Raw genomic sequence first — 142,406 nt, 5'->3', positions numbered from 1 at the left:
TAAGATCCCAAGCTATAAAATCAACTTCTGTATGACGGTATGACCTTCTCTTCTAGAAGAAAATACAACTGGCACAGTCTGGTTAAGAAATTATATTTGAGAAGGTTTAAACCTTCAAATTAAAATATGCACCATCCAGGCAAGAGAAGTAAGCCTCCCCAGATTCAATAACCAAGATATTAAAAAAGCATATTAGGCTTAGAGACAGAGAAGCAACTATAAAACAAAATTTTGTTGCTGCTCCTCTAAGTCACCTTAGAAATACTGAATTTAATTTTACTTCAGACAAAATCAGTATGTTCAGCAGACTATATCTGATTAGTCACCAAAGATGCTTCAGGGTTTTTCCTCAACTACTTTTGTACAGCTCAATGAAAATCCAAATTCTGTAAAAAAATATGAAACTAATTTGGAAAAAAGGTAATGAGTTAGCTTTTCTTAGATCATCTACTGCTTCCCTCAAAAGAAAGTTTAACAAAGAATGACATTAAAACTGTCACTTCACAAAGGTAAACAAGCACTCAACCGAGTTAAAAATAAATGGTCACAAGACTCCTTGCAATGTAAACGATCTACAAAAGACATAGGATGATTTCCTCATGGAGAATTCCATATAGCAACTATTTGTGAGTGTATTACTAGGCAGAATTGATTCCTGTATTGTACCTACAGCTTTAAATACAGAATATTGCTGTATCATTGTTTTACTGACAGTATCACTAAAACCAGTAAGCAAGACCATCTTTCTTGTCCTACTGACTACCTATACCTCATTTAAATAACCTTTAGACAACAGTGAAAACAAGCTGTATACGTGATAAAAATCATTAGACTGAGCAGAAGCCAAAATGAAGAAGCACAGAACGGACCTTTCCATCCATGGTAACTACTTTTTGATATTTCTTTCAGGATCAAGGTGATGAAGTCACAAATCATTTGTTTACACAGAACAGCTTGAGTCAGTATAATTAAACCCATTTCAGTATACAAGCATAACTGCAAAACAACCCATTTTTCTTCTAGAACAGCATTCTTGCTTTTGGAGGGCTTGGGTTTGTTTGGTTGTTTTTAATGTACTCTCAAATTACTTCTTATGAAGCTATTGGAAAAAGGCTTTTTATATGTAATAAGAGAACTCACTAGGCTGAGTTATACCAGCATAATCATAATGATTTAAATCCCCCATCTTCCCCCGCACTGATATTACACTTAAGCCCTTAAGACACCTGATAGCTACCTAAATGACCACATCCCACAAAACAAGTATCTAGCCAAAATTACCTCACCTCCGAAAAAATGTGCAACCATATGGGGAAGAAATATGATCAATAAGCCATTCAGCTATTGCTCAAATAGACAGTGGCCAACAAGAAGCTACCGTAGTTTATTAGAAGCTCCTTTTACAATGTGGTTGTTATGCTTTATTATCACCAATTTTCAGAAGGTGATGAGAGACTGAAATTGAAAATAAAATCAATATCCAAAAAATTGCCTTTTTTCTTCTAACATTATGCTACACAGGTGTTTTTTTAGCTCTGTTATGTGTAGCCTCTATTACACACCTTAGGTTGCAGACTTTGAGCTATTTCATCATCAAGGTTGTCTACTCAGTACAAAATGACCAATATAGTCATGATTTATGAAACTGTGCTTACCCACTTTTTTCAAAGATAATACTGTACTCTGATCCAAGACTACATGAATCTTGAGAGTATTTTCAAGAGTGGCTGTCATAAATAATTAAAACTAACCTCATCAAGTGAACAGTGTTATGTTTCACACACTCGTTTCGAGATGCTGACATTCACTGTAAGTGCACTCACCTAGAGTGGGAAATCAGCTGGTTCAATCTCTCTGGCTCTTTAGAAACAAGTTTTTTCAGACGGGTGAGAATCATACAGGTTTTCTTTTGCTTCTTTGATATACATACAGAAGGAAGAAAACCAGTTTTTCCCTTTCTGTATCATAGAGGACCTTAACTATTAATCAGAAATATTCTACATTAATCAGGAAGATCCTCCTAAGGGCAGCTCTCTCAGATTAAAATCAATTGCAGCTGCAGTATAAACACAACTCCAGAAGTCATTACTATTTTAAATAACTGGTTAATTAAACCTACTTTCATTACGATACAGTCTCATTATACTAATGCTCCACCTCATTTCAAAACCAATGTAAATTTTCAAAGACAAAATGTTTTGTGAACAAAGGCTTACGATGAAGAGGGGGGAAATAATAATAATAAAAGAGAAGAAAAATCAATGAAATGACATAAGAAAAGAATTACCAAGGAAACTTACTTTGCTTTATTTCCCCCTCCCAAATGTCTGCTGAAACCAAAGTCATAACATCTTACAGACAGGTCTTAAAAGAAAGGTCAAGAATGACATTATTTTGGACAAGAGCTAAATACAGAAACTCATACGTTCAAAAGATTTATCAGCAACACTCTGACAACCCACAGGAGATTTTCCCATTGTTCTTATATTAAAAGAAAACCAACACAAACTTAAATCTGCTACAGCAAAAGGAGACCACACTTGCTCATCACTTAACACACAGCAATAGGCTGGGACAGCAGAAAGTTCATAATCCAAGTAAACATCACTACTCTTAGGCCAAACTCCCATCCAAATTGTCACACACAGAGGAACACTTCCTCTGGTCCAGGTTCATCAGGCAAGCCCACCTCAGCGGCTATCTCCACTGCAACAACAGCAAGTAACATGACATACGATTGCTTCTCTCAGCTATCTTCCCTGAGCATGAGAGCTACGTGATCGCTCTTTCCTTCCTTTTTTTTTTTTTTGTTTAGCTTTAAAGCCTCCTTGGAATAAAGAGCTCTGCTGTCCTCAAGGATCACAGGCAAATGACACCTGAACCTAGGAGAAACAAAGGCAGAGGAGTGAATGCTCAGCGCCTAACCCTTGTTCCTCTCACCACAAGCAGTTTACTACAGAGATCCAAACATCACATGGTAAGGGAATTATAATACCGCTTCAACATGAAGCATGCTATACAACTTTAGAACTATAAGCATTTGCTCAGAACATAGAAGCAAACTGATTTATTTGGGCAAAAAAGGGCAGAATTAAATCAGAAAGAATAGCTGTATGTACAGATACCTGTCACATGTAACTCCATACATAAATGAAAGCCGAGACTAAAGAAGACCTTGCAAATAAGGCACACACCAGTGTTTTCATGAGAAACCCAGATGCAAGGCTTCGTTTTGTCCTTTCATCAGGAGTCTGTTTTCAAAACTACAGCAACTATTTTGTTTCCAAGTGCTGTCACTTGACTACTTATTTTTAAAAAGGTGTCTTTCTCTACAGTCCTTTGGGTGGTTTTGGGGTTTTTTGTTTGGTCATCCCCCCCCACCCCATAAATTGAATCTGAAGACTGTAGAAGTTAATTTTTAAGTTCTTCCAAAGGCATTTCTCCAGGAATATTTGTGTATCAATTTAAAGACTGAAAGTACCTATTTTATATATATACGTAAACTTTCAGAACATGAAGTTGTGCTTTGGGTAAAAAGTTACACACTTCTATTACATTATGCATTTCCCTTAGGGGTTTTAAAGCTTGTATGAGTTTGTGAGGCAAGTTTAATTTCTCATAAACATATCTGTGCTCAGTTTTAATAGTTCTCCCAGAAGTAATACAAACAGCACTTGGGTTTAAGTGGTACATCTTACCAAATACGTATCATTAAAGATTTCCAAGTACTAAAACATACCTAGCACCAAGGTCACCTACAAGCCTCTACTCCACGGTTCTGCTAGGATGCCTGAATTCTGACCGGTTACTTCAATTTTATCTGCAAGCTGGAGCTTCTGCCTCCCAATCAGAGAATGCCAGTCATGCTGAGTTGTGCAATGATTGATTCACTAGGGAAAAGGGCTAGGTCCAAAACAAGCACGCTAACACCTTCTGAAAATGACCTTCTCCATGTATTTATTTAATGGAAACATATTATATCAAAGAGAACCCACAAACCAACCGCTTCTGCTGCATTATAGGTGGAGTGTTTTCAGGCAGAGTTCCAGTCCCAGACAATAATTCAAAACTCTCATGTAAATAAAGCTTAGAGCAATATGGAATAAAAAGGCAAGACAACACTTGTAATAACGTAGATACTATGCCAAGAGACACTGTCACTACATACAGCATCCATGAATGAACATAAAAAAAAAAAGTTAAGTCTGGGAAAAAAAAAAAAAAAACAAACAAAACTAAAAGCAAGATAGAGGATATCTGCTTCAGTCACCAGGGTCTGCAACAACTGTGAAAAGCAACAGCAACTTTCATGTTGACAACATTCTTCCAACTACCAGTAATCCAATTTCCCAAGACTAAAAGCCATCACAAAACTCATCTCCTTCCTACAGGAGACAATAATTAATTACTGACCCTTCAGAAAGCCTAGGAAAAGTTAGCTTGATACCTATTTTTACCAGCAACAAGTACCATCTTTTCCTAATGCAAGGCAATTGGCTCCGCTGTCTAGGTAAGCAAGACACATTTGAGCATGAGTGGAACTGGCACCTTGTTAAGTTGAAGGTAAAAGCTTTAAATGTAATAACAACAACGCACCCATGTCATTTATTTTCCAGTTTTGTCTGTCAGCGATTTTTCTAATTACTGAAGCACACCTTAAAACATGATGTGAGCTCCACAGACTGGGAAGACGTAAACAAAGCTTGTCTTTCATATACTGGCTGAAAGAACATGCACTTGTTTACTTTACCTGTCTGGTTACCAGTTACTTGTAATATAAGCTGAAAATAAGTAAGCTTTCTGAGGCCCAGCATGGGAAAGTGTAATTCATTCCTAATAAGTTCTTTTCAGCTCTTCTCACCTGGTAAGCGGTGATGATCTAGATACCTAGAATAGTATACTAATAAACCCAGAGAGCTGACTTCTTGTTTCTCTATTTGAACAAGAAACTAAGAAAGATCACAGGTGGGAAAGGGGGGGAGGGGGGAGATCAAATAAACTTCAGTATAAGGAACTTACACAACCACTAAGTTCTACTCAGTTTAAGAACTAGAATACAACTTGGTTATTTGGGTCACCTACCCCATCAGACAAGTGTTTTAGTAAGAAGCTGATTGCGAAGACATCTGCAAGACTTACTGTTTTATACTTACTTTTCTTGGAGAGATTTCTTTTGAGACATTATTAGAAAGAAGGGATACTTATTCCACACGATCCAACCATCTCATTTGTCTCAAGTAAGTGGCCTTTTGTATTATTCTCACAATTTTGAGACAAAAAAATACCAATAGGAGCCTTTTTCTATTTATGTCATTTCTATAATGGGCATCTGAAAATGCAAAAACATGCCAAGATAGACTTCATTTCCCAAGACTTTGAATTACAAAGATATATGGGCCGAGTCTGGATCACATAAAAAGAAAAATTGAATCATCACCAAGATTCTCTTGTAACCTAATCTAAAGTCCATATAAAAAAATGTTTTTTTTTTTAATCTACCTGCACAATGGGCATTAGAATGCTGAAGACCAAAAGCATCAGCTATAGCACAGAAATTGAAGAACGCTTTTGGACAGTTATGAAAATGAAACTGGAAAAGTAGCGAAGTAGCATACGCAGTTGAGGATTAGCAAGAAAGAAATCACTAGCCACTTGTCCCTTTTTTCCCCCCATAAACTCAAAGTTAAAAAGGAATCACACTTCACTCTTCCTTGAAGAAGGATGTCAAGGTGTACAAGCCAAAGACCACCTAGATAAGCTTATATTACATTAGCTTTCTTTTTACTTCCGTCTTAGGTTTGTTCTCAAGTCAAGCCTGCAGCTCTCTTATTCAGAATAAATTATTCTTGTCACAGCTCTGTGATCTTTTAAATATATACAGCTCTCCGCAAAGATAACGTGCAACTGAAAACAGGCAGTTGCTTTAAGGAAGGAGAAATAGTAAAGCTTTTAGATCACCACGTTGGACAGCACAGTTTAACTTAAAAAGCTATAGAATGACCTTTATAAACTGCAAAAGAAAGAGGTGACAGGTTTCCTAGTTATTATGACTTGTTTTATCTACTAATAGGTAAAAAATGGATGGTATCTGAGCAAAACATTAGCACATTTTATATGCACAATGACAGAGCAAGCTCTATAAGGTACTTGATGAAAAAAAGTGAAAAGTAATTGCAAAAGTCTTTGGCTTGAATCAACATACGGATAATGATTTACTTACAAATACATAGAAGACTACTGCTCCCTCCCCCATCATTTAGAGAGTTATTTACTGTTAAAGTCTCTTGTCTCAAGTCTATCCAGCTCCACTTGTTCATTTCTTCACCCCCCAAAAAACCTACAAAAGCAAACAGAGTATTTCCTTCTGCAATGTGACCTTTCTCCTCAATCTTGGCAGCCACCATAAATAATCTTCTTGCCTTGACAATTCCCATGTGCTACAGTACATGCTGAAGACGGTTAAAGATCTCTCTTGTGAGGATGGACAAATAAGTTGTTAAAAGAAAAAACCACCACCACACACGTGGATTATGCTCTGTGATGCCAACCTGAGATCATTTCCTCTTACTCACTTCCTAAAACAAAACTCCTCCTTTCTCGAGTTCTTTTGGTTAGTGGCTCCCAGTTTCATCTCTCAGGTATTTCAGACAGTTGAATCCATCTTTAAAGGATCTTTCGTGCTCCAATTCCAACTATTAAGGATTTCTTAAATTTAAAAATATTGCTTTTTAATACCGTATATAAAAACTACTCTGCATTAATTAACCTAAATATATTGCAAGATTAAATAATTTGCAAGATGTGCAGCATCAACTATCTGACCCTTCTAGAATTGAAACACGAATAAGTGCAATTTCAAGGACTACATGAGAAAGGCCTCTTTTTCCAAATCAAAAGAAGCATAGGCTCATAAAAACACCTTTAAGCCTAAGGCATACCACTTCAACACAGACAGCAGGTGAAAATAAAAAGGCTGTATGAAAAGATAGCTATAACGAGCTTTTGGATGAAGTCTTTGCACCACCTGGAAGACTTGGGTCTTCACATAATGTGTCTCTCCTAAAGGCTGGACATCATCAAGAAGCAGAACCAGTCCTCTCTCCCTTTCCCAAAGCAACAGCAAGCAATGCCTCCCAAGTGCAAGAAGGAAAAGCTCCCCAGGGCAACAACTTGGGGGAGCAAGAAAGCAATCGCTGCAACCATAGCTCACGCAGCCCATCAGCCCTCTGCTGCCTGTCCCTGCGAGCGGCCTCCCACCCTGCAGCTCCGCACACAAGCCGGAGGGGAGAGGGGGCTCGTTCCCACCCCTCCTCGCTGCAGGGATGAGGGGGACCCCGGCCCGCTCCGTGGCAGCGAGGGCAGAGGCCGCCGCGGGGCTCCCTGCCGCGGGAAGGGGCGGCACCAGGGCGGAGGGGGGGACCCCGCCGCGTCCCCCGCAACGGCCAGGCCTCCTCAGCGTCCCCCGGCAGCTGCCCCCCGGCCGCAGCGCCCGGGCCCCCGGTCAGGCCGGGCTCCCCCTCAGGCCGGGCGCCGCCCCCTTACGTGTTGTCCTGGTTGAAGTTGGCGAAGAGCAGATGGCCGCTGCCGGCGTCGCCGCTCTGACTGGCCAAGTTCATGGCGGGACGGGCCTCGCCACCCCCGTCCGGCGGGGGAGGGGGAGGGGAACGCCTCCAGCGGGCAGCGCACCTCAGCGCCGGCGGCCCCGGCCCCCGCCGCGCACCCGCGGCCTCCTCATCCCCGCCGGCCCCTTGTTTACGCTGCGGGCGGCGGAGCGGCGCCGCGCCTGCGCCGGCCCGGCCCGCCCCCGCCCCGCCGCCCCCCCTCCCGGCCACCGTACTGCCGCCGCGCGTGCGCCCGCCTGCGGGGCGGGAGGAGCCGCGCGTGCGCTCGGCTGGTGGCGCCGAACTTGGTTGGAAAAAGGCGGGGGCGGGCGGGGACAGCGGCGTTCTAAAGCTAAGCAGGGCCCGCAGGGGTCGGCCGCTGGATGGGAGACTCACAGCGGCCCCCGACTCCGACGCGTCTCCGCTGTCCGCAGCCTTGGCCGCGACGGCCCCGTTCTGTCGCGGTCCCTACAGACCCTACAGGCCACGGTCCCCGCCCGCCGGCTCCTCTGCAGTTCTGCTTCGTGCCACCGGGGGTCCCCAAGGCTCAGCAGATGGGACAGCGGGGGACACCAGGCCCTGCTCCTGGGCACAGGCTGTCCTAGGGAGCCCACACCTAAAAATGGCCTTGTCGTGGCCAGGGATGCATCGGCCTTTGCGGGTCCCCAGCCCGCAGGACACCCAGGCGTGGACAGGAGACAATTTCAGAGCAAGGGGAGACACGGGCTGCCAGATTCAGGGAGCAGCTTGTCAGGAGATAATATAAATTGCAGGCAAAAAAAGGCAACTGAACTAGGAATGTCTGGAAACTGGATCAAAACCAAGGGCTTGGTCCTGAAAAGGGTTAATCTCAGGGAAATGAGCTGCGCTGGGGAGCGCAGGGGGTTGGGGTTTGTGCCTCGGGCCTGCTCGTCCGGGAGGGTTCCTGAGTGCTGCATGTGCAGCGGCGGGGAGTGATGGAGCCATCTCCTTCACCAGCCCGGCGGCCCCTCGATGTATAAGGGACCCTCTGGGCTCTCCCACGTTCAATCACCCTCCAGCTGCTGGCTAGGAGCCTTCTCCAAATGGCTTCAACCCAAGCAGCCCTGCCCCAGCACCCTGCTGCCCTGCATCCACCCTGCCACGGCCCACGGCCACCCCCACATCGGTCCTGCCCCCCATGCTGCCCCCCACGCTCGCCTCTGCCTCCCTACAGCTGCTGCCAGCACATCCATGTGCCCCGTAACTCCTTCTACCCATCCAAAGTTTCTTCTCTTGCGGGGAGGTTTCTCCTGCTAAGAGATGGCAGATTTTAATCTCAAATTGTCTTTTTTCTTACCTGTTGGCTTCAGCAGCTTAATGTGCAGGGAAACCTCCCTCCCTGGGGAAAGGCGATTACAGCGTGTGCTGCCAGGAGAGCCCAACAGCACCATCATAGCACCCAAAGGCAGGGATGCTCACACCATTCACAGCCAGGATCCTGCTGGGACCCGTCATCACAAGCAGGGGACAATGCACAGAGGCGTCTCCAGCTATGGGACTCTTGCAGGCTTTGGGACTTTGCATATTTTGGGGAGGAAGCAGCCTTCATGACCCATTCCTCCTCTAAAGGGAATCTTTGCAAGACCCCCCCCGTTTTGGTGACATTACAAAAATGTCACTGCATTCAGGGTACCCCTGAATCTTGGAAACTCTCCTTAACATCATTACAATTACTCAGATCTTTGCAAGAAGGTGGGTAGAGCACCAGGGATGGAGGAGAAAAGAAAAGCAAGGACGCGAGGGGAGCTGCCATGTGGGGAGGGGACGCGTCCTGGCAGGGTACACGTGGTGTGAGCATGGACATCTCTGCACCCCACCACTGAGCAGCTCCCGGCTGCCTGTGATTCTCCAGCCGCGGGGTTTGGAGGCAGCACTGGGGCTGGAGCCATTCCCCAGCATGATGCGCGAGGCTTTGGTTGCCATAACAACTGGATTCAGGCTTCAAAAATAGTAACTTATTTTTCATTCAATTTGCCTTTTGCCCTCTGAGACAGATCTATTTCGGGACTGATGGTTCACTTCAGGTGTCCCTTGCCAGCACCCCCAGCTGCAGCTGGGGGCTTCGGGGATGGGGGTTATTTTGTTAGATGTGGTTTATTGCCGTTTTCTCTCCCTCCCCTATTCAGGCCCAGAGAAAGGTAAAGCAGGGCTCAGGCACCATGAAATAGCCTTTGCCAAAGCCTCGGCATCTAGAAGGCTGGGGAAGGAACTTGAAAAAATCTTCCCGGCTAAGTGGCAGAGCGTGGGAGAGGTTTTCGGAGATGATCTCACTCTGCATCTCAGCTTGAACCTGCCACTCTCTCTGCCAGGGCTTGGCTGTCCCAGATATGTTGGGAAGGTCCTACCAAAGATGGGGCTTATTTTGGTCCCTCTGCACCTCCTGAATCCCACTGTCACCAGCCTGGTCCCTGACAGCATCTTCCATCCATGATGGGAAACGTGAAGGGAGGCTGACCCTGCTGCCAGCGCCTGGCATCAGAGAACCGGGGTGCTTCTTGTGTGTGTTGAGGACACCCCGCAATGCAACACGCACCTGGACCATCACCCCTTTTGCATCCCCTGGGGGGATGAACTGCTTTTGGAAGGGACTGCAGAGGGTGCCAGGATTAATTCATGCCTTGAATTAAGGGACCCCGTAATTTTTGTCCATTTTGGCTTTTGGAAGATATGTGTGTGTGTGATTTCCCACGGAAACAGCCATATGAGCACAAGCCTTCGTGTCGAGATGTCCTCAGCTGTTCTGCCTTCCTCCCATCAATGTTATTACAGCATCAGCAAGGAGAGGTTGCACTGGGGAGACCAGGGCTCTCCTCCTCCAGTTGCTGCTGGCCTTACATCACCTTTCTTGTCCCTTAGCTGGTGGCCTGAAGATGCCTGCAGTCTGGCACAGGGTGGGCAGGCATGATGGCCATCTGCCTGCAGACAAGCCCCCATCGCCCTTTACAGCCCCTTTCTGAGCTGCCCAACCTCAGATGTACGTTGGGATCTCACCTCCTGCGAGAGCCTCCCCGGGTGATGTAGAGGATGGAGGGGTGAAGGCTTAGGATGGAGGTGGCGTGAGGATCCTGGGGTCTCCAGTCCTTGCCTTGCTGTCGTGTTGCTTCCTTCCCCTTCTCCTGAGCAGGGAGGGATGGTGGGATGCTGGTGGGAGTGGAGTCTTGTCCCCACCCACGGGCATCCCGCAGCGACGGGGCTGGGGCAGAGCTGCCCATCCCTGCCAGGGCCCCTGAAAAATAATGGAAAAAATCATTAAAATCAAATAATTAAAAGCAAAGCCAAACAAAGCAACCCCCTGGGGAGGCCGGGGCGGGCTGGCCCTGCCCTGGGGCAGGCAGCGTGCAGGCAGGGACGTCCCGGTGCCCCTCCTGGAGGACCCGGCCGTGGGCAGCGTGGCTGGGGGAGCGGGCAGGCTGCCTGCGCTCGCCGCTCCCCCCCCGCCCCGCGATGCTTTAATCACATTTTCAATTCAAATCTGCTGCTATTTGATCCTCCTGGGGTGGCGGCGGGGGGGAATATTTTTAGCTGTGTTTAAAGCTGCCGGGGCGGCTAAGGGAGATCGTGCAGGTTGCTGTGGCCGGGCGGAGTTGGACGGGATCCCCCCTCCCCTCCCTTTTTTTCTTCCTCCTCCTCTTTGCACATCTGAGGGCGGCAGCGGGGCTGGCTCCCCCCTCCCGGAGGTCGCCTTTGTTTTCCCCGTGTCTCTCTCCCGAGCAGCCCGGAGGGGCGGGAGGGGGCCGGGGCCGGGCTGGGCTGGGCTGGACCGGACCGGCCGCCCCTTCTCCGCCTCGCCCCGCCGGAGCCCGCGGAGTTGGTGCGGTTCCCCCGGCGGCACTTTCTCCCCGGCCCCGGGGCTGAGCCGCCACCGCCCCCCGGGACCCCCATGGCACCGCCGCGATGTTCGTGTCCCGGGTCCTGGACTTCCAGAAGACGCGCTACGCCAGGTAAAGCCATCGGCGCGGCGGTCCCCGACCCCCGGGTGCTTGCGGAGCCCCAGGACAGCCCCAGCCCCTGCCCGGGCTTAGCTCCGGCGGGGATGGACCCCGAAGGGACCTTCAAAAGCTGCTGAGTGCCCCAAAGCCCAGGGCAGGTACGGGCTGGTCTTTTGGGAGAAGGCTGCCCGCTTTTCTGCATCCCTAAGGGATTCTGAGCATCCTTGGGAGCCCTCGCTGCCTTTCGCTGGGTCTAACTTCGCCGTTGTCCTCCCGCTGCCGGGGGACCAACCCCACCGCTGGCTGCAAACCCTCTGTGGAGGGGCCAATGTTGCCCAGGGTCCCGCTGCGCCCAGGTGAAGCCCCGTCAGGGTGGCTCCCCCAGCCTGGACCTGGGGGCTCTGCAGGGCTCACAGGGGATGCAATGGTGGTGGATCCTTTCCCCCACTCTGTGAAATACCCCGGGAGGTTTTCCAGCAGCAGCAGGGACTTGTTTTAGCAGCTCAGGTGTGTTAGGAAACCTCACGGCATTACCTGCATAGGGGGAAACCTGAGGACTGCTGGACACAGGTCAGAGGGCACTCGGCCACGCGTGCTGCTGTGGGATCAGATGTGGTCTTTAGCAGGGAGCTGATGGCTGACACAGGGACAGAGGCCACCTGCAGCCCTCTGGCAGGCTGGGTGGCCAAGGATGAGTCAGATCGCACAGTGCTGGGTGATGCATGGCCAGATGGGGCTCAGGGGGGTGCTGGGGGTGCTCAGTTTTGCACTGAGGACAGGCTTTGTCGCCAGCTCTCTCTGACTGTGGTGGGGATGTTTTAATGGCTGTGGAGGGTCCCACAGGCTGGCGCGGTTCCTGGGGGTATTCAGCACTGCTGCTGCCACTGTCAGACTCCCAGTGGTCTTGTTAGAGTCAGATACCAGAGAAAAACTTGTCTGGAAAGGAGTAATGATGGTGTTTCTTGCCTGCTCCAGGCAGAAGCATCCCTGAGGGATGTTTGCCTGGGCTGGGTAAGGGCAGGAGACCTCCCTCCTGCCACCCCAAGATACCAGCTCCTCTCCTTCCAGGTGTCCCATGGGGAAAATCCATTCTTGCATCTCCAAAAGCTGCCCAAAACGTGGGCACCTGCTCAAAGACCATTTTGATGCTGTAGCTGCCTCCTGATAGCCTTTACCTGGGGGAGATGCAGGAGGTACCCAGCAGGTCTGCACAATGCATCTAGTCCAAAACTCTTTGTGAAAACAGAGAATTCAGAACTGTTTTTCCCAGCTGGCATACAGAGGACAGGGCCAGGGGGATATGGAGACAAGCAAAGCTCTGTCACCCCAGAGGAGGAGGAAAACTGTACCTTTGCCCCACAGTGGTGGTACAGAGGCTCTTTGGGAGCTTGGCAGCAGAGCAGGAGGTGGCCCCACCTCAGTCCCCCAGCCTGTTGCTTGATTTATCCAAAATTAGCATGCTCAAAATTTGTCATGGTCCTTTCTGGAGACAACTTGTTAAACGTGGATGTATTACAGAGTGCCTTGCAGGGATAGAGCCCATGTGTGGGCAGGGGCTGCAGGGGACGGCAAGGGTCGGCTCCGCAGGGCATCCTCCACCTCTCACTGGGTCCCAGGGCTGGATGGGGAGCAGGAGATGGGTGCTCCCTTGGCTTTCACCCCAAGACACACCAAGGCAATCGCCAGCACGAGATGCTAACCCAGAGCTTCCTACATCACCGCAGAGATCCTCTTAGCCTAGTGCTTAAAAATAACCACTGGCTAATCCCCGTCCCCCCCGCGCTCCACACACACCAGCTCTGCTCTCCACAGAAATGCTATGCCATGGCAGATCCTAAAAGCCGCTCCTTCTTTTGTGCCAGGGATGCTCTGTCGGCCTCCCTGAGCTCCAAGTAACAGGGACTGGCCTCTGCAATGGCAACTAGTGCGAGCAGGAGCCATGGGGCTCAGAGTGGCACAGGCCCTCCAAGGCATCAGAAGCATTTTGCAACATCTTTTCAGAGGATAAGGAACTCTTGCTTGTGGCCTTCCTTGGGGGAGGAAAAAAAAAAAAAAATCAGAAAGTTTTTCTTGTGGTGGAAAAGCCCAGAACAGCTTCATTTTTAATGTTGTTTTATCTAATTTTGAGTGAGGACCAAGAAAGGAGAAACTTGGCCATCAATACACCCACCAAAAGGAATAAATAAAAAAAGAACATGGTGATGAAAGACCTGTTGTGTGAAAGCCACAGCAAAGGCACCGGGCTTTGAACAAAGAGATGAAAGGCAGCAATCAATGCGGGAGCATTTCACAAACTGCCAGGAGAAAACTTGGGGCTGGAGGGGCACTGGGTTGTCCCTGAATCCCTCCTGGCTGGGCTTTGGAGCCAGAGCATTGCAGCTGGGGTGGAGGGGAAGACAGTAAATGGAGGGGTCTGTTGCCATCGTGGGAATAGGGATGCATGGCAATGCTGTTTGAGCAGGTTGTGGTTATAAAGGAGGCTGTTGGTGGTTTCTGCTCTACTGCAGGGTCCAGGAGGCTATTCCATCATCTGCCACCATGGGAAAGGGAGTTAAAGCATGCCATTGCTGCAGGGCTTTCCCAGTTGCTCACAGCCCGCACTGGAGCAAGTGGTAGCCACCTCCTGCCTGACAGGCCAAATTCAGCCACGATGCTGGCAGCAGCATGCAGTTACGGGGTGCAAGCAGATATGATTCCTCCTGCTTTATCCAACCACCAGATAGTTATTCCCCCATTCTCCCTCCACCCTTTCATCTCCTCCTCCCTTCCTCCCAGCTCGCCAAAGCAGTGCTGGTTTCCCACCAGAGCAACAGATCACTGCAAGTTGCATCTTCACTGAGTCTCATCAGCCAGGTTACACCAAGACAGTAACCGATCCCTCCCCTCCACCTCACCACCGGCTTTGATCCAGCTTTGGCCCACTTTTTACTCAGATATGGTCTGGTGCCTCCTGCCCACGTAACTACCGTGGGGCTGCGGCTCAGCCCCAATCTCCCTGCAGGGACACAAAATGTTTCCCGGACTTTGGCCATCCAGAGCCATAATTGAAAAGAAACATGATTAAGCGGGGAGCTGCTGTATCTGGGTGGCTTCAGCAGCTCCGGAACAGCCGGTGGAGAGGGGTTTGCTGGGAGCGGTAGGCTGCACAGGGCACTGAATCATCCTAATTAACTGATAGCAGCTCACAATTTGATTTGTTCATGTAAAAAGCTCTAAATCTTATTGCATTTGCTTGTCTTGCCCTGTGCAGAGTAACAGAGAGGAGCAGCCAGGAAAATCCACAATAATATCTCAGCCCAGAAGCAGCAGGATATTAGGGAGAGCAGGGGCCTCTGTAGGTTCATGGTCCAGGCTTGTCCTCACCTGCCTGGTGTCTGCAATGTAGACACTGCCACCTCCTCACCAGCATGAGGGGATGGAGATCTGAACTCTACACTTGCTCAGAAGCAAATCCTCTGAGTTTGGGGAAAGGCACCTGGAAAGACTTTCCTTGTTGCTCCCTGCACCTGTAGTTACTGAGCAAGGAGACATTCACCAACCCCTCCTCCAGCATCTCCAGGCAAGAGAAGGAGAGGAGAGCCAGCAGGAATAGAAGTGAGAGAAAACATTGGGGTGCTCAGACCCCAAACACAAGAAAAGCAATGCCAGGCTGACAGCCTGAGCAGAGCTACCGCATTGGGAAGATCTGGTCCCTGTTTGCTTTGCGATGAAAGCACGAGCAGCTCTCGCCTGCTCCCACACATGCCGAGATGCTTTCCAAGAGTTCTGCTTCCCCCACAGCCCATGTGGGATGAAGCAGTGAGAAGGGAAATGCTTTCAGCATTGATATCACAGCTCAGAGATGCTTGAGAAGCAGGGGCTCCTCACCATGGAAGCACCAGCCCCATCCCACCATCCCCAGCAAGACCTGCCAGACTGCCCTGAGCTGAGCAGATCCCTTGCTGCAAAAGGCACTGCTCCAAGAGATGGGGAGGCCCCCAAAATACCTAGGGAAAACCAGGATCACCTGATGTCACTGACCAATTCCATATTGGTTGCTCTGTGGGGCCTGGTTGACTCAGATACCCTCTTAAGATAACACTGGTAGGATTCATCTCATGTAGGTTTAGGTGCCCAAGGTGCAGTTATGATTGGAGTCCGGTATTTGGAAGGCAACAAGTACTCAGAGCATCATTTGCAATGGGATATTCCCTCAAACTGCCACTTTCCCTCCTTTGGGAGGGGCAGGGGACCCAGCAGGATGGGCTCAGGTGGGGATCACCGCATTGGAGATGTGCAGCAGTGGGCAAGTCAAGCCCTGTGCCTTGTGCTTTTGGGGGAAGGACAGTCTCTTGGCTGCCTGGGAAATGGATGCACGATGGTCTTTTCCTTCCTTCAGCCGGTGTTGGATATCGGCCTGATGTGATTCTTTGGCACAGCTCACTATGGCCAGCTTCACGAGGTAGCGGCCAACACGATGCATGGGAAATTCAAGTCACTGCCCAGCATAGCAGGTCAGTGAATGTGAGAAATGGGGCTCTGCCAGGACCGCTCCCAGGCTTGCCTTCCCCTCCTCCTCCCTTCCCACACCCCCAGCTCCACAGCAAGACAAAGCAATGCAAACCAACTACAACTCCTACAGAAAGGAAGGGAAAAGAGCACAACTGTTAGTTCAGTTCATTGCGCTTTGGGGGGTGCTTGGCTGCATCTGCAAAAGGAGATTCTTTGAGTACCCAGAGAGATGCTGCAAGCAGATGGATGCTCAGAGCAGAGGCCGAGCAAGGCAGAGGAGACACAACCAAACACACAGTGCTCAGGTCTCCCTTTGGGGTTCTCCAGGTGTAACTGAACCTCAACATTTTCATGCAGTGAAAAATCCAGAGTCCGATGGGCTCAATGTGATACCCTGCAACTTCTCATGATAACATGATACCACAAGCATCATATTCCTGATGTTTGCTTCAGATACCAATTAGTCAAGCTGAGCAGTGCTGACCTTCAAGACAGTTTGGATCCAACTCTGTGCTCCTGTTCAAGTTTATAGTCCAGACTTGCTGCTGCTAAGGAAAGGATTTTATGCAGTGAGAGATCAGCAGTTCAGGGGCAAGGAGTTACCTCCTCTGCTGTGCTCAGCAGCACTGGCTGGTACAATAGCATTAGACACAGCCCCGCTGTCTGTTGCAAATGATACTAATGGAAATCCTAGTATCTGCTTGCCTGGCTGGTGAAATGCATGATTTTCCTTCTGTGCCTTTGTTGTCCAGAGGCATTTGCTGAATAATTTACAGATATCATTTGTACTTGAGTAGCATCCAGGAATCTCAAATGAGAGCCTGGCCCTGTTTCTTGAGGGATGCTATGGGAAGACCTTATGGACCTGAGAAACCATGACCTGCCCATGTAATTTCACAGTCACAGTGGCAGCCAGGGTTAGAGGCTGGGAAGGCTCCAGCCCCCAAAACATCCGAATCCTCTCCCAGTGGGCAGAGGGGTTGGCGGTCACACTCACTGCTGCCCACCTTGGGCTCTTGCAGAGTTTAAGCAGGCAAAGCCAGCTCAGGATTTGTCCCACTAACTTCTGTGCTCAGGGCAATGCAGGCAAGGCAGCAAGAAACATGCACAATGACTTTCCAAACAATCAAATAGTGAATAATAGAGATTTTTCAGTTCTGGAAACAGTCCTTCTAACATTCACAAAACACCTGGGACATCAGAGTCATTTTGTGACTAGTCAGCTGCTGTCGGAGGTCTCACAAGCACCAAATGAAACAAGAAGTCCCAGCTCAGAAAGTAATTTAAGAAACACTCACCAATCCCATCTGTTGTGAATAAACAAACAGCTCTGCTGTAGTTGCAGGGTCATGAATCGCCTTGGAAGAGTTAGAGATACCATCTACATAAAGAGCAGAAAGCCTGCCGGAGAGAAAAATAAATATCCCTGCACAGAGGATGGGAATATGGAGAGTTACGGCCCTCCTGGGAATTACCTGCTGGGTTTCCACCCACCAACCAAGCCCTGCTAGATACATATGGGCTCTCATGGGTGCAGAAATGGTCTATGCCTGCATCCAGCCTAGCTTGGAGCCTCCTGTGCTTGTCTCTGCTAGGGTGAGGAGCAAGGAACAGGAATTGGGTATACCCTTGGTGCGGTCCCTGGTACGTTCAGGGAAATAGCATATTCCCTCCTGCCAGCCTCAGCCCCTTGTGTACCCACTGCTGCGGCAGCAGGATGCGCTGGGGGTGTGTGTCTTCCCTGTCCCTTCATGGGGGACATATGTGCCTGTGGTTCAGAGCCAGGTACAGCATGGACATGGCTGAGCACATGGTCCCTGTCTGGGAGCATCTCTGAGTCGGCAAGCAGACTTGTTCAGCATTTCTCACGGCACACAGGCTATATAGGGCCAGGGGATGGTCTACAGCCAGCCCAGGGTGTTACCACACATCAGGGTGCTGGGAATGAGCAAAATTGGGATGAGAGTAATCGGAGATGATGAATGACAGTTCAGTCTGCAGCCCGTTTTGACTTGCTTTGTGGAAGCAAGGCTTGCACCAGGGGCATCTGGGCAGGTTACTCCAAAAATCTGATAATCTGTTAATTTGCCCAAAAGAAAGGTTGAGAAATGCTGGTTTAGATGAAAAGCCTTTCATTTTCTGCTCCCTGCCCCAGCTGCCAGCTCTTTGCCTGATGCCAGGAAGCAGTACAAAAGAAAACGCTGCACTCTCTTGCTCCATCAGCCCTCCTGCCCCTTCTCACATGGGATAGGCTGGAGTCAAAGGAGCAGCCCACAGAGCTGGCTTGTCCTGGCTGCCCCTTCTCCCCTAGCCCAGGGAGCTGACCTGCAAGCTTACAACACGCCCAGCTCAGCTTTCCAAACCATGAGCGCCATATGTTTGCGTAGGAGCATGCAAGCACTGAGGAGCGGGTGTGGAAATAGAGGTTTCAGCTCTTAACGGGGTGCCATGCAGCAGTGCACATGCCTGTGTGGGTGGCTCTGCAGATGGCAATGCTGGGCAGCATCAGCCTGAGCCTTTGCATTTCTGCTTCCCAGTGGCAAACACTGCTGTGTCAATGGGTAGGAAGGAAAAGCAGGATTTCTTGAGTGCTCCTGGGCTGGATAAAGCAGCTTTGTAGTACTGCAGAGTCTGGGGGCTCTGCACCAGGAGCTGCAATCATGGGGAAAGAAAGGAGGGATGCTGAGCCTTTGCCATGTCACTGAGATGCAGAATTGATGTCCTGGACTTGAGAGGGGGTCCTGAGCACATCCCTGTGGTCCTGCTCTGTCTCCTGCATCCTGGGATCATGCCCCATAAGTGAGCAGCACTCAGGGCCCTGCATCACACACAGCTCCCCGGAACCGAGCTAATTATGAGCCACAGAGGAGCTCAAGGGGATGAAGCCTCTTAGCAGGGACTGCAGCTGGAGCATTACCAGATTACAGATCAGAAGCAGAGCACACACCAAGCCCCAGCTTACAGGGATGCCACTGCAGCAGCTCACATGTAAGCGCAAGCCTGAGGTCCAAGCCCTGGCATCTGCACTGGGTGTGCAGCCTCTGGGCTCATTAGGGCAAATCCAGACCATGCACTGAAGAGGGGTCTGGGGCCAGTTTGCCCTGCAGGCACACATCTGCTCCATCACTGTCACTTCAGGCATCACAACACTCGCTCTACCAAGGGACAACCCAAAGGGCCCCAGCAGGACTTACCACCACTGCTGGTCAGCACCCAGCAAAGGCTTTCTCCATCCTTCCTCTCTGACAAGATGCCACCATCAGGATACAATTCCTCAACAACTTCTCTGTTACTTAAAAACCAGTTGTGACACCCAGTCACAAGGAAAAGGAGAAATCCTCTCAATTTGCAGTCAAATCTCTGGGAGCTGCTCAGCAGGGAACGTAGCCTGGAAATGCCCCAGCTCCCTGGGCAGAGAATGAATATAGAGCAAACCAGCATCCCACCTCCAAAGACGTCAGGCCAGAGCCTAAGCAAGCCCAGCCCCTTTATAAGCCATTCTCAGGTGAAACCTGTAGAGATTAACTGGTCTGGGGAGATTCACGTCACCTGGGAGCAACCTTGGACATGCCAGCTGCTCCTTTGTCCCCCCAGCCCACAGCGCAACACACGGCTCCGGCATTTAGTGCTTCATGGGTTGTGAAGGGGATGTGGTGGCTCTTCAAGTGCCATGGCCATGGCCTCAGCAATGTGCTGGGGGGAGCCCAGCTCCTCAATGCATAGATACACAGCCATGTGTCATGTATATAGCCTGATTTATAGCAGGGTTGGGGGTGTCAGGTGTTGGAGTGGCTTCTTGCAAGAGCAGGGATGAGCTGCTCAATGGGATCTCACACCTCCCCATCCATATCTTAGTGGTGATTTTGCACTCTCCTCACATTATCCTTCTACGAGCTCACCTAAAGGATGTCAAAATTATTATCCTCACTTGGAGAGGGGGAAAGGGGGGTGAGAGGGAGATGAAGTGATGTGGCAGAGGCTGGCCAGTGAGTCAGTGTTAAAGGCAGGGCTAAACACCATCTCTCCCAAATTGCAGCCTGGCTGGGTCTCCCTTAGGGCTGTTCCCCACCGTGTGCGTAGGGGACAGCTTTCCTGCAAAGTGTCCCATGGCTCTGCCTGTGTGAGTGTGTGGTGCCCATGGCTTGCCTGATGCAGGTTGTCTTGGTGCCCCCAGAAGAGGTCAGATGCTCAAATACTTACACATGAGCCATCCCGAGGAATAATTTAATTTAATCCCCTTTTTACCTTCTTCTCCTCTACCCTGGTGAAGCAAGAGCCAGGCAGATCTGCCTGATTTTTGAGGTCAGAACTTTGTTCCTGGATAAAAGTCTTTAAAAAACTCAAAAAAACCCAGTCCAAAGCCACAAAAAAACAGAGTGGGAGAAAGAGAAGGAGAAAGGAACAAGCCTGGGAAGCCAGCTCTGCACTTTGCCCCGGCTGCCTAGGACAAGGGCCCCTTTGTTTCCCCGGCCGGAGCCTGCTGCACTGGCCCTTTTCAGTCTCCCTCCCTGGGAAAGGGGCCAGGGGGAAGCAGGCACAAGCAGGACAGGCAAAAACCCTGGGGCTGCAGTGAATAACCCCTGCTTGGGCCCTCACCAGGCCCCCCATCTTCATATAGCCGGTCTGTATAGCGTCTGCCAGAAATGGTACCAGGAGAAAAAGGTGCTCGGGAGCCCCTTGGGTCTCTGCTTCCCATGCACCATCCCTGAAAATGAACATGCTCGTGTTCCTGCCGTGCAGGAGGTTTTAAACTTTTCTGTGTCTCTTGGACTTTGCAGTCCTAAAGCACCTGCTAAAATGCATTGAAGGACCCAGCTGGTGTGTAAGCACCTGCCCGTGGCTTCCCGGGCTGGCTGTGTTGAGTGAGCCACATCACTGTGGCTTTGCTGGGTCCCCGGGCGGGTGGCAGTGTAGGCTGGAGGCTGTTGGGGACAAGCCGCTGTTGTCTCCTCCCACCCCAGGGACACTGCCAGTGTGTCTCCAAGTGTACAGGTGCAATGACACGGAGCTGGCGATGATCGTGGATTCAGCCACCTGGGCAGGAGACTTGCTGCAGGGACCAGATCTAAGTTTGGGGCGGTATTCCCCTTCTACTTATTTTCTTGCACTGAAAAACCCCGGAGCTCTGCCTGGCTGCCAGCAATTCCCCTTCTCCTGACCTCAGTCACACAGAGCCGGGGCTGGGAAACACGCAGCAGCCGCCCCTGGGGCTCTTGGCTTTCATCAGCTCTAATGAGAGTCACAGGTGCCCTCCCTGAGTGTGTCTGTCTGTCTGTCCAGGCTGGAGCTCAGGTTTGAGGCTGGTTTTGTACACCAGTACAGCAGCTTTCTGCAGGCTGGGAGTGATGGAGGGCTCCCTGTGCCCTGCCCCGCACCCATGCCAGCATGCACAGGGATGGCATGAGCTGGATGGACTCTTGGCATCCTGGGATAGTCTGGGAGGTAGATAAAGTCCCAGGAGAGAAGAGAAGGCAAGGAAATGGCTTCCACACCCCTGGGGAGCAAGGTGCTGAAGGGCAGCCAGGGACTCATCCTGCCCTGCCATGAGATGTGCAAACATCGGCTGCTCCCGTGCTTGTTTGCACAGCTCTGCTCCTGAGCACAGAGGGCAATAAAGATGTGCCCAACTAGCCCCCAAATGCAATGCTGGCAGCTCCAGGAGGGCCCGGCTGTACCCAGGCTGGCCCAGCACTTTGCAGCCAGGTCCCACATGCGCAATGCTCTGTTTCCCATCCTTCACAGGATGATGCTTATTACAAAGTGGGACAGGAAAACAAGAATGTTCTCTTCCCAGGTCAAAAAAAAGATCCTCCTCAAGGCTATTTCTCCCTCTGGGAAAAGCAGGCATTTGCAGTGTGCTGCACCAGCACAGCTTTGGGCTTCAGGGATGCACAGACTGTTTGGCCTCATCCCATGGGGATGGCAGGGGTGGCCCTTCCTGGCCTCTCCATTGCTGCACCAGAGCTAGGGAGGATATTTGCACCCCAGGGATCCCGTCCCAAACAGTCCAGGTGCCCCTCAGCCCCGGGTGGGGGCTGTGGAAACCGACCCCACTACTGCTCCCCATTACTGCTCCGAACAGCAACTGCCAGAACAGAGGGGAGACGGCACAGGGCTTTGTTAAAACAAATAAATTCAAGGAAAAGGCCTTGTACATGTTTCCTCAGCAACTGCGACGTCACGCGGTATGTTTGGGCTTCCCCCTCCTCTTCTTATTATTTAAAGGGAAAAGAAAGGGAAGCAAAAAGCGAAGGGGAGCTGGGGACAGTCTCCTGGCAACGCTGGGGACAGTAATGTCCTCCTGCCAGGGGGACATGGCTCCAGCACAGAGAGCCCAGCCAGCCCCTGTGGCCCGAGTGGCGGGACAGAGAGGGCATCCCTGGTGTCCCCTGGGATGGAGGCGATTGCACACCTGGCATGGCCATGTCCCTAGGGATGCCTGCCTGCTTCCCGGCCACGGCAGCCTTGCTAAGCCCCGATTTACCCAGTGCAGTCCTCGATTTGCAGAGCGGTGGGAGCTTAATCCCCTCTGTTTCCCCCTCTCAATTCAAGACACTTTTTGGTGACGATGACCACGCTTCTTCCTGCAGTGCCGGGGTCCGGCTGCAGGCAGGGCAGGGGCTGGGGACAGGATCCCTGCGCAGGCTGTCACTGCCGCCTGCCGGGGAGCGCCTCGCACACCCCAGCCTGCTGTGGCCACACTCCCCCCACACTCAAGCCCTTGTTGTTGGAGCTATTTAATCCATCCTGGCTCACTTTTAATAGACAGCAGTGAGTGACTCAGGTGGTGGGTCTGAGCAGGCAGGAGATGGCAGAGGAGTCCACACGAGCATGGGTGGCTCGGGGACGGGGAGAGGGGACTTTTACTGCCTTTCCCAGTGCCCCAGACCGAGGGGTCACCCTGTGCCCAGCGGCAAGGTCCTGCCAGCCCCTGAGCCCCCTCGCTGGGCGCAGCTCAGCTGTGAAATGCACCACAGATGGTGCCAGAGCTGAGAGCAAACGGGGTCAGAAAACAATTAGCCCAGGTCCTGCAGGGCAGCCCCTCCGGCGCCTGCTCAGCTCAGCCGTCCTGACCTGAGCCACAGCAGAAAAGGTCTTTAAACCCCTGATTACCAGGAGCAGCCAGGGAAGGATCACTCTCTATTTGCCTGTTTCTTATTCCCTTTCTCTAAGCCTCCACTGCTGGCCCCTGCCAGAAGAGGATGCTGAGCAAGGCAGTGCTTTGCTCTGACCTGTTATCACAGATGCACATTTAATTTGCCTCTTAATACAGCGTTATGTACCTAGCAATGGACTAGCCAAGCCCAACACTATTTTTTCTCTCTGTGTGTTGATCCAACAGGAGAAATCGATATGTTCCTCCAAATGCCAAGAGCAAGCTGATACCTCAGACTAAAAGAAACAGAAATAAAGATACAGCTTTCCAAGGGAGCATGGCGGGGTTTCCCCCTCCAGCAATCTGTGCTGGGACATGCGGCCCCCATGGGTAGGGGTTAGATGCAGGTGGTACCCAGAAACCAAAGTCATCATGGGTATACCCTCACTGGAGCCTGGCACGCTGCTGTGACATGAGGGTGTCACTGCCAGAAGGGCCATGGACCCGCAGCCACGGGCCCTCTTCTTCGCTGCCAGGGCTGTGCTGGTCCATTTTCTCTGGGGCAGATGGGCTGTAACCAGATCGTGTCGTTACATGGTGTCTCAGTTTTTCTGCCTCTGAAATGAAGATGGTGAGAGGTGCCAGTGTCACAGGAGCTGGCAGCTGGACACACCACTGACGGTCACCTGTGCCCCATCTCAGGACAGGTCTGGAGTTGCTCCAGAACTTATTGATCCATCCTTGCAGCAGCTTCCCCTACATCCTTCCCACTGCTGCCCTGTCTGCCCTCTCCTGCCCGCAGCAGCAGGCAGAGCTGGCTCCTGCCCTCTGCTCTTCAAGTGACGGCAGCTGCTGGGAAATGCTTCAGCCTGAGCCATGGCTGAGCAAGACCTGGGGTCCTGGCATTTGGGGCCAGCCAGATGGACAAACTGTGCCCAGTGCTGGGGTCACTTCTGCAGGGCAGCTGGAGCAAAGCTGAGCCGTGGTGGGGCTCCAGGCTAGGGGGCTGATGGGTGTCCTTGTGCCCACCCCTCCGAAAAGGCTTTTCCTCAAACCCTGTCCCCTGAGCATGTTTCTCTCCCTCCTTCTTGCTGCAGGTTCATGAATCATCGTGTCCCGTCCAACTGCAGGTACCAGCCGACGGAGTATGAGCACGCAGCAAACTGTGCCACCCACGCAGTAAGTCCTTGTCCCCATCCCAGAGCGAGGGAAAATGGTGCTCAGCTCTCCCGGGATCCCCTGAGGAACCTCAAGGAACACCTGAACATATCTGTGTTCAGCCCTGGAGCAGCTCCTGAGGGTCTCAGGGCTGTGATGAGGCAGATGTCTCCCAGGTACTCCCGGGAAGTGGGGATGCTCTCCCTCCTTCTGCCCTGGGAACCTGGTGTGCATCTCCCTCGCCTTCACCCACCATGACCTCATGTCCCTGGGGAAGCTGGCTGTGGGCTTAGTGGAGCAGGAGTATTTTGCAAAGCTCCCTGAAAATGGGGTGTTTTTCACAGCAGGAATGGTGACAGGCGCCTCATGGGGCTGCCTACACGGCAGTGGGAGCGAGCGCACCCCACATCAGTATTTCCCTCGGGAGCTGGCATCTCCCACTCCAAGCCCTGGGAGATGACTCAGAGGTAATCATCCTCCTTGTGCCTTCCTCCTCCTCTCTACCCCCACCTGGAGAAGCTATTTTGGAGCTGCACCACACAGGGAGACACCATGCCTGGCCGGTGTGCGTGGCCAGCCTGCCCCTTATGGGTGGTAGCTTTGACCAGAAGCGAAAGAAATATCTAAAAAGAAAAGCAGAGACTGTATTGTAGCTGCTCAACAGAAATGCAGAGTCAACAACAGGTTTGCTTCTCCCTTCCAGTTCTGGATCCTGCCCAGCATCCTCGGCAGCTCCATCCTGTACATCCTCTCTGATGACCAGTGGGAAACCATCTCAGCCTGGATCTATGGCTTTGGCTTGTCCAGCCTCTTCATTGTTTCCACCATCTTCCACACCATCTCCTGGAAGAAGAGGCACCTCAGGTCTGATCGCTTGAGGCTCGGGAAGTAGGAGAGGGTCCGGAGGCCCCTGGTGCCACAGGCTCTGACCTGTCTGTCTGTCCTGCAGGACTGTGGAGCACTGCTTGCATATGTTTGACAGGATGGTGATCTACTTCTTCATTGCAGCATCGTACGCTCCCTGGTGAGTTGCCGGTGCATGGGGGCCATCGCTTGGCCCCACTGAAGGGGAGAAAATCAGCCCAGCTCCAACAAACAGGGTTTCCCTCTCCGGCTTTTGCTCTGCTTGAGGCTGTACCCTACCCCTTTTCACAAATCTTTCCTACTCTATAGATTTCAACCCCTTTAAGTTGAAGTTACAGGTTGGGAGGACCCTTTGGTGGGATAGCCATGGGGATGAGAGCAGCATTTCCCCTGGTACCTCGCTGCCTGCAGCCCAGACCGGGATGCTGCCCTGGACTCCCCTCACCACAGACCTGGCTCTTGCAGGCTGAACTTGCGGGAGTTGGGTCCCTGGGCCTCCCACATGCGGTGGATCATCTGGATCATGGCGTCTATTGGGACCGTCTACGTTTTCTTCTTCCATGAGCGGTGAGTCCCTTTACCTGGTCCTGCATTGGTGGGTATCACAGCTCAGCTCTTCCAGCCCTTCTTAATGTCCCAATGGCAGCTGAGCTGCAGGGGAGAGGAAGAAGGATGGAGATAGAGAGACAGAGAGATAAGTACAGGGTCCCTGGGCAGCCGCCTGGCCAAGTGGCAGTTGAGGGCTTCCTTGGACCATGTCCTTCCCCATCTGCACCTTGTTTTTAGGAGCTTCGGTGGCAGGGATGTGGGAGCAGGGACATGGGAGCAGGGACATAGGAGCAGGGATGTGCTGCTGTGAGTTGCTTCTTCCACGTGGTGGCACCAAATAGAAAGCAAAAGGCCCCAGATGTCTCCCTGAAGCCCCAGGTGCCTGGACCTGAGCTGGTGGCTCCCAAGCCAAGGTGGGGGTCCATCACTCCTGGTGAGGATGCCAGCCCTGCTGTGGTGGTGTGGCTCATGCATGAGGACGTGGGACCTGCTGTGGTGGCACCGCCACCCCTTTTCCTATAGCACAGCCGTGGACATTGCAAGTGTAAAACTTGATGCTTCCTCCACACCTGCTTCCAAGCAGCTTCTCTGTCGGTTGCAGGTACAAGCTGGTGGAGCTGGTGTGCTACATCATCATGGGCTTCTTCCCTGCCTTGGTCATTCTCTCCATGGTAAGCCACCACTGGGAAGCACGTGGGCTCAGCGCGAGGGACAAGTCCAGTGGGTTGGTGAGGTCTAGGCTGTGTGATGGATAAAGTCTTCCCCAAATATGATGTGGCCCAGCTTGATTTTGCAAATGATTCGGGTGCCCAGCAGATACCACATGCATCTCCAGCAGACCTCCTGCCCGAGCTCCGTTGTGTTGAAATCCTTCCAGCAAAGCTGGGCTGCTGGGTCCCCGCTGCCTTGCTGGAGGGGCTGGTGTAGCAGAAGGCAGAGCGAGGGTCCTGCCTGCACCCTACAGCTGGGGCCATGCTTCTGGTCTTGATGGAGCGGTGGGGAAAGGGCAGGCGTGCTGCGGCTGCCACTGAGCCCTGCCTCCCTGCTTGCTCCCAGCCCAACAGGGACGGCCTCCTGGAGCTGGTGGCTGGTGGACTCTCCTACTGCCTGGGCATGGTCTTCTTCAAAAGTGACGGCCGCATCCCCTTCGCCCATGCCATCTGGCACCTCTTTGTGGCCATTGGAGCTGGCATCCACTACTACGCCATTTGGAGGTATCTCTACCGGCCTGGCACGCTGGAGGCTAAAACATCCCGGTAGACGCCTTAAAGACATCATTTGCACCAACTGGCACATGGGGGCATGGAGGGAAGCAGGGAGGCAGCCTGTGCCATGGGCTCGCCCCGAACCACCTGCTTGCCCCGCGCGCAGCAGCTGGCGGTGCCCTTTCCGCAGGGACAGGAGAGCCTGGAGGTTGATTTTAAACAGATTTTTCTTTTTTAATCTTGGGAACTGTTTGTTTTTTTAGGCAAAGGTTTTGTAACACAGTGGCTGACCGACAGGCTGTGGGAGATAGGGGAGTGACCGCTCGCCGAGGGCTCAGGGGGGCCTTGCTCACCTGCCTGGCCCTGAGCATCCCACGGGAGCGGGAACCTTGGCCCTGCACGCTCCTGGCTAGTGACACCCTGGATTTGGCTACTGGAGCCCTTAGTGTGGGCCACCCAGAGGGCTGCAGGAGTCAGGATGGGGGAGATAGGCCCCTTTCCCCAAGGACACCTGGGTGTGTGGCTGCCCCAGCCCGGGAGGGGGGCATGTCGGCACCCTTGCACCACCTGGGCTCAGCTCCTAAATGGTCCTAAGTCATGTCAGCATTAACTGCTCCCTCCCAACTTCTTGATGGGAAGGTCAACAAAGTCAACAAAGCCTTACATGGGATTGAAACTTGAATCTCTTCCAGGGCTCCCTGGAGTCTGGAAAACCCTTCCTCTAAGCCAGTATTAAGTGCACAACTCACTCCCCCCAGGCGGGCTCTCGGAGCCCCCCAGACATTTTCTCCCTGGGGTGCTTTGTTTTCCTCTCCTGCCCTGGTGCCAGTGGCAGCTGCAAACCGTGGCCCGGCTCCCAGGCTCTGCCGTGCACTTGCCTTCAGCGGGGAGCAGAAGGGGGATCCGGCTCCCTGCATCTACCTGGTTGGGGTCAGCCCATCCGCATCAGGGAATTTGCTTCCTCCTTGAGGGAGGGAAGCAAACCTCCTTGAATTGCGATCACGGGGCTGCCTGCCTGCCTTCTCTGCTCCCATTTTTATGATGACCTTCTTGCTCAGTATCAGATTTAAACCAACTTTTGGGAGGAATTCCAGCATTCCTGGGAATGCCACAGGGAAGGGACGCATCTGCATGATGCTCGGAGGTGAGCTGTGATGGGGAGGTCCTAGTGATGCTCAGTTTTTAAACTCCTAACCACGGTACACCGTGGCAAGGATAGGATAACAGGACATGGAGGACCCATCCAGCTGTCAGGAGCAGCCCCGATGCTGATGGAATGAGAAAACCACACCTGGTCCTGCTTCCCAAACATGCCGGCAGAGCTGCTGGAGCTGGGAGGGTCTGGTGCGTGCTGGGATCTGGTGTGCTGGGATCTGGTGCATGCCAGGCTCTGGTGCGTGCCGGGCTTTGTGCCAGGAGCCAGCCGGCAGAGCATCACTGCCTGCACCTTCCCTGGGAGCCCCTGAAGGCATCGATTTCCCATCATCTCTCTTTGGCCTCTTGATTAATTGCAACTGCAGCAGTCTCAGCGCGACGTGGCAAGCGAAGGAGATTTATGGCCACCATCCCACATCTCCTGTTTCTCCAGCAGTGTGCGGAGGAGCCAAGCTCCTGGGTCTGTCCCACCTCTCACAGAGCTTAGGGTCCCCCCAGCCTGTGGTGCCCTGGGACTGGCTCTCCAGGGCTGTGCCATTGCAGCAAATTACCAAAGAGAAAGGGTCCAGATACTCTTCCCCTCCTGACATGGTGGCTGTGGTCACCAGGTCAGAAAAAAAATCCAGTAGGTTTTCACTTCCATAGGTAGAAGGTTCCTATAAGGAGCCCTGGGTGCTGTGCCCAGCACCCCAGCCTGGCATAGGGCTGCTGGGGGGGGGGGGTTTCTGTCCGGGGCACCCCAAAGCAGCCTTTGGTCTGGGACACCTCTTGGGGTGACAAGTGGTCTTAGGGACAGGGGGTGAATGACCTGGTATGAGCCCAGTCTCTGCTGCTGCCTGTCCCAGGCCCCCAGGACGCAGCCCTTGCTCCATGACCTACTGCAGATGGAGGGGTGGAGAAGGACGAGCTGTGAGAAACCAGCAGTTGGCAGAGCATGTCTGGGGTTGGAATAGTGGGATATGGGGACCCAGAGTGGGAGCTGCCATTTTTTCTGTCTGGCAAGTCATTACCCTTCTCTGTGCCTCAGTTTCCCCATCTGTAAAATGGGGGTGAAGACACCAACCTACCTCACAGGGCTCATGTGAGGACCCATGAAGCGAAGCACTTGGAGGATGACCAGTGCTTTACAAACACACGCTTCAGTTTTCATTGAGTCTGGGGGACCAGATTCCCAGAGCCACTGCAGGGCATGGTGACAACTGCAGCTCGGTGTGCCCGGATCTCCTCCCCCTCCGTCACTAAATCCACGGGGGAACCACCCTGGGGACAGACCATGCACATAGTAGTCCCTGCTCCCAGGCAGACGTCCCCTGGCAGGGGCTGAGGATGCCCAGGGACCCCCATTGCGTTTTGTCCGTAGGCTTCGTCCCAAGGGATTTATCTTGGAAGCCATTTCACCACTGGGGGCTTTTGGCCCTAAATCCATCCCCGGGGCTCCCAAGGCACAGGGAGGTGCCAGGAGAACCTTTCTGAGGCCACTTCATCTCAGCCTCCTGCAGAAAACCCAGGGCAGGGCAGACGCCCAAGCAGGAATGGGTGGCTGGGCTCTGTCGGGGACATGCCACCCTGCCTTGAGCCCACACTTGCTGAGTGGGCTTCTCCATAATTGAGAAGTCCCCCTTCTTCTCTTGCTTCCTAAGTCCTTCCCTTGCAAAGCAGGGTGGGAGGTACAGAGCAGGTTATCCAATTGTCCTCCTATTTTATACTAATTTTAAACAACTTGTAACATTCAGGATGTCTGTGGAGGAGGGTTCGAAGGATCTTTTTAGCTTCTCATGTTTTTCACTGTCTGTTCTTGTTCAATCAGTATTTTATATTTAACATAGTATTGGGTCAAATTAAAAACAAATGTAAGGAAGATAACGCTAGTGAATATTGTTTCCTGTGGAGTAGGATCAAAATAAAAACTCAAGATACCTCACTAATGCCTGCTTATTAAATCAAAATGAGTTTCCCTGCAATATCTGGAAATAAACCCATTTTCTATCTGACTTGCCCCACGTGGCATCGCTCTCTGCTGAGGAGAGGAGCCACTCAACCAGCTGCAGCAAGCTCATGGCGACGGAGTGCTGAGCACCAACTCACCTCAGTGCATGGACGGCATCGCCATCTGCTGGCTCAGCTTGCCGGGGCAGGGGCCAGCGGCACTTCGCCCTTTGCAGCAGCTGCATGGAGAAATCCAGGAGGCTGGGGATGGTTTGAGCTCCAAGTTGCAGAATTTCCTTAAAAAAAAAATATAAAATTGGTGGGTTTGCCTATGGTGGCCCTGCACTCCGCAGTGCCGGCTGAAGGGCTTGCCAGCATCTCACCAAGGTGGTTTCAGCATAACCACTCTGCACGCCTGCTCTGGCCCTGTCATTTCCCCTCCTGTGGTGGCCGAGTCTGTGGTTGACACTTGCTGCGCTCCGGGCTGCCACCGCAGGGGAGGAAGGATGCCAGATCTGGGGAGGAGGAAAGTCTGCGGCAGACCAGGCAGAGGGTAAGCACTGCTCGCTGTGCACCCCAGGGGGGAAACCCCACTACCATCACCCACCAGCTCCCACCAGCCTCTCCCATGGGCACTGGCTCCTCTTGGAGAGGAAGAGTTTGCCCCCATCCAGGGAGCCTGCTGGCCGGTGCTGCCTGCCCCAGGCTCTGCACAGCCACTGGCTGCCCTCCCGCTCGCACCTCTCCATCGTGATTATGCCAGGCTGGATCCCCCACAGGCTGCGACACTCGGCAGCTTTCCCGGAGAGCCAGGGAGGGTTCCCTGCTTCCAGGGGCAGCTGAACTCACCCTGAAACCTGACCCACAACTTCTACCTCGCCCATAATTTCTTTGCTGCTGGTGATCGGGCTGGACTGGGAGGCCTCCTGGCCTCGCTTTGCTTTTATGCTGTCATTCCCAGAGGGCGTCTGGTGGCAGACCCACCTTCCCCCCCAAAGTGTAACCCCTGCACCATTGGGCAGAAAACCACACATTTAACCAAAAGGAGAATTTGTAACCAAGGGAGGCAGAGCATCAGTGACCACCTCGTCTCGAACAACCCGGTGCAGTCATGATCCATCCCTTCCCGATTTCAGCCACCAGCCTGTGTGGAGCCACAGCAGTCTCCAGGTCGACTTTGAAGCTTGTTTGATAAAACCTGTTTAGCCAAAGGCAGCAGCTGCCCGCGCAGGCAAGGCCCGCGCAGCCCTGCCTGTCTCGCTCCCTGGCATTTTAACCGGGCACCGTGCCCAGGCACCGGCGGGGAGCGCCGGGCATCGCCACGCCGCGGCGTGGCCGCTCACACGGCGCGGCCGGACAAGGCGCAGCCCTTCCACCCGCGCCCGCTCCACCCGCGGCACGTCCCGGGGTGCTCGGCGCTGCGCGGCGCGGCGGGCAGTGGCGGCGGGCGGCCGCGGGGGGGCGCCGCAGTGCCGCTCCGCTCCGCCGCGCTCCGCCCCGGCGGCGGGACGCGCCGCGCAGCCCCGGCGGCTCCGGGCGCTGCAGCCGCCGGGGGCCGCGCCGAGGCTGCCCCGCCGAGCCCCGCACGGTGAGTATGGGGCGCGGGGGCGCGCACCGCGGGGGTTGGCGAAGACAGACCCTACCCGAGGTACCCCCCTTTTTTGGGGGGGGGGGGGGGCGGTGGTGGGGGCAGATCCCCTCTGTAGCATCCCCGGGACACCCCAGCCATTCCCTTCGCGCTGACCCCCCGCACCCGGGAGCCCCGGGATGGGGCCAGCGGGTCCCCCCCACCCCGTCTGCTCGGACGGGAACGGTTGTTTCTCGTCCCCTTGGAAAGTGGAGGCAGGAGGAAGGCGGCGGCGAGGGTTGAGGATTGTCCGGTTGCCGTTGGAGACCCAGCCTGCCCTGCTGCCTGCCGAAGAGCAGCGGGCAGGCAGGGAGGGCTGTGCTGGGGAGATGCGGCACCTTGGGATCTGTGTCCCATTGCCAGACACCTGGGGATCCTTGTCCCCTTGCATGCCCCTTGGGGTCCTTGACCCATTGCACGCCCCTTGGAGTCCCTCTCCTGATTGCATACCCTTTGGGATCCTTCTCCCCATTGCTCACCCCTTGGGATCCTTATCCCATTGCACACTCCTTGGGATCCCACTGCTATTCCACACATGCTATTTCACCTGAATTCAGCTGCTTGTGACTGTCGTGGCGTCCCAGGCCTTGGTGGGGAGGTGCTGGGATGCTCCGTGTCCCTGTGAGGCTGGAGCAGTTTCATGCTGAGTTGTAACTTTAGCAGAGAAAACTCAGGGGAGTTTGCTACTTGCTTGGGAAGTGCTTATTTTCAGCACTCTCCAGGATCAGTTAATTATTGCTGGAAAAAAATTATTGCTAAGATCTTATAATTAGGCAGCCTACTGAGACTTTGCTGCTTGGAAGGCAGCAGAAAGCAAATGCTCTTTGTGAAGCGTTTCTTGCGTGTGTGTGTGAATAGAGCTGCCCGGGCAGAGGGCTGGCATTTGTACTTGCGCATTACCGGAGAGCTGATGCACGTTGGCGGCTCAAAAAACCCTGCAAAATAATGGGGGGAAAAAAAAAAGCAAGAAAAGAAAACCTGCTGAAAGGACTGCTGTTGTCCTTGCAGAATCGGGTCCCAAATCGTTACAATCTGTTTGTGGAGCTATAGTTGCCTTTAGGACAAACTGTTAGTTCGTCTTTGCAGGACGAGGACTGCCTTTGAACAGTCCCTGGGCCATGGGGCCGGGGGCGCTACCTCAGAATGCCTGCTGCTAATAATAACGCGGTAAGGAGTTTACCCACTCTGATCCGGCTAAAGACGGCACCGAGGCTGGCATCGACATTATCAGCCTCCGATCTGTCCCTAGTTTAGATGGATAAAACTCCCACAAGAAAAGGCCGGGCTCTGAAGCGGAGACTTGATCCAGGATGGAGGGGAGCGGGGGCTCTGAGCCAGAACGGAGGGGTTTGTGCTCTGCCCCGGCAGAACCCGGCAGCCTCGGCTGTAGGGACGGGATCTGCAGAGGGGCAGGATTTGGAGCCGAGGAGCGCACGTCAAAGCCACCGCGTCCAGGGTGTTCTCATTTCCTTTGCTCTTCGAGTTATAATTTGTTCCACATTGCAGTGCTGGGGCGGCCTCTTCCTCCGCTCACAGCATCCAGGCTGTGGTTGTTGCCATTAGACCGAGGCTGCAACTCGAGTGGTTTCCATCCAAAAAAAAAAAAAAAAAGGAAAAAAAGAGGAAATTTTTCAAATAGAGATCTGAGGAAACAGCTTTTCTGGTTGCCATTCTGGGATGGTTATAGCTGAAATCTCACCGCCCATCTGCACAGAGCTGCATCTGCGCTGGGACGAGCCCCAGGGAAATTCCAGAAGATTAAAAAGTGTTTTAATAGTGTTGCTGCTCTTCCCAAAAGGGAGTAAGATGACCTGGTAGCTACAGGTTGATTGGCTTGATAGCATCCCCCTCGGGAGGAGAAGGAGAAACCTGGCTCAGGCTTTAATTGATTAAAGACTTCAACACCAGGAATAAATTCCTGCCATCCAACATGGCTATATGGAAAATAACTCCTGGCAAGTAGAAACTATTTCAGTCTCTGATGTGATGGGCGACTCTCTGGCTGTAATACACTTTCGTGAAGCATTTGAATTATGTGAGGTGATATTCTTGTAAAAATCTGCACTCTCCAGTATTAAAAAGTCAGTCCAGTCCAGTATTTAGAGCTGACATTATACAGTGTCAAGAAAGCTGGTATTAAATAAACCTGATCCATTTCAAAGGCAGTTATCTGAGGAGATTATCACTGCTGGGCACTGCTGGCCGGCAGCATGCCCTCCGTGTTCCAATGCTTTTATCACTAATCTGGAAGGAGATAGAAATGATTTCTGGAAAAACCTGGGGCTGACCCAGAGCAGCATAGTGTTAATAGTTTGTACAAATCCGGGCGGTAAACTGGGCAAGCGAAAGGCATCCTAGCTGAAGCAGAATGGAAAATGGAAATCTTCTTGCACCCAAAAATAATAACCGGATTTGTACATGTTTTCCTGTCCCTAATCTGGATGATAAATTGACCACGCACCGCTTTCGGCAGGAGATGCTAGGAGAGGCAGCGTGGGTGCTCACCGGCTCCCTCCTCCAGTGGGAGCTGCCTGGGGGGTGGCTGTTTGTCTGTCCTGATTTCTATGCTGGAGACTTGAAAATTTTCAGGGTAATGGGAAATTTTGCTCTGGAAAAAATAGCAGTTATTTGCATTTTTGGTCAGGGTGCTATTAGAAACAAATTTGGGCTTATGACAGCCAAACCCAGTCTCTCCATCTTGGTGGAGGAGATGTGGGAACCGAGGGGAAGGGACCAAGGGGCTGCAGAAAATGCCTTACAGCGAGAGACGAGACCACCATCGGGTTAGTCTACTCGTAAATCAATGGGGAATAGCGGGGATGCTTGATTAAAGCATCTAAATACTCTCACAGAGGAGAAAATACATGGTAGCCAAAAGCTCGTTAATTGAGCAGAGAAAAGCAAGACAAGAATCAATGTCTGGCAGCTGAAGCCAGACACACTGGAAATAAGGCATAAATATTTAACCAGTGGGAGCGATTAATCATCGGAAGAAACGGCGAGCAGCAGAGGTGGGTTCAGCGTCTCTTTGCCTTTCGCGTCATGCAGAAAGTTTCTCCCATCACCCTCCCCCCGTCACCCCAGAGCTGGACCAGCAAGAGGGGCTGGATTGGACCCGCACCAAGGCCCCGATTAGGTGATTTAATTAGATGGTGCTTTTGTCTTTAATCATGGCGGAGCCACGGAAAAGAGTATTTCTTGGGCCCTGCTGGCTCTTTCTGAGAAACCTCTGTGAAATCACCGCAGGCACTTTGCAGGTGCTTCTTTTTTCTTTCTTTTTTGAACACTGATCGTGTTCCTGCAGATCTGTGCCAGGTGGGCACGGGGAGAGTGCTTGGTGGCTGTCCTCGATGTCCAGCAAAATAGACTAAAATTCAGGAGAAACAAATCTCAGTGAACATCCCAACGTGCTGTGGCTGCTGAGGGAAGGAGCTGGTCCAGGACTCATTATCCACCCATGGGTGAGAAGGTCCCCAGCCTGGTGTCCCCAGGGACATGTGTGCTTGGGAGAAGGAGATAAAGGTCACAAGGTTGTTGCTGGTCCCTTCTCCTCCTCTTTGCTTTTCCTTTCTGACAGTGTTTCTTTTCCTATAGCTGTTCTCTCCCTGTATCTTTGCGATGGGGTAGATGCTGTTGGTGGGCATCACCATGGCTGGGTTTGCGCCGTCTCCCCCCCAAGGCTGCCATGTTCCTGCTGCAATGGACCCTGAGCTTGGGGCTGGGCTGGTCTTCCCCATCTACAGGCTGTGGCTGGATGAACATGTACAAACAAGCCCGTCACTGGCCACACATCTGCTGTGGGTCCCCAGGGTTCAGCAGTGAGTGATTGGGCTGTTTGGTTTGTGGCAGTGGGGAATATAGTGAGATGCTGAGCTGTAGGGCTTATATGCAACTCAGTGGTCTGCATGCAAATGCAATGCATGTTGACAGTGGAGTCGCAGCATCTCTGAGCCCTCCAAAGCCACCTCACTCTGAGCAGCTGATGTCTGCGAGCAGCCCAGGACCGCTCCTCCTCTTCTTCTTGCAGAGGCGCGACGGACGCCTGCATGCGGATGATGTGTGACAGGGGGGAAGGCCCGTTTTGAGGAAGAGGATGAATGGAAGGAGAAAAGGCACGTGAGAAGGATGGCAAGGTAAGGGGAGGCTTTGCCTGGGTGCTGGGTGGGGGCAGCAGGGAGGAGCAGCTCACCCATGGCGGGAGCAGGAACCTCAGAGCCCACAGGAAAGTCCCCAGCAGTTGCAGAGTTGGTTGTGGAAGGACATGTGGTGGCCATGTGAATACCAAAAGCATTTGTCATAGCTCTGCAGAATAAATACAAACAGTGCTGGCTGGGAAAAATAGCAGGTTTTGGTGTGGCCAGGCACAGCATGCGAGGAGGTGGAGGATACCTGGTAGAGATCCTGCCAGGAGGCAATCACAGGCTTTTGGCTAATTCCTATATAGTCATTAGCAGAGATGTCACTAAATGCTGAAGAAAGGGACTCTTTGGAAAGTCTGGGTCATGCCTCCATAGCTGCAGGCCTGTGTCCTCCAGTTCCCTTTGGGGAACCGGGCTGCCTGCAGCGAGGTGGGGGCTCACCTGGGCTGGGGAGGTCCAGGAGCACGTGTCCTACCCATCTGCAGGAAGATGTGCCCAAACAGATAATTCCCTTGCCAGCTTGTCCCCAGGTAGCTGGGTCCAGCTGGAGCATCGCCGCTCTCGCAGCAGGACCTGATGGCATTGCATGTACCGTGGTTTTCTCTTTAGCGTCCTTGGAGATGCCCGTGACTGGCGTGCCTGAGCATACGGATGTGGGAAGAGCCCATCTCGTTATCATTTTATCGTGTCCATTTGAGTCCTCGAGGGGATTAAGACTGTGCATTACGCTGTGTTCGGGATAAGGTTGCGATTTCTCAGGTGGCCTGGGCTGGTGCCTGGTGAAATCACACCAGTGTTGCTCCAGATGTTGAATAACAGGGTGACCAGGCTAGAAGCTTTTCTCAATCCAGGCTTTGTATTTTTTTTCCCATGAAATGCCTTTGCCCCTGCACTCTGTAGAAGTTGCATTTGATGGAAAGAGCAGGAAAATAGCTGATCTATAAATAACACATTCAAAACCAGGCAGGCACCTGCGAGAAGCGAGGATGGTGTCTCTGTCTGTGATGTGGGCTTGGAGGAATGATTTTACCAGCAGCAGATGTTAAAAGGTTTCCCTTTGTGCTGGAGGTAGTTCAGGGTGGAGGAAATTAAATCCGGGAACTGAAAACAGTGATTTGATGACAAAGTTTTGTCTTATGCATTCCTGATGGCAAGGTCTCATAGGGACACTGGGGTAGTTTTTCTTCTGCCCGATGTTAATGAGGGCTGGCGGGGCCGTGCTAACAGCCTGGGGAAGCTGTTCTTGAACCCGACTGTCTGCCAGTGCCCTGACCTGCTCCCCAGGTCGGGTCCGCCCCAGCACTCCCGGGAGATGTCACACAAGACACGAAGGGATGTCCCCAGCCGAGCAGTAGGTCCAGACTCAGTTTGAGGAGGAGCAGCGGCATGGGGGGAGCTGTAGCTTTAACCCCATCCCTGCCTCAGTTTCCCCAGTTGCAAGGTGGGAGCAGGAACAGCCTTCCCCAAACTCTGCGAGTTATGGTGAAGCTGTTGGGGCCAGTGCTTGGCTGGCGAGGTACAAAACACAAGATGCTAAGCTCTGCTTTCCACGCTGATCGCTAAGCCCAGTTTCAGTGAGCCAGGCAGCAGCGATGTGCCAGGGCCCGGGTGGCTGCCGGGTCCCCTCCCTGCCCTGCAGCACCCAGACAGCCGCTGTGAACTCGCTGTCCGAGCCAGTGGGTTGGGAAGAAGGACAAACCCCAACATTTTCACAGTCCTCTTGGGACTGGGGGGAAAAGGGGTGACTTGGGGTGCAGCAGAATCGCATAGCTCCTTGACACATCCTGCAGCATTAGCGCTTGCTGGTGCCTCAGTTTTCCCGTCTGCAGCGTTCAATTGGCCTCTAGTCCTGGGATGGGGAGATGTACACCCTGCAGAAATCCTCTGTGCACAGCAGGGAAGTTGTTTCTGGGTTAGAAGGTGACCTCTTCCATTAGCAGCAGGGACGCTTTTTCTTCCTGAATTAGATGGTGGTTTGGAGGCTTTCCAGGGCCGACATCATTCTGCCTGATAGCGCTGGGTTTGCTCTGGCGGCAAGATGCTGCCTGAGCAAGATGGGGCTGCAGATGTGGAAAGCTGCTGGCACCCTTCATCTCCCTGGCCATGCACAGCTGGATCATGCTGACCGCTGCATCAAAGTGCTCCGATAGCTGTGGATGGGACATTTTGGGGGTCCCTTGTGTACGCACTGAGTCCCTGCCTATGCCTGTTCCCTGCACGCAGGCTGCACATTATAAATCTGGAGGTGAGGGAAATCCCTGTCCTGTCTGAATCAGAAACGCTCAAATTCTCTTTCCAGACCTTCCCCGCCAGTAGTTCATGGCGCAGCCGGTAGCGTTATCAGTGCTGTGCGAGCGCCTGGTGTTTGTGCATCCAGTATGCGATTTGAAAGCCGGTCCAGATGTTGGCAGTGACATTGGGCAGGATCTCTGTCTGCCAAAGCCAGAAGAGCATCATGGTTTCCAGTCTGTTCCTGGGGACCAAGGTGCACCAGGAGCTGTCGCATGGCCGTGGCCACCTCTCCTCTGGTCGCTGACCGTCCACAGCTGCCCCGAGCAGCCCTGCCCTGGATAATGTGACAAGGGCAGTGTTGTCAGCGATGCCACCACGTGCTTTAACGTCCTCCACAAACTAGCAACAGCCAAGAGATTTGCCAGAGTCAGGACATTTTTAGAAAGGCTAATTAAAGCCCATTTTCACCCTGTGCCTCTCAGTGAGCGAAAGCATTTAGCGGTGACCTCAGAGTGATTGAATTTGCACTTGAGCTTTCTATTTCACCTCTAAAAAATGGGATTGCTCCATAAACTCATTAGTGAAAGTATCTCCTGATGCCTTGGCTCCTGACCGGGATGGGCCCCGCCAAGTCCTGCTGGGCTCTGCTCTCCTCTTGCTGCATTTTGCTTGGGCAAGAGGGACCTCTTAATACACATAATGGAGAAATTTGGGATCACTCCAGGCTATGTTTTCAGGGACAAATCCATCCTGGGGTAACTGTGCTGATGCCAAGGAGCCTGGCTGAGCTTGGCCACTGGTGTTTTGGGTTGCACAAGGGAAATGGCCCTCCCTTGTGGCTGTCCCTTTCCACCTTGGAGGTGACAGTGGCCACCAGCTGGTTCCTGCTTGCTCTTCCCTGCTGCACATATGGCCTCCAAACTGCTGATCTTTCCCTTTTTCCTCTTCTTTGCCCAGCTGTGCCCCATGAAAACCTCACACGCAATGTTTTATGGATCCTCCTCCACCATGGCTCCACCATCCAAGAACCGGCTGAAGCGCCAGAGCCGGATTTTCTCCCAAGTCTTGTACCGGACGCTGAGCTACAAGGACCGGAGCTCAGCCTCTGCTTCCCCAGCAGCCGGTGAAGATGACCCAGCCGAGCTCTCCACCCAGCTCTCGGCCCCCGGCATCCTGAAGATCTTTGGGGGCAACATCTGCGCGGGCACCAACTACAAGAGCGTGCTGGCGACGGGCAGCTCGGGTGCGCGGGAGCTGGTGAAGGAAGCCCTGGAGCGCTACGGGCTGAGCCAGCTCAGCGCCGGGCAGTACGCCCTGTGCGATGTCATTGGGAGGTTCGAGGGCCCCGAGAAACAGTGGCAGACGGAGGGGCTGAGGGTCCTGGGTGACCACGAGAAGCCGCTGCTCATCCAGGACCTCTGGAAGCCGAGGGAGGGCTTCTCGCGGCGGCTGGAGCTGCGCAAGAGGGCGGAGGTGGAGGAGCTGGCGGCCAGGGACGTGGACACCACCACCGCAGGTCAGAGTGGGGCACGGGGCTGGGAGAGGGTCTGGGGAGCTGCTGCCCCCCCAAGCTGCCTGCAGGAGATGCACCCCACACTAGTAGCTTTTGCCCATGTTTTGGGCACACGGGGCTGGCGCAAGTGGTGGCTGGGAGGAGAGCTGTGTCTTAGCTGCAAAGCTCTTGGGTAGAGTTGGTACTTGGCACTCTCCTGCAACCTCAAATATTTACCCCAGCCAGTCTAGGGGTCCCTACCAAAGCCCCATGTGCAGCTGGACAGCAGCAGGCAAGACCATCAGTGTTGCCTGCTCTTCCCATCGCCATGAACCAGGATCATGGTGTCTCACACCTCGGTGCAGTTTTGTGCCTGGCGGAGCACTGTCCCACTCCCTCACACCCCCTGTCCCATCTCCCCATGGTCATCCCCCAGGCCAGACACCCTGGGCAAATTTGCAGGAGCAATTAAGCAAAATGAAAAGCTAATGAAGAGAGAGCAATGTAGGGCAGGAGAGCCCCGCTGGAAGTGCCTGATCGAGTCCAGGGATGGCAGGAGGAGGTAAGTGCATCATTAGGAACTGGCAGGTTGATAAGTGACACCAGTGCAGAGTAATGAAGTTTCCCTCCTTCCACGCCCTCAGCTAAAAGCCCTGCGAGGATGAGGGCAGAAAGGTTTAGAATCAGGTTTTTAATTGCATGATGCCCTTGATGGGTCTGACCTGCTGATGGAGAGGTCTGGATCAGGCTCGGGAGGTGTCGGCCAGGGGATTTTGCTGGGATGGGCACCGAGTGGTTCCTCACGCCTGTAGGAAAGAGTTGTGATTGTCAAAAATAACCTAACGATGGTGCAGGATTACCCCAGGCGCTTGGCAAACGAGAGCCAAGGTTCCACCACCAGCAGTGGAACAAATGGCCCGACCTGTCCCACACCAGTGGGGACAGAGCTCCTTTCCCATCTGCTTTAATGAGGGCTGGAAGGAGCCCAGGCACACCGCACGAAGGAAACCAGCCGTGGGCATTTCAGGGGAGAGCAGATGCTGCTGGGGTCCCACCAGCTGCAATTTGCAATTGCAGTTTTGCCCGGGTGCCCCAAAATCTGAGCATGGAGTTTGCAGCTTTGGGGGTTGCGCGTGTTGTGGGCAGGTCCCCATCAGTGCAGGGAGCTGAGGATGGGCTCACATCCTGCCTTGAAATGGGAAGGCTGGAGGAGCAGCGAAAAACAGCCTGCAGCCCTCATATTAACGCTGTGCAGGGTGGTCCATTGGCACCCGATGGTGTGACAGGGCTCCCTCCATCCCTTGCTACGTCCAGTCCTTGTGTCTGCTCAGGGAGGGGACGCTACAGGATCGGTCCCAGCTCACTGCACGTGTGATGCAAATGGAGAGAAAGGGGCTCGTGCCAGGGAGGGATTTGCAAAGGTGGATGATCTGCTCTTCTCTTCGTCTCTTTCTCCAGCTGGGATCAGAGAGCCGTTAAGCACTTTGGGAGAGCGGTGACTAAAAACAGCTTCTTTTGAACAGAGGAAAGGGCAAGAGCCAAGTGCAACGGTTACAGCACACGGCGGGGAGGGCCACGTGGCAGCTCCCTGCCTGAGCCCAAGGTCACATCCACTCTCGGCCTCAAATTTTCCCCCTCGGATGCAGGAAGCAGCATTCCCACCCGTGACCTGAATCCTGGGTGGGCTGGCAGCTGTGGGGAGGGTAAGGCTCCCACGCAGGCCAGGGCAGCGGCGGGCTCCAGCCTGGCCTGGGCTTGGCACCCTTTGGTGATTTCCAGTGGAGGAGCAGTTCCTGACTGGATTGCATGCCCTGGATCTGGAAATAAGCCCGCTATGCTTTCAATGTAGATATCACTTCATTTGTTTCAGCACTCCTGGGTGGGGTGGTGGAAATTCTCCGTTTTTTAACCTTTGGGCATTTTCCATAGCTGACCAAGCTCTTCCGAGACAGAAAACCTACACCCACATTTGTTTAGGCTGTCTGCTCTGCAGAGTACAGAGCCCTTATTTGTCTTACCCATTAAAATCTCACACCTGCAGCCCTTTCTTTTAGTGACCCCAGGGGCTCTGTCGCCAGTCTCACCCCGTGCTGGTGGCACTGCCCAAAAGGATGCTGCGGGGCTGGGACCACACTTTCCCACCCCATCCGCAAGCTGCCAGGAATGGATAGGAGTGATGCAGCATGTCTGGGGGAGGCATCTGCTTCCCCCTCATCCAGCACCCCAAAAAGACACGAAACTCGTGGTGTGATGGGCACTGACTATGAGTGCCCTCCTCTGGGGTCACCCTTGTCACCAGCCTCAAGCTGGCAGAGGTCCCCTTGCCAAGCATCAGCTGCCTGCCCAGGGTGGTGGGGTCACTGGTGTGGAAAATGCAGCATCTGTGCAAAAATAAAGGGACTTTGGGCTTGTGGCTCACTGGGGCGGGGGGGGGGAGGGGGAAGCACAGGGATACTGCAAAGCATGATCCCCACGGAAATACCTGTAGGGCCCTTCCCCACACAGGGCATCGCTGGAGCTGCAGGGCTGGGACTACTGGTATCACACAAGCCACTCCATTGCTGCCCACGCTGCTGCTGAGCTGGTAGCTGGGGGAAAGGCTCCACACCCATCCATGACCTGTTAGCAAATAGCTAGAGTTTTATCTGCTCAGTTACCCATTATCCTAATTAGTTTATTAGCTGTTTCCCACTGGAGAGGAAGGCGCTCGCACCTCATGCCACTAATTAGCAGCACAGGTAGAGCATCCCTGCAGTAAACGAGGCTGATGCCTTCTGTCACTGCTACTCCCAGCCCTGCTCCTTTTGGGGAGCGATGAGGCAGCAGTTAGGGAGCATCCGGGGAAAACACCCACAAACTAGAGGGTGCTGGGAGGGAGACACAGCACTTACTATCTTTATGGCATTCATCTTCCAAACCAGCCCCATTTTGCACTGTGTCCAAAGTTTGCCGGGGCTTTCCCGTGAGGCTGGAGGCTGAATCGCATGCACACTTCGAGAAACTTAGGAGTTAAGGCTGTTATATTAAAGGATGCTCTGCCAGGTACCTCTGAGGGTCTGGCTTTGATATACCTTAGCATGACTGCATCGAGGGAGGACTCCCTGCAAGGTCTGTGTAGCAATTACATTAGGAAAGACTAGCCCGGCGTTAGCTCCTCCTGGGTAAATTCAAAGTGTTTCTTCTTTCCTGGGGCCCGTGGAGTTATTTATTGCTTGATTTATTTCTCAGCCAGGAAAAGGGAACTTCTTTCCTAGGCTGAAAAAGAGGCAGATCCCAGCCAAGATCCCAGGCACTACAACGGGCAGGTGTACCCCTGGGAGGCAGAATGGGTTTAGAGGCAGCAGCTTGGCGGGGGCTGGCCAGGGGTGCACAGTGCCCCTGCCCAGGGTGCCCAGCTCTCCCTAAGGGACGGGGTGAGATCCTGCCCTGTTCCCATCCACATCGCCATGTGGCTTTGGCAGCTGCCAGCTCTGCCTTGGCCGCACTGTTTTGGGGATGCTCATGCAGCGTTTTGGGTGGAATAACCTGCACACACTCGGGAGGAGAAAACAGTACCAGAGAACTGAAAAAAAACCACCCTGCTTTATGGAGGGACTTTGTTATGCTCAGGAAAAGAGCTGTGTTTATCTTTCCAGCACAGCTCCAGGGTTAGCAGGGAGCCTGTGACAGGGGCTCTATCGGCAGAAAAAACCAGCTTTTTCCTATACAAAATAAATACAGAAGCTTCCTTTCCCCTAGATAAGGGACTGGTGATGGCGTGTCTCCCTGGGCAGTGGGACCCCAGTCCCGTCAGCCCTCGCTGCCTGCCGGTGCAATGAGCTGCAGCAGTAGCTGCTTCCCAGGATCCGGCCCCTCGCCTCCTCCGCCCCCACGTGCCAGGCTGGGACTGCATCACCCCAGCCATCCTTCAGCCCCTTGGCCCATTTCCATGCTGTGGGTGGGGACGGGGGTCCTGGGGGGAGCCAAGGCCTCCTGCAGACCCCCACATTTGGAGTGGTCTTTGGCATCCCCAGTGGCATGGCTTGGGCTGTGTTCCTGCCTGGGCAGGCTTGTTGCATGCCCTGGATTTCACATCTGTGGGGCACAGGCGTCCTGTGCTGTGCCGCTGGCTGTGATGAGAACATGAGCAGGGCCGATTGCCTTTTTAAGAAGGACGTGGGGCACTGGACCGCTCAGGGTGGCTTGGCCATGCCTTGCACTGATCCCAAGGCATGTAAACAGCAGGGGCTATTTTCTCCCTCTCCCACCCCCCCTCCCCATCTCCATCTCTTTCTTTTTCCCAGCAAAAGAGCACTCCATTTAAAACAAACAAACATTCCTCACCAAATAAGGCAGATGTCATTTTTTTTTTTTTGGGTCTAAGCTTGTGAGTGTCCCTTTAAGCAGCCCTTGGCGCCAGGCTCTCCACTCCGCTGTCCCCAAATCCCGCTGGCTGTCCCCAAATCCCGCCGGCCGAAGCCTGCTCACTGGTCGCCTGAGCCGTGAGCGGGACTCTGGCTCCGTCCTGCACTGACGCCGCTGCAGTGCTGCTCCCGCAAGCAAATCCTTGAGGTTTTTCTTCCCCTCTCTTCGTCCTCCCCGAGTGCCAGCGACCTGCTCCCAGGAGGCTGCCCACCCGAGGTACGAGCATCGCCCATCAGACCCGCAACTTCTTATTTCTCCTGCAGAGCTTGAGCCACGCTTGCAGCACAGAGGGACCTGCAGGGACCCCTCGGAGGCTGGGAATGCCACCGAGGGGCTGCTTTTGCAGCTGGGCCAGGCCTATTCATTTGCTCCAGCTCCCATTTGTCTTGCGGACAGCTCTGCCCAAATTGATGCTTGGGAGAAGTTAATTACAGCTTGCTCCTGCTGCAGGCAGGCGGGCAGGCAGGCTCCACTGCAGCTCGCAGCTCCCATGCCTGGCTGATGCTAGGGGGAGACCTGGGGGCTCCCCGCAGCTCCTGCTTGCTGCTGGCCACTGAGTGCTGAAGGCCCGAAAGCAGCATCCAGGCTCTTTTTTTTTTTTTGCAAAGATTGAGCTAGATTTCTTTTTAGCACAGATTTCCTCTCCCCCCCCCCAGCCCTGGCAGTGTGGCCGGGGTGTGTGGGGGATGCTGCGGACACTGAGCCTGGCCCGGCTGCCCCCCCGGTCAGTGGGGTTTGGGGGCTGGGGAGGACTGGGGCACCCTCTTTTCGGCGCTGGCATTGGGGCACAAAACTCCCCGCGTTGGTGTCCTGGCGTCACCCTTCGGGGGGGGCAGGGGACCAGGAGACATCAGCCCGGGGAGGGTGCGTGGTCCTGGGTGGGGTGGGGGCTTTCAGCTGCTCCATCCCCGCTCCCGCGCTGCAGCATCCCTCCAGACCGGGGCTGCTGCGGCTGCGGGGGTCCCGGGGAGGCGGCGGGGGGGCTGAACGCTGCTCTCCCCCCTCCCCGTCCCCGCAGGCATCAACGCCCAAGCGCGGAAGCTGCAGCGGCACCGGGCGCGGGGGGCCCGGCGGCCGCCGGCGGGGGCTGAGCGGCGCGGCCCCCCCCCGGCCCTGCGGCGCAGCCTCAGCGAGACCAGCCTGGGCAACCCGGCTCGGCGGGCCGGGGCCGGGAACGGGAACGGGGCCGGGGAGCGGCTCCAGCGGCACTGCTCCACCCTGCCCGGGAGCCCGGCGGCGGCGCGGAGCGGCGGCAGCATGCGGTACTCCCTCTACCAGTCCCCGCACCTCCTGCTCCTGCAGGGCTACAGCCAGCAGCATGTAAGCACCGCGCCGCCTTCCCGCTCACCCCCCGGCACCCCCCGGCACCCCCCCGCTTTCCTCCTACCCCCCAGCCCCGGGGAAGGGGGGGCTGCTTGCATGGCCGGAGCTGCTGGGGTGGGGGGGTGGGGGTGGCGCGGAAGAGCATCCTTTAGAATACGAGCGGTGCCAGCTTGGGACTTTGCAGCCTTGTCCCCAAGTCTTGTCCCCAAGCCTGTCCCCAAGCACGGGGGGTGCGGAGCTGGGACCCGTGACCCCCAGTTAAAACCCCAGAGGGGCACGGGGAAAGCCCCCGGAGCAGCATCCCTGCCCTGGCCCAAGGGAGGCCCGGTTTTGCGGGTGATGGCTGAGCTGCCCCGTCCCCTGTCTGGCTGCTTCGTTAGCTGCAAATGTCATGAGAGGCAGCAAGGAGACAGCGTGTCTGGGAGCCCCTGCTCCCCAGCGCTGGAGGCACTTGGAGAACTGGAAAGGACTAGGATGGCTCTTGTAGTTAATGGCTACTTTGTCCCCATTGAGGATCCGGCTGTTCCAAGCTTTCCGGAGGGTGACACTGGCACAGCAGCCCTCACTGCAGCCATCCCGTTAGTACAGCTGGGGAAACTGAGGCACGGGGTGGCTACGTGAGCTGCTTCAGGGCACGCGGGCAGGCTGGAGGAGAAGGCAGGGCAGGGAGCGGCTGCTCTGACCCGGGTCCCACCATCCTCCCCCGGGCAGGGAGATGGAGGCATTGCTGCAGTCTGGGGGGAGAAGGTGGGAAGAAAAAGCAGCTGTGGGAAAGGGAGGAGGCGAGAGGTGGAGGGAGGGCTCCTTCTGCCCAAAGCAGCCCCATTTGCATGCTCGAACTGCATACCCAAAGTTATTGTGCCCATTTATTATAGTGCCCAAAGCAGGGATCACTGCTGTCCTGCTCGACAGTGAGGAAAATAGAGAGAAACGTGGCTCTGCCGTGCAAAGGTGCAGCAGGCGGGTGGGCGGCCGGTGGACAGCGGGAGGCTGCAGCACCCACTGCGCTGCAGGGAGGAGGGTCCCTTCTCCCCCTCCTCCCCAGTTCATGCTGCATCTCCCCGCTTGGCAGGACAGCTTGGTTTACCTGCTGAACCGTGAGCAGCACACGGTAGGCCAGAGGACGCAGGCGAGCAAGCCCAGCATCAGCCTGTCAGCCCCCGACATCTTACCCCTGCACTGCACCATCAGGAAGCTCCGACCTTCCCGGCATCACTGGGAGGAGAAGCTGGTGCTGGAGCCCATCGCTGGTGCCGGCATCTCCGTCAACTTCGCTGAGGTGGCCCGGACGGTCGTGCTGCGGCACGGGGACCTCCTCTCCCTCGGTCTTTACTACCTGCTCCTCTACAAGGACCCCATGAAGGCGCAGCCGCTGCCGGCACAGACCCTGCTGAGGCTGCGAGCCCTGCACCCCGCCGTCCCCGAGGGTCCCTCCATCTGTGGGGCGTGCGGCAGCCTGCTGAAGGAGAGGGACCCTGCCAGCAAAAAGCGGGGCCCATCGCCTGTCAGCGGCCCCAGGGTGCCCCGCAGAAAGCTGTTGCTGGAGTTCGAGCCAGCGGCTGAGGACATGCTCCTGCGGCGCATCATGACCCTGATCGAACCGGGAGGGGACGACCACAAGCTGACACCTGCCTTCCTGCTCTGCCTCTGCATCCAGCACTCGGCCACCAGTTTCGAGCCGGGTGACTTCGGGCAGCTGCTGCTCAAAGTGGCCAAAATGATCCAGAGGACAGTGTGGGTCAGTTGGCGGTGGGACGGGGGTGTTGCTGGGGTGGGAGTGTTGCTGGACCCCCGCTGGGGGCTTCCCCCAGCCCATTGCCTGGCAGCAGCGAGTGCTTGTCTGGGGTGATGCTCGTGCCACCCTGTCCTGCTGTTTTTCATTTTGCTTTCCCCTTCTCTCCCTGCCCAGGAGCGGACGCGGGAGCTGGCTGAGAAGCAGTCCCAGCAGTAAGTGCAACCCACCACCCCTCCTCATTTTGCCCTCAAACGAGGAGAATTCAAACCAGTTCTTCTTCCACAAGCAAAGGGAGCCCATGGCTGGTTATAACCAGCCTCCCAGCCCCGATGCACGCTGCGTTTTCCTGCTCAATCCCACGCATTCGCCTCTCTGGTCCTTTCACCACGGTGCCTGCAAGGACCCTGCTTGGGAATGTGTGGGGCTGGAAAAGCAGGCGAGCTCATGGGGGAATAGGACCTGCAGCAGCTCTGGGGTCTTCTCCAATCCAAGACCAGGCCAAGGCTTTGCACATGTGGCTTCAGCATCCCCGAGGGACATAGCAGGGATGGCCCTGGCATGGGGTCTCACGGCGTTCATGCTGAAGAACTGAAGAACCCCCTGTGGAGCAAGGACGGGGCTGGCATTGCATGTGTGCATCCAGGGATGGTGGGACATGGTGTCCCGGGGTGAAGAGCACCACTTCGGGGCTGTCACAGTGGTGCGGGGGGTTGGCTCCTGGTGGGGTGTGAGGCCAGCTTCCCAGCCATTTCCAAAATCCAGGCTCCAAAGCAGCATCTGGAGAAACTGTTGATGCTTGCTTTGAGCTCCCCTTTAGGACAAGCTCTGAGGATGCTTCCCAGGCTTTTCCTATAGCAGGAAAAAGTGGTTCAGCAGTTGAGAAACTTCCCAGATGCTTTTTATTTATTTTGTTTTATTTTTGAACAGCCCAGTGCAGGCAGGCTGGGTTTAACCATCCAGAGCTGGCAGGAACAGCACATACTTCTTGGGGAGAGCTGCTGTTCAGCCACAAGTATGTACTGCAGCTCAGCTGTACTAGGGGGAGTCCCCCCTGCAAAAGTGGTACCCCACAAAGGCCAGGTGGCCTTTGGCCAGCCTTATCCCTGCAGGGTCCCCTTCGCTGTCCTGCAGAGCAAGAACCACCAGATTTTTGCTTGCAAAGGGTCTTCTTAAGGGGGTGCTGGGCTTGGGGGGGGACGACACACAAATGCTCTCCTGGCATTGCCCCAGGCTGGCTGTTTTCTCCCCAAAAGCTTGAGTGGCGATGCTGAGGAGCAGGAGCTGTAACACCTGCTGTGTCTCCCCAGCCAGGACCCTGCCACCCTGTCCCGCTTCACCATCACGGACCTTCTTCCAGATCTGCAGCACATCCTCTTCTGGATGGCCAACGCCATCGAAGTCCTCTACTTCATCCAGCAGAAATCACCCACCTACATCCAGAGCATGGAGGAGGAGCTGGACGTCAGAGGTAGGGCTGGATGCAGTGCCCTGCTTGCTTCTCCAGCTGCAGTGACTGCTCTGCTAATCCCCAGTCGCAAGCGGTGGTCAGTGCCCCTGAGATGCTCCTTTAACCCCCCATAATCCTTATCAGCAGGGACATCTCCGCGGTGCAGGCTGGGGTAATCTGTGCGGGAGGAGCAGCCTCGTGTCATGCCGTGGTGCTACTCGGCTTCGGGGCCAGGTTGTGTTGTGTTGCGTTCGCAGCCAAGCCTCCCCTTTCCACCACAGCAGCATGCAGTTAATGCTTCGGGGGTGGCTTTCTGCCCCCCGGCTGCTGCAAGGGTACCTGGATTTGCAGGCAGCCCTGCAGAATTGCTCACTGGTGAGCCCATGTTAATGCCAGCAAAAAAAAGAGAGAAAAAAAAGGAAAAAGGGATTAAATCAACCTCAGAAACCTTCTGGTCTGTGCAGCAAGTTAAAACACTCATAGGCCAGACAGGCTGTTGGAAAGGGGGTGCAGCCCTGGGCTGCCTGCAGGGCAGAGGCCGCCGTGCTGCAGCGCCGGGCTGTGCTGCCAGCGGTGGTGTGAGCCGTGGGAGATGGCAGGCGGGCGCTCTCTGCGGCAAGAGGAGCCTCTTTGCCCCTGTTGAGGGATGCCATGGTGGTGATGCCAGCCCAGGAGCACTAATAACCCCCACCCCAGGAATCTGGGGAGCGGTGAATTCGGCCTGCCTTGCTGCTGCAGGTTTGCTCCCCCTCCTCTCCACCTTCTAGGCTCCAAGGAGTCTCTGTTCTCCTCGACCATCACAGCCAGTGAGGAGGCGATGACGGTGCTAGAGGAGGTGATCATGTACACCTTCCAGCAGTGCGTCTACTACATCTCCAAGGTACGTCCTCCGTGGGGAGGGCAGCAGTGTCCCACAGGGCCAGCACAAGCATCCCCAGCAGCTCTCGGGCTGTGCAGGAGGTTTTTTTAAGCTTTTACTCTTTGGCAGTTGCATCATGCTGAGGTGTTTTCCTGTGGGCTGAAGTGCCCCGATTTTTGGTCGCAGCCCAGGAAAAGTATTGAATTACTGTAGCGTGTTTCCCTGCCTGCAGTGCAGCGGCTTGGGGGAGGCGTTTGGGGAGAGCTGCTTGGCTCCGGCCAGCGCGACATAATGGTGTGATTCAGGGTGTGATGGAAAGGGGCCTCTGGACCGTCGCCGTTGGACCGCGAGAGCTGGGCGGCATCGGGAGCGGGGAACAGAGCGGGCAGTGTGAGGCAGGAGAAAGGCTGCTGTGTGCGGGACGGCCCTGCCTGTCGGCTGGTGTCGGCACGCGGGGACGCAGGGGTTGCTCCTGCACCGCTCTGCCGGAGCGGTACCCTCCTCCCCAGCACCCTCGCCTCCCCCTTAGCCTCGGCAGAGGTGGGTGCTAGGTGCTGCTCTCCCATTTAAGCAACAGGGAAAGGTCATCCCCATCGCTCCTGGTTTTTCTTTCACCCTCGTGCCCAGCTGATTGGCCATGGCCCTGGTTCAGATCAGTTTTCAGATCCCTTTAACTGAGCTGCCCCATGTTGTCACCTCCAACTGCTAAAAGCATGAGACACATTCAATTTTTACTTTTTTAAACACTTGTGCAACACCAGAGCGCATCGAGGCCAGGGGGGTAAGCGAGATCAGCCCCTTGCCAGAGCAGTGCCAGCGGGGTTTGCTCAGCTTGTGGAGGTGAGGGGGTTGGAGCGGTTTGACTCATGCAAAAAAAAAAGAAACCAAATCAGTCCTGCTGTGAACTTGCTGCTCTCCCTGCAGTGTCTGTACGTGTCGCTCCCTGCCCTGCTCGAGTGCAACCCCTTCCAAAACGAGTGCCGGGAGAGCTGGCAGGCATCCCTGCCGCTGCCCAAGGAGCTCCACAGGGTCGTGCTCATCTACCAGGCAGTGCTGGACCTGCTCCGCCAGTATGAAGTGCACCCAGAGATCACCTCCCAGATGTTCGCTTACCTCTTCTTCTTCTCCAACACGCTGCTCTTCAACCAGCTCCTGGATAAGGGTCAGTCCTCCTCGAACACCCAGCCTGGACTGGGTAACCTGTAGGGAACCGGCCCGTTGGGAGACCCTCCAGTCCTTCCCAGTGCCACCTCAGGGGTACAGAAGGGAGGGGGCTTCAGGCAGCTTGAGGGGTCTGGAGATGGGCAGGGCTCGGCACTGGTATGGGGAGGCCAAGCACAGACCCAGCTGCTGTTTCCAGAGTCCCCATTCCCAGGAGGGCTTTAACCCCACGAGTGCCCCATCCTCACCCCCTGCGAGAGCACTGCCCTTTTGAGCCTGAGCAGAGGAGGCTGAGAGCAGTTTGGAGGGGCAGCTCATTAATAAACTACTGCAGCCTGCTTTGTAACTGAGGTGCTTGTTAGCCCTCATTGACACCGCAGCCCCATTGCCTGCTGTTAGTGCCAGGTGAGGTTCAGCCACCACCAGGAGTTACAGCTACAGGATGCTGGGTACGTTAACCTGGATTTATTTTGCTGCCCTGGGGCAGCTTTACTCCTGGGGCAGGGGCTGGGCTCTGGACGAAGGATGGGGGGCTGTTCCCCAACATGTGCTGACGGATGCTCTGCCTCCGCAGGCTCCTCTCTTGGCTGCTTCCACTGGTCGCAGGGGGTGAAGCTGCGGGCCAGCGTGCGGCTGCTCCTGGAGTGGCTGCGCGGCGCTGGCTTCGAGCAGCTTGCCCAGCAGTTCTTTGCCAAACTTGCCAGCGTGGCCAACCTGCTGGCCATGCCTGGCTCTCAGCTGGTCCAGGTGAGGGGTACCCGGCTGGGGGTTTGTGGCGTTGGGATGGGCAGGGGCAGGAGAGACCCTGCTCAGTGTTTGGGGGTCCCTGCAGTGATATGTCCCTTCTTCTACAACCTGTCACCAGCTGCCCCTTCCTGGGGTGGTGGGTCTGTGGGTGGGCAGTACCGAGGAGGGGATGCTCAGGCTCACTCCATCTTGCCCAGCCTCTCCCTCCCACCCCACCTTGTGAGCCCCTGCTCCTCGGAGAAAGCAGGTCCTCACCTCTGCTGTTCGCCCCACGCTCTGTCTCCTTGCTCAGATGACCTGGCCGTCCCTGCGAGCTGAGTTCCCGGCGCTGAGCCCTGCGCAGCTCTACCGGGTGCTGAGCCAGTGCCAGGCGGTGATGGATGTGGGCTGCATCGCAGTGTGGCAGCTCAGCGAGGAGGAGAGCCCGGCCACCTTCCAGCCTGGTGAGCCCCTGGCTTCGCACTCAGTGCTGCTCTGGTCACCGTGCTCCGGTCACCCGCAGGCTCCCTCCAAGATTTTTACGTACAAACCAAACAGGCGATTCCCTTCCCCTTGCTGGGGGTCCTGTAGTAACTGCAGTGATCAGGAATAACCACAGCCCTGCAGTTCAGACATTGCAAAGGATGCAAAGCGCACTCAGAAGGACTTGGGGCTCTTTCTGCATTCCTAAGTGAGCGATGCTGCTGCCTCGCAGCTCACCGTGTCCCCAGTCCCAGCTGGGAGACCGCATGTGGACGAGAGCCGGGAGGCAGGAGCAGGGTGCAGCCCAGGCCAGTGCTAGCCTTCCTCCATCCACCTTTCAGATGAGGTGCTAGAGTCCTTTGACAACCACCCACCCATCATCCTGCCCAGTGGGGGCTTCAAAGTGGACCTGGAAGTGGAGACGTTGGACGACAACATCTACCGGCACCTCCTTTACATCCGCCACTTCCTCTGGAGCCTACAGAGCAAGAGCCCCCACACCAGCGAGGGGCCGGGCTCAGCACCCCCAAAGGTAGCCTGTACCCCACAGAGGGGCTGTTCCTCTCCTGGGAGGGCAGGAGGATCTTGGGTCCCTCTGGAGACCCCGCTGAGCCCAGTGCCAAGGGCTTGCTGCCTTCACCTGCAGCCTGGAGCTGTGGCAATGCCCTCATGTAGAGTTGCTGGAAGGATTAGTGCTGCTAATCCCCCAGCCTGGGGGGTGCGGGAAGGTGAGCTGGAAGGACAGGCTCGTCCCAGCAATCTCGTTAGTGGGGAGGAGGGAGGAAGGGGGGATGTCTGTAGGCAGCGCTCCCCTTCTCCCTGCATGTTCCTCCGTCCTCCCTGCCCTGTACCCTGCCTGTCCCCACATAGCCAGGCAGGCTTGCACAGAAGCACTAATTAGCTAATGCCTATAAAGCACAGGGACGGCGAGACGTGCTACAGGTGCTAAGCTCAACTGCCATTCATCTCCAGCTCCCTGGGGAGGATGTCCCTCCAGCAGGTCCCCTTCTCCTCTCCCTCCCTGGGCCCCTTGACTGCAGCAACCACAGGCACCGCTACCTCTTCCCATCACCCTGGGGCCACATCACCCAGCTCTGGGGCCACAGGAGGAGCTGTGCTCCCCCTGTGTCCCCCTCCAATGAGATCCCCCAGCAGGGACATAACCAGGAGTTCCCTCCTGGCTGGCTGTGAGCATCCCCAGCATGGCCCTGGCCACAAAACTGGGGTGTGGGAGCTGTGCTGGGAAGCCAGGACAAGCCCTGGTGGTGTTCGAATTGCCAAGGCTTTGGCTGGAGTCGGCAGCTGTTCTGCCTGCAAAGCAGGCAGGGTGGTGGGGTGCAGGTAGGGTGTGAAAAGCACATGCAGGGGGTCCTACAGAGCATTTTTCTTGTTCTTAAGAAAGAAGCATGCACAAAGCCAGATGTCCTGGAGGTGAGTGAGAGCCCGGCTGCTGCGCCAGGGAGCACCATCACCCAGGAGAACTACTGCTCCCTGGGGAGCTGCGCTGAGCCGGAGGGGAGCCCCCCGCTCTGCCTGGCCACCAACGGCTGCCCCTGCGAGCACCCCGCCGGCGAGCCGCAGCTCCAGGAGAAGCTCAAGCAGCTGCAGCTGGGCAGGGGTCCGGCCCCCAAAGCTGGCACGGCACCCACAGACCCCTCCTGCCTGCTGACGCCACCCACCACCCCTCTGAACTTCGACTGCGGGAGCCCAGAGTCCCCGCAGAGCACTGGCAAGGGGCTGCAGGACCCCCGGAGGAACGGGATGAACGGCACCAAAGGCAGCACCCCTGAAGGTACCGAAAGTTGGCGCTGCCCTGCTTTGGGGGTGGAGGATTGGGGCACGAGGGGGTTTGCTGCCGTTCTCCCCCGCAGCCCTCCCCGTACACACGGTTCCTGTGTGGACTTGTCAGTGCTTGGACAAGGCAGGTGAGAGCAAATGAAGCATCTCATGCAGCTCCTGCCCTAGCAGAAAACCAGCCCTGGGGCTACCCGAGGTTGGCTTTGATGGGGCTTTGGGGGGCAGCTTTCTGTGGGAGGTTGGGAGGTTGGGTTTGGGCGATGCCAGAGTGATAAGTTGGTCTTTCCACTGCCAGGATGCTCGCCAACCCCCTATGACTACCCCACGCCAGAGTCTTCCAGCCGCAGTTCTGCCACTGATGACTTCTGCTATGTCTTTGTGGTGGAGCTGGAGAGAGGACCCATCGGGCTGGGGATGGGGCTGATCGATGGCTTGGTGAGTTCTCACCGATTGCAGGACAGGGCTGATGCCCCTCCAAATAGCTGGAGTGGGACATGTGAGACATGTTTTATACCCCAGGAAAAGCCAGCAAAGATGCTAATGGCTTCGCACGGGAGCTAGGCTGCTTCTCCTGGGGAAAATGAGGCACAGAGTGATCTCTCGGGAGGTCTCTGTGCCATGCGTACAAAGTCCATCACAACTGGTCTGCAGCTGGAGAGAGCAAAAGGCTCAGCGCTCTTGTGGAAGGAAAATGACTCAGCTGAGGGCTTTCCTCCACCCTTCAGCGGGTGGCAAGGGAAGCAGAGGGGGAGCAGGGAGGCTCACGGGGTGTCAGAACACGGCACTCGTTGCATAAGGCAGCGTTGCAATCTGGCGTAGTGCAGTGGATCATCTTACTAAGTGGCCTTTCAGGGCCGTGCATTAGTCAGTAGGAAACAGGGCATCACCAAGCCCCTGGGACAGCTGTGAGCAAAGAGCTCCCATCCCAAGATGGCTGCAGGTTAACAATGCTTTACTCTTAATTAAACTGAATAAGAAGATTGCCCCCACCTCTCCTTTCTGTGTATAAATTGATATAAAACTGAAGGTTCATGTTTCCTTCCTGTTATGGCTAATGACACCGTCCCCAGCACCCGTCCATCGTGTTCCCCAGCACCTCCAGGGTCTGGCCTGGCACCAGGCACTCGCTTGGCTGTGAGCTGTCACCCTGCCTGGGGAGCTCAGCCCTTTGGGACCACAAGCCTTTTGTGTCCCCTCTGCCCTGGCTGGTCACTCACCGCCTTTCCCTGCCAACAGCACACTCCTCTCTGCTCCCCGGGGATCTACATCCGCACCCTGATCGAGGACAGCCCTGCGGCCGCCGACGGCAGGCTCTCCATCGGGGACCGCATCCTGGCTGTCAATGGCACCAGTCTCATCGGGGCAGACTACCAAAGGTGAGTCGCACCTCGCCGGAGGGCCCGGTCTGGTATTGGCACCATGGGAGTTAATGCTCAAGTTCAGGTTTTCAGCTGGTTTGCAGCAAAGAGCTGCACAGGATCTCCGACTGCCTGGTGCTACAGTCCCAGCTAACAACGCAGAGGATGCTGTGGTACGGGCAAGCCACAGAGAGAGGAGTGACTTGTGCAGGACACTGGAGAGGGGGGAGGGCAGCTGGGTGGAGGGGTTTGGAAGAGGGATTGGGGAGCAAAAGCTGGAGAGCACATTTGGGAAATAAATGAGAGCCCCAGAGGTGAGTCTCAGGAATGCAGAGCTGCTCCAGCCCATCCCACCCCAGGCTTCCTCTCAAAGTGGGATGGAGCAGCTCGCACCCTGCCTGGCTGTCCGAGGCACAGCCCCGGTGCCCACGGGGCAGAGCAGCTCAGGGCTCATTTGCCTTTGTCCTGGCAGCACTTGCATGGAGGCCAGGCTCCCCCTAAAGCTACAGGCAAAAGAGAAAGAGACCCTGCTTGTAACACTGAGCAGGATCAAAACGGAGCGTGGGGGGTGTTCTGCAAATGGGGGGGGTGTTTTGCAAATGTCCATGACCTGGCAGGCTCCTGGGGAGGCTGCCAGCCTGTGGGGAGCCAGAATTCACCTCTCTCCCTGTTGCCACTCTCTGCAGTGCGGTGGACCTCATCCGCTCCGGAGGGAAGAAGCTGCGGTTTCTGGTTGCCAAGTCGGACACGGAAATAGCCAAAAAAATCAGTTCCAGCTCCTCTTCCTCCTAGTTCTTGTGGTACAAGGGTCCTTCTGCAGCAGCCTGCAAGTGCAGCTCTGGTTAAGGCTGCCCTCAGGGAGCCTGGAGTGCAAGAGGGAGGACCAGGACTCCACAGCTTCCCTTGATTTACTTTTCAACACCTTGCCCCTGCGCTGCAGCAGATGAAAGGACATGCAAGGGTGGTGCATGCTTCTCCCACTGCACAGGCTGGGAGCATCATTCCTGATCAATTGCCTGGCCTCACCTTATACCCTGTGTCATCCTTCTCAGGAGCTTTCCTGTTCCTTCATCCCCTCTGGCAGGGGACAGGAAGGGGATGCTCCCCCCATGGGGGCCGTAGGCTGGCAGCTCTGCGTGATCTCTCACACTGGCAGGCAGAAGGCTTGAAACACCTTTGGGATTTCAAGATTAGTATGTAGGGCAGGCCTGGGTGTCGCTATAGCAGTGGCCACCTGAGGTGCTGGCACATCAGGCTGGAAAAGGGGTGGTAAAGGCAGCGCAAGCACTCAGGAGCGGGATTCCAAGCAGGATGCATTGCTAGGAGTTAAGTTGCCCGGTGCCATACCCTAAGTCAGGTGTCTTTCTGCTGCTGGGCTATAATCACGCCACCCCCAGCCCTGCTTTGGGATGGGAAGCCGCTACAGCAAAGGGCTGACAGTACCAGCAGTTCCCTGTGAGTCCTGGGGGGAGCCCCATGAAGAAAAGGACTCTCTCGCCCTTGCTCATGCAGATTTATTGCCCAGCTCTGGCACCATGATCCTGGCAGAAGCCCCCCAGGACTGACCCAGCAGCGCGGGGCATTCACAGCAGAGAATTCCCCCACGCAGGAGTTGTTGCCTTCTCCAAGGGGCTACGGCCAGCTTAGTGCTTCTGTGCCTGTGAGCTGGGAACGGTGGGTTTGTGCCACCAGGAACCTGAGCGAGCCCGGCAGCATGAGGTGCCAGACCCCAGGTGTGGCTGACACTAGCCCAGGCAGACAAACAACATCGTGGCACCATGTCCTAGTCCTCTCCCTCCAGCCTTGCCAGGCCATTATAAGGCCACCCTATTTCCTGCCCAGCTCAGAGCATCTCAGAAGCGCACGCTGCTGACATGCCGACGGGTGATGACGGGCAGCAAAGGCTCGCTTTGGAAGGTCAGTCTTGAATGACCCAGAAACAGCTCTGCTATCTGCTGCCAACCAGAACGGTGTCAGCAGAGCTGAGGTAGCAGCTCCACCGTGCGGCTGGCCGGTCCCCGGCACACCCGGCCTCCTGCCTGCTAAGTCCTCTCTCTGCTTTTAGCAACATTAACGGGATAAATGCAACCCGATTTCCACATGTAGACAGATACTGAGACCTAGTTTAGACAAACCCTATTAAAACAGCCTGCCGCGAAGCCCTACATCACGCCCTGCACTTAAACCACCATGGTCTAGGCTCTGGCAGCAAATCAGATTCACATGGCATCTCACAAGAGTTCTCCAAGAACTGTGATGCTAAAAAAGGGATGCTTAACAGGGTTGGCCTTAATTAAACCTCAGATACTTCACTGCTGTAGTTTTGGTTTCTGTGCTTCATCTTGCACTTCGCAGAAGGAGAGAGATGTCAGAACAATCTGCGCAGGGGAAACACTCCACTACTGGATTTCAACGCAGCCTGGCCTGCCTTTTCTAGGGCAAGACAGACCTTCACTGAGACACTAGTGCCTTGTTTCTCTGCTAGACCATGCTCACGCCAACTGGCCTGGGGTGCTGCCCCAGCAGGGACTGGGAGTAATGCATCCCTCCTGCCACTAACTCAGCTGTACCGGGCAGGCGAGCAAAGGCTCAAGGCCCTGCAGGGCTCCTGGTGATTCACTCGACTTTGAATCAAGTAGGTACCTTGGCCTGTCATCCTCCCCGGAGCTCAGCAGGTTTGTAGGGCAGGAAATGGGCTGCCTAGAGCCCCTGGGCAAACTGCATGCACTCCTTACTCTGCTCTGCCTGGGAGCCAGGGCTCAGGGAAGCCTTGGTTTGCACTAGACAGTACTGGGGCTGCACCCTGGCAAGCTCCAGCGGTACCAACACAACCCTCTGCTCCCCACTGAGCCTGACTCTCCAGGCACCCCTGGAGGTGGGAAACAGCCCCAGAGATATATGTTGCTCACAGTGCAGTCAGGTATTGAAATAGACTGTAAATAAATCCGGCTATTTACTAGTGTGCATGAGGGCTTGCTTCTCCTGGGAGGAGCAGTGAGATGTATTTACTTCCCCCATTTGTTAATATTGTACAGCTTGAATGTGTATAAAATTCTCATGCAGATACAGAACACAGCATGGCGCCTGTTTGACAGGGGGCTGATGTATGTTAAGAAATGCTCTTGGTGTCAACAATAAACTGGATCAATAAATCTCTCTAAGCTCCTGTCTGGTAGCTGTCTTGTGGATCTCGACATGTTCACTCTGATAGTAAGACAGAAGGGCAGCGAGGGCTCGCAGCAGACTTAATGGAGTCACTTCTGCTTTCTCCACCTCGCGCAGGCCTTTGCTTGGCTGATCTCCTGCAAGCAGAGAGGCAATAAAAGAAGAACATGCATAGCCAGGGCAGAGCGAGGGCGAAGGGGAGGGAGAAACAAGTCAGAGGAGGGGAGGGAAGAAGAGGTACGTCTCCAAAGGGGCATCGTGTGCTGGCAGGGTATTAATGCATGCACTCACCCTCAGGCCACATTCACACAAATCCACTGGGATTTTCAATCCATACTGGCCAGGGACAGATAAGACAAGCTTAGGAGACAGAAAAGCAACAGGCGCCAGGAGACAGAAACACAAACAGCCTCAGACCAGAAGAGCTGCCTCAGCTCTACTTATTCCTGTTTTCTGTTTCATTCACCATCATTTGTTCCTCATTTCCAGTTCAGAGCAGGGCATCAGCAGAGTCCAATGAATTGCAAAAAAGGCTGGAGCCTCTCAGAAACCTCATGTCCTCATGCTGGCATGAAGCCAGGAGCCGGCTCTAGGAGACGGGTGACTATCCTCAGGGCAGAAGGGAGAGAGTCATTCACCTCTCTCTGAAACCGTGTACAGGCCACATCTACAGGTGGCGTGAACACAAACTGAGCCACGCTTGGCATTTTCAGTAGGTTCATGAGCTCAGTTGCCCGGATAAGGATCTCCTCAAGGTCGTCCTCGCAGTAAACAGAGGTGACAGCAGGGCTCTGCACAAATGTCCTCATCTTGGACAGGAACATGGACACCCTGCAGGAGAGAAGGACATGGATATCAGCTGGCAGGACCTCTGCACCCACCAAGGTCACTATTTAAGCCTGTGTACTCCAAAAGACTGTTGTAGCGGAACACCAGATGCTACCCACCCCCTCCTCCTGATGCAGAGAGTGCTCGTCAGCAGATGAATCCCACTTCCCCAAACTGTGCTCCTCCACAGCGTGCTTCCTCTGTCCTGTTTCAGTTTCAGGTTCCATCAGTTGCCAAGCTTGATTATTTAACACTAGCCAACATCTGTTTGGACCCATCAGATCTGCATGTTTCAGCCTTTCGCCCTTCCCTGCCATCCCTCCTCACCTGGGGATCAAGTCCTGGCTGCGAGCTGCCAGCTTGGTCAAGGTGGCCATAAGGACACTGATGGCGCGGGGTGCGTAGCTGGGGGTGCTAGCCAGTGGTCGGAGCTGGGTGATTTCGAATAGCATGGCCTCTAGAGTCTCAAAGAACCGGTTGATCTGCTCCACAGTGCAGCGCTTGTCATAGGACACAGACATGTACTCTCCAATAGCCCAGACCTGAAGCGAAGGCAGATGTGCTCAGGGCAAGCAGAAGGAAAGGGGATCAAATAATTTTTAGGGAATGGCAAATCAGGTTAGCTAATGCTAGGACAGAGGAGAGGAGGAAAGGGAAGGTGACCAACAGATTGCACTGCAGTTGGAGCAACCAGAAGCAAGCAGGCCCTGCTTACCACGTGGGTGAAGATGGCCTCCTTGTTCTGGATGTTGCTGACTGTTCCTGAGAACTCCAGAATCTCCTTGGACAGTTCCACGATGAGTGCAGGGTGCAGCTTGCAGAGCATCACCAGCTGAGAGCTCAGCACCCTGGAGGAGAGAGATGGGCAGAGCTCAGACCTCAGGCAAGGCGGTCATCACCAAACCGAGGAGGTGCTGGCAGCACCCAGACAGTGGCACAGTGGCTGTACACTCAGGATGCTTCCAGCAGGGCTGAAGGTGCAGTTCCCATTTTGCATCCTCCAAAGATGTGCTGCAGCAGGGACTGGGCCACAACTGAAAAGGCTCCTGGGCTGCCCTGGGCTGCCCTGGGCTGCCAGGCTGCAGCCAGTGGAAGGGCTGGGAGCTGGGCTGGGCCTCCTGTCCCATCTCACCTGTACACGTCATCTTTAAATGCTGGGATCTCATAGAGCTGGTCACTCCTCTGCAGCAGCAGCACCACCAGCTGGTTTATCAGCTGCCCATCTGCAAACTGAAAAACAGCCCTTGTTTCAGCAATACCAGTGACTTCCAACAGCCAAAAACCAAACTAACCAGCCAGATAAGACAGCTGGCACAGAACCAGCCTGGTCTAGCAGGAGGGGAGCAGTGCACAAAGCAGGTATCAGGCACTCATTCTGCTCTCACCCACCTCCTTTACAGCTGGCTGAGAGAACAGCGTGAAGCCTGACACTGCACCATGGAGCTTTTCTGCTTCTCCAGATGAAGTAGCCAGCTCAGCGCTGGTTCATGCCAGTATTAGACCATCCCATCCTCCCTTCATGCACCCCTCTGTTGAAGCTGCAGTGTCGTAACAATTTTGCTTCTACAGCTGCTCTTCACATAACAAGAGATCCCCGTGGCACGACTGGGAGCCAAACTCCCCCAAAAGGGCCTACCTCTGCCACCACCCTGAAAAAGAGCTCCAGTAAGACAGGGACAGTCTCTGCACATTGCATGACCCTTGGGCTGCTGGCAAGGGATCCCAGCAGCTGCCGAAGTGGAATCAGCCTGCAGGCAATGGAAGAGTTACTGTTGAAGGCTTGCTCCCAGCTACTCTCAGGGCTGCCCTTCCCTGTCCCCCCACAAGGCCTCTGAACGCTTGGCAAAGCTAACACAGGGAAGATCAAATCCACCTCACCCCAGCTGAGAGCAGCTATGCCTTTCCCAGCAATCCCAGCGCTGCCTCCCAGAGCTGGATGGCTGAACCAAACCCTTGTGGCAGTCTCCTACAGCAGCCTCCTACCTCTCTGGGGCGTCCTCGGGAACAGACTTGGTGCGGAGAAGATACTGGAACACGCTCTTGTAGAGGGGATGGCGAAAGGCTTCCAGACAGGTGGCCGGCTGCACACCTGGGTCGCTGGCAGCCCTCTCAGAGGTGGGAAGAGCAGCTGACCTAGCAGGAGGCACACACAGAATGTGCTGCATTATGAGAATGGGCCAGGGCATAGCTGGGATACTGAACGATGGAGTAACTCCCTTTCCACTGAAACAGGGACAGCAAATTGGTCTAATCCAGGCCCTCTGGAAGCCACAGAACCAGGATGACAGAAAATTATGAGCTCAGACCCGCTGGGCTCGGGCAATAGTTCCAGAATTGCTTCTGTATCACTCCTGGGAAAGGGGAAAATGGCACTCTGTATCCCTCACTCATCGAAGCCCACCAACATCTTGCCTCTAGGATGACTCCCTTTTCTGAGCACTCCAGAAACAGATGCTAATGTCAGGGAAGACAAGGAAGAGCAGAGATATAGCAGTGAAAGCCAGTCCCAGTCCTACCCCATCTTCCTGGCAACTCACAGTTCCTAATGACCTCAGGAAGAAACCTCTGTATGCCTCTAGGAGAACAAAGCCAGAAAAGAGGGGTAAGAGCAGAGAGGGAAGGCCAGGTAGCCCACATCTCCGTGTTGAGGTGGTGGCTCACAGCAGACACTCCAGCATGTGGCAACTGTTTGGAGCTGGATATGGAGAGGTGAATAACAACAGCTCCCTGAGCCCCAAAGACAGTCCAGTACCCAAGTGTAAGAGCTGGTCACCTTCTCTTCCCATGCACAGCACATTACTAGGAAAACCAGGCTGACATCTGTGCAGCTTTGTGTTAACCTGACTGTAGCAGATGCCTCTCGTTCTGTGACAGCAGCAGCCAGAGGGCAGCTGAGGCTCAGAAAAGCGTGTACTAGGCTACGGTCAATGTCAAGACCCTGATTAGCAAGCGAGAGGAAGGGAAGGTAGCATTACCTCAGTTGGATGTCCAGAGCTGCTGTCAAACAGGGCAGATCAAGCAGCAAATGGAAGATCTCAATGGCCGTGCCTGCATCCAGCAGAAATGGGAGAAGGTCCACAAACTCAGAGATAAGGGGTGGGCTGTTCCATGCCAGAAACTGCAAGGAACAAGCACAAACTGCTGCACTATCCCTGCTACTCCACCACACACCCAGACGGTTCTCACACTGTGACCAAAAGGGATGGGGAAGGGAAAGTCACTTCTGAAAAGCAAAACTAGAGAAGTCTGAGGGTTTGGTCAAAACCTGGGAGGCTGCTGGAAGCTCAACACAGGCATCTGGCAGCTGGTTCAGTGGCTGGCAAGCTGCAACTTATTAAAGTTTTCCAGAAACAAAGTGCTGTGTCCTGTGTTCACTGCATTTCCCAACCCACTGGCAGTAATACTAATGCAGACTCTCCTCTACTGGCAGTGCTAATCACACCCAGAACCCTCTTCTCTCTTCAAACTCACACTTGCTTTTATAACAGTCTCTCTTGCCTGTGCTCTCCCTAGCACTGCCATGGAGGCACATGGAGGGCTCTGGGGTGCAAACAGAAAGTTCTGGGGCACAGAAAGGAACGTGCAGCAGGCTCCTGTGCTGCTCCAGCAAGTTGTACCTTGAAGAGATTTGGGAAGCTCTGCCTGAATATGCTGGAGGTCTCAGTGAAGAGCTGGCTGTTGTCTTTGCAGAACTGGACAAATTCGAAGGCCAGTGATGGGTTGTGGAAGAGCTGAGCCGGGATATCAGTGAATAAGTGCTTGTAGATTGCATTGGAGTCCACAGCTGCCATTTTGCCTGGGAGGACACAGCATGTTGCTGAGCACAGCCCACCCAGCAGCCCTGCCCACAAGGGCTCCAGGGGCTAAGCTAAATCTGGGTTATGTTTTTCTAAAGAGTACAGGACACCCCAGCTCCTGGGTCTCCTGGAGTGGGAACATCCATCCCAGAGTACAGCCAAAGCTGAATTAGCAGCTCTGGCAGCCAGCAAACTGCCAGGACAAAAGGCTGTGCTAAGAGTATGCAAGACTAGATCATGGAGGAGGGGGTGAGAGCTGATGACTTACTGTGGTTCAGGAAGAACTGGGCAATGGGCAGTAGTGCCCTGGCATAAGTGGCATCTGCACAGATTCTGCCATGCAGGACTTTCAGGAAGGAGACTGCGCGGTACACGTAGGAGGAGTCCTGTTTGCAGATGATGTCCATGATTGTCACTGCCTCAATGAGACACTGCAGAGAGTTAGATCAGAGTGGGGGAAGCCACAACTCCCAGAGCTTCAGCCCCACCTCTGTGTACTTACAGCTTTCTGCAGGTCTCCATCATCTTTCTTCAGGGGTCCTGCCAGAGAAAGGAGTCAAAGTTAAACTTTGAGTCCAAACAGGAATATCAGGCTGTTACTTTGAGCACTAACCCAGATTTCAGGACAGGTGGGAACACATACTGATCCCGATCCCAGGGTAATGAGAACCAAGTTCCACAGCTCCCCCTGCAAAGCAAGGGTAGGAGGCAGAACACGGCCATTGCTTCCAAATCCCTCCCAACATCCCAGCTCAGGGCTGGTCAACGACTTGCACCAGAAGCTGCAACAGGTCCCATGCCTAGAGCCTGACTGCGGACTCTAGGGAGGGAGATCCCAGGCCAAAGAGGCAGTGAACGAGAAACGTTTTCAAGAACACTACCAAGAGAACTCCAAGGAGGGTTCATGGCAAGACTCACGCCGGTTGCTCTGCTCAATAAGCCGCTGGCAGTACTCGAAGGCTTTCTCCCGCAGACGCTCCTTTGGGGGAAGCAGGCGACTAGATGTGGACATAGTTGAGACCATGGACATAACAGATCTGTCCATTCCTGATTTGTCATCTACAGAATAAAGGTTACCACATATCAGCTCACTTCATGGGCAATGTAACCCACACAGCTGCCCAGCAACAGCAAGGGAGCTGTCTATCCCCAGGTGCACTGCAAAAAAAAGGAGGCTGGGGAAGAAGGGAGTATTACAAGAACACTAAGGAGATGCTGTCTCCCACCACCCAGGCCTTTTTTCTCAGGGACCCATGGGGTTTTGCCTGAAACCAGGGGACTCACTGAACAAATAATTCCTTGTGGAAGGGTCAATAAGGATCAACCAGGAAGTTTTATGATATTCCTTCCCAAAGTTTCCCTGATCCTAGTCCAAGAGCTCTGAATTCTTGCCCATATTCCTGCCACTTGCTGGGTTGCTGGTGCAGCCACCTAATCATCTCATGCACACACCCGTCTTGGGGGTGCAGCCCACACTGGCCTGCAGCCCTTCAGTTCGTACCTGAATTAGGGGTCTTCAACCCCTTGCCCCCATAGCACAGCAGCCAATTTCGCAGCATGGAGAAGGCTTGCACATTGAGCCACTGGTCCTGTGTGTAGTACTGACCCACTGAGAGCACTGTGAAGAAGTCTGTGGCAATGGCGCCATCCACCTCCGTGACAGGACCAGGCTATGAGAAAAGATGCAGCAGGTCAGATCTCCAGGGAGAGGCTAAGTGAGAAAGCAGGGAAAACTCCACTGAGCTCATGGAGACAAGCAGCCCTCGTTTATATGTACTATGGGGCCTGCAGGGGGGCAGTTATTCAGAGCGAGAAAAGCCAACTGTGTTGGATCCTTTCCCCTCTCTCTGACACAGGCCTCATTTGCAATCAGCTTTTACTCTGAGGTACATGGTCACTAAAAGACCCTCCCGTCAAAACTACTTCAAGGATCAAAGCTCTGGCTGTACACCAGAACTCCTAAATCTTGGAGCTATAAATCCCCCTACTTTGCTTTCCTATGTGTCTTGACCACTTACCCCACAAAAAGTGACAAACAGCAGCACTTCTAGGTTACCATTTCCCAAAATAAGCTGATTTTAGGAACCCGAAACAGCAGGTAACTGACTAACAAATGCCCCTGTGAGATGACCACAGCAACTCAGCACTTACCTGTCTGGTTCTGGGATTGGAGAAGAAGCCTCCAGAGGGCTGAGCGACTCCTTGCTGAATACTCGCATACCTCAGCCAGTCGGCCATCTTTTTACTGACTACATTGGTCTGCTCTGTACAAGGAAAGTCACAGGGTCATTGCTAGATCAGGCAGAGAAGCAGCCTCTACAACATACCCTTGCTACCCCTCAATTGCTGTGCTTGTCCTCCAGCCTAGATCACCGTCTCTCTGACCCAGCCATCAGTAAAGATATTGGTACCCCAAGATGGATTGGTACACCAAGGTGGATGCCCTATACACCTCCTCATACTACTTCAGAGTCCAGGATTGCTCACTCTCATTTCAGAGCTCTGTGTCCTTTTCTCACTCCTAGCCACTGGATCACTCATTATTGTTTTGCCTCTTTCCTCAGACAAAAAGTCAGGGAGTAAGTGCTGGAACCAAGGACTTCTGGTACCAGATCAGTAAAGAGGTACTTGTTGTTTTGCCTCCATCCACAGTTACTATTAGGAGGAAGGTGCAAAAATATGGTCAAATCTATTCAGGCACTGGCTGGCTTCAGCTCTGCAGACAAAGGCATAAATCCCTCACAGAGAACATGCAGAAGCTAAGGCAGGTAATCCTGCCTGCTCAGCCAGCCCATACACACCGGCCCAGTGTCCTCCCCAAAGCTTCTCCTGCATACCGCACGACATAGGCAAACCTCACAGGAAACCCTCAGAAACAGACTCTTGCTCACAACACAACTCCTCATGATTTTAAGCCTGGAATGCCCTCCTATGGTTTACTCACCAGGGCATATCGCTCACCACTACCCATACAGTCCTGCCTCTCCTATGAAGAGTACCCCTAGGTGTTTTTGCTGCTCTCTTGAACACATACACAGGCACGTCTCTGTTTCTGTCTCTCACTTTGCTTGATGCTCTTCTGGATAGCTACAATTTCACACTCCTACTGCATCTGGAGACCTTAGCTAGGGTACATGTTACTGTGATACAAATCCATACAGAACAGAGACTCTGGTCCCCAGAAGGGCACAAAGCAGCTGAAGGCCAAGTCCCATTTTTGAGTGGTGGAACATATCTCACCCAATAAGTTCACTTTCCCTGTGGCAGAGATATCACTTTTAACAGCAGTTTCCAGGTCCTACTCCTAGCCAAAGCCTTCAGAGAGCCTTCTGATCGCTATACACATCACAGCCAGATGGTAATCTCAGGCCTTCCTATATATTTACCTTCAGTTAGAGATTCTGGTGAAATAGTGATGACATTTGACAGGACAGGAAGAAGGTACTGAGCACTCTGACCCTCAGGCAGTCTTCTTTCGAGGACTTTTACAATACGCTGCCCCACAGCAGACACTTCAGCCTTCTTATTTCCCTTAAAAATAAAGCAGAGGTAAAGCTAGGCAGATCTACTAGTGCTAGAGACCAATACCATACAAACTCTTCCACCAGGCATCAATACCAATGTCAAACATAGAAAGAACTCAAGCACAGGCTATTTTACCACATTTTACAGAGATCTTCTGTGATGTGAATTCACAGACCCCAGGAGGGGAGAGTACTTTGACGGAGCAATAGGTTTGTGGACAACCATCACCTGAAGTGGAAATTAAGAACTTCAATGGATGTCTTCAAATGAAACACTATGATCCACCAATTCTAGAGCAGAGTGTACTAGTACTAACCACTCCCCATGTGGTCAGTTTGCTAGCTCAATTGTTAAATTAGAAATTTATGAACAGCAAATGGACTGTTGCAACATGTCCTAGGACTCTCTGGTTAGTCCATATCCTCACAATGTGGAAAACAGTGCAGCTTCCTCTTTTGAAGGTTGTTATAGCTGTGGCTCTGAGATGCTGTCAAACCCTTCCGTCCAAGACAACTTTGTTAAAGATGACAGGTTTTCTTTCTCCATGAATGTCATCATGCCAACAAAAAGTAAACCTTCTCTGCTGCTCAGGATCTTGGATAGCTGGCTGCTGAGGGCAGTGAACAAGCACCAATCTCTGACATTCCCCATCTAATAGTCAGATTTGTATCAGATCACTAGAAGGAATTAGGAAATCGCAGGTGAGCTTCCAGTGAGGAACTTCATGGGGGAACCTCACACATGACTGGGCTAATTTCTGTGCTTCTCTAATGAACAGACGTGAATAAATTGACCAAAGCAACATACAGACAAAGAAGTTTAAGGTTTACAGACAAAGAAGTTTTAAGGTTTGGGGATGGGGATCTATGCAGTGAAGGAAAATTGAAGAGACAACCCTGATCCTGCCACAGATACATTGCTGCAGCCCACTGCAAATGATGGGGCTACTTATGTGTGCTGCTGACACATCTCTTGTTGCTCAGAGGAAAACCTGACTGAACTCAAATGAATGGCAGGTTTCCAGCTCCTAATGCAACACCAGAGGCTGTGTTTTCTGGAAAGCCAAAAGCTTTACAAAAAGAACATCAGATTTGCAGAGCCAAGGGGGGCAGGGGGGCAAAGAGAAAGAGGATGATTTCCACACAAAGCAGTGACAAATGAAAATAGGCAGAACATGTTATTAAAGGCTCTGCTGAAGTGTGGCTGCTTTCATGAGTCAGGCTACTGCTCATTGCACCCCGTGTTAGAGAAGTGATACTGAAATGGCTAAATTATAGTAAGTTTTAGTAACATAAAAAATTGACGAAAATCTCTTCATGGTTTTAGTTGTAATTAACGAAAATTAACACACAGGGTATGTTTTTACATTGTAGAACTGCAAGACAGTCTCAAGGCTGGATATGAGAGAGAGGTGCTTTGTAAGGCAGCGTATAAGTAATATGACACTGTTTTCTGTTTCTATGTTTTCATTTCCTCTAGCTAAGCAAGACTCAGAGGAGTAATCAGAAATGTAGGAGGCATTTCTAAGCACACAGTAAAACTCAGAATAAGAAGTTTCAGAAAAATATTTTATCTTTAATAGGCACAATAATAGTAAAAAAAAAAGGTAGGAAAAGGAAAAAAAAGTTTCCAGCTTATTCCCCAGAGGGTAGTCAATGCAGGCAGCACTCAAAACAGGAAGGTCCTCATGTTTTCTTCTCCATGGAGAATCTAAATTTTTGAAACACCATCCACATTTATAGCCCTACATGTTTTATAGGTTCTATGTATATTTTTTTATATTTGAACATGAAAGCCAGTACCATAAAAAGTAGTAGTAATAAATTCACTCTCAAATCTTTTGCTCTACAGGTTCAAGGAGCCCTGACTTGAAGTCTGTTATAGCAGCTAGCACTAAAATGTTCATTTCTGCTCCCAGGTAGTTACAAGCCTACTTGAGGCCCTCAGTCTGTACACAGCACAATTTTAAGCAGTCTTTTTTATCAAATACTAAACACAAAAAGTTAGCATTTTTTCCTATACAAAGTAGAATAATCAGATTCCTTAAAGGAACATGGAAATGCTTCTGTTTTTTTCCTAGAAACTTTCAATTGATTTTCACTCTCCTTGAGCTCAGCAAACAGGGAACAATCAGAAAGCAAATCCATATTGACAAGGGAAGATTTCTGACTTGACAGATCATTTACCTGCACCAAAAGGACGGAGGATACCAGGCTCAAGAGCTTTGTATCTTGAATCTCATCACAGGAAAGGCTCAGATCATTGCAAGGTGACATCTCTCTCAGGATGGCAGCACATAACACCTGAATCTGCTCAGGGCACTTGGACAAACACAGCACTGTCTGCAACAGTTCCACAAACTTGCCATCTAGCCTGCAAAAGTCACAGTAAAGCATCACTGCAAGGCAAGAAAAGATTCAGAGATTTATGTCCTGCATATTCTTGGTCTTGGGATGATCTCTCTTGACAGTAATCCTAACTAATACCATCTTATCTTCTCCGCTTCTGAATTTTGTTCCTTAGCACAGCTTGAAAGAGCACTCAGTGACACAAGTACTTGGTACCCTCACTGCAAAAGGAGGTAGGCATCTTCTACTTAGCAATGGGGAAAAGAAGGCAAAAAGGGGCTTTACATTTATATCGAGCTCAGTGTTTTCAAAACAAGGCAATTTTTAAAGCACTAGCGCCCCCCCCCCCCTTTTTTTTTTTTTGCAAGAAAGTAACGCTTTGCTTCTTGCGACCATCAGAGAGACACAAGGCCACTCACTTGCGGGGGTACTTGGTGGCGGCGACGGCGAGGTGCAGCCTCTGGAGGCAGTCCGCGGCCTCGGGGCCCAGCTCCGCGGCCTGCAGCAGGGCGGCGACGCGGGAGGCGAATCTGCGCAGCTCCTCCTCCTGGATCTCCCTGGCAGGGGGCAGCGGCCGTCGGGACCCCGGCCGCGGCCCCTCCGCTCGGGGCCAAGTCCTGGCCCTCCTCGGAAGCCCCGGGGCTGGAGGGGTGCACCCACTACCACCCCCGCCCCGCTGAGGCAGCGCCGGGGCCCGGCTCCCCACTCAGCCCCGGCCCGACCCCCGCCAGCCCCAGGGCCGGTAGCTCCGACGGGACCCCGGCCCGCCCCGAGGGAGCCCTGCCGCCCTCCCCCGGTACCTCAGCACCCACCCCGGGGTGTCAGCACCCCTCCCGGTACCTCGCCTGCTTGAGGAAGCTCTCGGCCGCCGCCGTGAACATGCCGGATGCTCCGCCGCTCCCCCGCCTCGGTGCGCGGCCAAAGCGGTCCCCCAGAGGCGGGCGGTCCGGCCGGGACGGCTCCGGGGGCACGCGGCTGCTCCTGCACGAAGGTTCCGGCTGCCGGGGAAGCTCCCGTGGGGCTGGGGCATGGCTGGCCCTAGCCCCGGGGAAACCGGGCTGGATCCTGCCCGCAGAGAGGAGGGGAGAAGGGGTAATGGCAAAATCCTCTCTATTAACTGTGCACTGATTATTTTGAGAGAATATTGCTATTATTCTCCACCTCAGGACCATGCTCAGGAGTCCGAAGCAGAGCTTGGCTCCAAAGCCATCCCACGGGGCACAGGGGAGAGCCCCTCTGGGGACTCAAACCTTCGGGAACCATCACTGCATGGCAGGGACAGGGCAGAGTCTGGGTTAAGAGGATCATGGCAGAAGATGCCATTAGCCTTTCCTGGGACCTGTTCCAAAGAGGGCAAGAGGTGTTAGAAATACCTGCTCAGCAGGTGGTCCTCAGAGCTTCCAAAAGGTTAAAAAGGCATTAACATTTCTCCATTAGAAATGTCTCTCCTCCTGACTGCTAATAAGCCTGAAGTTCATACTGCCATGCCATGCACCCTGCAGGGACGAGAGGACGCCTTGGAAGAAATCTTGGCGCTTTGCCCTTTGGTGCTTCTTTGCCCCATGACCCGCCCGGTATTAAAGTTCATTAACAGCATGCCTTGGCAATTAGCCCGCAGAGCATCAGCTCCCTTTTGCCCTCCGAAGACGTAGCAGCATCCATCATCGCAGCTATCAACAGTCAGAGCTACGGCAGGCAGCAAGCTGCGGTGCAGAGGGGACAAGCACGAGCACTCAGATTTTTCCCCGCACATCATCTCTGGCTGCAGCAGAAAACATGACAGAGATATGACAATTTTAAAAGATGGCCCCCAAAAATGGCTCTGGCTGAATCTCTTTGCTACACTGTGTAATTTTTTTTTTTTTTCTTTTTTTTTTTAAATATTAGGTAGTCAAATACAGCTACTTTACATCAACTGGGGTCTTGAAAAGATATTCCTATTCAATTTTGGAGCTCAGAATGACTTTGTTCAGTCAAAATAAACCCTGAACTTAAATTATAGCTCTGTTAGGAGGACAAGGGAAGAAAAACCTAACTATAAGGTAGGTGGATAAAGAACTATTTTCTGACCTCATCCACTTAAATGAAACCATTATTATAAACTACAGGGAAATACACTGAAATAACAATGTTTCCCTTCATGACAAAATGAAAGCTAGAGCTGGAGGAATAGCTTATAATCCCCAGGGGAAGCATTACAGATCTCAAACACACACACACACACACACGTACATATGTTCACTCTGCTGCGAGTTAACAGCTTCCCAAATAACCGACAGGGGATCAAAAGTAGGATATCTGTGAACTCCTGAACAGTGCAAGGTGTCCAGACATATACTTCCCTCCTACAGCATTTAATGAAAATAATAAAAGGAAAAAAAATACTAAAACACTTTGTCCCCTCACGTTGTGCGAAGGGGTAGACTGTACAACACAAACTGCTGCAGGAATCTTAACCCCCCTACGATACTACACTGGAATGATGCAAGTCCATCACTCAAAAGCAGCAAGCAATTTCAGGGCATTTTCTCTTTCATATATAATTTTATTTCTGGTTATAGAAACAAATGCTAAGAGGAGAAGCAACATTCCCCAACCACATACATCAAATTAAGGTAACAGAACAGAACAGTTAAAATAAACGAAAAAAATAGTAGAAATTTAAAACTTTGTTATAGCTTTAAAATATTAACGTTCTTGATACATTAGAAATCACATTCAGATCTCAAATTACTTAAAAAAAAAAGTATGGCTCCATATTAAAAAACAAAACCACTGTATCCCATTTGATGTGGAAATGCAGGTCCTGCTCCTCGGATGCTCGTATTTGCCATCTCCTCTGGTGAGCAGCAGCCTCCTCAGCACGACCAGGACACTCTCCCACCCCTCGTGGGAGCCACAGTCTGCCCGTGCAGTTAAGCATCTCACAGGAGCAGTGCTGCACCATGGCCAGATAAAGATGATGAACTTCACATCCATTGCCCCAGATGGAGCTTTCCCCCTTGGGATACACACCTGCTTTTTAAAAAGCACTGATAATGAAAACAAGTCACAAAAAATACTTCTGATATCAGCTGTAAAAAACACCCACAAAAACCAAAACACCTGGCTGGAGGTGTCTTGTACAGGCAACACCAGGAACTGAAATGCAAGCATGGCTTTAGTTCCCCCATCCATCTCCACCTTTAAATTAAGTGCCAAATCTAGGTGAAAGGGGTAACGCTCCCCCAGATCTCTGTAGCAAAACACCTCGGTCAAGCCATCGAGGTATTTCAGGTCCTCAACTCACTGCAGCCTTCCCTTAAGGACCCACTGGGAATGAGTATCTGCAGAACAGTGGAAGATTTAGATTTTTCTGATTTTTTTTTTTTTTAAAGCAAATATTCAGAGTTCGATCTGAATTTCCAGCTTTACTATCCATTGCTCACATACATCTTTTGCTTTATCCCAAAATAGCTTTTAACAGTCCTTTGGATAACAGTCCTTTGGATAGCTACAGACTCTTAAATGCTCTTTTTGGCTACGCAGAGGTTAGCTGGCAGGCTGGACAAGGCCAGTCTCGGTGCAGTACAAATAGTATGTCCAGAACCCAAGACAATATCCAGTCTTGTAAGATTTTTGTATTTTAAAGCCATTCCATTTTCCATATCGGTATATTTGAATAAATTCTTTTTTTTTTTTTTTTAAACATTCTCAGTTTTCTTTTCCGTTAAAACAAAAAAGATCTTACAAACAATACTCTGGTTCCCTCTACTTCAAGCCCATTTGGGGGAGAAAGAGATAAAGCAAGTTTAAGTTTACAGTAATTCATTTGCTACAGAGCCAACTTGCCTACTTAGCAGCCTGTCCACCTCTGAAGAGCGGCATATAAACCAGCAGAACATTCGGATGCTCTGCACCAGACTTTTAGCAGCAAGGCAGTGAAACAGAAGGAAATCTCACTTTTTCTGCTCCATTTAAATCTCATTTTTCTTCAGCTAACAGACATTTCTCCTCAACGTTGCCCTTAGCTTTAAGAAAGGCTCTGTTTTGGACTGCTTTAAGTGAAACTGAGGTGGGGCAGAAGCAGGACTGAAAGGTCTGGATCATGGCAAAGGTGCCAGGGTCCGGGATACTGGGTGCATTGCTTAACTCAGCAGCAGACACACAGCAGTAACCAAATGCTAAGGGAAGTCTGGTTTTCACAAGGGCTGTTTTCTGCTGAGGAGGAAAGCTGTTTCCTTTCACTGTCCCTATTCTGGTTACTCTTCTTACCACCAATCCTGTCCTCCCTTAAGTATCAAAGCCCGACCATCAAACAGTAAGCAGGAACCACGGTGAAGCATTCACTCAGGTCCTTACAGAGAAAGCAATTCCTACTTCTAGAAGAACAGCTAGGATTAGGAAGCCAAGTTATCACCTGCTTTTAAGATTAATTCTCAAAAGGCCCAAGTGGGTCAAAATACACAGTTCTGTGAATTTAGTGATCCTTGGGGAGTTAAACTACGACCGAAATTTGGCCAGTTAGGTAAAATTTACTCCCTGTGAATGGGAAGATTAGAAAAACACTGAGGAATTTGTTTTTCAGGGGATATACACACCTCATGCCCCATGAAGAGATAGAAGCATCATAAAAGGAGAATAATCTCACCACAGAGGAAAAGAAACTATTTCATAGTGCCCCAGTGTTAGCTTCGCCACCTGACTGACAGACAGGAATTCCTCAACCTTACAGCATCCTCATGGACCCTCCAATAATTTCCTCTGTTAGAAATAAGGTCCCATTACTTACAGAGCAGAATCTGTAAAGAACTCCCTGATATCATATCTAGAGGTAATTTGAGGCGAGAAAGGATTCCAGCTTTCATTAGTGCCATTTTGGGGGATTTTCTTGCCAGAAAAGCAGCACAGACTGGGGTTGCTGAAAGCATGACAAAGCCAGAAGCCGGGCTCCTACACACGGAAGATGCAAGTACCAAGTCGCCTCTTCTGCTCCACGAGAGGAATGAAAGCAATCATTGAAGTAAAGCTGCTTCTACTGGCTGCCCACATTCGTTACAAATATAGGTATGTCATTCTTTTAGAATCAGTGCCTGGTGTGGGAATTTACCAACATGCTGTATAAAAGCCTGTGTAAAGTACCATTTAAGAGAAAGAAATAGTCATGGACCATTTATATATCTATATTTACATACACACTCACACACACACATATTAATAAATATAAATTTTATGTTTACACAGATCAAATTTAATATTCTCTGAAAAAAAATATTTAGAGGGTTTCTTCCTTAGCTGCCACCCATGAATTGTCAATGGTTTCTTTGACCTTGAGAGCGAAGGGGTAGACTTGGCACAACTACCCTCAGGCTCTGAAACTTAAAGTGACATGTAAGGAGAGGACCAGCCATACATTCCGAAGGGTTTTAATTCAGTGTTGGTAAATTGAAAAGGTATCAAAAGAGTTTTCTGAACATATAAATACAAAGGTTAAAAGTTGATTAAAAATTTGGAATTTAAATATAGTGCTCCAAGAAAAGCAAGTATTTTTCAAAATGTCTTGCTCAGGCTAAAGTAAAATGCTCACTGCTGTATTACCACCCTGTGAAAGACAACCTAACAGAGAAAGCCCACCATCGCAGCTAGGTATTTTCCACTGATTATTATATATGCATATATCCACAGCCATGTGCACAGACACATGTGCCACCCTGCAAGTAACCCACCTAGCAGACGGAGATGCTGATCTAACTAGTCATAGCCAAATAGCCACTAGGCAGCCACAGAGAAAGAGGTGCTCCAGCACAAAGTCACAGCTACGTTTTGATCAGGTCCAGATTAAAATGCAGGAAGGCATCACATCCCACTCCCATCAGTTCCAGCAATCCAGATGACCTTGTAGTGTAACTGTTTTCTGCAGCACAGCTGGCTCCATCGTAAGCTACACTTTACAACAGTAGTGTATGCTATAGTAGTAGCAGCTTTTGCATAATTTTTCACCCAGAAGGAAACAAAAAGTTACATGACTGAACAATCTGTTGTATAACTGCAACCTAACACACAGATTCTTACCAGATGCAGACCTTCAAGCAATGGCATTAAATTAGGGGTTGGATTAAAGGACTGGAGTTGACAGAAACAGCTACAAATAGAGGGGAAAAACTGTGATGGGGAACAGAAACAGGAGCTGCCCGAGAGACCAGCTGGCAAGGGAAGAGAGATCATTTGCTGCAGGATGGCATTTGCCAACTCAAAAGCTCAGTGTGCAGCAAGGGCAAAATTATGAAGCTAGTCATGCTCCTGTAGGGGTTCACTCTTAATGCCCTAGTCCAGCTTATTAGCAGCAGGACTAAAAAACCTGAAAGATTTTGCATCAGGGTGGAAACTCAAGACAAGTTCCACATTGGATTGAAACTATCATTTGATAAGGTAAAGCACAGGTATTTTTAAAAGTCATCAGGATCCTTCAGCACGGCCTCTTGTTCAAAAAGCTCCAAGACCCAAGCTGGCACTCTTCCTTGGAAGAGAGGGACAAGATGGTTGCGTATGTACAAATGCAATCCAGAGTATTTCCAGTTCACTTTGCGACTCTTGCTGCAAGACAAGTGTAAGCGTAAGAAACAAGAGACCAAACAGGTACGGGCTGTACTTGCAAAAGTGTAGCTAGCAGGCCAAGGAAAGTGATTCTTCGTCCACTCTATCCACCATTTGTCAGACCGCACTTGGAGTATGTTGTGTTCAATTTTGGGCTCCCCAGCACAAGCCAGACAGGGACCTTCTGCAGCAATTTCACCTGATGCCCTGGGGGCTTGAGCACAGTGATGTACAAGAAGAGACCAAGACAACCAGGTTGGTTCAGCCTTAAGAAAAGGAAGCAAATGGGAAAATCTTACTGGTGTCTTCAACTACCTATCTGGAAGATGCAGGGAAGGCAGAGCTAGGCTCTTCTCAGAGGTGAGATGTGATAGGACAAGAGGCAACAAGCACGTGCAGCTGCATGGGAAATTCTTCATAGATAGCCGAGAAAGTTTTCACCTCATGGGTGGTCAGAGTGGAACAGGAACCAAAGTCAGGGAACCTCTTATCTCCAGAGACATTCAAACCTCAGCTGGACAAGGCCACAGCAGCATGATCTAAGCAGGAGGTTATAGCAGAGACCTCCAAAGGTTTCTTCCAACCCAAGTTATTCTATATTTCTACACAGCTACAACTGGCCAATGGCAGAGACAACAAATAGAGATTTGATCTTCCTTAATACTGCAGTTTCACGTGATCTATGTTTATCACAGTGCTAAACTGTAATTTTTTAGTCATAGTTTAAACCTCAGAAACAAAGATGGATCAACCAAACAGTTGGAATTTAATCCTTAGATGCAATAAGCTTGAAGAAACAGCTTTTGATCCTCTATGGAAAGGTACAGAACTATTGCTAAATTAAATCCTTGTCACCCAAGATCCCCAAATCTAGGTATGGCAGGGAAGCATTTCTCCTTTCACCCTACATTTTGACATTCATTTACATGCTAGTACACAGAGCGATACCAAATACCTCACTGGGAAGCTCCCTTGCTAACACAGATGAAAAGTTCTAACATCAATTTAACATCCCCAGCGGTGAGTGAAAAGTGTTCCACACCACACCGTGTGAAAGCTCAGGGCAGACGCTCTCGCTTGCCTAGATATAGGTCCCTAGCCTTCTGTGCTTCAAGTTTTATTTTACTACTCACATTTCCCTGAAAAAAAGGGGAAAATATGTGGAAGTTAATTGTGAATGACAGTTCTAAGTCAGTACACAAGACAGATGTCTAAAACAGGCAAAACCAAGTTTGCTCCCCCCAAAACCTGAAGCCAGATCATGACATTGATTGCAGAAGCACTGTAAAGGCTTCAGCTATTATTTAACTGTTTCTTTCCTCTTACAAAGCTTTAATATGTCTCTGAAAACACACTCCTGAACAAGCTGTGCCCAACAGTAACACGTCTAAAACACAGCATGAAAATTAAATACAGAGTGACCAAATAGACCTTTCTCAACCTGCTCTGGAGCCCCATGTATCCCACAGGTATTTTCATCCTTGAGTCCTTGGGAAGAGCTTAATGCAAGGTGCTGCTCCTGTCAGTGGATAAAAATGACTGGATATGCTACAGGGGACAGAGTTAATGGTATGGGGGAGGGAAGAATATGGGAAGAAAAAGGAGCTGAAAAGAATATATGAGCTAATCATGAACTTCAATTCTGTGCTCAGTACTGCGTTCTGTTATCACTAAATCAGATTAAATAGATCTCACTGTAAAAAGCCTCCTGTATCACAACAGCCAAGGTCAAGACAAAACAATAGCTAAGTAATTCCAGTGGAATAAAACCAAGAACAACTGCATTCAGCTTTTGCAAACTGAGGCAACAAAAGTTTCTATAAACTGACCGCAATCAGAGTAAAATTAGTCTTTGTCATTGCCTAAAATGGAAAAAAAAAAATCAATAGGGAATGGTGAAAAGTGAATTCACACATTAAGAACTCAGTTTTAAAGTTTTCCCAGGTTTAAGTTATAGCAGGTTAAATATTCAACATGCCTTGACCTTCGTAATACAGACAGCGGAAGATGCAGTGAAGCCTCCCACTCCTCTCCCCCTCAGACCTCCTTCAGTTAATATAATTAATTGAGGACATGAGATGCAACTTTTTAGACAATAAAAACAAGTTAGGCAATCAATTTAAAAATAATCTGAGTACTGCATATAACTATTAAGGTAATATTTTCTTTCTAGTTGAAGGCTTAATTCTACTATCACATTAATTTTCACTCCTCTGCAGTGCTGAAAACTGAAAGTCTGGGGAATCAGGACTGATATGTAAAAAGAGTGGTGCTGTCTTCCAGACTGAGCAGTGTGTTGAAAGAATTAATCTGGAAGCCTGAAACAAGATGACCCCATATCACATGTTCCAGATGAGGACCACATTTTTCCACAGCTCTCGACAGGATTTAGTAAGAACTGCTATTTTACCTAGAATCAGGCAATGATATAGGCAATGTATAGGCAAACCTACAGGAAAAAAGAATTTTCAAGTGGCATGGCTGCTTCCCACAGTAGCAGGGGTATGCAGCAGACTGATAAAACAGAAGTCCCCCGACAGGATGAACTGACAAGTTCCAGGCACCTCAAGCAGAATGGGCGAACAGATCAAAGATATTTGCTTATCCTCAACTCGCATTTTAACCAGCGGGCATCATGAGCCACAAAAGGAAGCTTGAGAAAGTGTTATTCTGTTCTAAATACTGAGGAGGCAAATCTATACATGCAACCTGAGGACGGACTTTCAAGAGGTATCTATAAAGCAGCAGCTGATATATGAAAACACTGTGATTCAGCTGATACATTTCTATGGTGCTGGACTAGTTTACAGAAGTTTAGGGCCTAATTATTTAGACTTTCCAAGAGAAAAGCAGCAGTAAAGAAAAACCCACAAAAACTTTGGCAGCTTCACATCCTGAACAGTATTCTGTTAGTTGCTCATCTTGCACTGACTCACCCAACATACTGGAAACCCAAAGACTCCTCTGCTTCAGGAAAGCTCCCTGGCCTCAGGGCTGTTTCAGAGGCGTGTCTGTATCTACACCAGCAATCACCAGCAGTAATGATTAATTACAGATAAACTATGCTGCACTCTCATTTGTGCATTCTTCCTTGAAGTCCGTTTTATTGAATTCTGACTTTGAAAAGGCTACAGAAAACAGAGCTAATCCATGTGCTTTTCCGCTATGCCACGCCTAGCTTTCCTAGCAGGAAAAGTGACACCTGGAGGCTGGCCTGCTTCAATTACTTTGTGGTCTGTAACAACACTCCCTCACAAAATCCTTTCAAAGTACTAAAATCCAATCTAATAACTTGTCACTAAAGGCACACACCTGAATTATGAAAGCCTAGCTGTAGATAAATGAACTGTCCTGAATATTTTGTTTGCCTCTAACTGCAGAAAGTAACCGCAAATCACGAGACCAAGAAATTCCTTCAGAAATATTTCTCACAAAACAATTGGCTTGACAATAAAACACGACTGGGTTTTATTCAAGCAGTGGGACTTGGCTATTGAATAGGATTTGGCAAAGAGAAAGGAAACCTAGAAGGGAACAAGTGATGCCAGCTGTTACCTTGCAGATTTCCTCCCCCTCCCCAAATTCCAGCAGACTTTCAGTGGTTGTGCCTTACCCCCTAAGCCCCACGGACATACTGACAGTATCATTTACTGCACACTGGGGAAATCTTTTTGCAACATGTTTATGCAGTGGGCTTGCCTCTCGGCTCTGCAATAGCATTGTCAGACTGTACAAGACAGCAACCTGACAATAAATCAGTACAGATAGGGGGATAACCTACCAAAGGCATATCCCATCCCTCTTAAGTTGCTTTTGCCATTAGCAAAGCATTTTTTTTTGCCATTACCATTACATTTTCTAAATTAAAAGATCTCTGCTGTGCTGCCAGAAGACACATTAGCCAAGGGGATCGCAAACAGGTGTAAAACCAAAGGGGTTAGCTGGAGGTCATGCAGAGGTTGATTTCTTTGCCAGTCACACAGCATCACACACACCCACTCTTCCACATGGCTGAAGTGACTCAAATCTGCTATGCTCGTAAGACATGCTTGTCCTACACGAAGAGTCTGGAATAGTTTGAGTAAAAGCCTCCTCCTACTGGCCAACTCAAATGGTCCTCAAGGGAGGAGAGATGGGAGAGGGAGCCAGGCAATGAAAGGAAACCTCCAAATTCCTTTTGGAAAACCTGTTTAAGGCCTCCAGTGTCTTTTGCCACATGGAAAATAAAAGGCCTCTTTTGCCTTGGTCTCTACACAGTTACAGGATTTGTATTAAACACTGTACGAACTTTGCTGCCTCTCACCCCAGCTCTCAACTTCCCTCTCAGAAGAATAACAAAGGAGCTTTGCTTTTAGCCATGGCAGAGGGTCAGTGACAGACTCCTACACAGCCCTGGCCTCCTGACCGTCGTCCGTCTAGTTGAGCAACCATACTACCAACAGGGGGTGAAGGTGGACTGGTTTAGTGCAGAAGACCAACTAGTATTTTCTCAAGTTCACAGAGACAGCGGCAATGTCTTCACCTATAGTGCTATTTTGAACAAAACCTAGTGCTCCAGCACAGGATGTGATCAATCAAATGCACACAGAACCTTTTGGAGATACCCTTCCCCATGTGATCCTTTGGCTGTTGTCCAGAGCAAGTGATGAATAATTGTAAGAAATCATTGAAGGTACAAAAGCCTTTGTTTTTAATATTTGTACAGGAACCACATTAATACAGTTCCTCTGTCATCTTATTCTCCCTCAGAGGGAATGGAGAGAAATTGCATCTGGAAATCCAGGTGGTTGAGCCCTGTAACTCCTCCTCCTGAATCCCCACATAAATAACATCCGTTCATATTCAGGATTTTTCTGTTTAAAAAAACCAAAATCATTTGCCTTTTTCTTTAAGCTTGGTACCACATTTCTTTAATGCTGCTGTTGTGAGATACTGCACCCATCTTTCAGCATCTGATTGCCTTAGGTGGCCTTTTCAAAATCGTCCTATGGTTCAAAGCTCTGAGAAACACAGTATTAAGGCATAGAAAATGAGGAGTTTTCTTTCCAGGGAGCAGATTGTATTTGTGTTACATTCCTCTAGGTGCTGCACTGTAAATCCCATCCCCTTGGAGCCAAAAGGGGAAAAGACAGTTAAAAATATCCCAGCAGTCATACAATCAGTTGTCTGTATTTTTTTGAATCATTTTTTTTTTAAAAAAAAAAGGAAAAAATACCCCATAGGTAAAGACAGAACAGAGTTCCAGGTATGGGTTCTTGGGAGGCGTTTTCCATTCTTTTTGGCACCTTGTGATTCTAACAGATGTTGGCCTCCCATTTAAAAATATGACTTTAAAAAGAGCTCTTTATCCACTATGTTTTGAGCTGTTACAGTTGTGGTTTGTTTTCTTTGAAAGCTGCTTTAGGGGCTGCTGTCATCCCATGCCCACCCCACATCACTCCAGCTCCTCCCACCGGTTCTTCATTCACCGGTTGCCTGTCCTTGCGGCACTGTAGATGTGATGACTCCAGTTTGGGCTGGGACTGCTCCACTGGACTCTTCTATCCGGGGTCTTTTGACTTCAGGTTCACTGGAAGAGGCTGCTGCTGTCTCTTCGGTCCCTGTCTCACATACCCGGCTGACTACAACAGGAGTGGATGAGCTGGCCTGGGCTGCAAGAAGCTGCAATGGATTTGTAAGAGCTGGGAAGTGGGACAAGAGAAAGAAAGAGAATTAATGTGATTAAGTAGCACAAGTGTTTGCTATTCCAGAAAGCAAAAAACCCAAAACACTACAGTCAAATGCAGCAGCTGGCATGTATTCAAGCATTGTCTTCAAGTCCATTTTGAAAGGCTTGTTAGCCTTGTCTCTCCCTCTCCCTCTCCCTCTACAATCTCAGCTTTGTGCAAGTTAACAAAACTGGTATAAGCCCTTTCATAGGAGAACTTCCTTCTTCCTGTCTGTTGTCAAACAAGGCATTGCCAGCTAAGCATTTATCTCCAGAAAGGGAGGATCAATCCCCTGTTAAAATTACAGCACACCTCCTCTTTGAGAGGTAGTTCTCTGGCCACCTACAATGAGAACTTCTTGCAAGCTACAACATCTGCGTGCTGTGTCTTCAATTTAGAGGGCTCTCTTTAGCCCTGCTTGCACAGTGAAAACAGCCAGTCTGTTGGGAAACTAGACCAGAACCCAAATATTGAGTGTACTGATATCTCACTTGTAAAAGGGGCAGGGAAGAGTTTACCCCAGACAACCAAATGTGTTCCCATCAGAACTGGGATCAGAACATAGGAATTTCTGGCTTCCAATCTTGTATTCCAGTACTGACCAAAGATCTCACCCTCCCATTAAAAAAAGTGGTGAGAACAAAAGATGATTTAAGTAGCAACCCTCCGTAAAAATGTCTACAATTCCTAGTTCCAGACAGAGAATGTGCTTACACACTGGCTTTGGCACACAACACCGCTTAGAAAACAAAACACATGCAGTTTTTGGACTCTGCATCAATCGGAGAGGCAGCCAAAGGGGACTCAGGAGACAGCACATCCTCTGCCCTCCAGACTGACTTGCAGGATGGAATGACAGAGCATTAGTAGTGTGTTCACTGCTAAGTGCATCAAAAAAGGAGCCCTAGGATAAATAAACAAAGCAAACAGAACAAAGGCCCTCAAAGGCCAGCGACTTCTACCAAAGCATGGGAAGGAGGCTGTAGAGTATCAAGAGGATGAAGGAAAAAAATAGGGTAAGGATGAGGGCGGTCACCAATTACAGTTCAGTGACTTAGAGAACCTAAACCATGCAGTTGAAGAGAAGTAAACTTTGTACAGACAAGAGTAGAGACTCAGGCTCCGTTTTGTCAACCAGAAAATTCACTATCACTTACAAAAAAACTCAGATGCAACTGGAATACTTTCCAATTCAATTAGAGCGCTAAAAAATTTTTAGTGAAATTAGAATATCTTAACATAAAAACATGAAATAAAAAAAGCTGTCTGATACTACATTAGACAAACACTACTGCTGGCAGTAGCAACTCCACCTACCTGATCTATTTGATATCTTAGTTGCATAAAAGCCTTATTGCTATCATTTTTTTCATTGCTCCAATAAGATTCTTGCAATTCAAGAGCAAGGCAGGTGATACTACGAATGGACATGGCAGAAAATTCTGCAGAAACATTCCTACGTCACTTCATGAAAGCCATCAAAATCCCACCAGTGCCCTTAGTTTCAAACTCCCTGTAAGCACCAGCCTGGGACAGCAGAGGTGCTTAGCATCTCATTGAAAAGGAGAGTACGAAACCTGGATATGACCATCCCCAGTCATCATCCTTAACTGCACAAGACCTGAGGTGCTGAGTAAGCAATAAGAGGAGGCTGCCAAGACACAGCTTGTATGGGATTTTAAAAATCAGACTTGACAAATGACTAGAACACATCATGTATATAAAAAACTTCTACATTCATTAACCTGATGAAATAGGTCTTATTTCTCTCAGGCTCTAAGACCTTCAGATGGGAAAACATGTTATTTTCTTAATAGTCTATGGAGTCGTATTTCACAAGATCTAAAGAGCACCATGGAAATTTTATTATTTGGCATGTTGAAAGCAAAGGCTGTTTGTCAGAGGAAAATAAATGATAACAGGCTCTACACAAGAATCACTAACGCTTTCAACAAGTAACCCTTAAAAGGTAGAGAGAATAAGTAGTAACAAACGCATAGCCAAGGACAAAGGAAAGACACTTGACTTTTCAGAAGCAATAACTTAACTCAGATAGCAAAACTTGTCCACTAGGGAAAGCGAGTAAACAGAGGTGGACAGAAGGATACCTACCACTGACATTTACAGCCACAGAAGTCGAAGAATTGATAACCTTTGGAACTGGACACATGGAATAACTTACATAGCTAAGAAAAAACCCTCACAGCTTTACAACTTAACTGCTAAGCTCAGAGAGCAATCAAAAACCAGAAAGCAATGGAAACAGAGCCTACCATAAGCACTGCCGGCGATGCTGTTGGTGGGGACGGCATGTTTCCCATTCTGAGTGACGGCCCGCACGGGGAGCTGATGCTGTCCAATGGTCACTGGAGCTGCCTGCTGAAGGATCGTGACTGTCTGTCCTGGAACACCCTGTGCCATTTGACTGGCGACTGTCTGAATAACACGGCTGGCTGTAGGTATTGTGGCAAATGCGATCGTTGGCTTTTCATCCATGCCGGCTTAAGAGTAGAACAGACAACAATCATTTACTGACCTGGTTTAGGAGCACTCTTTATTCTCATTAACATTTTAGCAGTGATACATACCCCAGGCTTACAAATGTGAAAATACCTCAGCACCACAAAGTCACTTGCCTTTGATGTGTCCTACAAGGTTTACAGAGTGGGAACAGAAAGCATTACTTCTCAGGCTGAGGCAGCTTAGTCACAAAAGTAACATATTTGGGCTCCAAGGAGCTGAGAGTATTCCTAGAGGCCTAATACTGTGAGAAGTGCCCACAACTCTTTCGGCAGGATCAGGCTCTACAACACACACACACTTTCTGCAGGCTGATTCATACAGTGTAGTCAGCTCTGAGAAGGTAATGGTTCACTCACCCTGCTCATTAGCGGAAGAACACTGCAATCAGGGACATAAGAATAGGGAAGATTAGTCCCTCTGAAATGCTTATTTTGAAGTACATCAGAAGGTCAGGGATGAATATTTGAAAACAATAAAATATTCTCTATTGCACATATACTCTATCAATATTAAGAATATTTTTCTTACAGCATAAGCCCCCCAGCCCTCCCCACTCCCCCCAGTCAAGATTATAAACTTGACCCTTTGTCCTAAAAAGGCTTCGTCTCCCTTACTGGCACATTATAGCTGTGATATGGACAGCAGGCACTGCAAATCTCATAGCTTACTTTGTAATTACAGGCAAATTGGCCTGACTCAATACCACACAGCAGGAGAAGGCATTAAGATCTTAAACAATGCCCGGGGCCAAAAGTCTACAACAGCTTGCTGCCAGGCCTGCACATAGGTTGATTTACAAGGAGGTCTTCCCACAACTGCAAGCTTTTGCCAGCTATGGAAGCATGGGAAGAAACCAGGAGGGAGGAAAAAAAAAAATTAAGAAAAGGAGGAAATGAGGGCTGAGTTCCTGGATAGAGATAACTGTTTGAGAGCACTCCACCACTTATCTCACTTCCCAGGACAAGTAGGGGGTCAATTCAGTGGGTATGTAATAGACACAGGACAGCCTCCTGCTGGGCATGCAGGAGAAGAGAGCCACTCTTCTCTTCCAGGGGCTCTGCAGGTCTCAAAGCAGAGAAGACAGGCAGGAAGCACAAACTCATTAGTCCTGTAGGAAAAGATGACTTCTCCCTTTTAACATTAGAATACAACAAGAGTGGAGTTAGATGCGACATAAGCATTGAGCTGAGACCTGCAGGCAGGGTCATGGAAAGGGGGGACAGAAAAGGCAAGGAAAGCTGGGAGATTAGGAAGGAAAAATGGAACAACCAGGAAAAAAAAAGGAAGGTAGAGACTAGAAAAGGATATCAGTAGGAATAAGAGAGGGACAAGTAGGGAAAGAACGAGTGACAGCAAGAACTAGTGAATGAAAGAAGGGAGCAGGTGACAGATAGGCAGCCACAACTGTTAGCACTTCAAGAACATGTATGGGATCCAGACAGGAATTTCTAGAGAATGTGAGTGAAACTCAAGCAGGATAACTAGCACTGAACTGAAAATGCCAGTGGTCCTGCTATTGCTGTAAGGGAAGGTCTTTGTCATTTTTTTCTTTCCCTTAGAGAAGAACCATTGCCCACATAAAAGCAATCAAAGTAACTAGCTTTGCTGCTGGTACAACACACATCTATCTTGTGGCACTAAGCCCTTCTGAAACGGTGAGCAGACAAGGTGTTGTCTAGATCACATCAAGAGAACATTTAACTCACTAAATCCCCCAAGGCTGGAATTTCCAGCTTAGGAAAAAAAGAGGCCTTTGTTGTAACTGGTTTTTGAAGATTGCTTTAATGAGGCACTGCCTGCACTTCTAGAAGCGCATGCTTTCTTCTAGGACTCCAGGCCTGCAGAAGAGAAGGGCTCAATCATTTATTTACAAGGCCATCCTGAAGCAGAGAGTTTCAGCCTTTCCCAGGCCATCTCTTTTGGCTAGAAAAAGCATACATTTCCATAGAACATCCAGCTGATACACAAGCATAATATTGATACTGGGGATAATATAAATATTTAAAGCACTGCATGTCTTCAGCCTCCAAAGTCTGTTACATTTATTCCCCACAGGAGACAAGGGAGCACAGCTGTCCTGCTCACTGGTGGAGACATCAAATGGATGAGCTCTTACTTGGTTTAAGTTTTACCTGGAGAAACATCTTCTATTAAGGGCTAAGCACCCAGTGAGCAAAACAGCATCTGACCACCCATCCCGCCAAGCCTGCTCAAGACTTATTAGCAGAGTAGCAAGGGAGGTGAAAAGCTACCTCGGTGGTCACCAGCTAAGTCCAACACTGCTCCTGCAGCTTCATGAGCTCCTCCTGCTGTGCCCTGATTTGTGAGGATGTATCCATTTGCAGAGTTTGCAGAGGAGGTCACAACTCGGACCATTGTAACAGTGGGAGCTTGTTGAACTACGTGAATTGCATGACATGAAGGCTGTTGAGAAGTCACTATTGACGCTGGCATGTACGCGACTGGTTTTGCCACCAGAGTAGATGGTCGGGGAGGAACAGCCATAATCACTGGCTGGGCACTGACTGGAGATCCTAAACAGAAGAGAGAAGCATACGTTAATAGGAGAAGCAAAAAGGCCTCTGCTCGTTTCACCTATGTGCTTCTAATCTGCAATACTCAGTCCCTCAGCATTGGCAGGAGTAAGGGTAAGGAACAAAAAATAAGACTTCAAAAATACCACCTTCAATCTTCTCTTTCCTAACTTACAAAAACCTTACTTGCCACCTGAGCACACTTCTGAACAAAACCCACAATAAGCACAAAAAAATGAAGCTTACTTAATGAGCTTTGCCTCCCAACTTCACCCTATACATCAGGCCAGTTACAGCACAGCTGACAAACAGATACTTACTAGGGCTTAACAAATTACCAAGGCCCTGGCCACAGCACCAGAGCTCTACGTAACCAAGCTGATCTTATCCAGAAGGCTGGTAAATTAGTGTGAGTGATCTACACACTACCACGGCTACTCTGCTATCAGTTCTTTAAAGGCACCTAGTTCAAGGTTAGCTCATGTGTTTCTACACATCCCTTTATCTCCTGCCCGCTCATCCAAAGACTAGTAAGAAAAAATGGCCTGAAGTTGCACGCACATCATCAGTCTCTAACAACGAAGTGGAAAGAGACCTAGATCCTCCTGTAACACACTGGCAGCATTCCTGCAGTGTCCTCAGCACGGCACTTGATGCAATTGAACAGTCACCCTCTGTGAAACAAGAGCTACTCACCAGGTGCACTCTGTGAATACCGATACTCTGGAACTGAGGCTAACTTTGACCCAAAGTCATGATCATGTGGAATGGGTGAGCCCTCCCGTGACAGGCACTCTGGAGTCTGTAGGCCACTAGAGTGAGGGGACAGCAGGCCAGGGTGAGTAGGGGAGGCAGGAGCACTCCTGAAACACCAGAACATAGTGTTGGCAAGTGTAGATGCATTTTGATGACAAGACAGCAGCAGAGACCAAGAGTTATCTCCAGTACAGGGTTCTCTAGCAGAAGGACAGCCTTTCTTCCACACTACCCACTACAGTCTTGCTGGGAAGAGCTGAAATGTACACAGTACCTGCTCTAGCACCAAATACTGTCATATTATTCCTTGCTGAAGGAAACCGGACCCTCCAGAGTATGCTTAACACTTCATTTTAAGACCCACTGCTGACAGAGAAGCTGGAAGTGCCTCATGTTCAGATTAGTTTTATAATTTCAGGCCATTCTCAAAGGATCTTTGTCAGTGTTTGAGACTGATGGGGAGAAGAAGAGGAAGAAAAGAGGCAATGTAGATGCAAGCGTCTGGCCCCGCATATGCTCCCTCTTTTCCCCGTTGCCTCCCTCCCCAACCACTTGGATTCTACCTCTGGTCCCACATGGCCACCAAACACATGAGGAATTAAACGTTTCTTTAATGACGAACAAGATAGAGAAGCTGATCAGCTGAAAGCCTCTCCTCCTGTTTCCCCCCATTTTAACAGACAGAAAAGAAATGAGGTGTGGGAGGAATGTTACATGAAACTCCTCCAGCCAGTGTTGAATTGCAAGTCACAGCTCACACCTACAGGGCTACAGTGCTCAGAGAGCTGTCACTGCACACAGCTCCTCTTTTGCAGTTACACCGCTGACTGGAGCAGCTGCACAGAACACCCCCCATTGCTTCACTGCTGACGACTGTAATCAACCCGATCTTCCCTATAGCAGAGTTTTAAATACCACAAAAGCTATTCCCACTATGATCTAATCCACATCTAAACACAGCTTTCCTGAAATGAGAGACTGGCATCTGAAAACACTTACTCCAGTGATAACTGCTTTGAATGTCTTTGAAAGGATGCCAAAACAGATATGTTATTTGATGCATTTTTGTAATTTGGTTCTGGATTTTTTTTTTTTTGTAAACACTTAAGAAATCAGAATAATTTTCAGATTATGCCTCAGGACTATCTAACTATACTGCTGTTTATAGTAATATAGGTAATAAAGTTTGCTCACTGTACTTCAGGAGAAGTTTTTGTTTATTTTCTTTGTAATGAGTTTGGCACAGGGATTAGAGGAAGTTGAAGTTACCTGGAGGAGAGAGGCCCAAAAGGTGTTCGGAAGCAGGACACTCCTCTTTGCCTTCGTTTTCTAAATGCTTGCTCTACTAGTTTGGCTTCAGAAGCAGGGTCAATTCGCCAAAAGGAGCCCTTTCCAGGTTCCTCCTGGGAGCGTGGGACTTTAATAAAGTAACGGTTCAAGGAGAGGTTGTGCCGAATGGAATTCTGCAGGAAGTAGAGGAACGAGATGATTATTTTGCCATGAGGAAGCATATAACAAAGACTAATGGGTTTCGCTGCACAGCTTGGAAAAATAAAATCCACACCGCCAGAATCAGTGTTGAGGACAGAAACAAGTCACTCAACTCACACAGCTCCAAAGTCACAGGAGAACTGCAAGAGAAAACCTGGGGAAATGTGTCAGAGTTTCTGCTAACCATGCTGAAAAATGGGTTTGTTTGGTACTACACCATCACTTAAATATATCTGGAGCCAGGCAGTTCAGTGACTTTTCTGTGGAAAGCAATGAAAGCAGAACTTTTGCTGAGGCAGGGGGAAATCACTGTAAACCACATTAGAACTCTCTCAAAAGACAGGCTTTATTCTAGGCAAGCGGAAAAAAATTGCCTGAGCCTGTGCTAACTGCTTCACCTGCCAAATGATCACCAGGGTGCCCCAACACGCCCTAGAGGACACTGCATCTCATGGTAATCATAATGCAAGCCAGCCAACATGCCCTCAGACAGTTGTCTCTGAGAAGAATCCATTATCTATATGGCACTAGTCTAGCACTTTACAGCTCTCCAGATGTTGACAACACTATTTATCCTTTTCATTGCAAAAGCCCACCTCTTACTGGGTTTAGCACTGTCTTTTGGGCTAGGGAAAAGGCTCAGTAAGTCCAGGTGTGCACAAGCTCATTTCTCTTCCACTTTCAAAACAAAACAAGCTTTTGTAGCAGTTTTAGATGAGCTCTTCACAAGTGAAGCCTTACAATGCCACTGGTAAGGGAGGGGAAAAGGCAACTTCACCCTCCACTGAAATGCAGCTCTCTTTGAAGCAGGATGCAGCAACTGGTTCGCAAAGCGCAACTCTGCCGAGCAGGTTAAGGCAGGAAGTGAATTCCACAATTAATTAGAACTGCAGGGAAAGGCCAGGGAGGCAGAAATGTATTTATTCCAACTGTACTCAAAGTGCACCAAGCAGTACTGCTCCTGCCAGTTGAACACAATGAAATCAGCAGCTGCAAGAGTCTTTCCAGCTGCATTAGTGTATTGTATTCAAATGACAACACCCATTTCAGAGGTGCGATGCCAAGAAAAAGTCTGAAAGAAGGTGGAGCTGAGGTTTCTGGAACTTTGAAAGCAGCCCTCAAGTAAACATTTAAGCTTGATTTAGCATGTGTTAACTACATCCAAACTCTCCTATAAGGCTGGTCAGATTTCCTTTAATACCACAAGGAAGGCACAGACTTGAAGTTCCCCAAGTTCCCATTCTGAGCTTCAAAACTTGCAAACTGTGACTTAGGCAATGCAGTTGATACATGGAGAAAACAAAACACCTGTGATGATTTAAGGTATTATGATTAAAAACTGCGACCTGTCTTAGGCTGGATATCTTTTGCTTAGACAGATCATACCAAAGACAAAGTGAAGGATTAAGCAATATTCAAGGCAAGTATCTGGGCAGAGGAATGACTGATAGCAAGGATATAAAAGAATAAAAAACAAACAAAAATGAAAGACACATGACTACAGCATTAAAAGGGTTTCAGAAACCAGACAGCCCAATAGTAACACAATACGTTGCCCTAGAAAGTATTTAAAAAAAAACCTAATCACCCACAAACAAACCAGTTAGCTTATGTTAAACAAATTCACTCTGGGAATAGTCAAAGCAGCTCTATTCCCAGTGCCCCAAATCTTTAATAAATGCATTTCAAAGCAGATAAGCCTTGTCAAAATAGTTTAAAAGCTTGTCAGTGTCAAGAACTCACCTGCCAGCCTTTGTCAGCAGTCCTGTAATATGGATAATGCTTGGTAATGTGGGCATAGATCCCACTTAGTGTTAATTGCCTGTCCTGTGCTGAAGATATAGCCTGCACAATTAGCTGAGCATATGAATAGGGTGGCTTGGACTCATCCTAAGAAAAAAAAAAACAAACAAGAATTTAGTCACTAACAAAGAATTCCTACACTAGAGTGTACCAACAACCCAAACTAAAAAAAGCACATTTTCACAGATGCTAAGAGAGCATCAGGGGCAACTAAGAACAGCATCACCCTCTTCCCTTTCACTCCTTTTTTCATACTACCACCTCCCAATTTATTACAAGCATGTGTGCAACAGGACTATAGGACTGAGCCAGATTAAAGTATCTCCTTCCATCCCCCACAAACACACACAAAAAATCTAACTTTAATCTGATTCCATTCCCCACTGAATTTACCACACATGCTTACACCAGCACAAGGAACAGGATCAGGATGAGCAATTGGAAGCAAAGAGTTAGAGGGTGTGGGGTACAATCAGTGCTTTCAGTGTTCGTGAAACTAAAACCTTCAATTCTGCCCAGCTACAACTACACTTTATTAGAAAGGTTTCATGCAAGTATGCTATCAGCTCTCCTCCCAGCAACAAGAGCAATATGAAACTTGATCCTGTCCCTTCCCCTCTCCAGTAGGATTTGTTTCATTCTAGGAACTCTCATTTGTTTGCCAGATCTCATATTCTCAGCTCTTCATATTACTCCATCAAGAACAGCCTTTCTTGTCTCAAGGGAAAATTCAATGTACAAAAAAGCCATTTAGTATTGTGCTCCTCCACCCAATCCCAAATCAGGTGGTTTTAGATCTAGACCTTTAACTTTGATCTGAAGATCAGTTCACCAAAATTAATTTTTATCATTATAACTAAGTTATTTTTTAATCTAAATTTCACTTGCTACTCTACTCATTTAACGCTTGCTTGACAGGCCTTCATGTTTGTTTTAAAATCAGACTACAGATTTCTCATGGCAAGGATCTGGTTTCTTCCCCTGCTTTCCCTTTCTCCATCTATGTTTTGCAAAATACCATTAATTAAAAGGAGAAAACAAGACTGAATTTTAATGCACCTCTTCTTTATGGGTTCTTGATTTATCAAACAAGCAAAAAAGTTCTTCTTGCTTAACCATTTTAGTGAATTACTTGAATGCATTTTGGGCAGCTAAGCAAGCAGATTCATCATCTACCACTAGTAAGACACTAGTTTGAAGGCATGCTCTCAAAACCCTGGAGGATACGGTATATTGCACCCTCATGGCCAGGGTATCCTTAGACTCTTTTTAACTATATCCAGCCCTGGCAATAAACTGCTATGTCTTAATAAGCCTCCCAATGAGCACTGCTGGGTAAGTAATGTTTCTCTGAACCTTTGGGCTGTCCCCGCCAGATGCATCTGCCTGCTGTTCTGATGCCGCTTTTGCGGCATACTCTGCTGCCAGCTGCAGATCCGAGGTAATGTTGTGAACAAAGCGATATCCTGAGGATCCAGCACCACGTGGACTGGCCGGGCAAGAGTTGGGAACACTGGAGAGGTGAAAAGGAAATACAGTTATTCATTATTTCATTTATTAACACGACATAGTTCTTACTCTCTAAGGTACAGTAAAGCTCCTAGGTCACTGAAAAGCAGATATGCACTGGACTTATTTTTGCTCCTGTGGCTTATCCAAAGCCAGACAGACTGCAAAAAAAGTCAGATAAAACTGGAATTTCTACAAAATCCTGACACCGCCACCACCCCCCGCCTTTCTGCAATCACAAGACAGCAGATTCTCGAAGTATTAAACAACTCCTCTGTGTTTAGAGAAGCACTTAAAACAATGTGGGACTTAAAACAACATATAGTGTACCAGGAATGAATACTTAACTAAATAAATAGCTTGCTATTATAACTTGTGAATGAACAACACACCACTGTCCTTATAACACAGGTAATATTTAATCAATCCTTTTAACAGATATGGGCAATGTTCTTTTACAGTATAATAGTTAAAGCACTCAGTGTAGGCATCTGCCACGAAGGTTCCTGTCTAACACAACACAGGAGCTTCAGAAGACCATACCCTAATCAGCGCCACGCAGCTAGAGACAGGGATTTCCTTGGTTCACCAGCACGCAAATACAGTAACAGAAGGGAGCTGCAATCACTAGTATGCAACACAGAAGGTAGCTCACTCATCAGCTTTGGCTAGCATGGGGAAAAGACACATTTATAGTCCCAGGGCCACCACAAGATGGCATTACAGGAACAACTACTGAGCAGGAAAGCCATGCTAAAGCTGATAAAAAGCTACAAACAAATAAAAGGTCGCTGTAACTTGTAGCACCACTCAGGCACACAGAAGTGAGTGCTACAAGATGAGAACTAATCAGAAAGGCTTGTCTAGGGATCACACATCCTTGATTTACAGGGTTGAAAGGACAGGAGGAGATGGATGAGTCTGGGAATCTGAAGTTCCCTTTTTCTGTCTCTCCTCTGTTCTGTGCTGTCTGGCATTCAGAGGTGCAATGCCAGAGCAGCATGACACATAGCCAAATCCCAGGATCACACGTCTTCTATGTAAGAGCAGAGAAACAGCAAACAAGAAAGCAAAACAATACACAGAAGATTTACATAGCAAAACAAGCAGTTGAAATTGTATGAAAAGATGCAAATTGAAGCCCACAGCTGGGAACCAGAATTCAGTAAAACTGGCATAAACAATCCCCTTATCAGTCAAATGCCCCACAGCAGGGCTAACCCTGACACAAGTAAATGTAGTAACTGGCACTCATTGCAGCGCTGTGCTAAATGCTGCACAAAAAACCCCACAGAACACTGTCCCTTCCTCAAAAAGGTGACTGCCTAAATAGCTTCCCGCACACATGTGGATGGAAACAGCGAGACAACCCTTGTTTGCTCAATGGGCAATACCTTCGGTGCATAAGCAATCTGAAAGCGTAAGGAATGACCGTTTCCTACCACAGTCCAGGCTGTAAACTGAGACATGCTGCTTCTCCTTGTGGCGTCTTTGCAAATGGCTGCAGTGCTGAGCTCAGCACAACCAAGACTGGTTTCTTTTAAAAGTGAATTACAGGATAGGGGGCCCAGGGGAGAGGGAAAAAGCAACAGAAATATTCAGCCACAACAAACCCTTGCAATAGGAAACCCAAGCTCACCCATCTCCCATATACTAGCCATACAAAGTGTTGCACAGCACCTGGTAACCCTTTCAGCACCCATCAAGAGTCCTTGGCACTAATGGGTGATGCTGCTCAGAAGCACAGCAATGAGGTGAAGCTTTCAGGAGGTGCAAGGTATATAATGCTGATGAGCCCATACGTATAAATCTCCCTTTGCCAGAGATAAAGGCATTTCTTACCTAGTCTTTCAAAAAGCAGAGACCTGTTTGTGCAGGAAAATGAATCAAAGTTCTCTATTCCACGTTTTGAGCCCACTGTGGAAGTGGATAATGCTAAACCATAGAAGACACTCTTGATGTCTTAGTAATGGGGAGCTGGCGTGAATTTAATTATTTCGCTGTAATTTTTCAATAGCTTCTCCACATACACACTTCTTATGTGTAGATAATTACAAATGAAAGTCATTTTCATATATGAAACTGACAAACTAAAACCATGGCAATTCTTTTTATCTTTATGTGTTTGGCACCCGAGCAATTATTGTAACACATGGACTAGGAATGGAATAGGATGAAACAGTTTTCTGATTTTGTTCTTTGTCTGCAGAAGTGACAGCAAATCACAGAGACAGCAGCCAAAACTCAGGTCAAGGATATGGAAAAAGAGAAAAGTTCTCAAGTAAATCCATACTCTGCACAAAGCTGTACTTCTTTGCTTTTTTTTAAAAAAAAAAAAAAAACTAGTATGGCTTCAAAGATTGTCCCATGCAGTTCAGACAAGAAATGATTCAATTCAAGATCAGCAGAGCAAGTAGCCCAGATTTTGCTGTTCACATTTTAGCTTCTGAGACTGATAGTGAGTTTTAAGTATCATCTCTTGCTCTTTTTTAAAAAAACAAAGGGAGAAACCCTTACTGTATAGGGCTGTGATTCTCTTGAGTGCTGACAAAGCCTCTCCAACCTAAAGTGTTGTAACTTTTGGAACAGCCAGTCTCTCCCAGTAGATAGTCACTGAAGAACCCGATAGTCCCCTAAAGAAGCAGCTGTCCCATGGGACAGCCACAGCAGTAGCCGAAGATTTGGAAGAGGTGTTATTCTTTTACCAGAACAGAGCACTTCTGCCCAGGTAGACCTGCCTCCTTTCAGCCTGGATCAATGATCAAATCAAGACACAGGAGTACAGAACAGATATGAACTTTTAGCCAGTCCATGCAAAGAGACAGGGTAACACATTCTGCTAAGCGTTCAAGCTCTCAGTCAACCATCAGTGAGCTCTTCTGAAGAAGGGACAAAGCTGACTACTGGAAAAATCAAGGAGGCACAATCTGTTCCTCCCCCCCAACATGGGACAGAAGGAGTGAAGAAACAGTTTTACTAAAAATACCCCTCTGAGGGTTAAGTTAAAATTAAACATTAGTGCAGTCAAAAGAAAACAAGCAAACACAATGCAGTGACATCAGTTTCCTAGAGTTCCTGGAATTCTCCTCACCACGCAGAGCCAGGGCTGGCCGGGGACACTTGGATGCACTCACACCCCCTTTAAAAATATTACAGAACAAAGACTTTTACCTACAAACACCTGTTTGTGCTATAAAACAAAAATCAAGTGTGGGGACAGTGATTACGATTTGTTGGCTATTAATATTGCATCAATACTTGGAGATAACTTAATCCATTTTGATACTATAACCTTTTACTGTGAAAAGCTACAGCTAGGTTTGCAACTTCACCCAGCTCTCAGACATCCTAACTTACTGCTGTGGTCCATGCTTACTGTCCATGCAGGCAATCTTAGCTTACCAGCAACCCAAGCTAATTTGGGCTAAGCTTGTCTGTTACGGAAGAGGGCATTTTGGAGAGGAAGCAAGTGTTTTATACCATTGAAAGACACACAGAGCATGTAAGCAAACCAGCTGCAGTTACCCACACTCTTAATCCCATGGCACCATGGTTAACACCCCAAGTCCCAGAGATCTTTGATATCAACTGAGGATTCAGCATCTCAACATGAAACACTGACTGCAGGCAGCCACTGAGCCGCAGTTCCCCAAATACCATGCTGAGACTCAGCTTTAGAATCAGACTACAACCACGTGCTTAATCACATTGGTCCTTCGCAGCATGTTTTCCATTTAATGCTTAACCCTTCTTCAGCTGGAAGGACAGAAAGATGAGGGCTAAATGCAGTGTCAGCAATACATTCACCCATGTAAGGGGCAGAATGCCTTTTAGACACAGGGCTTAACTTCTGGCTACTGAGAATGTAACAAGTCTTTGTAGCATCACGATTCACTTTCAACTCCTGCCAACAAGAATCTAGCCTCTTAAGTTCACAGCACTTTCCAGCAACAATTAAGTCTTTAAATGCCAGATATTGGAGAATTTGGACATCTTACTGCATTTCTGCTGGAATGTCCAAAATCAGTTTGCTTTAACAGTGCAAAAATAGGATGTACCACTGTGTGCATGGTGTGTCCACACCCAGGACACCGTGTGTTGCTCATCTCTTCCGATTTCAAAAAAAACAGAAGGATACAGCAGATTCAGAGAAGGTACTGACAGGGATAACTAGGATGATCAGAGATACAGAACAGATTCCATCCAGGAAACAAGTAGTTTAAGACAGAAGCAGAGGTGTAAGGTGACAGAGCCTATAAAAACAAAGCCAAGAAGAGGTGTTCAGCTCCTGGCCTCTTCCAATAGAAGAGATGGTGAACACAAAATGAAACTAAGCAGCATGTCTAAAACAACAGAAACTGCTTCCATGTTTGTAGTTACACTGTGGAATGATACAGCTGATGCTAAAAGTCTATGTGAATGCAAAAGGCCATTATACAAGTTCTTGGGGAAAGGAAGAAGACAGGGAATCCATCAGGGGCTTTATCAGACAGATGGTCCGGAAGTCCCTGCTCCAAGAAAATGGTGGAGGCGGACTGCACGTAAGTTAGTGTTACTGTATATTTTCTGTGTTCTTATATTATCCCAAAGATACCCAACTGAGGCAGAATACTAGCCTATAGGGATCTGTTGCCTGAGCACATGTAGAGATTCCACATATAGAGATTCTTACGTAAAAAATCTCCAGGTTATCTCAATACTAGCCACATTCTACAGACGGGGCGGGGGGGGAAGGGGGAGAAGGGAGGGGAAATGAAGCAACAAGTGGTTAAATGATATATTTATGGTCATATTACAAGTCTATAAACAAGCTGGGAACAGAAACACTCCTGAACTCCAGTGCCAGTTTCCCCAGAAGGAGAGCCAGTACCTGAACGCAGGGAAGTTGCCCTATTACTTAATTTCATTTTTCTCTGCAAGAAAGATATCTGTAGGGATCAAGCTATAGAGGCTTAATTTAAGCCAGGTATGTGGATAAAGCACCTATCCTCTCTATGACAAAGAGGAAAGATTTACCTGGGATGCCACATAAAATTGTTCACCTGATTCGGAATCTGCATTGCTAAAGAGGAAAAACCCCATCTCTTCAACTTTGTGGTTTAGGATATGGTATGCACATGGGCAGTGCCTTTAAAAAAATGTCTAAGTGCATATTTGTGAAGCAGGTACAAGAGACACAACAGTGATAAAAGAGTTACAACCTTGGCAACATTGCCAATATACAGATTCCTGTCTGAATAGGCAATTTTTTTAAGCCCCTATTGAGTACAAAGGGAGAATCCCCATTTCTTAAAATCTTCCCTAGTCTCCTCCTCAAATGCAAATTGGAGGTGTGTTGCCCTGCACACGAGGACTATGGTTAGAGAAATGCCACAAACCTCAGACTACCCCTATATTCCATTTCATGAGCCTGCAAAAAGGGGCACCAAAAGATACAGGGACACTTTTTATGTGCAATAAGCAAGAATCAGGTCAAAGTACAGCACTTCGGCTTGCGAAACGAGCATTTCCACAATACACCAATCAGCAACAATGGGTGAGAATCCTCTGCTGCTCTCTCCTTCCCCGGCCTAGCCCCAAAATCGTAACTCAAAGAAAGGCAAGTCCTTGCATGCTGCATGTTTCAGACAGGTTTCAGAAAAAATCACAAGTGGTGAGACTGCCAAACCAAGCTGGATTTTGATGTGAAAGGAGAAAATCTGAGAGCTACCCTGCCTGCCTAACACTGAAGAAAAACAAAGCTGTCGAACAAGCCACAGTGCGAGAAAGTTAGCTATCCACAAAAGTTGAAATTCTTACTACTTGTCTGTGCTCCAGTGGTTCCCCTCTTCGAAAGGAAGTGAGCTCACTCTGACCGTGGATTCAGTGAACATTTTATAGTGATCAGGGGAAGAGGAAGTGCTTGTGTAGCTGGTGACATTTGCAACCTTTCCTCCAGCACATGGCTTGGCACATCTCCTCTAGCACATGGTCCATTATCTGAAATAAACATGCGTAGGAACTCCCAAGCCCAGTATAGATTGTTGCTTTTCTTACTTGATGTATATGCATCACACTAGTTGGCTTGTGGTTTGGAGACAAGGGTGATTAAAAACAATCACTGGTCTGTCCAATTGTGGGAGTTACCTGAGCTGTATATTCTGCCTGAATGCAGGAAGTAACGGATAACAGAGAATGCAAAAGAGTCTGCAAAAAAACCTGCCTTGGAGCTCTTCACCGGCTCTTCAGTTAAACAGCTAATAGAGCTATAGGAAGAAGGAAAGTCTGAATGAAATTCAGCAGGCAATATTTATGCATCCTGTTCCAGTGAGTGAATGCATCCACTGAAGTCAGGGTTCATTCAGCTTCCCACTACATACCTTTAGAGGAAATGTACAAGTTCAGACTAAATCCCAAGTGTTCTGAAACAGTGTTGTACGGCTGTCCTAGAGTCTATTAAAAAGCTCTCCCTTTTTCCAAGCCAAGTCTGAATCAAAGCATAGCCAGCATTTGCACGTCTACTATAACATGGCTACCTCCCCCCCCCTTCTGTCATGCTTTATGGAATAAAAGCTCAATACATAATTTATCTACTATACACTCTTGGAAAGTAGTAATTACACTATACACGCATAAAAATCAGACAATGAATTTAAATGACCTGTTAAAGGCCAGAAAACAAGTTGGTGGCTAAGCCAAGATAACTGCAGTTCCTGGAGTGCAGGCCTGAGTAATCCACTATCAGAGCATGCAACGTGTTACTGAACTAATTTTGACTAGTGAAAATAAGGAAAAAAGGTTTAAAGAATATATCTTATGAAACCCTGGCAATTCAGCTCACATCTTCTGGTTTACTAATCAAGCTTCTAAAACAAAAAAGATGCAGAAGGATACCAGCTGATCTTTCATTATTCATACCATTAATTTCATTGTAAACTAGATGTCAACCCTTCTAGCAATGGCCAAACATGGGCAGGCACATTAAGTACTAGCAATTAAAACACAAATTTGGGTCCACACACAAACATGTACCAGTTTAGCTATTAGCACAGAACCTCACCAGACACTTTTCAAGCAGTGGTTCTCACAGGGCTCTAAGGGCTCTTCCTCCTACATGTCAAAGAATTTTTTTTTACTGATAAAGACTATGTGAGCTGACTACCCTTTCAGTGAAGAAAAAAAAAACCAAAACCAAACAAAAACAAACAAGTACAAGACAAAGTGTTCAAGCCCACAGTCATTCTGGTGCAGAGATAAGCCAGAAGTAGCAGCTGTAAAATATCAATAAAGATACTGACCTCCATAGTACAGCACTTAGTATTTCTTTATTGTAGCTTTTTATATATATAGATAGATAGATCTCAGTGAGAACATAATTGCTGTTTAGAATAGGGAAGCATGCACAGAGAAAATTTCATTTTCATAAATACGAAAAAACCCAACCCTGAGGGGCAGTGCTGGAGAGAGATGCTATTTGGAAAACTGAGCTAAGTTACTACTACAGGGTCTTTAACACTGGCAGATAATAAAAGGAAAACTAAACACTAAATCTAAACTCCAACTGATCATGACTTTGAGACCAGGAATAGGCTCCTACATCACACCTTGTCTCTGTGGATCTGTTTGTAATCCAAACACAAGCCACTCTGGGGACTAGATTGCAACACATATACAGACTAACATTCATGTAGATATCATGGACTTACAGCAAAACCAGGCAAAGCTAAGTGTTTGTAGCACAGGTGAGGAACTTCATGTCACCAGTGTCACCCAAAGAGGGTCCTCCAAGTGCAAGCTGCAGAACCTTAAAGCCACATACTGAAAGACCGTCCCTTAACTCTGGAAACTGTGAATCAGTTCTATCTCCCAACAGGCAGAGCTGAATTTAACCAAACTACACATGGTTTTCACACAGCTTTTCAATGCCTTGAATCTACTGAGAAGATATTTGCTTCTACTCTGCCCTTTCTTATGTTGTATAAAATGAAAGGCTGCTTCTACCAATTTCTTACAACCACAGTGGCCTTTTCCTTTTTGGAACATGCAAGTCTGACTTTTTTTGAAAAAGAATTTTGAACTCAAAGCAGGAAGAAATAAGCCATGTCTGTGTGTAAGCCTCACAGCATGCTGCCAACCAACATTTTCCCTTAAAGCTGTACAACAGAATTCTACAAATGGCCCCTCCTGGAGACAAAACACCTAACTAAGAAAACAGTGGACACATTTCTCCCTAGGAGTAAGCAGGAATCTTGCTTTGCAAAGCTGCTGAGGGTGGCAGGTTTGGTTTTGTTTAACTAAAGCTCATTCCCTCTCTAGGCAGTTGCACTTTGCAGAAGGAAAATAAATAGGCTGGAAAAAACCGAAAGCTTGCAGGGGGGGAACCTGCAGGGAAGCAAGCAGCAAGGTAAACAGGGAGGCAGAGCAGGGCCGAGGGTCAGGAGGGCAGGGCTGGATCTGGCGGTGGGAGCGCAGGTACAGACCCTGCCTCGCACCGGGGCGGAGGCAGGAAAAGGGGGCCAGGAGCCACTTTCCAAACAGGAAATTTCACCCTGCCCAGGATTTCCAAACTGCAATGATTTTCCATGGGCCAATCAGGGAGGAGCGAGGCAAACGCACCAAATTAGGAAAGTAAACACTAGAAGGGGGAGAGGGAGGAGGAGGAGGAGAGGCCAGCTCATGCAACCACCTCCAGGAGCCAGCGATGGGAGAGGGGTGTGGGTCCCACGCTGAGCTCCCACCAGCCCTCCCAGACCTGCCCTTGGGAAGGGGGAGAGGACACTGTGCCAGCTTCACCCACCGCTGTGAAGCCACCAAGATAGCAGAGAGCTGCCCTGAAAGCCAGAATGCATAGCTACATGCTCCCCGAAGAGCATTCCCTTTCTCAGGCAGAAACACCCAAATCACTTAGCAAAGCCTGATCCACAGGGTACAAGAGCTGCAAGACCCTGCCAGGGGAGAGAAGGTTGAAGGGGCTGAGCAGGGATGTTTATAAACGTGTCAGCCCCTCCTCTGTAAGAGGAACTCGGAAACGAAAGGGGTTTGGCAAGTGAAACCTCAGATGTCTTTTGAGGTTTTCTGAAGACTTGGCTGGATTAGCTTCTGCTCAAGACAAACGGATGCAATCATTAATCATCCTTATTAAACACTCCGTTAGGGGCCGAGCACAATTCAACACTACTATTTCCACTTTCTCCTTATGCAAAAGAAACATTCTCAGAGAGTCAAATATCAGTTGCAGGCATACGCCAGAGTCAAAAGATACAGCCTCTGTTAGTAACACAAACCACACTGTGCTGCTTTGCGCAAGATGACTGAATGGAAACTAACTACCATATGTTGGCAAAGAAACCATCCCCCTCCCCTCCCAGCAACAAGCTTCATCTAAAAAGAGAAGGTTAAATATAAACTAAAAGCAGTGCCTGAACAGAGGACTAAAACCACAGCTACCTCCAGCCCCCTCTTTCCAGAATATCTGCACTGCACATCTGTGCAGCTCTGCAAGACTGGGGGAAAAACCCAAACAAGCAAGCACCTCCAGATCTATGCAAAACCAAACTGGCTTCATTGTGACACTGAAGTTGTTCTCAGCCACGTAAATTTGAATACTACTCACTGAATTAGTGCTAACTGTCAGAAGATGTTTGTGTATCATACCTTTTTACAAATGTACAGACAAGAAAACAAACTGAAGGCTATTACTATTACCTGGTACACTCTTGCTATTCTGAGGCCTGCACTTTTTAAAACTCTAATACATCATCCTATACCATGAGGCTACTTTACTTTATAAAGTTTATTATACTTCAAGTAACAGCTTTAATGTTAAGATAGATTACTGCAACTCCATAACATCAACTCTGCCGAGAAAAAAGGAAAGAAAATATTCCAGACAGTAACTTGATGTTCAGGTTATTTCTACTGCACATTCATGAATCTGATAATTTACAAAACAGGATACTCGCACAGATGTACATTCAGATTGCTATAGCCCCTCAGTACACGGTCAGCATCCTATCCCCATTTCCTTCTATTCCCAGGAAACCACATGCCAATGGCCACCCTTGTCCCTAACTTCAGATAACACTGGCACCACCCAGCAACAACAGAATATTATTGAGATAAAAATAAAACAGGCAGTCCTAACATAGAAAATACTTGCCTGCTTTCTCTTCTGCATGCATATAGGTAGCTCTTGATAGATATTTCTAATTCCACTGCCAAAGATAGACTAGTAATTCTATAGTGTGAAACTGAGACTCAAGTTTTTTCCCCCCAACCCTTTGAGCTCTTAAACAAAACCCTTGTGCCCTACTTCTAACCACCATAACCAGTTTTTAAGAGTCTTCCATAATTTTGAACAGCAGATATTTAACAGGGTTGTTTTTTTTTTTTTTAATGGGATATTTCATGCACCAAGTATACCAGACAAACAACACAGGGCTGACAGACTGTTGTTGAACACCTTTTCCAGAGAGCACACTTTGGATAGGTAACATCTTACCTGATAGTGCCTGTGGGGGACGGGAGGGGACTGACCACACTCCGGAGATCCGGCTCCGGGATGTGGATCTTCAGAGGTGATATTTGAGGATAAAGTGGCCGAAGGGGAGGTGATGAGGCTTCCTCTTTTGCTTCCTCTTTATGGTATAAAGATGTGAACTGGATCTTTATAACCGTGCTAGGGAATCGGAAAGTACATCTATAAGGGAAAGAAAGGGAAAAGTCAGTTTCACACATGATACTAAACGTATTTAAGTGCTTTTGTATGCAGCTGGTGAATCACTAATTCATTTATAGCATAGAAGTCCATCATTCTCTATAGCATCTTTCTGCCCAGAGCCCTGGGCAGAATTACTGATCATTCACAAATCGCTGTATATGTATCATAGTGTATCATGTATCATCTAGTGATTAGATGCAAGCTGAAGGTTTGGGTAAGCTAAGTGATTTCCCTAAGGCCTTGTATTCAATCAATGACTAAGCAAGATGCAGAACTACAATGACATACTCTGGAATTTGTACTATATCAAGGACTAGGATTTATCTTTTTTTATCTCCTTGCATGTAACTCAGGAAGATACAAGTTACTGGAAAGTATCAAACCACAAGCAACATGGAGCAAAAGAGCCATAAAGTCCAGACAGAGCAACAAACAGCCTCCAGGTAAGACCAGTCAGCACTATTTAAAGACTGGCCTCTACATATTGTATAACTAATACCCATTTATATCTTTGCACATGATGCTAAAGGATCATCTAGCAGGTTTCAGATTAAAATACATTCATTTAGAAGTGCCTCCCTTTAGACAGCATGGGTTACAGCTAACAGGGTCAGAACAGGGCCCCTGCAAGCCTACAGGGCCTCATTTCTCTAAAATAACACTTCTTTCCAATTGTTATTTAGGGGAAAAAAAAAAATAATCACACATCTACAAGTATAGCCTTCAGGAGATGCTGGGAAATTCAAAAGGAAATAAGCACTGACATTTTCCATATTTGAACAGAAAGCTTTCTAATTTATAGTGTCTACAACAGGCACAGGGCTGTAAGAGTGAGTGTTCTGCAATTCTTCTTATTGCACTTTAATTAGACAATAATGTGCAATCAATACAAGCTTTCCAGGGATCATTTCACTGATAGTAAGGTTAAAGCGGCAGGAAATAAAAACCAGGTTTCACCGTGGGAAAGGCCAGCAGAACACAGTAATTGTGCTGGCTTCCAGCATCTTGCCTATAGAAGGAAATGAAGGGACTCTAGCAGTGTTGCTCCAGCACCATAAGTGCTGATGTAGGCTGTACCTAGTTCTTTTAAGCAGCACATTATTGAATCCTACCAGGTAACAGAACAAGGTGGCAGGCAAGTAAATCTGTATTTGTGACCACCTTATCTTAATGCTGCTATTGATAGAAATGCAGAGCAACATCCTATCACAGCTCTAAAAACATACTCTTTTGCTCTTGGTTCCTCCAGACAAGCTAGTTCTGCTGTAAGGTAATGTTCAGAAACCTGCCGTGAAGAGTGCAAAATTACCATTCAGGCATAGGAAGCTCATTCCCATCTCCCACCTCATCTCTCAAATGAGCTGGCTCAGCATTCAGCAGCTTGGACTCACAATGGCTCTGCTACATACAGCAGGAGTTTGCATTGCATTTAATTCACTTCAGAGGTCCTGCCACCTGCACTCATTAATGCATTAAATAAGAGCATCATTGCTGGCAATGCAGCCTAATTGTGTTTATCTAACCCTTCTAAACGTGGTTCCCTGCAGACTCAATACAAACGCACAATTCAAAACAGCAGAGTGTCCATGCCTTGCAATGTCTGCCAGCAGCAGGCACACAGCTTACTGAGAAGAACCTGAAACAAGACTGTTGAACCACCACTCTGGATTTTAAGCTTTCATACTGCTACATGGATTTGCTTATAGAAAAAAAAGCAGAGAATACATAAATTTGCAACGAGCATCACATGGACTAAGGCTCAATACCAGTACAAGCAAAGCTTCACCATTTCTCAAGCCCTTACCAGGGAAAAGCTGAACTTTCTTTCACAGTGATGGAATTCTCTGCTGTAACACCAGGTGCTCAGCATTTTTCAACATCTGAGTCAAGGACAAATCAGTCCTTGTTTAACAGTGTTCACTGCAATCCCAGCCTGCTGCTGATCACAACAGGTCTGACTGCACAGAGCCCTAAGGCAGTTTTGCAGCACTGTTGAGGCCAGAAGATCCCCACTGCAGCTTCACAGCAGTAAGGAGCTCTATTCCACTGCTACTTAAGTCCTCCTTTTCAGAAGGACGCAGTAATGCAAGATCCACATCTCCTACACATTACTGCTTCCAGGTGATGGTGCAACTATCTCCTCAACTTACTGATGCCGTAACAATGTTAGATAATAAGTTGATACCTGCACCCAAAACACTGTGAGACAGTCCCATCAGTCTGCAAGCATGGGCAATCTTAACAAAAGCTCACTGTTACTTTTCCAAAATCATGAGTCAACCTGAAATATGAACTCTAAACTAACCCAGTAAATGTGTGCTGAAAAGGCCCGTCTAACATTGCTTTTCTTTGAGAGCCTCCCCAAAGCCATGCGATCCAGCCACATGACTTACCCGCAATCTCAGACTGGAACAAGAATCTGAGAGGCTGGGCTGGGCTGACTACACAAGCAAACAATTTGTTGGCTGCTGTGATTTCATTTTTAGAAAGACAGGCTTCCCAATCCACTGAAGCAGAACCCAGGACATAGAACTAGCTTTCACACATTATGCTAGCTAGCACGTACACGGCCATTTTGTAAGGAACCAGTCCCAGAAAAATCAGAGAGTGGATATGTGCAAGGGTGCTCACAGCTTTAGAAGGCTTCTGCAGCCTTGTCTGTGCTGGCTTCCCATATTGACACTGCCTGCCACGCCAAGGTGGGAGTAATTTATCCAAAAAGGGCTTTTAACTGCTGTAAAAACCTGGGACCCAAGAAATGGAAACACAATGCAAAATATGGTGTAAATTCCCGAAGAACTCCTCCCCTCCCCCAGGGGTAAGAAGGTGCTTGGGATTAACGTTATTGTTCCAGTCTATCACAACCATCACAGTAATGCAAACAGCAACAACAGCAGGGCCCAAGACACTGCTTCAAATCAGCATACACACACTAATACTGAGGAACTGTGTCAATGAGCAATCAGAAAAGCATGATTTCTGAATCGTCTTGTCACAGGAAACTCACTTTTCATTACACTGAACCTGAATGTAGTTTTAATGAGCAGTTTTAATTTTTTCTGATTGTACCCTTGTTATCCTTGAAGATAAACTCAAATTATATCAGGTAGTCCTATTTAGGAGTGAGGCACATTAATGCAGGATTTAAGCCTATAAGAATTATACTTCTACAGAAGACAAGCAGGACAAGACAGACAGCCCAAGCTGAACTAAGCATGCATTCCTTAAGATTACTGTATACATTTCAAGTTACTTAAAAACTGAGTTACACTATTTGATCCATATTGCATGATTTCTACCAAAGATGCATAGCAATTACCACTACTGCTTAACATTTCCATCATCAGAAAAAGATCAATCTGAAAGCACAGATTAGACTCAACATAAAGCCTAATGAAGTTAACTGGTATTTCCAAGGGTGCCCAAGAGGCAACTCTTAAGCACCACTGAAATTTCCAGCTGATTACAGATCGGTAAATTAATGGTCTGCAAAGTCTCTTGGTCTTGGTACAGGCAGGAAGCAACCTGCTTCAATTCCAAAACGTCTGAGTCTGACTCGATAACCTGCTACGTACAGGTACATCCTCCGATCCCTGGTCATATAAACCATATATATTGTACTCATACACAGTTCTAGTATGTTGCATACATCTCGGTTCCTTGTGGGAAAGGATTCCTATTTCTCTAGGATGCCTCGCAAGGCAGCAGGAATAGAAAGCTTTTTTTTAGTTTGTGTTGAAACTGAAAACACGCAAACACACACACACCCCAACGTCCATAAACTGTGTAGAAACAATTCTTGCCTTATGAGATTACAGGCAGGAGAAAGTAAAAGAAAATGGATTGCTGGCTCCCTGCTGCATGCTTGAGTTCACAGACTCCACAGCACTCGCTGAATGCATGCTATATATACATTGGAGACCAAGGGGAGGAGAAGGAGTGCACATGCCACACATTATTACAGTGATATAAAAGATGCTGCTAGAATTTTTTTGTTTGTTTTAAATAAGACAGATTTTCCAAGTTTCCCAGACAAGCTCCTCACACTGACAACACAGCCCCCACCATATTAGGCATCCTCCATGTGGTGAACCAGTGACAGTGACCACAAGCATTTCACCTACACAAGGCAAGGTCTGAAAATTAAGTGCTAGGGAACACTAGACTTTATATAAACAGTCACCCCCAAAGCAGACTTCAGGAAAAAGGTTAGGTAAAAATCCCAACAAAAGGACTCCATACCCTGCATCACCCTATAAAAAGTAGACGTTCACCCACTCCTCAAAGCACCTTTTACTCACAGATGCAAAGGAAACAGAGATGCATTTGCCAAAACATAGCAGCAGGGTCAACAGAAGCTATTACAGTCACCGATTTCTTTGTTAGAGCACCCCGAGTGCTATTCAACATCACATGACTTCTGCTAAGATCTGCTGCATAAAAGCAAGAAAAGGCTATTTAAAGAGGTTTTAAAAGGAGACAGGTAATCATGCTGGATTTATGTTTTTACATTTACACCATGGAAAAGCACAGTGACAAAATGGAGAAGACAAATCATGAAAAAGCCAAGGTGAAATATATATATATATAAAATATATATACAAAAATGTATACATAAAACCTGGAATGACATTTTTATATATTATGTAATATAAACATAACATATAGTATCATATATATATATACACACACACACAAACATCATTCCAGTTTATTATGCAAAGGGAATAACCAGAAAAGTAAGCTGGAAGACTGTTACACATGAGTTGTCATCAACAAGTTGGTACCATCTTTGTCTACTTTATCTTGCCGTAATGTATGAAATCCCGGACGTTGCAGGTATAATGCACCAGTAGCATCTGTTTTACAAACAGTGCCGAGGTGCAGGTTGAGTGAGGAGCATTTTATGAAATGCTTCATTAAAAATAACACTTTTCAAAATTTGAATCAGAACAGTAACACAGTCCTGGGTTTCATTCAGAAAACTTAGTTAAGCATGACTGTCTCCATGTGCTGCAACTGCCACTTTTTTTTTTTTTTTAAACTTGCAGATACTGTTACCACACCACTGACTCTCAGTACCTAAATCTTTCCCTCTGCCACATGATGTGAGGGGACAGTAGCCCAACTCTTAAGAATGAGGCCGTTATCTCTACCATCAGTAAATTCCTTGGATTCAGCAAACTTGGACAGCCAGAGCTCTAATTACAGCAGCACATGTTGTGATAAAACAGAACTATGTCATTACTAGCTGAAGTTTGACCAAGGATGCCCACAAAAACCCTCGTAAAAGAGAAAAAAAAAATCCCAGACAAGCCCCACACAACAGCTGTTACTCTGTCCCCTGTAACTTCTCTGAAACAATTTTCTGTTTTGTGTCAATTACATATACTTCACCCAGAAAGATATGGTATTATTCCTATGCACAAAGTTCCAAAAACTTGTTGGGTTTCTCAGTTCAAGTGAGAATTAGCTTGACAAAGATGACTATTGGCAATTACCATTATCAGTTATTTCAAGGTACTTGACATGATTTTACCAGAGGGCAAGGCAGATACTTCTCACCCTTTCAGTCAATGTGTAGGATATATACCAAAATTTCAGGCCATGATCAATGTGCAGGTACTGTACATAGCAGCCACTACAGAGAAGTGTCCCAGTTACCTCCTGTAACTACTTTTCTTCATCTTCTGTAATCAGCTAAGGGAAGAATCACATGCCTGCATCTATGAAAATCAAGTTCCCATTAAGTCACAAATCCACTCCCTGTTACCATAATACTTTGAAGCAGTCTGAAAGGAGACAACATAAAAAACTCACTGGGAAAGTTTAGGCACCAGTGCACCCAATATCAAATTAAATTTGGTTAAAAAAAAAGATAAGAGTTTGCTTCACTTAACATATATCTAAGCCCTGAAGGTCTGCCCATGGGGAGATAAGCAAACTGAGACAAGAACAACTACCTCAGATTCACATTTCTTCAAAAACAAGGCTCTGATAATTGCTGTGACCACTGCAAAACAGCTGAGCTGGGAACATTTATTGACCGAGATTTCTTGCTTTGTGATGCTGCACTCTGCCCAGGGCGAGCAACACTCTTCGAAACTTCAGCTTTTCTACAGCAAGCCTCACTGCATTACCCAGTACAAAACAAAACTGCAAAACATTTAGAAGGGTTTCCCCCATTTCAGTAACTAAAACAACCAGATCAATTTTCTCCATCTTCACAAAAATAAACTAGACCCTTACTCCCTGATGGGAGTAATCATCATAAGTATTTGCTCAAAATGATTATTTTGCTGGAACTACAGCTGTCTGAAGCAGCAAGGTGGGCAAAAACATGAGTAACAAAACCACCTTTCAATCACAAGTGAATTAAAATGAATATTAGTTTGAATGAATGTCACAAAACCGTACAACAAGCTCTGAAAGCTGTCTGAGCTGTCACAGGAGATCAGGTACTATTCACCCCTCCTTTATAATAAAATAATAATAATAATAAAATCATCCAACATTTCCTGTTCCATTCCCTACCCTAGAATTTTTTTTCCCTAAATAACACTTTGTAAGCAATACCAATAAGAAACCAGTTGTATCATCCACTTGGCTAGTGCTATCTGCATTCCAAATGAAAAAGTTAATTGCATTGAGACTACAGAAAGAGTTCTGGAGGAACGAAGACAAATACATTTTATTCTCTTAAGTCTAAATACACATTACAAAACAAGCATGTACCTATCACCATGGCAATTTAAGAGTCATTATAATTCTTTTCTTTACACATCTCTTTAGGCTAGGGGACACAGGCAGCATAACTGCCATGTTTTTAAGAGTGCTTTGTTTATTTTGGAGGTTACCACAGCCTTAAAGTAATGAGTTTTCAGCATTTGCTATTTCCCTTTCAATTGCTCTACTGATCGGACCAGATTCAACACAGAAATCCTGTTGAAGGCCTACCCATAAAGTCAGTTATCAAACACACATCAGAGAAATATCTGTAATGTGATGGTTGGTAAAATCATTTGTTGCATTCAAGAAGAGATAAGCAAAGTGTCTGCAAGTAAATGGTGAAGCCCAGAATCCACATTTGTTCTTCCTGGAATGAATCAACTCAATCTGAAGACAAGCAAGACAAGCACATCCCAGACGGCAGCAGGACAAGGAAATAAACCGCCAGTGCTCCCTGCAAAGACACCTCTGGTATTATCCACTATTGTTTAATTAGAGGAAAAGCTATAAAAGTCACCATTAGTGTTTTTAAGATAACTGAAGGAAAATTGGATTTAGAAATTACTGAGATTATCTGCAAATAAAGGAGTACAGCGATCTCCATCACTGCTGAAAAGACAGAGCAATCCATTGAAGTGTTTGGTCATAACTGATCTGTAAGTCACAACATGAGTTTAGATCAGGAGAACTGGTTTTTAACCTCACAGTTACCCTGAGCTCACAAATCACTTCCCTTGCATGCTTTGTAACACAATTTAATATATACTGTCATACTTAACATTACAGATATACAAAGAAGTACATATATCAGAGGTGGCTGAACTAAAATTACCTGTGTGCATATGTGAGCAAGCACAGGTTTGAAAGAATTAGTTGAATTCAAGAGAGAGTGGTCTTACTCCTACTTCATGAATTTTAGTTTTCTTCTGTTGGGAACCTTTTCCAGAAAAAGTACCAGCAACTATTTCCACTGCCCTGTTACACCAGATGCACAAGTACCTCAAGTTCAGTGTACTGGGGTCCCTGGCATTAATTGCTTCTTAGGTATCGTTCCTGTAATAGAGCTAATGGAAACCTGGTTTTAGTAAAGGCACACTCACAGTGGAATTCTTCATACCTGATCCAGTGGAACTAGTATCAGCTAGCCTGTAATTCCAGATTACTCAAAGGATTTTCTGTCCTTCCCCTGAAATGTATCCGAGTTAACTGGAAATCCTCCTCTTTCCATGGTCACCCTGGATTTGCTGGGGCAAGTAACTGGACAACTGGGTAAAGTTCTGCAGCTCACGTGGATGGCCCCCTGGTTTCTTCTGCCTTAAATAATCTTCTCCCCAAAGAGATATCAATTATGGCAATCAATCTCATGCAGATTTATTTTAACACAATCTAAATCTGTTTCTCTGCTATAAGAGGCATTTCCTTTACCCTCACCACCATTCCTTCCCCTCAGCCATTTCCTCTCAATGTCACCCTTGTGCCAATAGTACCATCCAAACAACTGCACAGCAGGTCAAACCAGGTAGCTGAAGTAATAATTAATTTATTTTTTTTGATGGAGTAAGTTGCCAGGCAGATCAGTTCCCTGATCTTGCCTTCCATGGCAACACAAGCACCAACACAGAGGAGGTGGAGGGGACAAGTATCAAGGGGAGGAAGGAAAGGAAGAGATACCAGCAGAAATGTTACAGATATATGACAGATTATAAAAAAAAAAAGAGCATGTAACCACAGACTCAGATTTAAGTATCACATGATCCAAACACTGCCTTTTCCTTTCAGAAAATGAAATGCAATTCATTCATTTTGAGAAAAGCTCTGGTCTTTATCAGGTAAATCACATCAGCCACCATGCTGATGCTCTAAGGCTGGAAATTTTCAAAAGTTCCTGAAACGGAAAAGTCACGATTTTTTTTTGATTCAGCTTAATTATTTCAACCCCAAAGTCACTCAGCTGTATGCAAGAGGACCAATCAAAAAACAGAAAATGTTTTCTGCATTCCAACAAGTGCTTCCAGCGGCCCGGTACCCATGGCAATTCTCCCATAGCAACCAGCAGGTCACATCTGCAGGAGCAGGAGTGGGTTTGTGGTCATCTCAGATGGGATAACACAGGCTCTGCATGCTGCAAAATAAGTGCTTTTTAGTACCTTCGTGTTTCCAGAGTTTATTCACTGATTGTCCTTGAGAAAAGCAAGCACAGTAAGATGACTGAACAAGGACAATGCTTCAGAAAAAAATTAAAATTGCCGTTTCTCTTTGTCACAGACAAGACCTTTTCCTTATGCTCCTTGTTACTGTTTAGCTGGAACTGTACACACAGTAAAGGATTTTTTCACTTAATGAGAAGGCACCACAGGTTACACTGGGATTTGCCTAACACTGCATATTACCATGTTTAAAACGAGGTTTCCAACACAGCCAGACAAGATTTCAGATGGGCAAAGAGCGTGTGCAGGCAAGTGTATCTATTTAAAACAAACACTGCCAGCAGCATCAGGCAAAACCACAACTTATGAATAGCTATGTCTCTTAAAAGCACCAAGTAAATTAGCTGTAATGAATGTTTCTATTGAGCTCAGTTGCACAGGGCTTCCCTTTATGCCATTTCATCAAGGTTCACACACACTGAGAAACACTTCCACACAGAGACACATTTTCAAATAGGTATTTTGGCAAACTCCTTTGAAGACAGCAATGTTCACAGGAAAGTTTGGGCAAACTCTGGGATTCCTCTCCCTGCCAGCACCACGCACGCACAGACATACACAAAGAGTTATTTTTGTTTCTTCAGTCCCTCCAGTTTCTGCAGACATCGCACCTCGCTGTGCTCATGAACAGCAAGGTCTCAGCCACTGCCCATCCCAGGAAAAGGCAGCCAGTGAAACTGAGCCAAGCAGGTGGCAGAGCTGGAAGAGTGTAAACACCCCTAGGCTGATCAGGAAGGCTGAAAAGGAAGAGAGATACCAGAAGCCCAACCCAAAGAAGATCAAAATGCTGGTTTAGTTCATATGTATCTTCTTTAAAAGCGCACAGGAGAAGACAAGCACTTTTTTTTTTTTGAGGCTCCAACAACTGTATGTTGAAAGCAAAACCTTCAGGAGAGTTTGCACGATGATACCATGCTGTAAAACTTCAACAATCATTTTATTCTACACACCTTCCCTACAATTTCTTATCTAGCAAGCCTTTTAATTGCTGTCACAGAGCAAATTGATAAATCGAGCAACACCACCAACACAAACAATGGCAGTTAATTTTTCATTCAAGTGAGAACATTTGAGGCTGTTTCACACTGGAGAATTAGTAGTGAAGAATCAAGAGCTGTATTTTTATTTTTACATCCCTTACAAATCTTTAATAATGTTCTGATTTTACTCTTCAAAAATTATTTGAGACATCAAGCACAGCTTCACTTCCAGATTCTCCCCTTTGAGGAATAATGCACAGTGCAGGAATGGAAAAACCAACGCAGAAGATATTGTCATAGTCATTTTTTCAGTAATGAAATACCACAACAAGGTCAGGGAATAAATTCATGGAGTATCAAAATAGCATCTCATAGAAGAGCAGGAAAGAATATCACTGAAACTGCCGAGAAGAGTGTTTCAATCAGCTAATGGAGAGCCAGCAGGAATGGCAGGAGGTTTCCTCTGGAGTCACCACCCTGCCTGGGAAGTTCACATTATGGATGGGTCTCTTCCAGATTCTACTATCCCCAGCTTTGCAGGATGGGTCTTACAGCAGTCCCGCTCAGTCCAATGCCAAAAAAACCTACCAGAAGCTGCTCCAGTCTCCTACAGAAAGACAAAGTGCAAAGAGCCAGGAACGTGCAGTTTCAAACACAACCTTTCTGAAACTTTTCCAGCAGAAACCACTGTAAGCCAGCTAGTTGTGTCTCTTCATTCACTTTAATGCCTGCAAAAAAAAGCTGAAGGATATTCTTGAAATACCATCATTATCATTAGTTATTTACAAACTCAGTGGAACACAAGTCAATCCACACCTGACTAGGGATGAATTCACTTACCTATTTAAAACACAGAAAACCAACTATAAACACTTATGTTAAAATTAATCCAGAAAAATCCTGACAATTATTTCCAGATGGATTACAAATATGTAAGATGATCTCAGAAACCAAGCCTTGGTATAATCAAAAGAATATCATTAACTGGCTTTTATAACAAATACCATTAAGGCAGACTTTTGGTACTTGGGTCAGGGACTATGTTAAAGCCCACCACAAAGGCCACCTTGTTAAATATGTATGCTAAGGCAACACGCTAGTTACTTGGTGCCCATCCACCAGGCACAGAGAAACAAAGAGGTGGTGCTGTAATTGTACCTCACTTAGTTTCACATTTCAAAACATTGGAGTCAGCTTCAAAATATGCCATTCATTCCAAACCAGGAGTGCCGGGCACAGGGCTCACTATCGGAAGACAAATTCCTCTTTCCCTCCCGAGCACTCTTATTCCTTTAAAACAAGCAAGCTACAGTTCAGCAGCACGCAGGGTAGATGACATGGAGTATAGCCAGTCTGAAGCATCGCAAGATCTAACTCAAGTTTTCCAACGTGCTAAACATCTGAGCCTAGAAGGTCTTACCTACACCCACAAAAATCAGATGAGACCTTACATCAATATAAATTCATCTGCAGCATCAGTGGCATCTATCTTTTAATCAACATTGGTTGGGGTTTTTCTTTGTCTGATTTTTTTTTTTTTAATTAAAGTCTCCCGAGGGTGAATTCTGGCCCCACTTCTACCACACCATTACAGAAGCTGCTCTGTTCCCCTGTGCAGTCCTTACTATAAACAACTTCATGTCTCTGAGCAAACTGTTAAGATACAGTGAACTTTTTTCTGTGTGTCATATGGTAAGCCACATCTTAACCCAACACAACTCTGCCAGTCAATTAAAGTCTATCTTATTTATCATGCCTCTCAGTATAACGACAATGGAGAAAAACTTTGCAGTTGCATTCCCAGGGATGTCAGCAGCTAGCTACCTGCTGAGAACATTTAGTAAGCTGTCCTTAAAGTCTAAAATTAACCATAAAGCTGCTGTTTATTTTGAAGCTTGGGAATAGGGAGGTGTTTTAAGTGTCAGAACGAGTGGCCTGACATCAAAAACTTGATATGAAAGTTTGGCACTGAAGAAGTGGGCTGGCACAAAGAGCAGACGATGCTTTTATTTAAATGAGGTTGGCTGCCAACACCAGAAAGTTTCACTATCAGCACTGCAGATGCCTGATATCATCTGTAACACACAGCAAGCCTATTATGTTATTTTGTTGTGTGTGTGGTTGTATACATAAAAATAACGATAGTTAAGAGACTCTATACAACACACAACAGCCTGTGTACCACTGCTGCTCTAATCAGGTATTCTAGCCTGTAGAGGTCTAGATCCTATCTTAACCATTTCTTCACCAGCCAATAAATATTTGACCTTCAGAGAAAATGTAAATTATATGCAACATTTGTGTGTATCTCACTTTTATCATCAAGTCTTATGGAAAGAGATTTTTGCAGTTATGTCAGGCTGATCAATCTGTTAATTTTTTTAGTATATTGTCAGCATTGTATTTGATAATTTTCAGGCTTTAGAAAAAAATTAATATCCGATTTTAAAATAAAACAAAACCCAACATGCTACACACAGACTCCTTCAAAAGCTAACCAGCTATTTAACACCACTGGTTTGTATGCAGTTAAGAGGAGCCAGGAAAAAAATTGGTTTAGCTTCAGAAAAGATGGTGGTTTTTTTAAATGAACTGACGCTCTAACTCTGATATTTTCTATTTTCATTTGAATTTATTTATTTTTATATTGCTCACCTTCCAATCTTCCTTTTTGAACCTCCATGCCTTCCATATAACACCATTTTCTTTTAAGGGGTACATGTCTTTTTTTAAAAGGATCCCTGCTTAAAACTCCTGTAGGTCATAACCCTATTAGCATGTTTCAAAACCTGATCTCTCTCCTCAGAGGTGTGCAAGCCTCTCCCACCGAGAGAAAAATAGTGGTCGCCTGCTCGAGAGCCATGGGATGTTTTCAGAACCCCAAGCTCAAGAGGAAGGAGTGCGTCACCTACACACACTCCCTTGCTTGAGCTTTTACTGTACAAAGGAAACAAAGACTGTGCTGACAGGTATCAGTCCCTTGCCAGCGTGCTTTTGAACAGCAGCCTGTCTGTCACACCACAGCCCTTGCACAGACACGTGTACAACTTCAATAACATCACTACCAGCTGGAAGTAGACACAGATGACCAGCCAGCCACTCCCTCCTCCCAGCCTCCTTTATGTCAATAAATCTTAACCCGGCTGTTTGAGCAATGTTTAATCATAAACAGTTTTGAATATGCTCCAGAATATAAACAAAGGTGAGTAGGAGAAACTGAGAGTCCAGTACCAAGAATCCCTCACCACTTGCTCCTGAACCAGGTAACAGAGAGCAGAGAAACCAGGAACTGCTAAGGAACAGAATACAAGCACCTGGTGTTAATTTAAAACAACCACCATGCAACAACATTGAAGTATCCAGAACTGCAAGGACTAAATGCATTAACATTCTCGGTTTTCTTAAAAACCAACAAAAAAAGAAAAATTAAATTGCTTAGAACACCCACTTAGATGCATGGAAATAAACTACCCTCATTGATCTCATCCCACTGCCATTTACAATGCAGTCATCTTGATTCCCTTCTGTGTTGCTAATCAAGCTAAAATTAACTCCTCTCCTCCTGCGTACCGCACGTGCTAGCGCCACGAAAATCAACACAGGGGCAAGATCAATTGTCTCTCTCCACAAGTGCAGCCCACCTTGCTTATGTAGTAAATGTATATTTAGGACCTACAGGACCTCTCATGGGATTTTAATCACATTCATCATGGGGCTAGATAGCTGTTTAGACTGAATAGCAACAGAGTAAGTACCTCTTACAAACCTAGTTCAAATACTTCTGAACACCTTCTGGTCATTATTGGTCCCTATGGACCTCTGTAAAATGGGCTGCATGCAGTCCTGTTAAGCCAGTCTCCATCTTAGAAGAATCAACATCATACTCGTCACTTCTGCTTGGACAGAGAGCGAAGATGTGTCTTAAGCTAGCATTTCCACAAAGCCCCGGCGGACTCTTCATCAGCATGGCACTTCGTGAAGTTTGGGGCATATTAGGACAGCGAAATTCATTTTATATGGTTGCCACTCTGACAACATTGGCAAAAAAATATATACCGTATCCTAGCGTTCAGTTTTAAAGCAGTTCCATTTTAGATCCCAATGTGATGTTTCAAAAGAAAAAAGCCAAATCAAAACAAAATTCCAACCCTACCAGATATTACCCATTAAACAAAGCTGAAGTACAGATCAAATGGGCACAACTAGGGAATGGAACAGAAGCTTAAAAGAAAAAAGCACTCTGTGGAGATAAATATTCTTCAAGTGTGTGCCTGACAGCAGCAAAGGTTTTATGCTATTAAAAAAAACACAATACACACCACAGTGGCAAACAAGGTTATTCCATCCACCCCCACGCTAACTTGCTGTCCCACTAAGTTAATTCAAGCGCACAATGAAAGGCAACTTGTATGAAACAAAGTAGGATGATACCTATTTCTATATTCTGCTGTCAACACCCTTGTCCTACACCTATCCTTCACGAGGCAGTGCCAAACTCTCCACTGTAAGACTGAAATGACAGACATTGCATACAGTCTTGGATTAGGAGTAAGTTTTGCTCAGCCCTTGCCAAGGGCTCAGAGGTACGATGCATCTCACCTTCCTGGAGGACTTCTCGCATCCCACTTTGCCCAGTCCTAGGGGAGTACTGCCAAACCACAGCTCTCAGCCCCAATGACGACACACAGCCCCTGGCTGCTTCAGGACCCCTGGACCATGGCTATTCTGGCAGCACCAGGCAGCGAGTAGTCAGTCTGACATACAGTTTGTTTCCCAGAGATGTCACAGAAATACTAGCTCTCTAACACACACATTTGCCCACAGTGTTTTGTGCCAGAAAAGGCTGCCTAGCCCCCATTCATGACGTGCTGAGTTTTTCCCCCCTCCAAGAAAAACCTTAAGATAAGAGCCTAAGTCTGGCTTCCATTCTACCACAGCAGAGACCACAAGAAGTGACTCAGCAGAGCATGGCCACCACCAGCATTTCTCACTCCTTCCCTGCTTCTGCGAAATTCGAGAGCCCTTTTGAGAGGCTTTCCAAGCCTCTGCTGCTCACGCTGATCTTGGTTAAAACGAAAAAGGTCAATATTAACTATTTTCCTTCTTTGCTCATCTTGGCAGAAACACTCAACTAAGTATGTTTCTCCCTCAATCACAAACCACAATTAACACCTACCTCAGTGCCAAAAAAAGCCCCACCTGCACCCACACTCTAGGGAACTTCCCTGTAACAGCTTCTACAGAGAGTTCTGTTTTCAATAAGAAATTAAGCAGTACACCGAGAATTAAATACGTAGTGACAGCATGGAACTAACTGCAGTGCCATAGTTGGCCTCTACAAGTAGCACTGGTTATTCATTTCCATACCTAACTCAACAGCAAGCATTTTAAAACTTTGCTCAACTGCTGGGGAATTTCCAGCTTGCCGCAGATCCTGCCCCTTTCACCACAGAAATCTGGCCACGGCTGCCACAGGCAACATGCAACTCGGATTCTACCCTTATTTTCATCCTACCTCCCATCTTCTTGGAAAGACTCTTCCTTTATTACTACAAGTATCCGTATCCTCGGGAAATTTTTATACCCTGGAGAAGGAGGAGAAACTAACCGTTTGAAAAGACCAGTTCATAAAATCTCCTAATAACTATCAGAGAGAGGCACTTGTTTCAGCATCTTTGTTGGATACACTAGAGCAGTTTAATTCTCATGTAAACCTCATTTGCAATGCCATCAACTTCCTTCTAATGGGCCATTCATCATTGTAGGGTTTGCTTTCAAGGAGCCAGCCCATCTCCTTGAAAGATCTCACAAGCCGTCTCGAAGTCTTTCCCTTCCAAATCTAAGCAGCTACCTATAAACACATTAGCAAAGGCTGTGTAAAACAAAATAACCTCTGTAAAGCTCAGGAAGATATCCTAATTCCCACATACATATGCCAGAAGAAGCTTGCGTGTGGGATGTTACTAACCTTTGAATTCAGTCAGACTCTCTAAGAGGGCTCTAACACGCAGAGCATGACCATGATGCATTTTCCTTTGAGGCTGGTTCAGTTCATTTAGAAAGTGATTTGAAACAGCTAATGTACTATTTATGTACATTATAAAAAACGATCCATATGGAATCAGACTCTGCAAAACGTTCACTCAAGTCTGTTCCACTCCCTCTGAAGACATTTCACAATCCATTCAATATCCAGTAGAGGAAGCCAGGATTACTGTTTTAAAAGCAGCTCTGAGGGCAGTTTAAATGTTTTAAAAGCTGATATCTTCTGGACTCACAGCCAAATAAACATTTGAGGCAACACAGAGCATCTCTCACACAAATGTCTACAAACTGACATCCACCTGCAGCCTCCAAACTACTGACACTGAAAATAAAGATTAGAAGAGAATCCCAGCCACAGTCTTCCTTCCTACTAAAGAAGAGGAAAAGAAAATAATTTTACTGTGATTCAGGAGAAAGAGAAGATGTACTGGACTGGATTATGAAAGACCACCTAGCAGGACATGGCTAAGATTGCAAACAATGTAAAACAATCCCAAGATTATTAAGGTATTTTAAATCCTGCCAGCATATACATGTGCTGAGGGGTTTCTTCCTTGAAAGGAGTTTAACCAACTAAAGTGACAGAACAACAGTACGTATCTAAGTTGCTGCCACACTGGTTTCATTATTTTTAAATCAGGAAATTTTAGAGAGTTAACTTGTCGTATTACTGGCATATTCTAATGCTCCCCTTCCTTTGCTTCAGTATAGTATATAGAATTAGGGAAACATTGTACTTTTAACAGATGTATGTTACCTGGAAGCTTCATACAAACTTCATCATTTGCAATATCAACTTTTTGGGGAACAGGATTCTAGCCCTTCTCTGCTACAAGTTTTTTTAATAAGAATTCTCATACTTGCAATACTATCTGGTGGAGCACAAAGCAGGATTAAATTGAGAAGAAACTGTGAACCACTTGGAGAAGAAGATGCACCCACTTGTCACCAAGAGACCTCAGATTCAGAATCACTGTCCATCAAAACAATTTGGTTCCCAAGTTCATTCTGTGGCTCTGTTTGCAGTGAAGCACTGATCTGGGACACTCAGTTGTAAACAGATCATGTGCAAGTCTAAACTACTTGATTGCGTCTATTGCTAACAGCCAGTTTGCATACGTCTTGTTTACACAAAATACAAAAAAATGCTAGCAACACTTTTATTAAACCACTACACATTAGGAATTTTCTCCTAAGAATTCCTATGCCTGAAGAAAACTTCAGCGCTTGCCTTAATATTCCATAAAGACAGACATTAGCAGCAAAGCATCTGCCAGCCGTTGACTTCCTTTGCAGGCCTTTGCAGTGCTAAAACAGTTTCATTACGGCTTGTCTCATTAGACAGCGTCTGAGGGAGATACGGTAGAAGAGAGAGTAATTATATAGCTGAATGGACATGACAGAAGGAGGCAAAGCCACCCAATTGCCAGGCTTGTTGACAGTCAACACCCCTTTACGCATGGTGGGCAGGCAGCCAATCCAAGGTACACTATGTTACACAAGCCATGAAACAATTAAAAAAAGAAAGAGATCAATAAATAAATAAATAGCAGTTGGCACATCTCCCACACCAAGAGTCTACCCTTACTAGTTTGGGCTACACCTCAAACTGAATATGAAAAGCAAAAACATTTTTGGTCTACCCATCAGGTAGATCCAAAATTTGCTTTCTGTGTCTAGTCCTTTTCTCCTCCCACACAATCAGGATTTTGAGTCCATAGTTCTTATGCCCTCAAGAGAGGAAAGGCCTTAAGTTGCTCAAGAACAATTCCTTTAGCAAGTGCACAAACTGGCTCTGCAGGGAGTCCAGTCCTGCTTAGTCAAAATGTTGGTGGCTTCTGTACGTGGCCTTAAGGGAAATAGAAGATTAAAACAGTTTGTGTGGGAAGACTTCCCAAGCCTCTCTTTAAAGTGGCATGAAGCAGAAAAGAGGGGTACAGCTATAATGTTATATTTCAGAGAGAAGGGAAGGGATGTCCTTTTACACAGTGCTTAGACCACCTCTGCAAGGTTTTTTGTCTCCTCATTCTGTTCTAAAAGATGGAGTGGATTGTATTTGCACATGAAAATAGTCTCTTATGCTAGAAGATTCTTGAAACAGGATAAAAAGTGCTAACAATGTGCTTAAGGTTTTCTTCCACTTATCCTCCTATCCTAATCACACAGTATGTATTAACAGAACCAGACAAAGACTGTCCATCTTTGCTCCCTCAGCTAAGGCAGAGCTCCCAATTAATTTCAACATTATTTCTCCCAAACTGTCAAGATGTCCTCAAACTACATGAAAATTACGTATCTGATACATTTAAAGGAGGGAGGAAAACCACCGAAGTAAATCGCGCGTACACAACAAATGACAACCCAAGAAATTAAACTCGCTTTTAAATTACTAAAAATAGACTGGGTAGGGAGGGAAGGGACTATCAATCAAATCTTAGAGTTGCTGAATATTCAAGGAACAGGCTTCTAACAGAGTGCTCTCTCAAGACTGCTTGAAATTTTTATGATAAAAAATGCACGAGGACATGAAAAAAGGAGCAGTAGGATAACGAAGAGCAAAATACACAAGACAGAAGTGGATATAGAGTATTAATTAGGCCATTAAGATCCTTAAATGTTTTACTGTCCAATAAAATATATATTTCATAAAAATTAAGTGCCATGCAGAAGGAATGCACACATGCATTTTATTGAGCTGTTCTGAAGAAACTGAGGATGTGAATTACCAGCAAAACACATTTGTGGACAAGAGTGAATAAGACATTAGTAAAATTGTATCTGTACTATGAAAATAAAGAATATACTATTGGATAGAAATTTTCACTCTCATTTACCTAAGTGAGAGATTCATCTGCTCTATAAGCATCTCAGTCTGCTTTTACAAGGTGTCTGCAGTCAATTGAAATAGGGAGACTTATAAATACTTGAAAAAACTATTCAGTGATTAACATTGAATTACTGACTGAAGTGAATGCATTAAGACCACACAATAATTTGTACCCACAATTAGTCGATTAACCAAGTCTAGCAGTACATAAAGATTTCTTTTCATAGCCCACATTCAGGAGACAAAAACTGCTTCAACTTTTTCATCTTACAGATTTGTTCAAAACATCACTGCAAAACCTCTGGCTCCCCGTATTCTTGGTGTTGATCTTGCAGGCTAGTACATCAGGGCCCATCAGCCACTTCAGCTACATAAACCAACGTTTAAAAGCTACCTAAATTTACCAGCCAGAAAGCACCACACAAGCTCAGCAGTCTTCTTAGAGCATTCACTGCCAGTCCTAGACCTATGCAATTGTAAGACAACAAAGACCTTAACCACGCAGTACACTGTGGCCTAAGCTCTACTGCATATTTAGCTTTCACACTTTTTTTTTTTTGGTTGTTTTGAAGTAGTAAACCTAAAGTGGATCTTCTAGCCACGCATCTGCAACCTTAGGAAACCCTCAGAAAACTGCTAGATGCATGGGGACCAAACCAAAGAAACTAAAACGAAGCCAGTGTTAGGTATGGCTATGTGTGAAAGTGGCTTCTGTGCCCTGGACTGCTATTAAGAAAAAGGAGAGGAAAGAATCTGTACTAAAAGCAAATGAGATAATTCCTCTCTCTTTTTATTAACATCACCAGCTCGAAAGCACATGATTTTCCTTTTTTAAACCACATTTCCATTTGGGTTGGGAAGGGATAGCTGGCTCATCCACATCTAACCCACAGTAAGGTGAAGCTTGGTCTGTTAAGAATTTCTGGTTACGGTGCCCCTTGGCTCTGACTGCAGAACACCCAGATGCTGCCTCCTCAGACACTTATTAGAGCTAGAAGGAGCTCAAAGTAAATTAGCACATGTCAGAAGAACTGATACGGAGCTGAGCCCTAGCAGAGATCCATCCCAAATAAGCAAGCCAGCTGGAGGTAACTGTCAAATCTCTAGCAGTAGTTTAACAAGCACCTATATGCTTTTTGTTATCCCATGGTATTGAGTGCAACCCCCCCAAAGCACACAGTTGAACACACTTGCCAAGCTCCACACTCTGCAATTGCTGCAAAAACTTCTGTCAGTAGAAGACACTAATTACTACACATGGGCCAGTAATAAGACTTTATTTGCATGGCATAAGTAGCAAATTCAAGTAGTTTCCTGTTCTTTACCAACATCCTGTTGCCACATATACTCCTCCAGGAAACTGCAACACTGAGCAAGAGAATTTGGCACCCCACAGAACAGCTCTGACGCCAAATGGCTATCGGAGCACAGTTACTAAGAGCTTGCTTACAAAGAAAACAATGACATTAATCTGGTTGTCATTCATGCTTTCAGTTATTCGGTGCAAGTGTGTGTCCTATTTTCTGGAGGGGAAAAAAAAAGGCAAGAAAGCATTGTTTTGATTTGTTACCAGAAGTCACAACAGACACTCTGCAGTGAGGATGCTCACACGCCTAGCACCAAAACTAAGATATGAATTACTACAGATTTCATCATTTTTATTCCTGTTTTCATAAAAGCAAAAACTCACACTCATTCATCCCGTAGGTTTATATAAAAACACAACTGTACCAACTGGAAGAATCCCACAGTCAGCTAAGCATACATGTCATGATTGAGAGTTTGCTAACACAAAGAAGTTACACCAGCACAACTCGAATCTACATTTAAGCCTTATAGCTAAGACTCTGCACAAGAATGTACAAGACAAGTGTGGCATGTTCTGGTTAAACTAATCTTTTCATAATCAACACATCAGCTAAACTGAACCAAGCTTGGTTTAAAAGAATACATAAGAGAACATACACTGAGTTTTACATAGTGTTAGTTTATATTCACAACCTGACTTACAGCACAGCTATTTTTGAATCAACAAATTGAGTAGTTTCACATAATGAGACAAACTTTCCTTAAATGTCTAATATAACCCATGACAAATTGAGCTGCTTAGCCAAAAATTATTACTTGACATAAATTCCGTAATTAAAATCAAGTAATCCTTTATCACATCTCGCTGTGCAACAAAAAAACCTGTTCTCAAAGACAGTCTTTGAAATCAAATAAGAGCATGAAAAACATAAGATGAAGCACTAAGAAAGCAAATCTTTAAAGAGTTTCTAGCAAGAGTAAAACCACCATCCACAAGCTGTAGCAAAGCAAATGATGCATTTCAAACTACGAACAAAAAAATGGTTGCAAGTGCAGATTACGCAATATCTAAGAAGTAAAACTACATGAGGAGTTATCAGTCAACACACATATGCAGCATTTCAGAAACAAATAGCTCTGTAGTCGTGGTTATGTGGTCAAAGCATTTCCTTAGTATGTGTATGTACAGCTTGCAGTTCCCTCCGAGATGTAAGGATACCCGCACTCATACACACCATGATGGCATCATTCTAACCACAAGAATGGAGGCCGAGTGGTTAGTGAGGTCATCAAAACACTGAGATATGTTGTGTATATCTCTGTTTTTCTACATTATGTCAATTTTTTTTTTTTTTTTTTTTTTTTTTTACACTTTAATTAGTGCCTCGAGTTACTGGCTGACAGACTGTACAATTTCCCTTAGAAAAGGAAATGAAGAGACTGTTGGATCTAGCTCTCAATTTTCTGCTTGGTTACTAAACTCCAATTGCGGTGACACCCCCCACTACCAAACGCTGAAGTGAATTTGTGTACGCACAATATGGAAAGATTAATGCATGCATAAAATTTTGTGGGATCAGCATCTTGATGTGTGCTCAGAGTATTGGACTATTCATTTTTGTCAAGTTTATTAAGTACCTAGGAAAAATCTCATTATAAATAAAGCAGCATGCTCTTAATAAAACTTCACATGCACAGTAAGTTTTCAATTTATAATGGGGCTTATATACCTAATAATTTTTTTTTATTTTAGCTCCATGTTTTAATTTCATACAACCATATATTTCCTTCCCTTGTATTTTACACTCAAACTAAAAAAAAACTCCTCTGTTTATTTCTTCCATTTCCTAAATGCTAGAAGAACTACAGGTTTAAAAACTTATTTTTCCACTTAGAAATCTCGTACTGAATGGATGCACTTACACTGAAAAACACAAACTTCAGGCTCCATTAATAGCACTATTGCAAAAATGCAAAACGGTCACAGAAGCAATAAGCAAATATCCCATGAAATATTCACTGACAAGCACCATTTTCCAATCTATTGAGCTCCCAGTTCAGAAAGCTCAAGTGCTATTATCAGGCTACGCTCAATCAAAATTTGCAGTTTTTAGTCAATAGAACTTTTGTACTTAGGAGCATTTGAAAGCCTGACCCACAGCTGCTTAAAATTCAGGTTACCAAGTTTAACTTTCAACTGTTTCAGTTCCTTTGGGGGGGGGAATGCTTATTTTAGTTACTGGAAGTCTCTAACTTTTTTATTGTCACTTCTTTTAAAAATTCAGTCAATTTTGAAGATAACAAAAAGTTAATAATTCAGCATCAACCTGATCCTGTAAACACTTGATTACACTGTAAATCTGAAAAAATTACAGTCTTCAGCAGGAAAAAGTACTCCAGCTAATGGTTCCTGCTGTATCTTATGGTTTTTTTTGCTTGTATCAGTAGTTTTAAAAATCTAGTGCATATCCTACTGACAGTCTTGAGTTTCTCTCCTTTCTTATAGAAAAATACCCAGATATTTATCCACGGATTTCCAGCTTCCACAGCTAAAAAAGTTTCTAGCAGTCCTTAATTTCATTTAAAGCACTTATTTTTGATGTAAGTACTTCCATAATTTCATGTTGATTTATATTTGTAATGCCTGCTCTAGTGTGGCACTCATGTTAATTAAATAGATTAAGAGGTCTTCAGCTGTACTGCGGGCCCTCCACTCTTCTACCCACTTTGTTTCTAACTGTCATTAACCTCTAGGAAATGCCCTCCTTGTTGGTCATTATTGTTTAATTATACTTCATAGTTATGCCATCACATCTGTGAAATATAATCTTCCACAACACAGCTGTGAAATGGGATACTCCTGCCCAGCAGTGAAATTCTGGTTACAGCAGATTATACATACACATGACATCGATGGAGGAAGTGATACAAAACTTTTCAAAGGCCTTGATTTTGAACAGGTCTATTGTGTTAGGGGTTACGTACAGTCTTCAAGAAAGGTCTCAAACTCTTCCTCTTTCCTCCCTTCCCCATGCCCCTTGACAAAATCTTCCGTAAATTTTAGGAATAACTACTTCTAAACTTAGAAGAGAGCTTATAAACAGAGAAGTTTTATACAGAAAGACTGAAGTGAGAAGAAACCTCAGAAATAGAATCTATGAGTCCAGGATCTATTTTTTTAACAAATAGTATGAATTACATCTGAAAGACACTTTTTTTCCTGGAACCCTCTGCTTCCATGCATGATCTCATGATGCACAGGCATCTCCTTTGCTTGTAATATAACAGCAGCAGTGACTGCATTGGTCCAAAGGAAATGGGACTTTGCATATTTCTGCTATTCTTTACATGGGCGGGGGGGGGTGTGTGTGTGAAGGGGACAACTATTCAAACAAGTGGTTCTTAGAAGATTACCAGCAAGAGCTCCCCATATCACAAGGACCTCCCATCTAAATCATTGAATGGAATGGCCATTAATTCCTGAAATTTAACATAAACTGTACATTCTGCTGGTACATGGAGAAGGTATGGCTGTATCAAACAGGGCAGCAGTGTTACCATAAAATAACATTCAGAAAAAATTGTGGTTTGTACTGTGAAGCCTGTGTACTACAACCTTGTCCTACTTTTGACAATATTAGTTGGCTAGCAGTATGCACACAGGCTTCTCTACAGAAAATAAATGGCACCAGCCAGCACTTTGTTTTGTTTACTGGGAGGGGGGCGGGATTTGTGTATGTATGTGTGTGCATGTGGGGGGGGTGACTGGGAGGGAACTGCCTGGTTTTTCAAGAGTGGAGCTAACAGTGGACAGAAGAACAGTTTAAAGCCTCAATCAAGACTGTGTATACCAAGCTTCAACAGGATTTTTTTTTTTTTTTCCTGGTCTGGGTTACATACTCTTGACTGGCCAGTAGAAGGCAAGGAGTTGTTTACCTGTTAGAAGCAAGGGGGCAAATTCCTATAGACTGATGCAAAACATTTTCCTACTCTGGAAGTCAGAAAGGGAGGAGCATCAAGTTTATTCATGTAGCTCAAACAGTAGCCGAGTGAAGAGGATGCCTTATTGTGCAGAGTTCATAACTGTACATTAAACTCCTCCCTTTAAAGCAATGAAGAAGAAAAACTGTCATTCCCACTCCAGCAGTCACGAGCAAATGGAAGGGAAGAGAAATAAGCAACCGAGTTGTTGTTTGAGTTTTCAAGCACAATGCTTATGATTAACCAACTGAAGAAACAGAATGACAGGGAGGAGGGAGCTCGCACAGATAAACTCGGAGCCAGAGGGAGTGACAACAGAAATGCCCTGGGCTTTGGGTGGTCTTGTTTTACAAAACAAGATTAATTAAACAGACACTAAAGGACATCTCTCTTAGAAAATGAAACACGTTACAAACCAAAATGCCTCAGAGAGCAAGCAGCTAGGGAGTTATAACTAAATTACTAAGTACAAAATGAAGCAGCCTGCAGAGGAAATGAGTAATTAAAAAACCCTCCCCTGAGCAACAGGCTGGCAAGAGGGATAACTCCAGGACCCTTGTGCTGGAGGTAAACGGTACCAAAGCCAAAAACTGCCAGATGAAAACAGATGTTTTATAAAAACAACAAAAAGCCTAGTGGAACATCATAAAAACTCAGTCTGCTGCCTTTACAGCATGTTTTCACTCAGAGATGCCATTAGACACAGTCTGTCTGGTACGACCTGAAGAGATGCATGCAGGAATTACATCACTCACCGCTACCACGCTGCTGCCCCTGGGGTGAAGCACTGCAGTCGTTGGACAGTGCTCAGCAACCATAAACAATGTTTTCAGAGCAAGAGATAGATTAATGTCAACCTCATTCTTCTTTCTGCAAGATAGTTTATCTAAAACACAGCAGAGACAACCACCTCCCTGCTAGCACAGAAAACCCTCCTGCAGCCCTCTCCCCTTCCTCAACAAAGCAAAGACACCTTGGGTGCCTGCTCTCTGGGGGTCCTGGTGAGCATCGTCACCCCTGGCCTGGCCCGACTCCCTCATTTTTTCTGTTGCCCCAGAGAGACACCATGAACACCACCCAACTTACCAACCCTAAAATAAGCACTCTGGCAAAGTGGTTTTCCAACTTTTTCCACAGAAGACAAGCCCTGGGTGTAGCAAGTTTTAGCCCACTGACAAGAGTCATTCTCTTCTCTCATTTATCTTTTGGAAACCGCTGAAGGGCCACCAGTTGAACCTGAGCCTGTTGGCAGGCAGGCATGGAGGACGATGACCATGGGGGACAGCCTGCTAGAGGAGCACCCGGAGGCGAGGGGCTCACACTTTTCCCCCCAGATTTGGTTTCCTCAGGGGGAGCAGCCCCACCCCTGACGAACATCATCACCTTTCTCAGTCACGGACGGCAGCAAGGCTGGGAAGGTGAGGACATCCCTTGTTGATGCTGAGGTGGATCCACTGGCTGGTCACCAAGTGGACATCCCTCACCGCCGCCTCAGGCCCTCCATCAGGTGAGGGTCACTCTGTGGTCGCACAGAGGGTCCCTCGCCCAGCGTGACCAACTCGTCACAGCCCCTCGCTGTCCCCTCAGGCCCTTCTCCTGGCAGACCCATGTTCCCCCCGTGGGGCAGAGGCACCTCACTGTCTCCTCGTTAGGGCCGAGGGACCCCTCACCGTCCCCCTCCTCCGAGGAGGTCCCTCTCCGCCTCCTCAGCCCCTCTCCACCCAAACCCACGCTCCCTCCCCGGGCGGAGGGGTCCCTCTCCGCCCCCTCAGGCCCTTCCCCGGGTCCCTCCGCGCAGGCCGCGGGCTCTCCCTCCGGAGCGGGCCCAGCCCCGCGGGCCCCCGCCGCCTCCCTGCGGTGCCACCGCCCCCGCACCCCCGGCCCGGCCCGCGTCGGCGGCACTCACTGCGGCGGGAGCTGTAGGGCCGGGCCGCCGCGGCGCTGGAAGGCGCCGTCCACGAAGACGCCGTTCTTGCCGAGGCAGCGCAGGTAGAAGTGCGGCTCCTGGAAGCTGAGCTGCAGGTGCCGCCGGGAGATGAAGCTGGAGTGCCCCATGTTGACGTCCACCGAGCCCTGCGAGGAGTTGCGGCCTATGGTGACGGCCGGCTGCCGCATGAGGAACTCGAACTCGCGGCCCTGCAGCCGCGCCAGCACCGGGCCGGCGGAGGCGGCGGCGGGCGGCGCGGCCGGGGGCGGCGGCCCGGGAGGGGGCGCCGCGGCGGGGCTGCAGGGCGCCGAGCGCAGCGCCAGCAGAGCCCGCGCCCCGCTGCTGTCCTCCCCGACTTCGGCCATGTTCCCAGGCAGGGAGCGAGCCAGCGTGCCGGCCTCCGGGGCGGAGCCGGCGGGGCGGGGGCTGGGGGGGGGGGGGGGAGCGGGGCGGAGCGGGAGCCGAGCCCGCCGCCTTCCCCTGTCTCCCCGGCAGCACCGCCGGGCCCGGCCGCCCCGCTGCGATTTATGGCGCGGGGCGGGGGCTGGCAGCGCCGGGCTCGGCGGGGGCGCGGCGCCGCCTGCAGGCCCGGGCGGGCCGGGCTGGCTGCGCTGGGCCCCGCCCCGGCCCCGGTCCTCGGGCAGGTGCTGAGGGAGCGACCCTTCCGAGGGGGCTCCGGCCGCCTCGCCCCGGCACCTGGCAGAAAGGTCGCTTTCTGCCGGGTCCGTGAGTTGAATCGCCTCGGAAAGTGCCCCCCCCCCCCCCCCCCCGCGCTGGAGAGGTGCCCCCGCCCCAAAACCGTCCCCGCTCGGGGCTTTCTGTGGGGCAGGGGCCCATCCACCCCACAGCCGGGGCCCAGGGCATCGCCCGCCCTTCGGTACAGGGCTCCTGCGTTTTCAAAGCGAATTACGCGGGGTGAGGCGCCGTGTCGTTGCCTCCTCGTGTCGGTGCACCAAAACCCCACGGCGGTGTTAGGCGGGGGTTTAATCGCAACGCGATTTTGATAACCCTGGACTGCTTGCAAAGGCTTGCCGACGGGGGGAGTTCATCCCAGATACTCAAAGGTGCGAGTTTAAAACTTAAAAAAAAATCAAGTGTATTAACACATTTATGCTCGTATAGTTTTAATATCTCTATACTCATATACATATGTATATATTCATACAGTGGTTTTATACTCACATAGCTCTTCATTATAAGGGAGTTTGTGTAAGTTGTTTAGCTTGCATTACATTATTTCTTATTTCAAATTACTTTTTCTATTTTTTTCACAAGAGTTATTTATATTATATGTTACTTACATGAATGATGATAAAGGTCACGTACTTTGCATGGAGGTATGTGGATCATGTGTACTCTCTACTGGCTAGATTATCCAGATTAAACAGGTAAAACTTCTCTGTATAGGCAAGCCAGTGATACTTTGTAAAATCCCAAATTGTTAAGTAACCTGAAAGTATAATAAATTTGAAAATCTTGGGAGAGGGAGCAGCCGTAATTGCTTATTGCTTCAGTTCATGTGGGGAGTGTGGCAGCTTGTAGCGAGGCTGCTCGACAGCTTGGAGGAGATGGGGAAAAAACCCCCATAACTGGTCAAAAGGGCAGAGCAAATTTCAGCTATATGAAGACTGCAATTAAATGAGCTGGAATTGGTCCAGGACCACAAGGTTAACATCCAAGTTCCTGGAACATCTTCCCCGAGATGTTTAATGACTGCTGAGCAGTCGGGACCTGAGTTAGACATCTCACTCGAGACATCGTCTTCAGTAAGAGTGCTCTTTGCCACTACAGTTCAATACCAACCGAGAGGAAGAAAGAAAAGTACTGTCTAACAAAACACTGATACATGCAGCAGCGTCTGCTCTCCAGTGAGGCTTAGCTGAGTCGGGCACAGCAAAAGGTTGCTGTCCCCAGGGCAGGAGAGGGAGGAAAGGCATCCCTGGAGGGGGCAAGGGAAGGAGGGAGGTGGACACCAGAAGTGGCCGCTCCAGAGGCCTGGAATTAAATTACAGCCGAAATGGTGCTCTCAAACGGCGAGGAACAAATAAGTGGGTTCACGGCCCACGGCAGTGGCATAACCTGGGCCCTGGTGGGGAGCTGCTCTGCTCACACTTGTCTGCCTGAGCTCCTCTCCTGCCCCAAATTGCTCAGCATCGGCAAACACTCATGGCCAGAAAGTAAAATGTGGCCATCTGGTCGGTGGGAGACAGAGTCACACACTGCCTGACAGGAGAGCTAGCTCAGGCCTTTTGCCTGTTCACACCGGGATAACTGTGCTTAAAAATGGACCCAAGTTGGTAGGCAGGTGTGTGGGAGCAGGCAAGGTGAGACCTCGTACCAGGGCAGCATTTGACCTGTCAAAAAAAAGGAGAAAACAGCTCCACAGAGATTTTAGTTCATGCCTAAGGCTTTTCTAAAACCCCAAATCACGTCATTTGACAAGAAGGACCCCAAAAGGATCAGAAATAGAGTGAAGCTGTTTGTTACCAGAGGTTCTCAGTAAATCTTTCCCTGGCTGCATGGGAAAATGCATTGCGGGCAGGCCGGCTGGCAAGGCAGGAGCCAGTCCTGGCATGGGCAAGAGTGGAGTGGTGGTTCTAAATACAGGAGTTGCAGGCAGCCCTGTGGACCCGTCTGATGTGGGGCCAAGAGGCGTGTCGCTGCCAGGGCTGGGTCCCATTACCTCTCCCACATTGGATACAGGCTACGGATTTCCGCAGCTCCAGTCAGGGAATAACCTGAGGGCTGGCACGTGAGGCTGGCTGCAAAGATCCTCGCGCTGCTCCGAAGCTTCCCGAGTGCTTGGGGTGGACCCAGCGCAGCATTGCTGCTCCAGGGCTGCGGAGCTGGGGATGCTGATGGGCATGTCCGCACGTGTCACGGTCACGCTGCAGCCACTGAGACACTCCTGCTGCACCAATCGATGAGATTCTTTTTCTAACAAGTCTTTTTCTTTCTGCCTGGAAATTTCTTCTGAGTGGAATTTGCTGCTTAAGCCAGCACTGGCGCTGAGATAAATCCCAGCTTCATGCAAAATGTGATCAAGTGGTGTACAGAAACAGGATTCCTCCGAGCTGCCTGATGGGTTGTGCTTAGCATCGTGTCTCACCAGCCTGACCGCCTGCGGCATCTGTTCCCTAAGCTCCTTGCGCTGTGAGGAACAGACCGCTCTGCTCAGCAGCCTCCAACGCTCTGCTCAGCTCTAATCCACCCTGCAACGGCATCAAACCAAGGACCCTTCAGACAAGGAAACGCTTTGCGCTCCTCCAGTCAACTAATCCTGCTTAAAGTCAAGCCGGCTGCCCCAGTGTAAATGCCTGATGTAAATGCACTCAGAATTGTTTGAATTAAATTAATCTCATCCCGTATGGCTGGATTGACTTTAAAGTGGTTCATTTTCTTCGGCAGGGTTTTAGACGGATATGTCTGCAGGTGTGGCCAAACTTCCTGACTCTACAAGTTGCCTACCAAAATATTCAGATGGCTGGAAGCTGCCAGCCAGGTACCGTGTGCTGCGGGGAGCCAAGGTGGGGAGCAGCCCCGGCAGGAGCTGGGGTTGGCGGCGGGGGGAACAGCACGGTACTTGTGCCACCCCTGCAATGTGCCCAGGCACTGGTGCAAGGCTTGGATGTGGGAATGGCACCTTGGCCATCCCCAGCCATCCAAACTGGCCATCTGTGGGCTTGCTTCAGCCTGGACCATGCTTGGGCACTAGCATGATGCGGTGCTGAGACTCTGTGCAAGCATCACTGCCTGTGCATATGCAAAAATAATCCCTCCTGGCTCTTTGTAGAGACATCTTGAGCCATTTTGAGATGCTGCCCTGCTCTGCTGCGTCTGTGCAATAGAGCAATGTGAACTGGGAGAAGAAATTAAACATAGCAGCTGGGAAGGGGACAGCAAGAGCAGAAAGTAGCTGGGATAGAGCGGCATTACTCAGAGAGTGGTGCAAAACCTGACTGTCCTTTGTCAAATATTTGTTTGGCAGTGTGTCATCGCTGACTGTCTCAATACAGCGATACACGGCAGGCATCTGTTTTGTGCTATCAGTTGTGGGCAAATTAATGTAATGGGTTGTTATGGTCACCCAGATACCACTGCATTGGGCAAACACAAATCTTGCAAAACCAGTGATAAAAGGGTACATTTCTGCATTTATCTGCTGACTGGCATCTGCTTAAAAACACTTAGTTTCTGTAAGTGAAATGCTGCATTTCTATAGCACTTACTTCATAGGGCTGTTGCTCACTATTCTGATGCATGAGACTGAATACATATTTATCAAGCCCCAATTCAGCAAAGAAGCTGCCCGGCTTTGACACCGCAGGAAATCTGTTCTAGCCCCAGACCAAAGTGTAATTGAAAAGTGGCTTCGGCAAAAAGGAGCGATGTGAGCTGCACGCTGGGCGTGAGCTGCTTGATGTATTTACCCAGCAGCTAGACAACACATTGATGCTCACAATGAAAGCTAGCCTAATGCACACAGCCCTGACCTGGGAAAGGAGGAGGAGAAGAGTGAAGGAAAGCAATTACTCTAAGGAAAAGAGACTCTGCTGTCTTCGTCCTAGCCCAGTCCAGCATTTCTCCTGAGCGCGGTGCCGATCTGATGGGGTTAAGGGCGATAGGGCTTCCACTGATGTAACGTGTGCATCACTGGCAAGCAAGCAGAGAGGACCTGCATCACACAAATACTTAGATAAAATACAAAAGAAGAGGGCAGTGTTCCCTCACATTCCTGCCCAACTCTCTGCAACCCTTTTCCCTTTTGCTCCCTCAGCCATCAAGTAGGTTTTAAACGCTGTTGTGGTTTTTGTCCAAACTGATTTGAAGCAGTGCAAGTGATGAACAATGATGTGCCCTGTATCTGTAGAGCTCCTTTCCCCAACGCACCTGTGCTGCTCGGGAGCAGCCTCACTTCTTTCTCCAGCTGGGTGGGTTTTAATTCTGCTTTCTGTCTCAGGGAAATCACAGCACTGTGACACAGGAGCAAAAAGGGGTTTGCACTTATGCGCGTCTGGTAGGATTTTCTTCTTAACCAAGTGGCTGAAAGAAGTCAAATAAAATTCATTGTATTGAAACATATTCAGGTGCATGGTAGCATCTATCACACACACACACACACTCACAGTGTCTAACCCAGCTTTCCATGGTATATCTACCTGTTTTCTCAATTCTGTTGCATGATCTGTGCTGTTAACCCTGATCCTTAAGTCTCTCCAGGGATGTCCCTCGCCCTGACCTGAGGCAGCCAGTATAAATCCGCCTGCCTCCAGAGGCTGCATCCACGGCATGGATCTCTGACCAGGAGGGCACCTGTGATGCTTGCAGTGGCATCGAGGGTGCAACCTGCTGCTGGGGGTCTGGGGAGCCCAGCAGAGCCCTAATCCCATCTGGGACACCCGTAAATACCCCTCCTCAATCAGAACAGCTTTACAAATCTTTCACAGAGGCTCTGAGCCAGGTTTTAATCCAGACGGCCTGTTAAGAAAGGGTTTGCCTGTGGAGGAGGCGATACATTGATAGAGGAATTCTTTTTTTTCCCCACACAGCTTTTAATCAGCAGAAGGTTGAAGAAGACAACACCAGTGAGTCAGAAATACAGTGGGAGCACTTATGGTCCCGAAAGCCCACAAAGGACACAATATCACCATTTTTTCCCTAATGCCAATAGGCTGCTATACTGAAGGGAGGAGTATTGGGGATGGAAAAAGGCATGCAGACAGTGGGACCTAGCGCAAGGCGGGCATCGCTTAAACCCTGCTCGGTCAGGGCTGCCTCCTGCAAGGTGCTGTGTGCTTCACGCTGGGTGCTGAGCAGCGGCCTTGGTGCCTGGCGAGATGGGGCTAAATGTGATGCTGCATCTGTTAGCTCCCTCCCAAGAGCAGCATTGCCTGGAAAGATTGTTCTTTCTATAGTAATGAATTTTTTCATTTTTAAATCAGCTGTGATCCTGTTTACAGTAAACTCCAGTATACTGGAAATGTTTCTATCACAGTTTATTTAGGTTTCACAGGGATTTTTTTCAAATCACACTTATCAAGGATATATTTTCACAGCAAGTTCTCTGAAATACGATAAAGACCTAGGAACATCTGATGCCCAGACTCTGCCATTCCCTAAGATATTATATGATCTGCTCATTCCCCATGCAGAAATGCTGTCGCTTTTCTAAAATCCATGCCAGAGACTGTCTGATGTATGATAGCCCATTTTGGAAAGCCTTGAACAAGACCATTTGTTGTCGAGATAATTTTACAAAAGCAATACCATTTCATGGGTTGCAGTTAAAATAATTCATAAAATTTACACTTGCCTGTGCGCTTCGAGCTTTAAACCCACTTAGCTAACTTTAATTTTGGCTTGAAACTTAGACCTCGGTGAAATACATAACACAAGCCAGGTCTGAATTATTTGCTTTAGTCATTTTTGAATGATCTCATTTTCTCACTTTCCATCGACGCAAACAGAGAAAAAAAAAAAACACATACTTTTCAACAGCTAAAAACAACTGAACCAATAAGTATAAAATCTGATATCAAACATGAAGCATTTCAGCCCAAAAGGAATATGGTTTTGGACTTTTATGAGCAACTGTAGCATATACTGCCTGTCGCTGCTGAAAACAAGCTCCATGAGTTGTCTGGAGGGTTGGAAGCAGCTGATATTAAATATCTTGCTTTACAACCTGCCCGAGAAGCTAGAGGAGCCAGTAAAGCTACAGAATTTGCTCTGTATTATTACAAAACATTTAAACAAAACCCACAGAACCTGCATTTTTACTGTCCCAAACCTTATATCAGGATTCACACCTATGATGATATATCTATCATGACATACAGATTGCGTAACATGCTGCCAAACCACAGTGGTCACACCTGATCCCGACTTCCTTCCTATACTTTCACAGGCAGAAACCACAAAGGGAAGGTCAGGGCAATCTGGAATCAGATCCATAACCCATGCCAGGTTATGTGTGTAAACGGCCTCCTGCTACATCACCTGTATGTTGTGAACATCTGCCCCAGCAGCCTGGACCCTGCATTATCCCGGGCATTAAGGATGGCTGCGTTCAAGTGCTCCTTCCACAAATTCCCCCTCCAGAAAGGGATAACCTCCTTTTCTCTTTTAACCAGCTATTGCCTATCACCCTGCTGGTGAAGGGCTGGATGCTAAAAGTTTTCCTTTCAAAGGGAAAAAAAAAAACCCACTGGGGCAAGCCACACCAGGAAAAAGGGAAAAAGTCTGGATTCAGCCTTTCTTGCCCTGCTCAGGGCTCCTGGCTCAGAGTGTCCCAGGGATGCATACATGCTGGACAATGTCCTGGCTGGGTTAGACCTAGAGGAACGATGTGGTGGCCAGTCTTCATGTGGCTTTGTGTTTCCTCAAATAAGGGACGGGGGACTGAGGGCAGAGCATGAACCCAACCATGGTACCCACGTCGGAACAGTTCTGGACTTCACCTGCTGCATAGCATCCCAGTAGAGGAAATTTGAAGTTGCTGTGACCTATTCTTGGGTTTGGCTGCCTATGGGTTATCCTAGCAAAGGCACTTGTAAACCGTATTTGCTTTCAGTGGGTCCTGAGCATCCTTTGGGATCACTGGAGCCTCTCAGCAGGGAGCAGATGCCGGGGGAGGGACTCTCTTGCAAATGTCCTGCTGTTTTGCAGACACCTCTAAAGCACTGAGCAAACCTAACCTTTGATTGTACTTCCAGCACTAAACCTGCTTCCCAGTAAAATCCTGGATTAAGTGTGAAACTTTTTCCTTTTCCCATTCTGCACTCCCCTTTCCAGTTGGTTGCATTAGTTAGATATGTTAGTGCGATAAGGGCATTTGCTGTAAGTGCTGGAAAACCCTGGATTTACAATCATCATGCATCACTTTAAGGGCACACCGTCAACTTTAGAAAAATATCTACTATAAACAGTTTTACTCACTTACATTACTAATAATACCATACAGTATTAAAAGTGAAAGGATTTAAAAAATCCAATCTATTTGTCCTTCAGCTTGGCCAGTGAAAAAATCAATGAAATGTGTCTCACTTTTGTTTAGAGTGATTTTCACTTACCAGTTCCCTCATGCTAATGCACTTGCTTTACAGGCAGGAGGGGACGTGTTTGCCTGCTTAGAAAAAGACCCCGTGCACCCTGGAAACTGAAGAAACCAAAAACCCTCCAAAACCAGAGAGGGAGAAATAAGAAGGCATGAAAATATATCTATTGATTTTTTTTATAAATACATGTTTTACAGAAATGAAACAGTTGCTGAATTTAACCAAAGGTCATTCTTCATCAACAAAATAATAATCATGTAAGAGTTTAATGGTTGAATCAAATTCGGTTTATGTTAGCAAGAGATTACTATTATGGAGTAATCTTTGATGAAATTAAGGGTGTTATTTTTCTTTTTAAAGGTAGGATTTTAAAACCCTAACCATTAGAAATAACTTACAGAAAATTTGGATCTTAGGCAAAGTTTATATAAGCCAAACTAAAAGATAAAAATAGGAACTCTGTAGCCTTCAGAAACATTGACTCTAACCCCAAAGGCTCGTTTATTCCTGGGTTATATGTTTGGGGCTAGAGAGGGAGAAACCAAGGGAATGTGATTTGAAATAGATTTATGCATTTTGGTACCTTTATTTTCCATATGGCTCAGAGCAGAAAGTAATTTGGTGAATGTCATCTCCCACCAGCCTCCTTCCACCCGCCCGCTGCTGCACCAGCAGACCTGCCCCCATCCCGTCCCTGCTCAGCATCTGAACTTGGCCGGTGTGCAGAGATGCGAACCAGTCACCCAGGCAGGACTCTGCAGTCAGCAGTGCCACAGCCCAGCCAGGATGATTTTTACCATGGATTTCCCATCCACATAGCGCCAGTTTAATGCATCACCTCACCAAGCACAGACCTGGGGTCTGCTGCCGCAGGACCTGGGAGCCCACAACCCTGAACCTGCACATTTTGGGGAGCTACGCACATGCTGAGGGCCTTGCTGGGGTGGAACGGGGTGACCAGCCCAGGCAGTGGGGGAGCAGGGTTTGCAGCTCCCCCAGGGTCTCCGAGCCATGCTGGAGCCCATGGTCCCTTCAGCCCATTTAATTCCCAGTGTCAGTCACTCTGCGGTGCGACCCCAGGCGATGGAGGCAGGCTTCCCTGGAGGCACCCAACATTAGCATGGCAACAGCTGGTTGTACTGAATCCTTTCTGTCACATTCAGCCAGAAGTTGCTTTCCCTCATCATTTCTTTCCATTAGATGTTTGCTTGGAAACCTGGCTGCCAGCAGCCGGTTCCTTTCGGAAGTGCCTGTTTGGAGCCTCAGCACATTCACAGATACACGGTTGTGTTGCTACAGTAGGCTGATGGCATGGAGACCACCCCTGGCAGCGCGCTGGCTCACAGGGTACAGTGAAGACCTTATTGCTAAATGCCCGTCATGACAATTTGGCATTTTATTTACCCCTGTATCCTGGCTGTGATGAATTGGAGTGATGCTATCTATCTGAGGCTTACTCCGTGCTTCTCCTGGAGCTTCTAGCTAAAATTCAGCATTAGCAAAATGTGCCTCTGGAATAAGGCCCCATAAAATATTGTTAGGATTGCTAGGCAACCCGGAGGCATGTTGGGAGCTGAAAGGAGCCTAAGTGGGCGTAGCGAGCCTGCGCTGGAGTTTCAGATGAAAAAGAGAGGGTATTCTTTGTATCTCTGTGCTAGCAACACTTTGCTTTTGATTTTCTTTTGGAAAGAAGTTGAGATAGATACACTGCTTCCATGCACACAAAGGTACATATCTGTGTAATTGTTGGTGTGGTGGCCTCTAACCTCAGATTAATCAGCTGGATGAGAAATGCACCTATCCAGGGCTTTTCAATAACAATAAAAGTAAAATGAAGTTTTTACGGTCATGAAAATACCCATATTCCAGCTGCTTGCATCTTCCAAGGGCTCCTTTTGCAAGAAAGAGGGTCCGTGTTCAATAATAACTTGTTTTATGTGGCCACCAAGGCATTGCCTCAACCCCTTCTGCACGCTGCAGCGGTACTTAATGCAAACCGACTCTGGAGGGAAGGGAAACAAATAAAAAGCATACAATTTATTGGCAGGGTCTAACACGAGTAACCGTCTATTTGCAGATACATGCACAAGAATAAAAAGAAAATTGAACTGGGCTTGCAAGAACAAGGGGAGGAATTACTGTAGGTGTAAACAGGGGAGGTTTACTGCCGATTTCATTAGCTAAGATGCTAAAGTGAGTTTCTGCTTTACCCCTTCCTGCCTCCAGCTCAAGAGCAGGAGATGCTGCCCTTTCATGAGGGCACATGAGTCTGCATCTTGTTGCTCCAGGAACATCTTGGCTTGCCTGGGCAAGCCTCCTGCTTTGCTTCCACCCCAAGCCAAGCCTCCAGCAGGCAGCCCCATGCTGTACACTTTCCTTAGTGGAAAACTGAAAAAATACCCACACTTTGGCAGCAAACACAGCACCGATGTGCTGAAGATGCCCTTGAGACTCCAGCTTTTGCTCTGGCCATCCAGCATTGCTAAAGGCAAATCCTGGCAGCAGGTCCCATGGGAGGTGGACGTGCCTCCATCGAGAAAAGCTGTCTGTGCCAGAGGCTGGCCTTCCAGCCAAGCTGAGTGTGCAATTTGTTTTCTAGTGCTTGATTTAGCCTATAATTTTCTGTTAAAACAGCTAGTGGCCAAGCTGACTAACACATCCATCTGCACAGAGCCTGTCCGGCTCCTCTGTGCAAAGGGCTGCTCTTACCAAATCCTTTCCAGAGGTCATGTATGGCTCCTCTTCCATCTCCAGCGCTCTTGGGTGTCTGGAATCCCTTATTCGGACACCAGCAAAGCCCACCCCATTTTCCTCCCGTACTGACACAGGGCTTTGTCTGCTCTATGTTCAGACTGGGAGTAGTTACTCATGCAAGACATTTCATCAGAGCAAATGGGGGTCACTGAAAATTAGTGGTGAGAACAGGAGCTGGTGATTTTGGCCCATCCTTTGTCAATGAAAGCATTTCCCAATCATCCAATGCTCCTAGATATTCCCATATGATACAGAAAGGACCTGTAATAAGCTAGATATGCATTTCCCAAGACCATTAATGAACATTACCATGAGGCTGTTGCTGGGGTCAGGCATCCCACACGACCTTTCTGTTGGAAGCTGCTCTTGAGCTTGATTTGGAAAAACAGAGAACTGATGGGAACAAACCTCGGATTTCCGCAGTATTACAAGGTTTCTCAGGTAGCTTCGTATGGTACATATGTGATGTAACTACAACTTTTATTTCTCGTATCCCTTTCTAGCTACATTTAGGTCAGGAAAGCTGCCTGAGAAGAATTTATCCATTCCTGGCAGTGAACTGGCTGTGCTATTTTTCTGCTCTGCTAGCATCGCAGGTCTCAGGATACATATTTCAGTACCGAATCGCCCAGGCCAAAGCACTTGACACTGCTCTGCCGTTCCTCTGCTCCTCCTGCCAAAGCATGCTGGTGGGCCATGAGGAGCAGAGAGGCTTTCTCCTGATTTAGGGCTCCCCAGCTCCTGCGACCTCCATCTCCTTCCCAAATTTCAGAGGTCAGTTCTGGAGGCACGTGAAATTGGGCCAAGCCTGGGCTTTCTCTTAGTTTTCTCAGCAAAGCTCCCTCTTCAGACTGCGCCAGAGATGAGCTGGTCGTCAGTGTTATTTTAGCAGTTATTTTAATAAAAAATGTGGCAGCTGGAAGTGTAAGAGGGATGGGAGCCAGGCACCTTAAGAAATTATAATTGCAGACTTGGAGCAGTGCTAAGAGTTAACAAAGGGATGTTTAATCCAATTCTAAGCTTCTATTTTAGGATCCTTTTAACTCAACAAATCAAAAAAAAGGAAGAGGGGAGGGAAAAAAAAAATCTCCATCACAGAGCAATTTCTTAAGCTTGTTCACAGCCCAAAGGTGAATTTTTGTGCGTGTGAGGAGTTTGAAGAAAATCCATTCGGCTGTTTCGGAGGTTTCAGAGCATGAAAGCAACATCTGGTTTAAAAATCAGAAATAAAAGAAATTCCCTTTGCTCATCAGAATCAAAATGGGTTTTGGTTTCACGCCTCTGATTTAGTATATCTTGAGCTGTCCCCTGGAGAAAGCTGGCCATTTCTGCATTGATTTGGACGGGATGAAATTGTGTTGCAAATGCAAAAAAATTAGGGACTCCCAGACAGGAAGGCAGGTGGGACTCAAACCCCAAGCTCCTCCACTCCCATCCAGTCCAACACAACACAGGCCATGGTCCCTAAATTGCCAATTTAATTCATTGCACTAAGGTTTTTGCAGCCTGCTGCCTCAGTTGGGTTTTTTTTCGGCTTCTGGTTTGATTTTTGCAATGCCGTTTGCTATGCGCAGCGCTGCACTATAGATGGCAGTGCAGGATGGAAATTGCAGACCCCTTCGCTCTTTAGTAACAGCCCTGGGCTGCGATGGCTCCTGCGGCTTGTCCCAGCGGAGGAGGCCAACCTCAGATCGCTACTCTCTGCAGATCTGCCTGCAAATCTCGCTCAGATTTTTACCTGGTTATTAATAACAACACAAACGTGATCCCCAGAATTTATAGTGGGCAAAAGCGACAAGCAAGCTCTCTGCAAATTAACTGCTGCTTCTAAGAATACCCACAAATGCTCAAAAATCCACTGACAATTTTGGCCATGATGTTGCAACACAGGAATATTTTGCATTTCAAAGGGAGCAGGCAGTTGATTTCTCTGTACATTTCTCAGTGCAAGATCACATCTATGAAAAGACTGCTCATGCTGGAGTTCTGCTGCTGTAAATGAAAGCATGCACCTTTTCAGTGTCCCATCGGTATTTACAAGGACACTAAAATCTACCCAAATGTAACCATTTGCAGCAAATGTTGCCCATTTTATTCCCCCTTTGCACAGTTTCCTGGAGTTCTGGGACTACAAGTAAGAAGAGAAGCAAAATCCAAGTCAGTTCTGCAATAGGAGATGCAATGCTGGCAGGAATAGGGATGCTACTGAAGAGATCATGACGGGAAGTGAAGAATATAAACAATTACAGCAAGATGCTTTTGAAAAATCCCTCCAGGTACCCAGCTGCATCTGTTGATGCTTAAACACCTTCAGAAATCTGGCCACCAGCCCACTGCTCAAGATGTTAAAAAAAAAAAAAAAAAAAAAAAAATCAGTGAAGAGTAAAAGGCGTAAGAAAGACAAATTCCTTTTGTCATTGGCAAGATGAAATGAAAACCCCAACTTTTTAAATGAGCAGGGTGGAGAAAACTGCAAACGATAATTGCCATGACAGACGTCCTTCTCTTCCTTCAGAAAATGAAGCTGGATTGGGAGTAGGTACCTGCAGACTTTTCTGTTTCACCTTCAATGAATGGTCCGGTGAAGAGCTCCCCTCCACCTGCACTGTCCCAGGGCTGGATGGAGAAACCTGTGTAGTCCTCTCTGACAAGGAGATATGCAGCACTTTTCTCTTACAGGATTTTAATGTGATCTTACACATCAAGAGGATTCAAATGACAAGAATGAATGGCAGTAGCCAACCTCATGGCTTGATATTCTGATGAAATGGTGCCCTGGCACATCCATCACACTGTTCTGCTGTCAAGAGAACTCACAACTCTGGAAGATGAGTGTGTTTTTCTTTTACAGTGTTTAAAAAAAAGGGGGGGGGGGGGGAGGAGGGGAAGCATCTGTCCTCAAGCCTAACTACTACATAAATGTAACTTTGAGATAAGACACAGCCAGATACACAGGATCTATGGTTCAGCTCCAGACAGGGAGGGCACAACTGCACCCGGCTCCATCTGAAGGCATGTGCATGGGGTGAAGCCCGCACTGCATGCAAGCACGACCTGGGACTTTGCAGAGCACAGCAGGTGAGACAAGCCAAAAGACTGAAGGAAGATTCATTTCTTGCCAGCGGCATATGTAGACTGCTTGTGCCAATCCCTGTACATTCACCTTGGAGAAGCAGATGTGGAGTGGGAGGGAACAAGGTGTAAGTCTGAGCGTGCACAGAAGCACCACGGTGAGGATATTTAAGCGTGGGGCTGAGGAGATGCAGGGATGCAGAGGCTGGTGTTGCCCAGGCAACACTCACTTTTGCAAGGTGCCCCTTTGTCTCTCCTGATTTTTAAGTATGGTGTCTTTCTCTAAAATGCAGATTCTCCAAGCTGTAAATAAGACTTATTATATCCTAATGCTCTTTCCCCATATATTTTCAGAGCTTGTTAGCAGCAGCACTGCTTGTGGCTAGGTAACACAGGGAATTAAGAGCAGCTCCACAGCTGTGCCTCGCACAGGGTGGGAGAGGAGGTCTCTGGAGAGAAGCACAGGTAAGACACGGTGCCTG

General features: G+C 48.5%; 5 protein-coding genes across 7 annotated transcripts in view; 2 read left to right on the top strand and 3 right to left on the bottom strand.

Annotated features, from left to right (window-relative positions):
- WIPI2 (WD repeat domain, phosphoinositide interacting 2) overlaps positions 1–7,778 on the bottom strand; it is a 29,294-nt gene extending 21,516 nt beyond the window's left edge. For both annotated transcript variants that reach the window (XM_082313464.1, XM_082313465.1), the window contains exon 1: positions 7,543–7,778. In XM_082313464.1, the coding sequence (XP_082169590.1) occupies positions 7,543–7,616 (74 nt within the window). In that variant the 5' untranslated portion in view covers positions 7,617–7,778. The remainder of the gene's footprint in view (positions 1–7,542) is intronic.
- A 3,738-nt stretch (positions 7,779–11,516) lies between these two features.
- MMD2 (monocyte to macrophage differentiation associated 2) lies at positions 11,517–26,969 on the top strand (the record flags this gene model as incomplete). The annotated part of the gene is made up of 7 exons (XM_082314495.1): positions 11,517–11,563; positions 24,236–24,317; positions 25,000–25,160; positions 25,246–25,320; positions 25,626–25,727; positions 26,311–26,380; positions 26,766–26,969. 7 exons carry the CDS (start codon positions 11,517–11,519, stop codon positions 26,967–26,969), a joined length of 741 nt encoding a protein of 246 aa, XP_082170621.1.
- Positions 26,970–31,521: 4,552 nt separating this feature from the next.
- RADIL (Rap associating with DIL domain) lies at positions 31,522–57,954 on the top strand. Its single transcript, XM_082312072.1, has 16 exons — positions 31,522–31,583; positions 35,650–35,755; positions 38,951–39,509; positions 44,908–45,209; positions 46,285–46,950; positions 47,122–47,159; positions 48,255–48,415; positions 49,162–49,274; positions 50,178–50,415; positions 50,989–51,161; positions 51,454–51,604; positions 51,965–52,155; positions 53,022–53,415; positions 53,716–53,855; positions 54,657–54,796; positions 55,465–57,954. Exons 2-16 carry the CDS (start codon positions 35,720–35,722, stop codon positions 55,568–55,570), a joined length of 3,408 nt encoding a protein of 1,135 aa, XP_082168198.1. The 5' UTR covers positions 31,522–31,583; positions 35,650–35,719; the 3' UTR covers positions 55,571–57,954.
- Positions 57,955–58,056: 102 nt separating this feature from the next.
- On the bottom strand, positions 58,057–69,409 carry AP5Z1 (adaptor related protein complex 5 subunit zeta 1). Of its 2 annotated transcripts, none has more exons than XM_082311874.1 (17): positions 69,282–69,409; positions 68,861–68,998; positions 68,280–68,466; positions 65,955–66,099; positions 64,720–64,832; positions 64,070–64,238; positions 63,487–63,627; positions 63,071–63,108; positions 62,837–62,999; positions 62,389–62,567; positions 61,747–61,889; positions 60,755–60,904; positions 60,408–60,519; positions 59,904–60,001; positions 59,487–59,619; positions 59,099–59,313; positions 58,057–58,774 (listed from the first exon to the last, which is right to left on the bottom strand). In XM_082311874.1, exons 1-17 carry the CDS (start codon positions 69,320–69,322, stop codon positions 58,504–58,506), a joined length of 2,436 nt encoding a protein of 811 aa, XP_082168000.1. In that variant the 5' UTR covers positions 69,323–69,409; the 3' UTR covers positions 58,057–58,503. The 2 variants fall into 2 exon arrangements, with proteins under 2 accessions (XP_082168000.1, XP_082168001.1); XM_082311875.1 differs by having other exon boundaries at positions 62,837–62,954.
- Positions 69,410–71,009: 1,600 nt separating this feature from the next.
- On the bottom strand, positions 71,010–128,406 carry FOXK1 (forkhead box K1; the record flags this gene model as incomplete). Its single annotated transcript, XM_082311675.1, has 9 exons — positions 71,010–80,695; positions 82,996–83,223; positions 85,498–85,779; positions 86,476–86,642; positions 87,805–87,998; positions 89,770–89,916; positions 91,186–91,342; positions 101,819–102,016; positions 128,021–128,406. 9 exons carry the CDS (start codon positions 128,404–128,406, stop codon positions 80,475–80,477), a joined length of 1,980 nt encoding a protein of 659 aa, XP_082167801.1. The 3' UTR covers positions 71,010–80,474.
- Positions 128,407–142,406: the final 14,000 nt, after the last annotated feature.

Source organism: Platalea leucorodia, assembly GCF_965183815.1.
Source record: "Platalea leucorodia genome assembly, chromosome: 5".
Lineage (NCBI taxonomy): Eukaryota > Metazoa > Chordata > Aves > Pelecaniformes > Threskiornithidae > Platalea > Platalea leucorodia.
The sequence above is the reverse complement of the archived record's forward strand: the minus strand, read 5'-3'. Positions and strand labels throughout refer to the sequence as shown.

Excerpts from the sequence above, each read along its gene's own strand:
- RADIL (XM_082312072.1), top strand. The coding sequence starts at position 35,720 with ATGGAAGGAGAAAAGGCACGTGAGAAGGATGGCAAG. Across the intron at positions 48,416-49,161 it reads GGAGGAGCTGGACGTCAGAG|GCTCCAAGGAGTCTCTGTTC; the intron begins GTAGGGCTGGAT and ends TCCACCTTCTAG. Across the intron at positions 53,416-53,715 it reads CAAAGGCAGCACCCCTGAAG|GATGCTCGCCAACCCCCTAT; the intron begins GTACCGAAAGTT and ends TTCCACTGCCAG.
- AP5Z1 (XM_082311874.1), bottom strand. The coding sequence starts at position 69,322 with ATGTTCACGGCGGCGGCCGAGAGCTTCCTCAAGCAGGCGAG. Across the intron at positions 64,833-65,954 it reads ACCAGAATCTCTAACTGAAG|AGCAGACCAATGTAGTCAGT; the intron begins GTAAATATATAG and ends TTCCTTGTACAG. Across the intron at positions 60,905-61,746 it reads GCTCTGGACATCCAACTGAG|GTCAGCTGCTCTTCCCACCT; the intron begins GTAATGCTACCT and ends GCCTCCTGCTAG.